This window comes from Biomphalaria glabrata, chromosome 3 (assembly GCF_947242115.1).
Source record: "Biomphalaria glabrata chromosome 3, xgBioGlab47.1, whole genome shotgun sequence".
Lineage (NCBI taxonomy): Eukaryota > Metazoa > Mollusca > Gastropoda > Planorbidae > Biomphalaria > Biomphalaria glabrata.
This window is the reverse complement of record NC_074713.1, coordinates 32633844-32756699: the sequence shown is the minus strand read 5'-3', so window position 1 is coordinate 32756699 and position 122856 is coordinate 32633844. Positions and strand designations below refer to the sequence as shown.

The following is a 122856-nucleotide window of genomic DNA, read 5'->3' as shown; positions in this document are numbered from 1 at the left end:
CACACACTATTGATACTAGTTTAAAAACAAAAAGGTTGCACCAATGAAGTCTCAGGCGTGTTGGACTTGTACATGTAGCGCACGTCTGAACATCATCTTCGTGTTCAGTAAGAAGCCTTGCCGCCAACCTTTTTAGTTTCTGTCACAAAACTTAGTCAACATAACGATGTTAAACACTTGAGAAAATTTGGATCATTCTGACTAGAATTCGGACCATTCAAAAAGAATCACGTCAGCAGACACGTTTTGAAATTTCTTCAAAAAGTTTTTAATCGATATTTTTGCAGAAGCCTCACACACACACACACAAACAAAGTGTATACATTTAAAAAGACCCTTATTAGTAAAGTTACGAAGTCTTTATTTACAATATCTTCACTTTTAAAACATTAATAATGTCATTTCACTGGGTTAATATTCAAAATTTAATTGAACCCGCCCCCCCCCCAACCCCACCCCTGAAATTTTGTGACCAGGGAATTTTTAGTTGAACTCCCTCCAGTTTTTTTTTCTCTTAATGTTAACCCCCCCCCCCCCTCTTCAATAATAAGACTCAAGCAAACAACAGTCACCAGATTCTATGAACGTAGCCAAAAAGGGTTTTGAGTTTAAAACCTCCCTCCCTAAAGATTTACGTTAAAAAAAAAACACTTCCAGAGGGTTTGGGGTTTAACTCCCCCCCCCCCCCATACAATTTTGAGGTTTCCCCTCTTCAATATCAAACTAAAGCAACTGAGCTTGTGGAGGGAGCCAAGATTAATCTACACACTTGTCTGCAAGCGAGACATGAGAACCACGGGCATCAACGAAAGTAAGTGCGAGGAGATAGCCCAAGACCGGGCAGCATGGAGACAGACTGTGCGTGCTGGTACGAACTTCGTTAGGAGCAAAAGAAAAGAAGCTGCCTTGTCAGCTAGCCCTAAAACAGATGCATATACATGCACACACTTTGGCAGAATCTCCCGCTCCAGAATTGGCTTGTTCAGCCACTTCAGATTCTGCCCCGTCTCAAGACGAAACCAAAACCTGCAACTCATATGGGCACATCCATTGTCTTCCGAGACAGAAGGAGCCATATATTGGTAGTCAGCAAGGTAGGCCCTATAGTCTCACACTCTTTTCTGCAACCGTGACATGGTGCCCATTGCCTTGGCTAGCCTGGTGTTGATGTCAAAACCCCCTTGGAATTTGATGACGAGTGTGTTTTAGTTTGATTGTTGTTATTTTTTTATTGAAGATGTGGTTTTAAAATCAAAACCTCCTGCACTAGGGTTTTAACCTCAACCCTCCCGGAGGGTTTTTTAACTAAAACTTCCATTGAGGAGTTTTAAACTCAAAACCCTCTGTAGGGGGGGGGGGGTTAAACCCAAAATCCTCCGAAGTGGGTTTAACTCCAAACCCTTTGTAAGGTGTTTCAGACTCTTGGCTACGCTTATGGAATTTGGTGACTATAGTTTTCTTTTTGTGTTGCTTTATTTTTTTTTTTATTGAAGAGGGTGTTTTAATCTCAAAACCGCCTGGAGGGGAAGGGGGGAGGTGAAACTCAAACCCCCTTGGCTATGGTCATGGAATTTGGTGACTGTAGTTTGCTTTTGTTTTTATTGATTGAAGAGGGTTTATTTTAACCTCAAACTCACTTTGGTAACGCTACAATAGGGCAGGGGAAGGTTTAACATTAAAATCTCTCTCCAATGAAAAAAAAATAAAGGAAAACAATAGTTCCGAAATTCCATTTCGTAGGATGGGGGGAGTGAACTTTAAACAATCCCTTCCCCGGCAACACTCATGATGTCCGCAGTTTGACAAGTTACACAATATATACATAGATACAGACAAGTTATATACATATATACATAGATACAGACAAGTTACATATATACATAGATACAGACAAGTTTCATACATAGATACAGACAAGTTACATACATAGATACATAGATAAAGACAAGTTATATACATAGATACAGACAAGTTACATACATAGATACAGACAAGTTACATACATAGATACAGACAAGTTACATACATAGATACAGACAAGTTACATACATAGATACAGACAAGTTACATACATAGATACAGACAAGTTAGGGGGATTTAAACTCAAAACCCCTCATTAGCTTAGCTACGCTCAAAGAATTTTAGTGTGTAATTTGCTTCTTTTATATTGAAGAGGTATTTTTTAGCATCAAAACCCTCTAATGATTTAAACTCAACTCCCCCCCCCCCCCCCCTTTGGCTACGCTCATAGCATTTTGAGTGCGTAATTTGCTTTTTTTGTTTTTTTTTATATTGAATAATAATAATATTTTTCAGCCTCAAACCACGCTAGCAGGGGGTTTTAAACTCAAAACCCCTTTGGCTACGCTCATTAGAATTTTGAGTGTGTAATTTGCTTTTTTTATTATTGAGAGGGGGTTTATCGTAATTTTTGGAGGCGGTTTTAAAGTCAAAATCTTCCTTAGCTGTTTTCTTGAAATTTGGGGATTGTCGTTTGCATTTTTTTTAGTTTTGTTGAGGGGGATTTAACTGCAAAACCCCTGGTAGGGGGTTTTAAACTCAAAACTCCTGTAGGGGGTTTTAAACTCAAAACCCCTGGTAGGGAGTTTTAAACTTAAAACCCTTGGTAGGGGGTTTTAAACTCAAAACCCACTGGTAGAGGGATTTTTTTTATCTCAAAACCCCCTGATAGGTTTTTTTTTTACTCAAAACCCTCTGGTAGGGGGTTTTAAACTCAAAACCCCTGGTAGGGGTTTGAAACTCAAAACCCACTGGTAGAGGGATTTTTTTTATCTCAAAACCCTCTGATAGTTTTTTTTTTTTTTACTCAAAACCCTCTGGTAGAGGGTTTTTAACTCAAAACCCCTTTGGCTGTGCTGTGGTAAGTGATGATTTAGTATTAAAATCTCACCTAAAATAAACAAAATGAAAGCAAAAAATCAGTTCATGAATTCCGCCCCCCCCCCCCAGGGGGGGGATTTCATTTCGGGGGGGGGGGGGTTGAACCCCAAACCCCCCCCCCTGGCTACGCCCATGATATACATAGATACAGACAAGTTCATAGAACGATATTTAGATACAAGTAAAGAAAGCTGGCAGCTACCAGCCTGTTAGAAACTCTCTGTCATTGACCATGTTAGGAAGTCACGAGATAAGCCTCGCACTCGTCTCCGTGGCTCCTCATCAAACCACTGTCAGAAAGTCACAATGGCTACGCTTATTTTCAAAAAATAATAAATAAATAAATAAATTCTTGTGCTGTGATTTGAAAGATGGTGAAGCTTAAGTGACATCAGTTTGCGAACCTTGTATGGTATCAGAAAGCCCATTAGTAAGGAGCCCTGCTGAGATGACTCCCTTACAGCACGTGAAAGGAGGGGCGGGCAGTGAGTCGCCCTGTCCCCGTTCCTACATTTCTCTTGATCTTTTGTTCTCTAATTAGCTTATACAGAAATATCAATTTGGTTTGATTCATTGTAATCATTTATTCTCTTTATTTGACCACTTTAGAATGTAACGAAATGACAATAGATCTATATTGATCTTTTCAATGCTATTAGGATTAGTTGAGTTGTTGTTGTTTTTTTTACAGTGTTTCAAAGTACTATTAATTGCTCTTTTGCGCTTTAATACAGTTCGTTGATTAGACAAAGTTCAAATGAGTGTCGAGTCTATTTTCAAAATGTGTTGTCTCTGACATGTTATCATTAGTTATTACATAGATTAACATTTAAGATTTTAAAATTAGAAACAAATTAAACATCAACTGAATATGCTGCCCTTAGTAAACATTAAACAGCTTATATTACTCTTAGTGGAAACTTTCTAACATTATAGTGGAATTAGTGGCTAGTTTCCTGAGGACGATTAATGAAAAAAAAGCAACTTTACGAAAAGTATATTGATCGATACAAAAACTTGAAAAGAATTTTTTTTTCATCTTAACATTTAAAAGTCTACAATAACTTAAGAAAATACAAACTTAAAGTTTCCTTTACAAAATTTCAAATATGAAAAAGTATAAATAACTTTAAACTCAATATCTTTGCAACTTCGTTTTCAATGGACATAAAACTACAATGTTATTTAACCTTGGTTAGGCCAATAATAGAATATGCATCCTCCGTTTGTGACCCCTCAACTCAAGAAAACATTAAGAAACTGGAACAGACACAAAATAGAGCAGTGACATTCATAATGTGAGCAGGTCAGGCAGGCGCGAGTGGGAGAGGACCTATTCTTACTGCTCAACATTAAAATTGACCAACAGTAGGCAGATGTTTGCGCTATTGGGCTCAATCTGTGCACCTCGGTATGGTGACCAAGGGGCTAGAGTCACCTAAGTAACCAGACAACTAACTATACTAAGTGAAAACAAGATAACAAACAGGGGCGGACTGGGTATCAAAATCGGCCCGGGCATTACCATATAAACCGGCCCACAAATGGCATGTCATATATTTTCGGTTGGGGGGGGGTTAAACCCCCTCCACTATATATATATATATATATATATATGTAACGACAGTTACAGTAGATGTAACGACAGTTACAGTAGATGTAACGACAGGAATTATAGCAGGCGATCCCAGCTGAAATTACACTACACACAATTAACTTTACACAGGCACTACTGTCAGCACTGACCACTGGTCAAGACAAAAGAGGGCTCAACGTGGTTCCGGAGCTAGCTATAACTGGTCAGCACGAACATATCGGAGAGCATGACGTCACGCTAATTACCTAAACTGGACTACTGATTTCCCTAATTTGTACCTAGCCGTACGCTATAATAAAATCTAGAAAATTACTAAAGACACGGACTACACAACATTATATACCAAATTAAACAGCATAAAAAAGAGAATCTTAAAAATTAAATCTTACAAAAATACAAAAAGGAAGAAGAAAGATATTTATGTTCTAAACTCGTACAGGGACCCTATACAGCTTCTAGACTTGCACTTAGACTGAAATTAGAAAATAACTACTAACCTAACCTAAGCGCTAAAGACAAAAATACGTAGAACTAATCAGGGACAAAGAAATGGAAACAGTGCCAACAACTCTAAGGCTGGTTAACTATTTTTAAAACTACTTTTCCTCTACGAGTAAAACACAAATAACAGAAAAAGACTAAAACTAGCAGAAGTTATAAATAGCGGAAACTACAAACACACAGCACTGACCTATGCAAGAAGAAAAGACACTAAATTAAATTATTCTAGCCTGGCCTATATAAAGTAAACAGATCGAAATACAGATAAAAATAGATAACAAATAGACCTGGGGTCGCACGCTCACATGTTCATATGTTGGAACATTACCATGAAACAGATAATGAAGACATCAAAGCGGAAGTTGAATTTTTTCCAAGTTTAGCACCTATCCCTGAACAAGAAGAAGAAGAAGAAACATCATCAACACCCATTCCTGAGATAGATGTTTCATTACCAACATCAAATCACATTAACATTCCCAAGGCTATATAATGATTAGTGAGTATAGCCAGGTTGATTAGTTGCTTATTTCTAAGTTTATTTAGTTGATTCTGTAAAGTTTATCTTTTTTTGTATTCATCTATATTTTTATTGCTTTGTAAGTTTGTTGTGAATAAAGTGTATTTATATTTTGTTTTATAAATTTAGTTTAGTTTGTTCTTTTAGTTAGCTAGATTAGTTTAGTTTAGTTTAATTATGCTGTCTGGTTGCTTAGGCGACTCTAGCCCCTTGGTCGCAGACCGAAGTGCACAGATTGGGCCCACCCAGTAGAGCTACCACCTGCCTACTGTTATAAATGAATTTAATGTTGAGCGGCAGTAAAAATAGGCCCTCACACTCGCGCCTGCCTGACCTGCTCACAAACATGAAATACTCTGGTAACCTTGTTGACATTGATTTCATAAAGCAGTGCAATTAGCCTGTTACTCTTCCGCTAAAAAAAATAAAAAACTAAATCTTTTATTCACTGGAGTCCAGCGACTGGTAGAAAATGGTAAAATCCTTTACTTTTGTATTGGAATGGGGGGGGGGGGCGCACAAAACCACTTATGGCTACGCTCATGAAATTTGGTGACTGTAGTTTGCTTACGTTGGTTGCACTGGGGAAGTAAGTAAAGTTTCCCTTTTAGACAATGAGATCTGAGGCCAGTGATGGTTTGAATTCTTCCCCTCTCGGCTTAGCCCATGTGTTTTATCATAGGTGTTAGCCTTATTCTATTCAAAATATATTCTATTCAAAATATATAAAGTTTGATAACGCATCGAAAACTGGATGTATGCTTTCGTATATGTATTCTATTTATAGATCTACATGTATGTAGTCTGAAACTATAAACTCTACAATAGCAACCGTAATGAGTTTCAAACTTTTTGGTATTACTTATAGATTACAGACGTTTCTTCAAAATAGTAAAATAATTAGGTCCTACGCATTTCACGTGTCAATCTAGTCATGCATGTCGATCTGTGACTTAAAATATGCTAAATCATTGGTTTTCCTGCATGAGAAACCATTCCTTTAAAGTGGTATCACCACAAATACAAAGCTAGGGGTATATCGAGCCGTCATCCTCCTCTACATTGCTCTATGCCTCAGAAACATGGATAGTGTACAGTTAACATGCAAAGAAACTGAATCACTTCCACATGACATGTCTGTGAAAAATACTGAATGTCAAATGGCAAGACAAAATACCAGATACTGAAGTTCTTCAAAGGGCGGGTCTGCAAAGCATCCACACTCCCTGATGCAGTCCCAGCTGCGATTGGCAGGACACGTATGCAGAATGGAAGACCACCGCATCCCTAAACGACTCTTGTATGGCCATTTAAGCGAAGGGAAGCGCTCTTAAGGTGGTCAAAGAAAACGCTTCAGGGACACCCTCAAATCTTCTCTGAAGGCGTTCAGCATAGACCCATCCACCTGGGAGACAGAGGCACATGACAGAGCATCATGACGTCGCGCTGTGAAAACCGGCGCACAGGTTGCTGAGGAAAAGAGAACAAATCTGGCAGAAGAAAAAACGCCAGAGAAGAAAAGCAAGGCCAATGACACTAGATCCAGCTTGAAAATCCTGCCTAGTGTGCGGCCGAACATTCCGGGCTCACATAGGTCTCACCAGCCACACGAGGAGACATAAAACCCCAGTGCAAAGCCCTCATCTCCCTGGATGACAAAGTGGTCATAATCGAACTACGATGGACGAACTATATATATATATATATATATATATATATATATATATATATATATATATATATATATATATTCATTTAAAAGATAAGAGAAAGCAGAACGGTTAGAGAGTTACTTCTAAATGTGAAAAGCTCTTGCTTCCTCCTAGTACATTCTCAAAAAACGAGATTTGTATATGAATATATTATTTAAAATATAAATGATTCTAAATCTCCTTTCATTAAATATCGGATGTGACAGCGCTAGATCTATATAAATTATTGTAATTATTGTAATAATTTTCATCAATGACTTCATACTAAGCATAAGTTTGCCGTTAATCACAACGGTATAAAATTGATTTAGATCTAGATTTATGTTTTAATTAAATAATATTTTTTTTGTAAGCCTTAAGTGTAGTATGTTTAAATCTATGTTATTACAAATAAACAACAAGAAACTTACTTTTTATTTTCAAATCGCAGAAAGTATATCTTCATACCCATATTGAGCTATAAATAAGTTGTGTGGTTTGCAATTTCGCGGCTGTGTGCATGTGTTTTGTTAAAAAGCTAATTGTCTCCCATTTTTGCCGTATATCAATGTTTTCTAACTTAACCTCTCCCATCCCTCTTTTTCGTTAACTTTCATGGAACCATAAAAAAAAACGGGTGAGGGAAGGAGCAAAACAAAAATAGGAGTGCCATCAAAGGCCCATGCCGACCAGCAAAATGATCAGGCCAAACACAGTCTTGAAGACATCAAAGTAGTGTTGAAGGCCATGCCGCTCGTGCATAGCAGAAAGTATGGTCTAACGTTTTACAAATGATAACACGTACAGTGTATAGTGTAATTCTTAAAATTTTATTCTTGTTGAATTTTAAACAAAATTAATTGTAATAATAATTAAAAAAAAAAAAAAAACGAAAACGTGCTTGGGCCTTTGTGTCTTGTTGCTGTCACTTTTTAAAGTGTCTGCATTGATTTTTTTTCTTTGGTCGCTACCAGACCGGCCCATTTGGTACCGGCCCACCGGGCATTTGCCCGTTTGCCCATATAGCCAGTCCGCCCCTGATAACAAACTTTAGTTTACGATAAATAAAACAAAAAGAAACTTTATTTACATACAAAAATAAATCAATAATAAAATATAATATATACACTAACTTGACTAATCACTACTACTGAACCCATCAACTAACTAAAACCCTCTAAATCTACACCACTACAAACACTAACAAACTAACCAAACCAACTATCTAACACAAACTGATCAAAACAACTATCTAACTAAATCACTAAAACTACTACACTAGACCTAGATCTACAATAAACTAGTGTAGACCTACAATATTCTACTACTATAACCAACCCATAATTCTAACACTAAAACAAGAACACCTTACTCTTAGTACCTTACTAACTAGACTAAACTAATTACTAACTAGCTAAAGCAAGAAACAGACTATAACTAAGCCACTAAGGTAACACTACACTAGTCACTACAGAAACAAAATAACACTAGATTCCCTAGAATTAGAATAGATCAAGATAGATCTACAGAAACAATAACAAAACTTTAAAACTAGATCTATCAATAGAAGAAACAAAATAACACTAGATTCCCTAGAATTAGAATAGATCTATAACAGCAGTTACAAGCAGCAGCTACTTCAGCAGAGTAATTGCAGCAGCTAACAGCAGTAATATTCAGCAGCTAAAAGCAGTAATAATAGCAAACTTACAGGCCGTCCCAGGTACAGGAATAAAAATATAATTAGACGACAGACCACAAAGATCTTCAGCTGTCACACAGACAGATATGGTACTGGTCAAATGTACACTCAACTGTTTTAAGACAGCATGTATTACATCACTTTTATACTATCCCGCACTAACCTATCTAAATATGCGGAAGTACAATTATAAAATCTGACACTAACCTATAAAAATAAAATATATAAAAATAGCTCTAACCTATACAACAAAAATACATTTTAAAAAATAGCTAAAATTGCATATAAAACTAGCTCTGGGAGCGCAAGCTCACATTAGGTTTGTGCAAAATGTCCGTCTGTCCCACTCAGATCTCGAAAACTAGAAGAGATATGAAAAATATTATTTCATCATTCGATGAGGCTTGAAAAGTTTAGGTGCAAACCGTTTAATTTATAAAATTAATTATGCAAGCGATTTTTTCATAAAAATACACCAATTCTAAAACAATTACGTAACTGTAAATGAGGCAATGTTACAATATGCTAACAAAGATGGACAATTTTTGTGTATTTTCAGTATCACTAAGTCAAATATATTTATAAAATATACAAGAAATGTTTATAACAAATACAAATAATAGTTAAAGGTGTTTTTTTTTCTGGTCAACTAGCTGCTAAAATTAAAAGAAAACATTTATATTTGTTTATAAAGGCTAATAATGCACTTTGTATGTAAATGTCACGCACATTTTTTAAAATGGACTTTTTATGCAGCGACTCTCGTGCAGTAGCGTAACGTCGCAACATGGCAATACGCTAAACTAATTCCTTAAATATTTCTAAATAAGCAGATTTTATTTATTTTTTGTTTAGTGCCCCATCAGGACAAAAGCCTCTTATTTTTATGCATTTTGTCTGTTGATCGGTCTGTCGACACATTTAGATAAAAAAAAACAATACTAAAAGCAATTGAATATCTGATTTAACCTTTAAAGTTCCTTTATAAACATCTCTACAGTTTTAACTATCTATAATAGATTGTTCCGGATGGTTTCGTGAAAACAAGTCAATGTCAACGAATGTCTGTTTGCTCTTCTAATTTATATTATATTTAATTTCCATGCTTAAAAGTTGCAAAACACTTGATCAATCATATGTTGTTCCGGTTTTTTATGTAAATAGAATATAAATGCTAAATGAAAATCTCCATACGAGCTTATATTTCATTAACTATAAAGTTGTTCCTGAAATTGTTATATAAAAAATAAATTATGTGAAATGATTGTTTGAAATCGCATCATTGACTTACATTACACTTATATTCTTTGACAATACGTCACTATAGTTTAATTATCGATATCAAATCGTTCCGTAATTTCAACTTAAAACAAATGTATGTCAAATGACTTTTTTTTCAAAAGTATCGACAATAGGTTGTCAAGATTTTAAAATAAGATAGTAATTAACTAGAAAAGATTATTGAAAATTACTTTTAGTGGCCCCCATAAGGGAAAAACCGATATTAGGTTTGTTAGACTTTTTTTTACATTTAATTTTCTTGTTGAAACATAGAAAAAGTTTTTTAATCGGTAAAGAATGTTCCGGATTTAGTTTTGAAAAAGAAATCAACCTACATAACATTAATAATCTTACAAATCGTCGCCAAAATTGTTCCGAATTTTATTAGAAAAATCCACTAACGCCAAATAACTGTTTGAAATCCCTCTTCTAACAAATAAAACAAATAATCTTCTTCTCATTTACAAAAATTGGTTGTTCCGGATTTTTATGAAAAACATTTTAACTCTATTTATTTTAAATCGCACTTCTATCTTAAACAACAATTAATTTTCTTGCTTAAATCTAATTTTATCTTAATATTATGTTCCGAATTTTTAAGGAAAAAAACTTCCAAACACCAAAATATGGTATGAAAATCTCTCCATAAGGCTGTGGTAGATATAATTTTTTTATACTAGATCATCCAAAAAATTGAATTAACGGTATTTGATTTATCTGTGATTCTCTCTCTTTCTTTCTCTCTCTCTCTCTCTCTCTATATATATATATATATATATATATATATATATATATATGATAGGCCTATATATACATGGGCGTAGCCAGGATTTTTTTCGGGGGGGGGGGGGGTGGAGGGTATTCCCCACCCCCCGCCCCCGAAAAAAATAATTATATTTATGTTTGTATGGATGAAAATGTGTGTGTACATAATTCATCTCTATTACATTCTGACGCTTCATTCTTTTTGAAGACGTTTATTGTGCCCTAGAATAGGTTCTTCCTGGAGTTAGTGAAAAAATGATAGACTCCTCGCCCTTGAAAGCAAGGGGTCACGGAGGTCACGGTCTGGGGGAGTGCTGAGAGCTCCCCCAGAGCAGGGCTCCAGGCACTATTTCTGGTATTGAAAGCCAACTAAATGCATATTCTGAGGTACCTAATACAGTGCTTTATTTTGCTATTAACATTTTTTTTATCTCAAAAACATAATGTGCTATCCTTACTGACTTAGACCCTCACTCGCCGTTTGGCGCATTTGCGGACTAATTTTTTTTGTCGGAGAACATGTTCCGCACCGCAAACCTCATGCGACGCTCTGTCACAACCTTTTTAAGGGGTCGACTCCCATTTCGGCATAGGATTTCCTTGATTTAGACCCGATCTCTATAACTGACTCCTAAAATCCGTCTTAGCTATCTTTGTAGAGCCACATTTAATAATGGAGCCCAGCCACTGGTAGACTTGTTTAACTTTACTACGATCTAGGAATTAGGTGACAATTTTGCTTTAGATGTTATATCGAAAAGGGAAGTTTTATCGTCAAAATCATCTGTTGGGAGGTTTTAAACTAAAATATACCTGGAGTTGTTTTTTTTTTAATTCAAAACCCCATTTAGCTACGGTCATAGAATTTGGTGACTGTAGTTTGCTATAGAAATAATATTTAAGAGAGAGGCTTTCAACCTTAAAACGCTCTGTAAGGGGATTTTAAACTCAAAACTATCTTGAGGGGTTTTAAACTTTAAAAAAAGGCATCTCTAGGAGAGGGGTTGAAACTCCAAACCCCTGCTTATTGGCTTGGCTACGCACAAATAATTGTAGTGTGTAATTTGCTTTTTTTTTTTTTTTTATATTGAAGTGGTATTTTTAATCATGCAACTTTCTGAAGGGAAATTTAAACTCAAAAAACTTCCAATAGTCTTGGCTACGCTCATAGCATTTTGATTGCGAAATTTTAATTTTTTTTTTTTTATATTGAAGAGGTATTTTTAGCTTCAAACCCCGCTGGCGGGGGGTTTAAACTAAAAAAACCTTTGGCTAGGCTCATAGCATTTTGAGTGCGTAATTTGCTTTTTTTTTATATTGAAGAGGTATTTTTAGCTTCAAACCCAGCTGAAGAGGGGTTTAAACTCAAAATCCCTTTGGCTACGCTCATACAATTTTTAGTTTGTAATTTGCTTTTTTATATTGAAGAGGGGTTTATCGTAAATTTTGGAGAGGGGTTTAAAATCAAAATCTTCCTTAGATGTGCTCTTGGAATTTTGGGATTGTCGTTTGCATTTTTTGTTTTGTTTTATAGAAGAGGGGATTTAAATGCAAATCCCCCTAATAGGGGTTTCAAACTCAAGGCCCCATGGTAGGGGGTTTCTAACTCAAAACCCCTGGTAGGGGGTTTTAAACTCAAAATTCTTCTAGGCGACTTCAATGCCAGAGTAGGATCAGATCACACTACCTGGCCAGACTGCCTTGGGCTTTTTGGAATCGGAAAGATGAATGAGAACGGACAAAGACTGCTTGAATTCTGCACATACCATAAACTCTGCATTACCAACACATATTTCAGAACAAAACCACAGCACTGTGTCTCATGGAGGCACCCAAGGTCTGGGCACTGGCACCAGCTGGATATGATACTGACACGAAAAAAGGACATTGGAAATATACTGCTGACACGTAGCTACCAAAGCGCGGATTGTGATACTGATCATACTTTAGTGTCCTGCCGGACAAGACTGCTGCCAACTAAGATCCACACATCACAGGGAAAAAGAAAATCACGCCTGAATACCACTCGCACAAAAAATCCTGATCTATGCACCGAATTTGAGAACAAATTAGAGGAAGCTTTTAAAAACTTCTCTGTGACAGAGGTAGAAAAAAGCTGGACGTTTATGCGTGATACAATCTACCAAACATCATCACTGGTCTTTGGAAACAAAACCAAGAAAAGCAAAGACTGGTTTGAAGCTAGCCTACCAGAAATGGAAACTGCCACTACGAACAAAAGAGCAGCCATGCTAATCTACAAGAAGGATCCCACCCCAAGCAACTTAAAAAGGCTCAGAGCTGCACGTAACAATGCCCAAAGAGTAGCGAGACAGTGTGCTAACAAATACTGGCAGGAGCTATGCGAAGATATTCAATCTTGTGCCGACTGTGGTAACATAAGAGGACTATATGAGGGCATGAGAAAAGCCTTTGGACCTCACACCAGCAAGTGTGCTCAGCTCAAGTCAAAAGATGGCTCAATCATCAGTGATCGTGCGCTGCAAATGGAGCGATGGTGTGACAGGTGGGGAAATGTGACGTGTGTTTTGCGCGTTTAATGTCTAGAGGATGATTCTTTTTAAAGCTATCACACACCAACCTATCAGCATATGAATCGGGAGCAGACACGCAACGAGACAAGCAATGAAAGATAGATACAAAAGTTAAGAATGAAGAATATTTATTTACATAAATATACATATAAGAATAAAAAGGGGGAGGGTTTGCATCTATCTCTAAATAATACTAGATTTAATCATCACTCTTGCACTTAATAAGAGAGTATGTCACTTTGTCCTCTGACTTAGCTGGTTGTCCTGTTGATGTCGCAGCTGGCTGTGTCCTGGCTTGAGGTTCTGCAGCTGGAGGTGGCGCTCTAGCGGATAGAGGGACGCCGGTGATATAGTTCTTGTGGAGTCTCAGTCCCAAGTTCTGATATCTGTAGTGGGCACAGTAGGGCGGGTGGCCGGCTACCGTGGGCACAAGGTTACTGCGGGCAGAGCTGATCTGCCGTGGGCAGCGTAGTTGACAGGATATGTCCAGTGAGTTGCAGAGGGTTGGCGTAGCTATGACGTCTCGCACAAACCTGAGTCCATAGGGACGTCGCACCTCATAATATGACAGGTGGGCTGTCGAATAGGCGGGCAATGCCGATAGCGCCAAGTAGTAGAGTTGAGTAGATCCACGTAGGCAAGTGCCGTGCTGAAGAGCCCTAAGCACTTTGGCAATAGGTGATTCTCGATAGCAAATAGTTGAGTAGTGTCGAGTAGACACTAAGCAGCAAATAGGTGATTAATCCAATAGATAAATAGGCAGGTAAGTAATCCGATAAATAGGCAGACACCTGAGGGAGGCTGCGGATAAATAAAGACAAGTTAGGACGTGTCTCTCATGCATCTTATCGATGCCCTCGGCTGTGGTGCATTCGTCAGATTGGTAAAATTGCTTTAAAGCACAAAAGGGGAGATGATGACAAATGGGATTTGGAAAATAGATGGCAGATAGCAGCAATATAAAAATGTACATAGAAGGGGAAATACTAATATAAAATGTACATATAAGGGGAAATAATAATCTCAAATAAACAACACAGGTGGATAGAGAAAGAAAAAGGGGGGGGGGGGGGTGAATTGGGCGGTGGTCAGCGACCAAGAAGGTTTGTTTACATATGACCGTGGGTCGAGAACAATGGAAAGGGTGTCCGTTCAAGCAGCGCAACTATCGTTAGAGTAAAACGACTACAGGGGAGATAATTCAATACAGGGGAGATAACTCATATCTCTTTTCTAGACGCAGTGTTAGTGCGCTAGTAAGATTATCAAGGCGGCCAGCCGAGATAAAGGAAATAAAATAAGATGTACAAATATATACATGGTTGCACCAACGATCAATTGAGCAACGTAGCATTAATAGATTAATGCAATTCATAAATACATACATAGGACATGTTTATGTTTTCTTACTTACGCCAGTGAGAAATACACAATGCACTAATTAAATACAAATGAAATAATAAACTACACATGATAATATCCAGTAGAAATAGCACAAAAGTAATTAAGATGGAACTTGTGACTAAGTTCGGCTTACCACCAGGTATTCCTCTAAGAGGGAGAATAAATGAAGTAGTCCAGACTCGATTGCTCAGCGATAGAATGAGAAATGAAAGAGAGTCTGGCTTTATTTGGATCTACTTTATATAGGCCTGGAAAATGTGGGCGGAAACAGGAAATGTCCTAGGCTTAGAATTATCTTACACGTGGGTGAATTAGACTTGAGATGGGAGTCGCACATTGGTACGTTGAGAGGCACTTTGACTCGAGTAATCTCCTAGATCAAAGAGAGACGTAGGAGAAAGGGGGGGGGGGAGGATTGACTTGCATTCCACACAAGGTGGTGTCCACTGCGGCTGTCAGACATCCTGCCGATAAGATCAAAGAGTCTGTGTGTATCTTTGCCCCGGTCAAGGGAAGATAAATCGAAAGACGTGGCCTAGCTATCTCCAATGTGGTCAACTACGTCTAGCCTGGAGAGGAAAAGGTGGTGCAGGGGAAGAATTTGGGGGTAGGATGGGGAAATAATTAAAATAAATAAATAAATAATGAAAAATAATAATTAATGCTGTGATAAATTTGAGTGACTCTGACAGCGAGTTTTTGACTTGTCACAGATGGGTAGAACACTATGCAGAACTTTACCAGATTGAAAACGCCATCTCACCAAATGCTGTTTCCAACTTTCCATCACTTCCAGTTTTGACGGAATTAGACGAAACGCCCTCAGTAAAGGAGCTAAACATAGCCATTGACATGCTTACACATGGGAAAACACCCGGAGGAGATGGCATTCCCGCTGAAGTCATTCAGGCTGGAAAACATGCCCTAATCAAACCACTCCATGAACTGCTAAGCTTGTGCTGGGAACAAGGAATGGTCCCCCAGGAATTGAAAGACTCCAACATAGTTACAATTTATAAAAATAAAGACGACCGCTCTGATTGTAACAATTACAGAGGCATCTCACTGCTTAGCATAGTCGGAAAGGCTTTTGCTAGAGTATTACTAAAGCGATTACAGATCTTGGCAGATCGTGTTTATTCAGAGTCGCAGTGTGGCTTTAGGGCAGGTAGATCTACAACAGATATGATTTTCTCTCTGCGGCAGCTACAGGAGAAGAGCAGAGAACAAAAGCAGCCCCTCTTCATAGCATTTATTGATTTGACCAAGGCCTTTGACCTTGTTAGCAGAAGCGGTCTGTTTGCTGTACTTGAGAGAATTGGCTGCCCAAATAAGTTAAGAAACCTAGTGTCAGATTTTCACGAAAATATGCAGGGCACTGTTCAGTTTGAAAGTTCTTCCTCCAGGCCATTCTCCATTAAGAGCGGTGTAAAAACAAGGATGTGTACTGGCCCCTACACTATTTGGCATCTTCTTCTCAGTCGTACTAACCAGTGCTTTTAAATCCCTGGAAGACGGAATATATATCCATAGCAGATCCGATGGAAGGCTCTTTAACCTGGCACGTCTTAAAGCCAAAACAAAAAGGCGTCGTATCTTGATAAGGGAGCTGCTGTTTGCCGATGATGCGGCACTCGTATCTAACTCACAAGGAGGTCTACAGAAGCTAGCGAACGCCTTAGCAGCTGCTTGTCAAGAGTTTAGCCTTACTATAAGTCTCTCCAAGACCGAAATCCTGGCACAAGACGTCGCAGAAATACCTATAATACAAATTGGGAACCACACCCTTTCAGTGGTGCAGGAATTTACCTACTTGGGTTCAACAATTGTCAGTAACCTAGACTTAGACATCGAGCTGACAAAAAGGATAGGAAAAGCTACCACAGCATTGGCAAAACTCTCCAAGCGCGACTGGGAAAATGGTAAATTGACCACAGCGACCAAAATCCTAGTCTACAACGCCTGTGTTGTGAGCACTCTCCTTTATGGCAGTGAAAGCTGGTCAACATACATGTACCAAGAGCACATATTGAATAGTTACCACTTGCGCTGCCTGAGACGCATAATGGGCATCTCTTGGAGGGACCATGTCTCCAATCAGGAAGTTTTGAGATTGGCCAATATGAACAGCATGTATGCTCTCCTGACACAAAGAAGATTACGCTGGCTCGGACATGTCACCCGCATGCCAGATGGTAGATTCCCGAAAGATATCTTATATGCTGAGCTTGTGGAAGGAGTCAGACCCAAGGGCCGCCCAAGACAAACATATAGAGATGTCTGCAAGCGAGACATGAGCCACAGGCATCAGCGAAAATATGTGGGAAAACATAGCCAAAGACCGGAGTGCATGGAGACAGACTGTGCGTGCTGGGACAACCCTTGCTGAGAACAAAAGAATTGAAGCTGCCTTAATCAAGAGGGAAAAAAAGAAAGCTGCCCTGTCCGCTAGCCATAAATCAGAGGCATACACATGTATGAATTGTGGCAAAGTCTGCCGTTCTAGAATTGGCTTCATTAGCCACACCAGATTCTTACCCGTCTCAAGATTAAGCCAAAACCAGTGACTCTTTTGGGCTCATCCATTGCCTTTCGAGACAAAAGGAGCCATATATATATATATAAACATCCGGAACAATCTATAAGAAATACTTAAAACTATTTCTATGTTTTGGAAGGAAAATTAAAGGTTAACCAGATTTCAATAGCTTTTAGTCTTCTTTTTTTTTCGATATAAACATGACGGACAGACAAACTGACAGACAAAATGCATATATATACTCTTATATACATACATATACCTATATATCTCGAAGACTTGCCTTATTATTATTAGTATTATCTTATGAGTGCTAAATCAGAAGTTTAGTTTTTATAGATCTACATCCCTACAAATCAATGCTGAAAGATTATCTAAAATCGTCAGGCTATAAGTTTGTAACCAGTTTGTTATTAAGTTAAGAGCAATGCCTGGTCGTGCGGTTAGCGTTCTGAACTGATTATCTCAATGGACCCGGGTTGTTTGTTTGTTTGTTTTACATGTTTCGGATGTTCCTTCAGAGCTGAAGATAGTTTACTTCCTAGTTTAAACCTCCCGCAGGACGACAGGGGATGGGAACAGGCAGGGTATGAACCAGGGACCATCGATAAATCCGAACGACAGTCTAGCACACAAACATCACGACCTGGCAGGGCTCATACACTGCTCGCTGCCATCCTCCGTCATCCAGCGAAAAGTTAATTATTTTCTACTTAGAAGAACATCCGAATCATGTAAAACATAAAAAAAAACAACATTTTTTTTTTACAACGGCAAAGGAATCTTTGAAACATTATTACTTTTGACCATCAAAATTAAATGACGTCTTCACTATTCCTTGCGAATAGGCTCCGACGGGGGCCGCCTCTGAGTTTGTGTGATAACACAAACTCTCTATGTAATCTTGTTTTATTTTGGCATCGCAATTTCACATATGCTTTTTTGTCAGCGCTATTTGTTGCTTCTTAAAATCTATCTATATATATATATATTTCTCTTCTTCCCTCAAGAGTTTGGACGAGAAGCAAGAAGTAAAGGAAAGATCACTTTCTTATTTCTGCGGATAGAGTTATCCCACGAAAAAAACAAGAGGGAGGGATGGCTGCGCGCTGGACTGTCAAACCCTGCCCGCTCCCATCCCCCTTCGTCCTGCGGGAGGTTTGGACTAGGAAGTAAACTATCGTCAACTCTGAAGGAACATCCGAAACATGTAAAACATTTTACAAACAAACATTTTACAAACACTAAATAGCAGCGCCGGACTTAACCATTGTGACCAAGAAGTCTTGGAAAGAGAACAAGTAATCTGCTATGTATATTCACCCGTCACTAAATAGCAGAGCCGGACTTAACCATTGTGGGGCCCTATGCGAAACGAATTTCGCGGGGCCAAGTTTGGGTAGGGAAGCTGATAATAAGTGAAATTTAAGAGTTTGTATTAAAAAATAAATTTGTCAATGCATTTTATTCATTCTTTACTACTTACAGAATTACTTTACGAGCCTTGCGTGTAGCAAAGTCATACAGTATATATCATAATAATTTTGTTTCCTCAATAGCAAGAATTACCAAATGTTTCAATCTATCTTTGAGAATTGTTGACCTCAAGTAATTCTTCATTAGTTTGAGGTGCGAGAAGCTTCTTTCACCAGATTACACAATTACGGCTGATGCATAATGCCGTGCGTAAGATTAGCGTTTTCCATATTGAATGACACCCCAAAATGACAATTTGTGTCTATATATTTCCGTATATTTTAAGGACTTTTTCGTATATTTTGCGATTTCGGGAGATTTCCAGGAGCTCCTGGTAAATCGACAGGAGGGCGCGGGAAATCTGTTTTAAGTTATAAAAAGGTTTAATTTAATAATTTGTACACCTTGAATTATAGCGGGTCCTATAAAAGTGCGGGGCCCATTGCTGTCGCATAGGTTGCAGTGGCATAAGGCCGGCCCTGCAAAATAGCGGCGTATGCTACGCTGCCGGTCTACTAGTTAATCAATTACATAAACAGTGATATTTATTTGTAGCATGTGCGCTTCTATCGGACACATAGTTCTGATATAAAGACACTTCACCAAAGTGAAGTGAGTGAGAGGTTTTGTCCTCATCAACTATCATTTAATAAAATCTTTTTTTGCGGGGACGTTGCTTCTTGTGTTACTGCCTAGCCACTCCTGTTGTAGACCCACGAGGGATTCCTTCCTTATTCCCACAATGTATTGCAACAAAACCCGAGAAAGACATAATAACAGCGTACGACTCCTACAAGTAACGGCCTGCCAGATTGGTTCAAAGCTTGATTTGACTACGTGCAATAGACTCAGTATAGTGAAGCTCACTGGAGTTGAGGATTTTCTTTCGTTCATTTCAATCATTTTTAGCGGCCAACGAAAGGGGTAAAGACGCTATTAGTTTTGTGTGGCCTGTCTGTCCGTCCCGTTTAGATCTCGTAAACTAGAAAAGATAGTGAAAATCCGACATCACAATATTTTAGACCATTCAAAGTTCTGATGCAACGGCTACTTTTTTCTTTTCTTTTTTAAAAGCGAAAAATCAAAATTTTAAAATCACTTATGCGAGCAGTTTTTTCATAAAAATTCACCACATTTACAAGTATTCACTATTAATAGTAACAAACACTTGAGGCTCTTTATTAGGGGAGATAATGGTCTACCATTTTTTCAACACATTTAAGCAAACGGTTGTAGATTTTTTGTCAAAATTTAGTTTTATATATTTATTTTGATAAGTTTTGTAAGTTCTGTTATACTAAGTACTATATTTACACAAAAATGTTTACTATTTTTTTTAAAGAGAAAAAATCTATTTAATATGCATATAAGTCAGACAATTTAAAACAACAATTAATAAGTAATTGTTCATACTGCTATATTATTATTTATATTGTATGCATATCTAACGAATAAGATATAATTTTTTTTTACAGAAATGTTTTATTCTTGAGGAATAACAATTAGATATTCATCATAAGACATCAATTCGGCCAGGTTCACATCTAACTTCACATTCACTTATCCTTTGGTCTGCTGGAGCACACAAGATGCTAACCTTTTTTTCTCCATTTGTCTTTGATAAAATTTCATTGATAATATTGAAACCTACCTTTTTACCTGCCTGGGTGGACCACTTCGAGGGCCGATTTTCAGTTTGTGTTTTCATACAAACTGTCTTTGTCACCTTGTTTTGAATTATGGATGTTTACATAGCCACAGTGAGGGTTAGCAAACTATTACATAGCCACAGTGAGGGTTAGCAAACTATTACATAGACCTAATGTTGCCAGCTCTTTGTCTACAACTAAAAAATCCTATGTTAATGCCGGATCTATTCACAAGTATACAAGCAGGATCTGGTGCATTGGTTACATTGATCTTTTAAATAAATGTTTGTATGGAAGGGATAATATATTGGTTGTTGAAAGTTTGTAACTTTTAAATTCATGCTGAAAATATCGAAGCCCACCTTTTTACAATCATTTCTTAACAAATAGAGAAGACCCATTCTCTAAATATGTGGGAAAACACAAAAATGTCTGTAATCTTGTAAAATGTTTAAAAAAAAAAAAATAAATCGTAGGCATTATTTTCCAGTATAATTCTTATTGACTTTTCTTGTCTAGAATACTGGTACTAGAAACAAAGTTATCCTTTGACTTTTACAGAAATAATAAAAATTACATCTATTTCTGCCAAGAGGTTTTTTTTAAACAAATCTTATCAACTTGTCTGGTAAAAGGTTTGTACACGTTATTTCTCCCACACCCAAACTCGAGTCAAGCTGAAATTTCGCACGCACATTTTTTCTTTTACCTGACAACCCAAGAAAAAAAATATTAATCAGGTACTTAAATATTGGTAATTAATTATTTTGTTGCATATCTCAAACAAGGGAAAGAATTAGTACTTGACTGAAGTGGTGGTATAAGTTGAATTAGTCCCCTTTATAGATCGTCGTCTGTCTTAAATAGGTCGAGACTATAGAAATAAAAAGCAACTGTACAATCTTTCATGTTCATGTCTAATGTGCACGTAGCCAAGTACGAGTAGCTGCTAGTCCAAACAGTAGGTGTGTCAAAGCATGTGTTGGTCAAGTGTTTTTTTTTTTATACAAGGTGATTTGGGGGGGGGGGGGGATAGAAATTAGTATATCTTTTTTTCCCCACATGTGCTAACAAGAAATATTCGTGTCTATAGGCATGTGTGTGTCGATACTCCGATAGATCAATGATTGTTCTATGCTATCCTGTGGCGTCTATTCCCTTTCACCACTTGTTCATCCAGTAGGTCTCAAGAGTTTGTTCTTCTGTCTCTCTAGCCTAGCGATGCTAGGAAGTTGCAGCTAGACTGTCTAGTAGTTGACATTGGAACAACATCCCATTATGAAAGAGATCACAACTAGGCAGATAGGTTTCTAAATTTATTCCACAACAGACATAAGTAAACAAACATAACTACTAAAATACACAACTGGCATTCAGTGGACTACTCAATGAAACAACAGAACATAGCTCTTTGTCTCAACCTATCTAAGCCACTGTATTCCATTGAAAACAAGAGCAGCTATTATGCATTCGCTTAAATAATTTTCAACTGATAATTGCTTTGACATTGACCAAACAAACAGGTTAATGTATGTAGCCAGAATACCAGAGGACTACTTGCTGGTCATCTTAGAACAAGTTGATTCACTAGGGCTGACCCTATCAATCACACACACACATATACAGGCTGAGAGAATTGACCTCTACACTAGCCAATAGCTAACAACATGTAAAATGTGTCCTGACTGGTTTAAAAAAAAAGCAAACTAAAAGTGACATGAAATCAATGTTACATTGAAAAGATTGAATACAAACTGAACAACTCAAGCAGTCAACACAAAGTTTTTATGGGTTTGGACCAGAAGCAAAAACCCAGTCAAGACAATGCAAAAAAATTGTCATCACAAAACTGTCTGGGTCATCTCAACCCCACTATTGAATAAGAGAAAGTCTTCCTTTCTCTCTGATGTATCTTAGAGAGCTGTGATACACAAATACAAATCTACTTAGAGAGCTGTGATACACAACCAAATAGAAATCTACAACAAAAACTCCATTGTTTTATTAACTGTGAGTCTAAAACAGGTCAATAGTTTAGTAGACATCACACTGGTGTAAGGTTAGTTGGAGCTGCTATACACAATACACTCTGGACCTGCAAACGATAAACTTAGTGCAAAGCAATGCAGCTATTTCAACTTGCTGCAACATCTAAGACACTATGAGTAGAGACTGTAGAACAGAAAGATGTGCAGACACCACTGACTACTTGTTCTGGTTGGTTCCATTAATATAATGGAGAAAGTAGATTGACTTTTGTTGTTCCATAATGTGATGAACCAAATAGACAAGACTGAAACAGTTTGAAAATATACACATCTTTGAAGCATGTAAAAAGGAAATGTCCTTTACCATGTACAATATAATAAGCAATTTACTAGAGCATAACAATGTCAATTGCATTAAAAATTAAACATTCCAATGTCTTCAAACATAACAATAGAGTTTCAATGGCACACACTCACAAACACAACATCAGCAAAAGCAAGTCCATCAGTTAGGCCAGGGTTTAAGTACCATATCAACTTCAGTGCTTCATGAGAGATTCTCAAGTCCAATACAAGTCTCTATATCTTCACCCCACATTGTGGACTAACAAAGTTAGCAAGTAGTAGAGAGAACTCAAGCAGACCAGGACAAAGGACTTTGAAGAAGTAACAAAAGAACACACTTCTCAGGAAACATAAAATTTATTTATAGGATGAACAGCATTAAAAAAAATGTATAAACCTAGACACAAACACAGCTTTCTAACACGCCTTCACTGGATAGGGGGCAGGGGGGAGGACACAGAGTAGTGTATGCAGCACACCAAATGATTGTTCAAACCTGAATGAACACAAAATACTAGGCAGAATTCCTGCTGTGTGATGCTATCAGTCAGACAGACAAACTTAATATATCACAAAGTTGACCTGGACTAATTAGGAAAAAAAAAAAACAGTTTAAAAAAATTGTCTGTAGCTCCTAAATGAGAACATCACCCGACAAATTGTTGACTTATGTACAATAACATATCAGCACAGACACACACATACAGTCTCCTGACTTGCAGTCAATGACTGAACAACTAGAAAAGTGTCAGAAAGAAAGAGCTCTTCACTAATTCACATTTAGGCTAAAAAAAAAAAGGTATAAATAGGTGACGAAATATTTGATACATCATGAAAATACCCGCAACATTAGCATTGAGTAACTTTTGTTTTATGCTCATGAGCATATTATGACCTTGAGAAAACCTACTACTTTTTAGATGACTTATTTCTAGGGCACATGACATATAAGACTTCATCACACAAATATTTGCATCATTGTATTCTCTATATACAATCTTCAAGAGACTTCCACTGACATGTTAACACAGTTCAAAAGCTTTGCTTCAACAGTGCAGTACATTCATTATTGCCTCATCAGTCAGTCAGTCATTCAATCAAGCCAGGAGAACTTCATTGTTTGAAATGTTCTTTAGCAAAAGAGAACTGGGGTAGGGCCACTATCAAAAGCAGTTGTGGATTATCTGAAGAATTATAAATAGGTACAGTCCTGCTTAGATCCATCTCAAAAGACAAAAAAAAAAAAAGTATAAAAAACATTAAATGAGAGGAAATAGAAGAAAATTATTATTCACTTGTATAATTCACTATTTATATATTTATATCAATGATGATGATAAAATAAATATGTATTAACAGTCAGGTCTTAGCCTTTCACACTGTGACAAATATACAGACGTTAAGATTTCTTATTTGTTTTCTTGCTATTCATTTCCAACCGATCCAATTTTTTCCATAGTTCTTCTCTGTCTTTTTCTCTTTTCTTTTCCCTGCAAAAGATTTCATATGATATAGAACGTGTACACATTATAATGAAACGTATACATATTATAATGAAACTTATACATATTATAATGAAACTTATACATATTATAATGAAACTTATACATATTATAATGAAACTTTAATATTACAAATATAACTTCAAAAAATTGAAAAAATAACATACCTTTCAATACTTATCAGACTTTTACTTTTATAGTAATACATAGAGATTCAAATAAACTAGTTTAGTTAGGTAACATTATATCTAGTTACAATTCTAAATTTTGTTACAATTCAGAAATGAAACCAAGTTAAAGTAAATTATTTGAGTCGAATCTTTAAAAGACTACAAGAAAAGGATCAAAAGTGTGAACTATTAATTTAATTCTAAAACTTCATCTAGGATTAGATTTTGCTAGGGTTAGTTCTACTCATTACAAGAGTAGTCCTGCAAGCTTAGATTAGAGTACAACTCATTACATGAGTAGTCCTGCAAGCTTAGATTAGAGTACAACTCATTACATGAGTAGTCCTGCAAGCTTAGATTAAAGTACAACTCATTACATGAGTAGTCCTGCAAGCTTAGATTAGAGTACAACTCATTACATGAGTAGTCCTGCAAGCTTAGATTAGAGTAAAGTACAACTCATTACATGAGTAGTCCTGCAAGCTTAGATTAGAGTAGAGTACAACTCATTACATGAGTAGTCCTGCAAGCTTAGATTAGAGTAGAGTACAACTCATTACATGAGTAGTCCTGCAAGCTTAGATTAGAGTAAAGTACAACTCATTACATGAGTAGTCCTGCAAGCTTAGATTAGAGAACAACTCATTACATGAGTAGTCCTGCAAGCTTAGATTAGAGTAAAGTACAACTCATTACATGAGTAGTCCTGCAAGCTTAGATTAGAGTACAACTCATTACATGAGTAGTCCTGCAAGCTTAGATTAGAGTAGAGTACAACTCATTACATGAGTAATCCTGCAAGCTTAGATTAGAGTAAAGTACAACTCATTACATGAGTAGTCCTGCAAGCTTAGATTAGAGAACAACTCATTACATGAGTAGTCCTGCAAGCTTAGATTAGAGTAAAGTACAACTCATTACATGAGTAGTCCTGCAAGCTTAGATTAGAGTACAACTCATTACATGAGTAGTCCTGCAAGCTTAGATTAGAGTAGAGTACAACTCATTACATGAGTAATCCTGCAAGCTTAGATTAGAGTAGAGTACAACTCATTACATGAGTAGTCCTGCAAGCTTAGATTAGAGTACAACTCATTACATGAGTAGTCCTGCCAGCTTAGATTACAGTAGAGTACAACTACTATATATTAGTTCTTGAGTTTTTAGGATTTGATGATATAAAACTCAGGAGATAGATCTACTTCCAACTGAATACATTTGATCAAATGAAACTATTTATAGATCCCCAAGGAGTGTGCAGTCCATGCACTCCTCTAAAATCTTACTTTGCTCTCTCAGATTTATAATTGGCTGTTAGCTCGTCAAACAGCTTGCTGTTCATCTCCATGAAAGTCTTCAGGACATTGTAGACAAGGGCAACTATTGTTTGGTTCCAGTGTTCCTTAGAGATGCGATACAGGGCAGGGAACATGATAGGGAGCACAACATTAGAGTTTTCTTCAATCAGATTCATGATGTATTCATTGTTCCAAAAATAGAGAGCTCGTTCAGCTACCTACAATGATAAGTAAATCAAAGTATTTAAATTAAAAGGTCAAAGGTGACAGTGTCAATAAAAAACAAAGACAGCAACAAAAACAAGTATTACAACATTGTAAGTAGCAAGTAATGATGGGTTCCAACTTGACATTTAGTCATCTGAAAAATCAAGAGAGAAAAACATGTTCCTGTTTAAATGTGTGAAAACAGCAGGTTATACAAGTTTTTACAAACGAATGGTAGCTGTGCGGCGGTAAATATAGGTGCAGGGTTTCTAAATTTATTAAACCAGTACTCATAATCATAGCATAACGGCAGGGTTTACTAAATTTATTATACCGGTACTCAAAATCATACATAATGGAAACTATGGACAAACTGGTGGTTCTTTATACCTCCTATAGTTCGCTGTGTGGTTGTGAAATGTACATTGGAAAGCCTTATGAACCTCTCATTATAAACCCCATGAAAAGAGTACAGATGCGACAGAATCTTAAACATACCAGTAATCAATTGTGACAAGCAGGCTATAAAAGGATGTGGGTTGTGTGATTTTGTTTTTTACATATTTTGTTGTTCATGATTCATGTGAAGCTTCAAGCAAAGTTTCTTTGGTTAGTACAATGTGGGAAGAATGCTTCTCACTAAATCAATGAAAGCTCTAGTTCTCTCTTTTGCAACTGTGATAAGCGAAAAAACTTTTTACAAAGACAAAAGTTCTCTCAGTACTAAGTATGGCTAGATATGCCACTGCAAACCTGAAAGACAAACGTTCTCTCAGTACTAAGTATGGCTAGATATGCCACTGCAAACCTGAAAGACAAAAGTTCTCCCAGTACTAAGTATGGCTAGATATGCCATTGAAAACCTGAAAGACAAAAGTACTCTCAGTACTAAGTATGGCTAGATATGCCACTGCAAACCTGAAAGACAAAAGTACTCTCAGTATTAAGTATGGCTAGATATGCCACTGCAAACCTGAAAGACAAAAGTTTTCCCAGTACTAAGTATGGCTAGATATGCCACTGCAAACCTGAAAGACAAAAGTTCTCCCAGTACTAAGTATGGCTAGATATGCCACTGCAAACCTGAAAGACAAAAGTACTCTCAGTATTAAGTATGGCTAGATATGCCACTGAAAACCTGAAAGACAAAAGTTCTCTCAGTACTAAGTATGGCTAGATATGCCACTGCAAACCTGAAAGACAAAAGTTCTCTCAGTACTAAGTATGGCTAGATATGCCACTGAAAACCTGAAAGACAAAAGTTCTCTTAGTACTAAGTATGGCTAGATATGCCACTGAAAACCTGAAAGACAAACGTTCTCTCAGTACTAAGTATGGCTAGTTATGCCACTGCAAACCTGAAAGACAAAAGTTCTCTCAGTACTAAGTATGGCTAGATATGCCACTGAAAACATGAAAGACAAAAGTTCTATCAGAACTAAGTATGGCTAGATATGCCACTGCAAACCTGAAAGACAAAAGTTCTCTCAGTACTAAGTATGGCTAGATATGCCACTGCAAACCTGAAGGACAAAAGTTCTTTCAGTACTAAGTATGGCTAGATATGCCACTGCAAACCTGAAAGACAAAAGTTCTTTCAGTACTAAGTATGGCTAGATATGCCACTGAAAACCTGAAAGACAAAAGTTCTCTCAGAACTAAGTATGGCTAGATATGCCACTGCAAACCTGAAAGACAAAAGTTCTCTCAGTACTAAGTATGGCTAGATATGCCACTGCAGTATTCAACAGAGTTCAAGACATTTTCACACTTCAGGTCATTTTTATTTGTCACATCCCAATGCCTGCTGGATGGAGGATGTGTCCTGCAATAGGAGGACATGTCCTTCTTTTGCTGGATAACTGGTAATCCTAAATACAAATATAAGAAGCTTATAAACTACAAATTATCAACAACTACCTAAAATATTCATTTAAAGCAAGTCTGTGATTACTAACACCCACTTGCAGGAAGTTTTATCTATCTGACATCATAGGATATTCTACATGTAGACCAGTGATGCCCAACCTAATTCGATCCACTGGTCATTTTAATTTCCAACACATGTGACCACATGACCGAAAAAATGAAATGAAATTGTTCTGAAACTATTTTGGTAGAAACCTATGGATTTAATAATTAATAGGTTATTTACAATTATATTTTTTTTTACGCACCAGAAAATAGCTTCAGTTCTCTACTTAAAATGTAGGCAACAGAGTAGGTAGATTTACCAACGACTCATTTTGTGGTTTCTTTTTGGTAAATATTCCCATGGATCCTCCAACCTCTAGGCGTAGTTTGACAATCTTTTATTCGTGACTCAAACCAAGAATGCCACCATATTTATTTTATTATGCTGTTTTTTATGTTGTTGTTTTATTCGACAGCCACACCTTCTTTACAAAATAAATATGTTGGCTTATTATCATGATCTAAGTAAACTGAACTCATTGTGGCACTCTTCATAATAGGAAATAGATACGAATCATAATATCCAGTGGGTTACCAAAGTACTGTATACATTGCTCTCTAACCCATGACCCTTCCACCAAGATGTTTCTCATGGGTGCAGCTTTGCTTGGTTGGCTGAGTTATATTGCGAGAATACAAAGGACAAAAACATGTGGCACAGTCTATGGCCAATCTACAACAGGGGTAACCGAGCAATTACTAAAAATAGCCATAGCTGATGTGAAACACAGGGACAGAATGGGATGATGAATAGTGAATGGCAAATCTCTCATTCTAAGCCTCAAGTGTGTGTAAAGGGCCATTTGCTTGACCTCTCGAGGAATCAAGGATAAACATGAATGTAGTAATTAAGACTAACTCATTTTTGTCACATACCACACAATGACCAAACAATGTATTAAGACACCCAATGACATAATGTCAGAGTCATTCACTATCCCACAGCAGGCAGAATTGAAAGAAACTTACTTGAAAGTGAGGACTTGATACACATTTAGCTATCTGACAAAACAAATCCTCCTGTATTCTTTGAAATTGGGCAGGTTCAATCACATCTAAAATTTCTTCTATTTCTCCTAAAAACATAACCTGACAAAAAAAAAAAAAAAAAAGAAATGATACTAATTTTATAACAAACCTTTTTTCCATGTGCTGTCAGAGTCAGGTTATCCCTAAACGTAAATGCATGAACAACAAGCAAGAATTAGAAACTCATGAGCTTCTGTTTGTCTTGTCATCCACACAAACATGCCTTTAAAATTATAGCTTCTTCTATGCTGTATTCTTATTGGTATGGAGGTGTTTTTAGCATTTAATTTAACCATGTAATGCACTGTATTTTATAAAGATTAGATCCAGTTCATCTATGTATCTTTAATATACATGAAATCGGTACGTGCCATTTTGGCCCCGCCGTTTTGGCACCAGATATAATTTGACGATAATTTAATAAGCACGTATTGTTTATAACGTATTTATTTCACTCTACCGTAATATTGTAGGTATAGTATGAATTCTAACACCGTCCAGCAAATTTTTTTTTTTTTATAAATATAAAGGTTTTGCTTATTTCATGAATATAGGTTTACAATAAGTCAGATTCCTCAATAGTAATGACATGCTATCCCCTCCCCTTAATTTATATGTGAATTCTGCTAATCGCACTGGATGACATTTTTTTATTTCTTTCCAAAAGACAATTTTTTTAAATTTGACATTAGTGTAATACTTTCATATAACAAAAACCATGTTAACATCTAAAGCTCTATTACGCTGAATGACGACAATAAATCCACACATAGTAAAGATCAAGACACGGAATGTGGTCAGTACAAACTCTAACGTGAATCCACAAATGTAAACAAACACTAGGGGCGACAATAAATAGAAACAAATTCATGACACTAAGATACTTTGAAAAGATATATTTTGAGAAATAGGGTAGGGTGACATATCTCGCATTGACGCAGGTAGAGTTAAACAAATGAAGACAAGACCAGCACCGAGCACTGGCCGTTAGCGTCATGCGTCTGGCGATCATCTCCTTGGGACTGGTCATTACCTGTGACACCTATCTCGCCCCCTCTCTTCATTTCACTCCTTGTATATACTCTTTCCTCCACCCTTTCCTATCTCACACGTAAGATGATAATCTGTTTCTAGCACTACACTTGACATCCCTAGGTGCGAATTTATAATCCTTTATCTTAATTTCCGAGAGCGGCCCAAGGTCTACCCCTCTCTTTCATTTTTCTAGAAAAACTTTTGCCATTTCATTCTATTATATTTTTAGTTGAAAACCTGTGGCAGTCTATATAAACAATGAAAAAAGTCCAGTAGAATTGAGGAAAAGATAAAATTTTGAATGAAGGATATCTCTATGTTTTTGATAAGTTTAGTGAGGAACCAATTTTTAGTTGAAAACCTGTGGCAGTCTATATAAACAATGAAAAAAGTCCAGTAGAATTGAGGAAAAGATAAAATTTCGAATGAAGTTTAGTGAGGAACCACTGTAAGTATGAAGTATGGCTGGCAGCCTGGTGTTGTGTAATATTTGAAATTTAACAATAATTACATAACAAACTTAAATACCAAAAATAGCGGACAAAAGTATTTCTTCTGTACGTGAAAAATATGTCTTAACACTGAACTTAACACAAACACTCATGCAAAACATAAATATGCATAATTCTTTTCAAAGAAATAATACAATGAACGTGCATAATGTATTTCGCGCCAAAACGTCATTGCCAAAACATCCTGCTTCGCATGAAATATCACTTATTCACTGACAATAAATCTTCGGTTCTTTAAAAAAAAAATAGGGAGGGGGTATTTTAATAGAGCCTATCGTATATTTCAATATTGAATTATGAAGCCAAAGAATAATCAGAGTTTGTATTTAGAACTATTATAACATTAGTATCTAGCATCTAGCTTGGTAGAGTCCTTGAAGGATAGATGGGCACCACATGGCCTAAAAATGTTTTACATCTTGGATGTGTCTTCAAACTTGAAGATGATTACATCCTAGCCCAAGACAACAGTCCAGAGAACATACTGCCAAATAAACATAACCATAGCAGGGAAGGGGTGATAATAAATAGAATACACAGGACAAAAGTGGACAGTTCCAATTCAACGCAACATAATTATATATTATGTGGGGTAGCTATACAATTAAGAAAGGGGTTCAGCCATTTAATTGAAAGAGGACATGGAAAAAAAGGGCAGTTGGGGAACAAATCAATGGGAGTAGCCAGTGTTAAATATATATATATTAACATATGAGTGTGTGTATATATAAATATAGATGTAAGTATATTTTAATAGATTTGCTTTCTAAGTGAGGAAATTCACAAAAATACCTTTCATTTATTTGTCTGTACTTCTCCAAAATGGTCAGTCTATATATAAAGCTATTACAAATGTTTAATAGGCCTTGAGTATGTTTAGGAAAGTGAAGTTCCCCTTTCAGACCTTGTGGTCTATAGGGCAGATGATGAAGGAGAAAAATCAGACCCAGGAAACTACAGAACAGCATCACTTACCAGCATCACATGTAAAATCCTAGAACACATAATATGTAGCAACATCATAAACACTTAGACAAACATAATGTCCTTACTCCATATCACCATGGCTTTAGGAAATATAGATCATGTGAAACACAACAGGACTAATTGATGATTTTTCAAAAGGTTTAGATAACAGTGAGCTAATAGATGCTATCTTACTAGATTTTTCCAAAGCTTTTGACAAAGTTCACCACCATAGTTTGCTTAAAAAATTAAAATATTTTGGCATTGATGGTCCATTGCATCAGTGGATTAAAGATTTTCTGATAGGGAGAGAACAAACTGTAATAATAAATGGCTCTAAATCAACAATAATAACAGTAAACATAGGCGTCTGAGTACCTCAAGGAACAGTCTTAGGTCCACTACTATTTTTAATTTACATAAACGATTTACCAAATTGCATTAGTTCAGGAACAAATCTCAGATTATTTGCAGACGATTGCAAAATATATAGAACAATAAAAACAACACAAGACACAGAAGTTTGACAAAGTGAATTAGATGAATTACAGAAATGGGAATCAAATTGGAGCATGTTTTTCCACCTAGAAAAATGTCAGTTATTAAGAGTAATAAAAAAACTAAAACAAATTAATTCCACTTATCTTATTCATGGTAAACCAGTAACACAGACCTAAAAACGCAAAATACCAAGGTGTTATAATAAATGAAAAACTGTCATGGAATCCCCATATTGATGAAGCTATCAAAAAATCAAACAAAGCATTAGGGTTTATTAAAAGAAATTTCTATAAATCAAATAAGAACATAAAACTAAAATGTTATTTAACCTTGGTTAGGCCAATAATAGAATATGCATCCTCTGTTTGGGACCCCTCAACTCAAGAAAACATTAAGAAACTGGAACAGACATAACATAGAGCAGTGAGATTCATAACAAACGAATATTCACATTTGACTAGAGTAACACCTTTGGTAAAATCACTAAATTTAGAAAGCCTTCAGGACAGAAGACTCAAAAGTAAAGTAGCAATTATACATAAAACACTGAACCATAATCTTCAAATACAAAAACAAAATTTAATAAAATACTCAGAAAGACAAAGATTAAGGCACATTCCTCATCCCATATGCTAGGACAAATTTGTACAAATACTCCTTCTTCCCTAGTGCTATTAGAGCATGGAATGGATTGCCTGAGCTAGCCAGGAAAACCAGTGACTTGGCAGAATTGAAGTCATTGGTTAATATGCATGACTGAATGCATGATGCGTAGGACATAATCATCTTTTTTGAAGTAACGTCTGTATTATATAAGATAAGATGTAAAGGTCATCTGATTCTGTGGCCTATGGTTTACTAGGGTGTCATGTGGCCAGCACAATGACCAACCGCCTTTACTTTCCCAAACTAACGTCAGGTAACCATTAGAGCTGGGTGGACTCAAGAGGTGCCCAAAAGATCCAGAAATTAAAAATCCCAGTCTTCATCAGGATTTGAACCCGGGACCCCCGATTCAGAAGCCAAGCGCTTTAACGCTCGGCCACCGTGCCTCCAGGAAAGTCTTATAGTATAGGCTTTAATTATGCCAATATTTACGCAACACCTTTCGGTACAGTCTATCAAATATTTCAAATATTTTCTATAGAGATTGTTTATTTTACTTTTCTTCAACTGCCTTATATTTAAGTATTTTCTAGTTTAATAAGGGTTTACTGAGGATGCAAATTGCATGAACACAATTTTAAGGTTAGTACATTGCAAGTGAATTAAAAAAAAAGGGGGGGGGGAACACCTGAATCAACACCATGAAGCATAGTAATTAGCATGATGCTCATACAGACTCAATCAGTATATGTGTATGGAAGTGTTCAAAATTAGGATTTAATCAAGCCAATCTTTTTTCACTTTACCTTTTGGCAGAAAATTGTCTCAAGTTGAAATCTTAAATGAGTTGGTTTTGGGACATGTTTCAAACAAGAGTATATTGTGAGAGATCAGGGAGTACTCATTACCAATGGGTAAAGCTGCTATAAAGCTGCTATAATAACTAGTTAGAAAAAAAAGGAATTACCTCCTTTTGGCTGCAAGTTTTTGGCCAGAATCTCAATAATCCCTTTATCACCTAAAACATACGATGGTTAGAACAATTGAAACAAGCAATAAATATTTTTTTTTAAATAAATGTTTATAAATTTTAAACCTACTAAAAAACAAAGTTACAAAGACAGTTTGTGTGGAAACACAAACTCAAAATCAGCCCCCGAAGTGGTCCACCCAGGCAGGTTTCAATATTTTCAGAAAGAATATCAGATTAAAATTCTAACAAAGGCAAATGACAGAGAAGAATGGAGAAAGAAGGTTGACAGATCGTGTATGGTGCCCCAACGGTCAAGCACACCAAGGGATTGGTGAAAGTGAAGTTGGATGTGAACCTAGCCTAACTGATATCAAATAATGATCAACTAATTGTTTTGTAAAGGGTCAATTTCTTATTCAAAGCTTCAAGAAAAAAAAACATTCTCTTAAAAATATTTTCCCTTTAGCTAAGAGTTCAGTGGGTATAGTGCTGCGCTGAAGTTCGTGCGATTATATGAAAAAAACTACTTATTAATTGTTTTAAATTCTGTTCCACTTATATGCAAATCCCTGCAGGATTTTTTGCAGGGGGGGGGGGGGGGGGGGGGGGGGCAAGTTGCCACCTATGGCTCAAAGAGAATATTAAAGAAAGGAATTGGTGCCCCCCCTCCCCCCCCCCCCCCCATGTGATATTGAGTTGATTGTAAATAATTGTTTGATGAAATAAATTTAAAAAACTAGCGTGAAAAAATATTAACTGTTTATCCCTGCGGCCTGACAGTCTATGAAACAAAAAATGCAAGCGCTGCCAAAGCTGTCAATAAATTTACTACTGAATTGCTTCTGTAAGTTGCAATTCTTGAATCATTTTAGGATGAAGACAAAACTGAGCATTAGTATTGTTAGAAAAGCGAGACGTTAATGAAGAAACTAACGAATCAAGAAATGGAATGTAAAGTCCTGTTCTGTAATAATCCCAAAATCCAAACATCTGGATTTTGCTCGGTGTATCTGTCGACTGCGAAGTCTTGGCAGCACTAACTCATTACCAAGTTTGTCTGCCAGCAGTGTCACCTTACTCAGGATGCCATCCCTGAAGTGGGACTGTTACGGAAGAAATAGATAATCTTCCTGATGACACCAACAGCATTACGTATATCTGAAATGTCATTCATATCAATGATAACAAGTTGAAGGCTGTGTGACGCACAACGGACAATGTCTGCTTTTGGATATTTTTCATGAATCCTAGCCAGAAAACAGTTCTGAATGCTACCCATTACAGGGGCAGCCATCGTAGCCTTGGCCGAGTAGTTTGTCCATGTCTGGGCTGTACATAATGTATAATAATAATAATAATTTTATTTATAAAGCGCTGTTAACAAACAAAATGTAGGCTCAAGGCACTGTAACAACATTACAAACATAAACATGAGGGCTAAAATGACAGTTAATCTAAAAAAGTTTTAAACAGATAGGTCTTAATGTTTTTCTTAAAAGTGGTGTTGCATGTTGTCTGTCTGAGATCAATGGGGAGTGAGTTCCAAACCTTTGGTCAGTGAACTGAAAAAGCACGCAGACCGTAGCTTTTGAGGGAGAAACGTGGCACTACTAAAAGCATTGAGTCCTCAAAGACTAAAAAAAACTTTTATCACATTCTAGGCCTTCACTAAATATAATGACAACTATAATAGTGTGCAAGTGACTAACATGCCATGGAATAATGAAATGCAAGCCTACAATAAAGCGCACACGGTCGGATATGAACTACAGATTAGCCTATTCTAGTTTATTACAATAATATAGCTTATCCTTATTAACTTAATTTCAGTGTTACGTTGCTTCCTAGCAGAAGTTAATTGATTTGAAGGTGTAAAAAACTGGCTAAAATTTGGTTAATCAGAATTCAGAGGGGTGCACGTACATGGTCAGCCATCAATTCCTGATAAGCCTAGACTAGTCTACTACAAATGTACATCAGTCACCAGTGAAAGCACCACTTGTTCAGTTATTAATTAGATTTTTATTGATCTGATGGTGCAAAAAATGGCTAGAATTTGGCTGCCCAGAATTTAGGGGGGTGCAGTGCACCCTTTTGCACTCCCCTGCGGGTGCTCATGTGCATACTAAATAGATTTTTTTCTCTATAAAAAAAAGTAAACATTTTTTTGTGTGTAAATGTATAGTTAGTATGACAGAACTTAGTAAACTTAGCAATACAATTGTAAAAGAATTTTTTTTTTTTTAAATATAAAACCGTTAGCATAAATGTTGTTGAAAATATGGTAAATATTCATCTTCCTTACTAAATAGCCTCCCCTGTTTGTTACTATTAATAGTGAATAGTTGTAAAAAATGTGTATTTTTATGAAAAAACTTTGATTTTAAAAATTAAAATTTTCATTTTCAGAAAAGAAAAAAAGTAGACGTTGAATCAGAACTTTGAAAGGTCTTAAATATCGCAATGTTGGATTTTCAATTTCTTTTCCAGTTTACGAGATCTAAACGGGACGGACAGGTGGACAGACAGACCACACAAAACTGATAGCATCTATTCCCCTTGCAGGGGCCGCTTAAAAGAAACTTACATCTTCAGTTAATGAAGCATCTTTTTCCAAAAATTGAACAACACAATAGGCAAGCTGTGAAGAAACAATGAGAAACATTAGTACTAGTAGATTTAATAGTCTCATAAGATGAGCTTGTTTAGAAAGAGTAATAGTTTATCTGTACCTGAGCATGATACAGGCTTAAACTTCTGGACTTATGCAAAGGGATTAAAACTTTCATTAAAAACAGCCTATGTTCTGCCTTCAAAGGTAAAGCAAAACCATTGATGATACTACCCAGAATCTCAAGAAGTTCACCAACACCATTGAATTGCTCAGTCTCGTAGATGAATCTAGCAAAAAATAAATATTTTAAAGACAAGTTAATGAAACAACTTTGTTGTAGCCTTTCTATTGACTTGAAAATAAGAATAACAAATAGTCAAATAAGGTGGCAGAAAAAAATAATGGTGAATACTAGCATTTTCAACATATTTGTATACTATTGGGAGTGTAATCGGCTCTAATGTGAGGGCAAGTAATGCTTCACTAAAACCCACTAGCTGATCTAGAACATTTAAGTGAGTGTGTTTTGCTTTTGGGAGGAGGGGTGAGGAGCAATTTTTTCCAAACCTAAATCCTATGTACACACACACACATGCAGATTTATATATAGCATTTATATTTTTTAAACTCCCCCCCCCCTCCCTTCCCAATCCAATTGTGTAGTAACCTGTTACAGAAACACTCTACAACACATTAAAGCAGAGAACATGTATTATTGAATGCATACCTAAGGAAAATATTATTGATTTGTTTCCTAATGAATGCTCTCAATCCCAAAAATTTCCCATATATCCTGTGGAGGACGGTCTTTAAAAAATCTCGTTCACGTGGATCTTCACTATCAAACAACTCCAGAAGCTGTAATAAATGAAGAAAAAGACAATATATACATTCATGTCAATAGGATGTCTACTTAAAAATTACTGATGTATTAGTATTGACTCTAGACTACAACCCTAGCTCAAAGAACAATTATTTCTACCTGAAGCACAAATCTTTGGTCTATATATTTTTTTGCCAAACTGGGCTGGAAGTCTGGAGATTCTAAAAAGCGCAGAAAAAACTCATACACAATCTGTAGAAAAAAAACAGAAAACATGAATACAAAATATTTAAACTTTAAATTTATGTTTATTTATGTATATATATATATCAGACCTGCCTACCAAAAAAAGTCCAAATGCGTAACGCTGATGGTCAAAATGCGTATTTTGGCACCAGAATGCATAACACTTACGCGATCCACTATTTTGTCATATATATATGTATATAATATTAGAACTAGATGTCATGATAAGATCTACAATCTAAATCTAGATCAATACGACAATAGAGATGATATCTAGACTAGATCTGGATTTATGTCTATATTATGAATATAATCTACTCTAGATCTGGGCTCAAGAGTGTTACCGATGCAGTGGATCCGCTACAAACGTAGGTCTACTCCAAACTTTCGTAAGCCTACCTTCATCTTTGATCTATTCTATACTAAGACTAAGAATCTAATCTAGATCTAGACTAGATGGTAGTAGATGTTATCAATCTAGAATTCTAGATCTAGATCTAGTCAATCTAAATTCTAAATCATACTATAACTAAATTGGATCTAGATTGTAGAATATTTGTAGAGAATCATGACATAACGTAATGACTTAATGACTAGCTAGACTCTAGATAGATCTATTCCTATCTAGACTAGATATCTACAATGTCACTCAATGTGTTTTGAATCGATAGCACTTATTTTTTTCTATACAAATGAATACGGGAATCAGGGATTCAACATAATTAATTTCTTCTAATGAACTTACAAAAAAAAAAAAAAAAGTCACGTTGGTGTATCAGCTAACTGACGGTACCAACCTGGTACCAACCCGCCACTTCATTTCTAGACTAATTGCTAATTGCTTTTAAGAACCAATCAACGTATAGATCTGGACACAATGTGTTCCCCCCCCCTTTTCTGTCCCCTCCCCCCCCCCAAACAGGACGGCTTAGCGCGTGACCATGTCGAAGGCGCCGCTTAGCGTGACCTCCTTGACCACTCGTAAGCTAGTCAAGAGAGGGGGGAAAAAAAGATACGAAATGCGTAACGCGACGGGTCAAATGCGTATTTGCGTACTGACGGTCATTTTTGGGAGATTTTGCGTAACGAATACGCATTTTGCATAACGGTAGGCAGGTCTGATATACATATATAAATATATATATATATATACACACACACACTAGCAGTACACACCAGCTACGCCTGTTGATTTATTCCCAGGCTTTATATTGTTTATAAAGGCTGGAATATCCCCTCCTTTTCTTTTTTAAATTTTAATAAACAGGCCACATTTTAATGATACCCATAACATACTTTAGCCAGTGATTTAGTGCTTGACTTTTAATGTTGAAAGACCCCTTTTACCCCCCCCTCCCAAACACAGACACACATTATATGCTTTTGGCACATGAATCCTAGAATCACTTTTACTTATCTGCCCCCCCCCCCCCCCCCAAACAAAAAAAGTTAGTCCAATGTACAATCACTGACTTTTCTTTGGTTTCTCAATGTTAAATATCTATCTATAGTTCGTCCATCGTGGTTCGATGATGACCACTTTGTCATCCAGGGGGCTGAGGGCTTTGCACTGGGGTTTTATGCCTCCTCATGTGGCTGGTGAGACCTATGTGAGCCCGGAATGTTCGGCTGCACACTGGGCAGGTTATTCCAGCTGGAGCTAGTGTCGTTTGTCTTGCTTTTCTTTTCTGGCGTTTTTCTTCTGCCTGCGTTGTTCTTTTTTCCTCAGCAACCTGTGCGCCAGTTTTCACAGCGTGACGCCATGATGCTCTGTCGTGTGCCTCTGTCTCCCAGGTGCCAGGGTCTATGCTGAACGCCTTCAGAGAAGCTTTGAGGGTGTCCCTGAAGCGCTTTCTTTGCCCACCTTGCGAGCGCTTTCCTTCGCTTAGTTGGCCATACAAGAGTCGTTTTGGGATGCGGTGGTCTTCCATTCTGTAGACGTGACCTGCCCATTGCAGCTGGGACTGCATCAGGATTGTGTGGATGCTTTGCAGACACGCTCTTCGAAGGACTTCTGTATCTGGTATTTTGTCTTGCCATTTGACATTTAGTATTTTTCTCAGACATGTCATGTGGAAGCAGTTTAGTCTCTTTGCATGTTTACTGTACACTGTCCATGTTTCTGAGGCATAGAGCAATGTAGGGAGGATGACAGCTCTGTAGACCCCTAGCTTGGTGTTTGTGGTGATACCACGTCTGTTCCAGACATTTGTAGACAGTCTGCCATAGGATGCACTGGCCTTGGCGATACGCAGGTCGATTTCACTATCGATTTTTCCATTTCTGGAGAGTGTGCTGCCAAGATATGTGAATTTGTCCACTGCATTTATATCCTGTCCATTTATAGTAATGCTTGGATCCGAGTAGGCTTTCCCAGGAGCAGGTAGATATAAGACTTCAGTCTTGTTCGTATTGATGGTAAGGCCAAAGTCTGAGCATGCTCTTGAGAAGTCACTGACGATGCTCTGCAGATCGTTTTCAGAGCAGGCATTTAGGGCACAGTCATCAGCAAATAGCAAGTCTCTGATTACTGCTGCATTTGTTTTTTATTTTGCTTTCAGCCGCCTCGGGTTGAATAGGCCACCATCAAATCTGTATGATATATTTATCCCGTTGTTTTCTCTATTTGTGAATGCATCTGTCAGCATAGCGGAGAACATGATACTGAACAGTGTAGGTGCTAGGACACAGCCTTGTTTTACCCCGTTTGATACTTCGAAGGGCTCTGATGGTTCTCCACTTTCTTGGACACGAGCCTTCATGCCATCATGAAATAGTCTCACCATGGTTATGAATTTTTGTGGACAGCCATACTTTGACATGATCTTCCAGAGTCCTTCTCTGCTAACAGTGTCGAATGCCTTTGTTAAGTCGACATATATAGAGAACAGGTCAGCATTTTGTTCTTGGCATTTTTCCTGGAGCTGCCTTGCTGCAAAGATCATGTCAATGGTTCCACGCTCTTTTCTGAAGCCGCACTGGCTTTCTGGTAGTAGACCATATTCTATGTGTTGCATAAGCCGATTTAGTAGGATGCGTGCAAGGATTTTCCCAGCAATAGAGAGAAGAGATATTCCTCTGTGGTTGTCGCAGATCTGGCGGTTTCCTTTTCGCTTGTATAAATAAACAATTTTGGCATCTTTAAAGTCTTGTGGTATTGACTCTTTTTCCCACATAATTAAGAAGAGCTTATGAAGTCTTTCAATCAGGGCTAATCCACCTTTTTTGTAGACCTCTGCGGGAATGGAGTCAGCTCCTGGGGCTTTTCCGCTTGCGAGCTGTTGAATGGCAAGATCGGTTTCCTTTAGCGTAGGTGGGTCATCCATTTTTTCATTTATTGGTACTTGCTGTAGCCTGTCTATGGCCGCTTCATTTATGATGGAAGGTGTATTGAGAACCTTTTCGAAGTGCTCTGCCCAGCGTTTTAGGATTTCTTCCTTATCTGTCAATAGGATTGTCCCATCAGCATTTAATAGAGGGGATGAGCCTGACTTTGTGGGTCCATAGATTTCATTTATGGCATGGTAGAAGTTCTTCATATTGTGCTTGTCAGCAAATTCCTGTATTGTTTCCACTTTCTTGCTAAGCCAGGTATATTGCATTTGGCGTAGCTGTTTTTGCACATTTTTGCGGATGTTAGTGAATGCATCTTTAGTGGACTGGGAGTTTGGGTTGTTCAGACACAATTTGTGGAGCTTGTGCTTTTCGTCTAATAGTTTTCTGATCTCAATACTGTTTTCATCAAACCAGTCCTGATGCTTTCTCTCCATAGGACTGAGTATGTTTAATGCTGTGCTATAGATAGCTTCTTTGAAGCATTCCCAGCTTTTATCTACATTTGATTCAGTTAGAACGGTGGACTTGAGGCAGTACTCTATTGCATCTGCAAGCGACTTTTCAGTTTTGTCATCTGCTAAGCTGGCCGTGTTTAGCCTTTTTAGGGGTTTTGATTTTTGTGGACGTCTCTTTGGTTGGATACGAATGTTTAGTTTTGTGATGATGAGGCGGTGGTCTGTTCCACACTCTGCACCACAGCAAGATTTGGTGACATGAATGTCCTGACGGTCAGATTGTCTGGTGATGACGTAATCTATGAGGTGCCAGTGTCTTGAGCAGGGATGCATCCAGGAAGTTCGCTTTCTCATTGGAAGACTGAATATTGTGTTCGATATGAGCAGCTTGTGTTCAGCACAGGTCTGGAGTAGTAATAATCCGTTGCTGTTGCAATGACCTATCCCAAATTTGCCTAAGACACCTTTCCAGATGTGATGGTCAGAGCCGACTCTTGCGTTGAAGTCACCGAGAATGAGTAGCTTTTCTGTTTTTGGAATATTAAGCAAGGTGGAGTTTAGTTCTTCGTAAAACTTTGCTATGACATCATCTGGGTTGGTCATGGTGGGTGCGTAACAGCTAACAATGGAAATATGTTTCTTTCCGTTTTGTAAAGGCAGCTTTAGGGTCATGAGCCTATCACTAATTCCTTTGGGAGGCCCGACTAGTTTAGATACTATTGATGTTTTTATGGCAAAGCCGACTCCAGATTCACATCGTACTTCAGTGCTTCTACCGCTCCAGAAGAAAGTATATCCAGCTCCTCTTTCGCAGAGTTCACCTTCATCTGCAAGCCGAGTCTCACTTAGTGCTGCTATGTCTATGTTGTATCTGTGGAGCTCCCTGGCTACTAGTGCAGTTCGTCTTTGTGGTCTATCAGATGTGTCGTTGTCAAGTAGTGTGCGCACATTCCATGCGCCTATGGTAAGAGGAACTATCCTCGTCTTTTTCTTTGAATTTCGACCGCTTGAGTAGGGTTCCCGCCAACTGCGGTAGGCTGGCTAGGGTAGTTTTGAGCAGGCAATTTTTGGGGCACCTTTTCTAGCCCTGTCCTCATGCTATGGAGGTGAGCAGTGCACTCCTAAATAGGGCTGCTCAGCCACTCAGGGGGCTGCCGGACTCCACTGCTGCTCTGTGTCAGTGGTGAACGACCATATGGCCTGAGCCGCCTGTGTGCAGGGTTGCAGCTATGGCTTCCAGTGTGCCCACACCTACCGCTTCACTGCTTGCCTGTCGCCACAGGACTTTGGTTTGTTGTGTTGGGGGGGGGGGGGGGGGATGACAAGTGACTTGCGCTGGAATTTGGATTAAAGTGAGGAGGATTTGCGCAACATGTCGACCTCACTCTCTCGCCCTAAAACCCGTCCTTTTCCGGAAGCAAGATTTGGTCAAGACGTCCGGGGACAAGTTTGGGTGCAGTGGATGACCAGAGACTTTCTATGTGTCTTGTCCTGCTCTTGAGTACTCCACAGCACTGTGCTGGTACTTGCCATTTTGTACGATTAGTCTAGTTTTGTGACGTTACGCACAGGCCGCCAAGTCCAGACTTCACATGCTAGGTTTGACAGAACCTCAGTGTACTGAGTGCCATGGACACGTCAGATACCCTCTACCTGGTTTAGCCGGCCAGTCAAAGCTGTTTCCGGGGTGTGGCCGCTGCGCATGCTTCAGCTTCTGGGAGCCACAGGTGAGAGTTGGGTACCGAGTGGGGACCAAGAGTGAGCCAAGCTACCCTCAAAAAGAGGGTACGACTGCCTGTCCACTAGAGGTGCTACCCCTCCTAGATACCCCATACACCATGTTAAATATATACACTATGTTGCATTTCAACTGTAACCTCGTCCCAACACGCTAAGACCTACTTTCACACTTTTCGGCCTTTTCTTATTACAAAGATAACTTTTTAAGCATTCTCTGATTAATCAAACCTTCACCGCCCACTTTTCAACTTTTGAATCTATATATATATATATATATATATATAGCATATATGGTTAGTTTTAAACTTTTTTTTTGCATCCTTTAATTATAAGAAAAAGACTCTAGATCTATATTTTCAATGCTATAAGAATTGATTTAGTTTTTCTTTTTGTATTTAGATCACATCTAAAAGGAAGTGGAAATGAGTTAAGGCATCTTAAAAAAAAGTAGAGTTAGGGAAAAAGAAAAAAATTGCTATAAAAATATGGAATGTTGTCCTTTTTTTTTTTGCTTTACATATAGGGAAATACAGAAAATAAATAACAAAAATTTGTTTAAAAGTTTGCAGTTTTTTTGTGAATTGTGGTGGTCAGGTTGCAAATCTGTCAAAACTGGTTCTTGGTGAGTGCCCAGGAGGTAAAAGGAACCTATGTATGAAATTTCATGTGAATCTGTATGATAGTTTTAAGAGATGCCTTGATCAATGAGTGGTATCTATGTGTAGATATTATAACTGAAAGTCTGGACATTAGCTATAATCAGGACAATGTTGACCACTTATATATTTTTTGGGTGGAGGAGTAATTGAAAGAAATGCACCTGTAAATGGGGCCAGGAAGCCTCTAATGTAGGATCATCTTCTTCTGGATCAAAATCAGGGTTATCGTTCGGAGGAAGCGTTCGGAAGATATTACAAGCAATCTGAAGGGAAAAAAAAAGATATGACAAAAAAAAAAAAAAAAAAGCTTATAAATGAAATTACAGTGTTAACAATTTGATACTGATAAAATGCAAAAATTTCCTTCAAAATAAAAATAATAACTTTCATCAATCTTACCATTCGAACTATTTCAGGGTAAACAGGTTCTGTCAAGACATTTCTAGTGGCTGTAATGTAGTCCACTAATTCATTTAATGCTGCACGCTTTATTTCTTTGCTTTTCAAATCTGTGACAGGATCCATAAAGTCAAACACCACACAACACTGTTGAAGCTTTTTAATAAAAAGTTCTTGTTGTTCATTTTGGTTGGTGTCTGAAACACAAATGGTAATAATCACATGCATGGTATTGATTGGAAACACAGACCCTTTAATTTTAAGTGAGGATTGCTGAGCAGTATTTAGAGGTGGTCGAAAAGGACTTTATGAAAGTGTTTTAAATAGATTTTTTTTTTATGCTAAAATGTATAGATAAATAAACAATTCTATAACAGGACATTTGTTCAAATACTTCCAAATATAAGAATTCAGTAGAGCTAGATATGTGGAGCAAATCTGTAAGTTAGGAGGCATGTTCATATAAATATGTATGAGCTCTGCAAAATTAGGAAGCTGGTTCATTAAAAAAAAATATATGCCCTACAAAGTTAGAAAGCAGGTTCATTTAAAAAATAATTTGCCCTGTCCTATACTTAAAGTCCATAAAACATTTATGAACTGCTATGAGCATGAAAGTTGGGCATTATGAAATCTATTAAAAACAAAACTGCTCTTGGATGTACTTTGTTTTTATTTTGATGAATGTAGAAGTACTTTTAACACTCTGGTCTATCTGGCCAAAAGTTTTTACACATTATTTCTCCCACACCCAATCTCGGGAGGCTGAAATTTTGCACAATTGTTTCTTTTACCTGACAACACAAGAATCAATAAAAAAATTAACCAATTAGTTAATTAACTATTGGTAGTTAATTATTTTGTTGGTATCTTGAACAAGGGAAAAAATCGTTCTAGATAGATGTAGTGGTATAAATTGAATAAGTCCTCTTGAGGAATCTTGAGCCATGAGTAAACATTTTTTTTTATGCATTTAAAAAACGATAATGTTAACATTCACCAAGATACCCCTTTCTTACCTCCCCCTTTCATAACTTGCCCAGACAAGTGATAGGATCATAGCGCATTGAGAAAGCTAAAAGCTAAACAAAAAAACATTTGGTAAAAAAATATTTCTATCGCAAAAATTTATATATCTAGGTCAATCAAACACGTAATTACATGACTGATCCAAACTAATTGATACAATTAAACTTAATATTTAATAAGCTTTGTTTTTTTTTAAAAGTATTTTATGTTTTTATTTTTAAAAACCTAAAATTAAATAATAGAAATGTCCACAACAGGGCTGGTTAAGGGGATACCCACTTTTGCATTTGAGGTACATCACTGGGACATCATTGATGATTAAAGTACAACTAATTGTTAAATTGTTTTATTTTTTAAAGCATAATTTGAATGTAAATAGCCAGATTAAAAGTTTTTAACTTTTTGAGCACTTAAGTTATGTTTGAGCGTTTAGGGCCCAGTTAAAAAATGGATTGCTGTAGCACCCCTAACACTATATGTAAAAATTTTCTAAATAAGATCTTTTGTAACTTAATAGAATTTATGCTATACTTGCATTATTTTGCTAAATACATTGGCTATTATTTGCTGCAAAATCTCAAGAGTAATTCAAGAATTTATCATAACATACATAACTATTATTAGTGATTCACAAAATAGTTTTCTTTGTGTGTTCAGCAATATTTTAAAATACTGAGACACAATTGCCTTAAAATAAATTTTAGACTTAAAAGGGGAAGCTTTCTGACTTTCAATGCATCAAGAAGAAGATTTAGAACTAGATTTACATATAAAAAAACTAAAAAAAGAGTTGATTTAAAACTACACTAGACCTAGATCAAGACTTGTTCAGTGTCCTGTGAAGAGCTACAAACAAGGATTTAAAACAATTAGAACTATATCAACTTAGAATTACGAAAAGTATTTTGAATATTCTAAATCTAACTTGAGAATATTAACCATAATTAATACTGTATTTCAAAACTTTGGTGAGAAAATATCTAGATTGCTAAAATTGTTCTATTATAATTTAACATTTTTTTCTGTTGCGCTTCATGTGCTACAATGAAAAAATGTGGGATACTATGTTTATTAACGTTCCCTGTTAACTACTATTTAGCCTGTGAAAAAGGTTCTACTTGTTGCAGTATCATAGAGGCCATTAAGTAATTCCCATTACATTAATTAATTTGTATAAAAAAAATATAGTTCTTTTTTTGCCAAGCGTGTTTGAGGTGCTTCAATTGGGACACCTTGACTTATTTTACTTAAGTTAATATAAATTAAATTTTTTACAACACTAAATTAATAGTAAAATATGTTTAAAACTTTTTTAGATTAGTTTTGTATTTCTATTGTCGTGTTTGTGTTTGTAATGTTATTACAGCGCCTTGAGCCTACATTTTGTTTGTTAACAGCGCTTTATAAATAAAATTATTATTATTATTAAGAAGCACAGTAGGAAGCAGATTGCTTTTACTTCGATTACAATTAATAGAGGTTTAAAACTCCCAAGTTTAGTAGGTTTCCTCTTGATGCACCTGTGACACATTACATTATTTATTTAGCACCTACTCATGGAAATCAGTGAGGATAAAGTGAGTAGGTAGTTGATAGCTTTGGGTTATAGTTATATTTATAGAAAACCCATAAAGCTTTTGAATTTGCTGAAGATAAAAATAGTTCAAATGGCAAAAAAAGTCTTCTATATATCCATGGTTCATACAGCTTAAGTAAAATTAAATTCCAGACATTTTCCAGACTTTCAAAAAAAATTTCCAGACTCAAAAAATTCATCAAATCGTACCAATTTTTAAAAAGACAAATAATATATGATTAAATAAAAAACATTTTCTTTACTTACATAAAGAGATTAATATATACATATATACAGATGATGAAAAACTCAACAGTCTAAAAGCTTCTGGAGCTTTGACTGTATTGTTCTTTCTAGAACAACCAGTTCAGCTGACTTGACTTTAGCCTCGTGGCGCATGTCATTAGATTTTGATAAAAGCTTAAAATTTTGTTTAGCTTCTGCCTCATCTGCATATTTGTCAGCCGATGACCTTAAAAATTTTTCTTCTTCCATGAGCTTTTTCCGTTTTGCTTTCAAGTCTGACAGCTCATCATCATGTCTTTTTCTTTTCAAACTTTTGGCCATCTCAGCTTTTTTAGTCTTTTGTTTTTCCAAATATTGATTATAGTTCTGACGTCCAGAGGCAGCAGCTGTCAGTAAAGGTTTGGTAATGGCTACATCTAACACACCACCATTTACTTTTAAAAAGTCACATATTCTTCTCTGTGCAATTAAAGTTTCCTCATGCATATTTTCAATCATGACTTCTTTGTTATGTGAAAATCCTCTTTCAACAGTCGCCTGGCCATGAGATAACAAAAGTAAGGGTCTCAAAACACCCCAGAGAGCTGTATCAAGTGGTTTAAAATTGTTGTATAAAAAATCATCCAAACGCTCTGTTGCTGGGTGAAACAATTCAAACTTTGGTTTCACATTGTTTTCTTCCAAAGCTTCCAGGCATTTGACAAATTTGTTGTAAATCTGGTCACATTCATTTAAAGAAATCCTTCCTGAATCTCCCAGAATTATTAACAAATCCCTAAATCGGGAAGCTGCTTGTTGGGGAGATGATGCCATCAATGATGGATTCAGACAGGACAGTTTCTGTACTAAACGAATCATAACTGGTGACTTGTCTAGTAATTTAGAAACCAGACTTGAAATAAATTGCCTGCACTCATTTTTTAGAGTCATTATTTGCAGATCTGTTGCCTTAATCTTCTGCAACACCTTAGACGAAGCAATTCCTATCTCAATTTTTGAATATGCCAAAAAGATGTCCTTACTTTTAAGATCAAGAGCAATAAGATCACGTGGACTTTTTAATTTGCTCAGTGTTTCAGCCTGAAGTATCCTTCTTAGCAAAGATTTAATTGTGGTGAACAAATCTTCAGCAATGAATGGCATCATAGGTGAATCCGTCTGATATTTAGTCAGAAAAGGCTGGAGTTCTTGTGCAATGGACAAAAAAATTTGAGCCTTGGCTTCTAGCAGAGCATCAGCAGCAAAGTCCACAAGATTTTTGTATGACTTACATGTGGGTTCTTTAGATTTATCACCCTTTATTTTGTTTAAGAACACTTTCACTGCTGGCCATATTTGTAGAGCTCTCTGAATAGTAGGAACATTTTCCAGCCATCTGTGTCCACAAAATCTCAAAGCAAATGTACTTGTCCCTGTAAGATTAATAAAATCTTCCCGTCTAGCTGGACTGTCTTTAAACAACCAGTGTAATGCTGACAGCCAGGATCCAATATCCCAGGATGTGGCAGAATGGCCTGCTTTAAATGAGTTGTGGACAATGTGGAGTCCACAAGATCCCACATTCAAAAGTTTTACAGAAGACTCTTGCATAAGCTCTGCCTGAAAGATGTCAAAAACTTTCCAGTTGACGTTTGGACCATCCATGGAAAGCTGTAGCAGTCCACCTCTATTAAAGAATCTGCTAGATTCTCTTAATTTATCTAGGAGGTCATCAGCCCTTGAATGGCCTAGAAAATATGACATGTGGTATCTTGTTGTTATACTACTGCCATTCCAATAACGCACATGAACATCTAGCTGCTTTGATTGTAGTGGGCCATTTAGTGTCTCATCAAACAAAAGCACATAATCTTTTTCAGAGAGGACAGCCTTTCGTTGTAATTCAGCCAAGTATGGGGATATGCCAAACGTTGACATATATGCTGCCTTCCTTTCTGAGCAGGAAAAACCAGAAGCAATAGCTGAGTCAGGAAACATTTTTTTGTACAGATCCGAACTACTGTTGCTACTGTTAAAAGAATGGTGCTTTTCCACCAAGTTCAAACAGTGAAGCACTTCAGCAGTCAAAACACTATCTCCAGTAGCAAGGAGTGGTTTTTTAGAAGATGAAGTTGTGGGTGAGTTGGCTAAAGAAGATGGTTCAGTAGATGCATGCGAGGATGTTGATTTTCTGAAACGAGGAAAAAAAAAAAAAGTAAATACAAGCTAAATTTTTAAAAAGTAAATTTATACACATCTTGGTTATATTATTGAATTTAGAAACTACCAGATCTATTCAAGTTCCAAAATTTAGATGAATAAATAATAAGAATCATTACCCTTTTTTTTTTCATAATCTCACTACAATCACAATGTGACTACAGTCATAGAATAATACTCTTTTAAGTTTACTAAACTACATTCTAGATCAGAAGATCTAATATATCTACTAGATCTAGGATAGATCTATAGCTCTTCTAGAGATCTATGTGAGTTCTTAGAATGTCTTAGATGAAATGACTAGGTCTAGATCTAGAATAAAATAAATCTATAATAAATTTTAATGTTAGATTTAGACGTGACCTAGACTTTTAATTAATCCAAGTCTTATAAGTAATATAGATCTAGATCCACAACTTAAACTAGGTTACATCTAGATCTATATGTTACAATATGTAACATTAGTATTAGTACATAGATCTAGAATCTATCTAGATATAGATCTACCATCTACTAACATAGATTCTAATCCAATTGTAAATAAATATATATAGATCTAGATCTAATATATAGCTCTAGTAACTCTAGTTGATAAAAAATACTCACCTAAATGTAGTAAAATAGTCAACCATCACAGGTATCTTTCCTTCCTCAACCTTCTGAATGCGATCAACTTCTCGTTTGTGGTTTAGACCTTTTGCATGGCTTTTTAAAGCATGTTCACCCATATTAGAAACATCAAATGTTTTTTTACAAATACGGCAGACAGCATTGCGAACATTTTTAGGATAACTTTGTAACCATAGTTTATATTCTATTTTTTCAAGCCACTGATTCGAAAAATAACATTTTCCCATTTTCACACAAGTCACAGAAAAAACAAAATAGGCCGTGTCTAGAGTCACGATATATGTTATCAACCGCCAGACTGACAAGACAATGCAGGAATCATCAATGATACGGATTCAAATAAACGGATGTTTTAGTAGATCTAGTCATGCGCAGAACGCGCCTTTCCGCCGGATGCATTACTACATTTAAATATGGATTTCTAGGCTAGCCGCTATCATTATAAAACGAAACCGAGACTTTTTTTTTTTTTGCGAGAAATATTTTTTCTTTTTTTTTTTAATTCCAGACTTTTTCCAGACATTTTTGTTCAGTCGGAGTGAAAAGTACTGATTTTCCAGACTTTTTTCAGACTGAAATTCATTTTTAAAGATTCCAGACTTTTTCCAGACTGCGTACGAACCCTGTTAATATCATATATAAATATATATATAGGCTTCTTTCTTATAACTATTTATTTAAATTAGAATTCGCCTTGACATGTCAAAGAATTCTGGCAGAGATAATGCTAATTAGCTACTACACATTTAGTTTTATAAATGTCTGAGATAGGAAAGCAGCCAGTAAGGTCTACTTTGCACTGCAGTCTGTCTAGAAACAAGCAAATGTAATTTCTTTTTTGAACCCGGGATCATCAATAAATCCAAGCGACAGTCCAGCGCGCAAACCGCACGACCAGACAGGCAGATTTTGGGAATGGGGGGCCATATATAAACTTACAACTTAGATAGTGACCCTAGCTAACATGTGTATCATGTCTTTTAATTCATATTTATTCTATAGTATACATTTACTTTTAATTTTTTTTCACACTCCCTATTGAGGAATTACAACAAGAGTCAGCCATATCTGAAACCAATTTTACTATTTAAAATAAATTGCTTTAGTCTTTTAAAAACACAATATTTCACCACAAATGTACAATGTTACTTAATGTGAAGTATTTAACTGTTAACACTCAAGCATAATGTTCTGGAACTGTGGAACTATCTTACTAGTTGTTATGCTATCATTGTGACTGCTGTCAAATAACTTCAGTCAGTCAGCTTCAACCTGTCATTAGTTTCCACAATAAAAAAATTTCACATTTTGTATGCGGACCCAGATAATGTGAAAGCTTAGCAGCAAGGTTTTTTTTAAGTGTGTAAATACAGCTTCTGGTAACATAAAAATCCAGTGGAAGTAGATCTACTGACTGGAACTTTTCTTTCAGGTCATAATGTAGAAAATCTACATTCTAGATCAAGTCGATTCAAGTTCAAATTAGTAAAAAAAATAATTAAATACTACTAATAATAATAGTCTAGATCTAGATTTCTAATTATTAGAGCTAAATGTCTGCTACTGTAGTCTAGATTATAAAGTAAACATAACATACCTTTCAAATGAGGTAAAGCCTGTAGCTCTGGTGCAGTATTTGCGCGATAGTGTGATGATCCTTGTGATCGCTTCTGTTTCTTAGATTTGACAGCTGCTTTTGCTGTAAATGGGTCGATACGATCAGCTAACTTTGCCGACATGGTTATGTGTCGTATTGCGGTTAGACCGCGCTTATGTTGTTAATATATTTTACATGTGCTTCACAATAGCTGTGTTAATTGACATTTGTAGATTCTTAAAAAAGTGCACATAGGATAACAAAGTTAACAAGCAAGCTTTTAAAATCCGTGGATACACTTAACAGCACTAGAAAAATCGAATAAGCGTTGCTTATACCAAACGTATGGTATGAATTATATTAGTATTCTTTTATTATGTAATCTAATTAATTAGAAACCGGTCAAAAATAGTAATTTTATAAGCAAAGAGTTCCAGGCTAAAAAGAAAACAAAATATTACGGTGTGTTGCTACTCAGATAATGGTTGCCCATTTCTCGCCTTAATTCAAGCTCTTTGAGACTTAAACGAGATTTCATAACGACCTTGACCCCAAAGGTTACTAGTCTAAAAGGTAGGCGTGCCTATGAATGGGCAATACAGAAAGACTTCAAAGCTATAAACGCTTATAAGTTATTTTTGGTTACGGCATTATTTAATCATAGTGGTAACTAATGATTTATCTCTAATCATTTTAATTTTTTAAAAGTCTCGGTACGTTCACAGATCTATATTCTAGATCTATATTTAAAAAATTATTAATAGATCTAGATTGTCCTACATGGGATAAAAAGTTCTTTTCTGTGCCGTAATGTTGATCTCTACACCAGAATAAAGCCATAGTCTTAGTGCATTCTGTTCGATGAAGGGGCCATGCTTGTTAGACAGCCTTATAAAAAGAGTACAAAAAAAACTAGAACACAGGGATAACCCTACCATATTTGAATAAACTTTTTAAATAATTTTTTATTATTAAATGTAAAAAAAACCAAAGAAATGATCATCGATTTTCGCAGGGACAAGAAGGAAAATGATATTGTTTCTGTAGCTGGAGAGACTATTGAAATTGTGCAAACCTTTAAATACCTTGGTACTATCCTAGACAATAAACTAAATTTTACTGCAAATACTGATTATATCAGCAAAAAAGGGCAGCAAAGATTACGACTACTAAGAAAACTGTCCTCGTTTAATGTTAGCGAAAAGGCCTTGACTATGTTTTATCACGCTCACATCTGCAATATTTTCAGTTTCAATATCACTGCCTGGTATGACAATCTGAGCATTAAAAATAAGAATAAACTTAATAGAATCCTCAATGCTGCTGGCAAAATCATTGGCAAAAAACAAGCCCCATTTGGGCAGTTGTTTGAGACAAACATCTATAAAAAAGCTAACAAGATCCTCGAACTAAAAAATCACCCTTTGTGTCAGGATTTTGTGATTTTACCATCACAAAAGAGATACAAGACACCGATAGCAAAGACAAACAGACACAAACACTCTTTTGTTCCCCTGGCAATCAAATCATTAAATAAGAACAATCTGGTATAAACTTTGTCACATGTAAATTATGAGTGAGTCTGGTGTGAATGTACACTTTGGTTTCTTATAGTTATAATGTTTTTTGTTTGGTGTAAAGCACAAATTGTAAGACAAATTTCCTTACGGATAATAAAGATTATTATTATTATTATTAGGCTAATAATGATGTCTAAGAAAGTCAGACGATTTAAAAAAAAAACAAAAACAACGCCATCAGCTCCATCATAACTAGGCCACATCAAGTAGGCCTGCAGTAGTCGCGAAGTGAACGCTTTGAAAAAATAATTTATTCCTTATTCTGTCAGACCACTGGCGGATCCAGTGGAGGGGGGGGGGCGGAAGGGGCAAAGTGGGGGAGGCGGACGAATTGTAGTATAAAATTCACTCAATTTCTATACGACTTTATTACTTATGTTAATAATATATACAAATTATTTATATTTTTACGAATTTTTAGATTATTTCGCCTCTCCCCTGTAGTATGTTGGCCGATTTGGTGGGTCGGGAGGGGGCGATGGCTTAAACTTTCGTGTGTGTGTGGGGGGGGGTGTCCAATTTATTTGTAGAAATCACAGCTTGCTAACAGAATTAATTAAATATCCATATGATTAAAACTTGTTATTTATGTTTTAACGATCTTTATATTATGACAATTTTTAATACAGGCTGACTACTATCCTACATGAAAGACCCCAAAAGAACATCATCATCATAATGTAAAATTAATACCACCTCAACATCCCTAATAATAGGCAGCATTTACAGACCACCAAATTGTAGTTTAGAATACATGCAGGAACTATGTAATCAGATTACTACACTTAAAGAGACAAATAAAAATGCAGTTTTTTGGATTATGGGTGATTTCAACCTACCTGATATAAATTGGAAAACACTAACAATAGATAAACACCAAAACCTTAAGGACATAAATGAGCTTTTCATAGAAACTTTACACAACCTAAGTTTAGATCAAATCATTAAAAAGCCAACTAGATTAAACAACACATTATATCTCTTCTTAACCAACAGACCTGGATTAGTAGTTGATTATGATATTATCCCTGGTCTATCAGACCATGAGATCATAAAAATACACAGTCAGATAAAAGCAGTAACCAATACAAAACCCAAATGAAAAATCTTACTCTGGAATAAATGTAACCTAACACAACTACACCAAGCTGCATTAAACTTTCAACAAACATTCTTATTAGAAAAAGACATTAACCAACCAGTCGATGACCTCTGGAATTTCATTAAAAACCATCTTAAAAGCATTATAGAAAATCATATACCAACTAAATACACATCAAACAAAATAAATAAATGCTGGTTTAATAATAGACTAAAGAAGCTTTGTAAACAGAAGGAAAACCTATATAGAAAATTTAAAGAAACTAATGCAGAAAGAGTTTACAAAAAGTATATAAAAATTAAACACTTAACCCAAAAAGTAAGCAGACAGCTGCAGAGTGAATACATAAAAACAATGTAATATCTAAAGATAACAACAAAAACCTATGGTCATACATTAAGTCTAAGAAAATGGAAACAACAGGCATAGCGCCATTAAAAGATGAACATAACATAATACATAATGATAATGAAACTAAAGCAAACATCCTAAACAAATACTTTGCATCAGCATTCTCAGCCCCAGGAGACAAAGACATATTACTGAATTTGAACCAAGTAGACAACATAGAAGATATAGTATTACAAGAAAATAGAATTCAAAAACTATTAGCCAACACCAAACCAAATAAAGCGTCTGGACCTGATGGTATTCCAGCTAGATTACTCAAAGAACTAAGCAATGAGCTAACCCCAGTGTTCAAAATACTCTTTCAGGCTTCACTTAACCAGGGCAGAGTACCAAAGGACTGGAAAGAAGCTAATGTCACCCCCCTATTTAAAAAAGGAGAAAAATCTGACCCAGGAAACTACAGACCAGTATCACTTACCAGCATCACATGTAAAATCCTAGAACACATAATATGTAGCAACATCATAAACCACTTAGACAAACATAATGTCTTCACACCATACCAACATGGCTTTAGGAAATATAGATCATGTGAAACACAACTAATAGGACTAATTGATGATTTTTCAAAAGGTTTAGATAATAGTGAACAAATAGATGCTATCTTACTAGATTTTTCTAAGGCTTTTGACAAATTTCACCACCATAGTTTGCTTAAAAAATTAAAATATTTCGGCATTAATGGTCCCACTGCATTAAAGATTTTCTGATAGGGAGAGAACAAACTGTAATAATAAATGGCTCTAAATCAACACCGATAACAGTAAACTCAGTTGTACCTCAAGGAACAGTCTTGGGTCCACTACTATTTTTAATTTACATAAATGATTTACCAAATTGCATTAGTTCAGGAACAAAAGTCAGATTATTTGCAGACGATTGCAAAATATATAGAACAATAAAAACAACACAAGACACAGAAGTTTGACAAAGTGAATTAGATGAATTACAGAAATGGGAATCAAATTGGAGCATGTCTTTCCACCCATAAAAATGTCAGTTGTTAAGAGTAACAAAAAAACTAAAACAAATTAATTCCACTTATCTTATTCATGGCAAACCAGTAACACAGACTAAAAACGCAAAATACCTAGGTGTTATAATAAATGAAAAACTATCACTAACACTTTTAGTAAAATCACTAAATTTAGAAAGCCTTCAGGACAGAAGGCTCAAAAGTAAAGTAGCAATCATACATAAAACACTGAACCATAATCTTCAAATACAAAAACAAAATTTAATAAAATACTCTGAAAGACACAAAGATAAAGGCACATTCCTCGTCCCATATGCTAGGACAAATTTGTACAAATACTCCTTCTTCCCTAGTGCTATTAGAGCATGGAATGGGTTGCCTGAGCTAGCCAGGAAAACCAGTGACTTGGCAGAATTTAAGTCATTGGTTAATAGGCATGACTAAATGCATGACGCGTAGGACGTAATCATCTTCTTTTTTGAAGTAACGTCTGTATTATATAAGATAAGATAAGATAATGGGCGACTTCAATGCTAAGGTTGGCAATGACCACAGAGGATATGAAGAGGTCATGGGAAAATGAATGAAAATGGAGAGAGATTTACAGATATGTGTGCCACAAGCAACAAACGAATACAACAGAGAACAAAATAGACCATGTCACCAGATCTATCAACAGAGAACCAAATAGACCATGTCTGTATTGTGAAGAAGTTCCGTCGATCTCTTCAGGATGTACGTGTCAGACGAGGAGCAGATGTTGCTTCAGATCATTATCTTCTGTGCGCTCGAGTAAAACTGAAGCTGAAGAAGACAGGTTGGCCAACACTACCATTCTGTTGGGCTGAAAGACTGCACAAAACAGGAAGAGTTCAAAGTCACCTTATCAAACAAGTTCCAGCTCCTAGAAGAGCTTCTAGAAGAGGAGACAGTAGAACAGACATGGCAGAAAGTGAAAGAAACTGTAACTTCCTTATTCCAAGAAGTACTGGGTCCCAAGTCATACACCCACAAAAAGTGGACTTTAGCAGAAACTCTTAAGAAGATTAAGGAAAGAAGAAATAAGAAAGCAGGTATGAATAGCAGTAAAGCAAGAGCAGCAAAAAGAAAAGCACAATAAGAATATGCTGAAATAGAAATGTCAAGTGTAGTCTCAGAACAGACAGCCGGAACTACATTGAAGCACAATGACAAAAGAAGCAGAAGAATCAGCCCTTCGGAACAGCACCAAATACCTGAACTCAATCATCAAAAATATTTGGGGAAAATTTTCCAAGCTAGAAAGTGCAGTAAATGGCAAAAATGGTGAAGTGATAACAGATGAAGATGGGCAAAGGATGGATTGGTCGAGCATTATCAAACCTACTCCTGCAAAGCCACCAGAGATACCGCCAGCTGCAAGCAAGAGCCCTGCCTAAAGAAGAGATTCGCAGCGCAATCAAGCAGTTGAAGAATGGCAAATCTGCAGGACCTGACATCATCTCAGAAGAAGCGCTAAAGGCAGATATTGATACCAGTGTGAAGTTAGGCCTACTCTACCCTCTCTAATTCAAGATATTGGAAAAAGAAAAAGGACCACCAGAGTGGAGAAAAAGGCTACCTCATCAAACTCCCAAAGAAAGGCAATCTTAGTTCCTGCTCCAAATATCGAGGGATAACACTACTGTCCTTTCCAGGAAAAGTGTTTAACCGCATTCTGCTAAACCGAATGAAAGATGCTGTGGATCTACATCTCCGTGACCAACAAGCCACAGGCTTTCGAAAGGAGAGATCATGCACAGACCAGATAGCGACACTACGCATAGTTTTGAACAGCCCATGGAATGGAACTCCCCTCTCTTAGTCAGTTTTATAGACTATGAGAAGACTTTTGACAGTGTGGACAGACAGACCTCTCCAGAGACTTTTGAGACACTATGAAGTGCCTGAAAATATTACAAATATCATCAAGAAGTCACATGAGGGAATAACTTGCAGTGCATGGCAGACAACTGACAGAGGCATTTGAAGTCCAAACAGAAGTGAGACAAGGCTGTTAACTCTCTCCCTTCTTGTTTCTACTAGCCATAGATTGGAACTTGAAGAAAGCAACAGACCAGAATCAGAACGGTATACAGTGGACACTGTGGAAACGGTAGATGACCTTGACTTTGCAGATGACTTGGCTCTTCTTTCTCACACACAGCAGCAGATGCAGAAAAAGATATGTGTAAATGCCGACAATCCAGCTAGAATGGGTCTTACCATAAACAGAGGGAAGAGTAAGGTGTTCAAGATAAATGCATCCAACAATACATCCATTACAGTCCAAGGTGAGGCGCTGGAAGAGGTGGAAAGCTTCACCTATCTCGACAGTATCATAGGTCACCATGGTGGAACAGATGTAGATGTTACAACCCGCATTGGTAAAGCTTGAGCAACTTTCCATCAGCTGAAGAACACCTGGGGATCTAGGGAAATAAGCACCACCACCAAGATCAGGTTCTTTAACACTATTGTTATATCAATAATACTTTATGGAGCAGAGATCTGGAGAACCACCATCACCACCATGAAAAACATCCAGGTATTCATCAATACCTGCCTTAGGAGGATACTTATTATCCGCTGGCCAGACAAGATCTCGAATGAGGAACTGTGGCAAAGAACAAATCTTTCATTTCTTTTCTCTCTCAATGGCAACTATTTTATTTCTTTTCTCTATCAACAGTAACTACTTCATTTCTTTTCTTTCTCAACGGTAACTATTTCTTTTCTCTCTCAATGGTAACTATTTCATTTCTTTTCTCTCTCAACGGGAACTATTTCATTTCTTTTCTCTCTCAACGGTAACTATTTCATTTCTTTTCTCTCTCAACGGTAACTATTTCATTTCTTTTCTCTCTCAATGGTAACTATTTCATTTCTTTTCTCTCTCAACGGCAACTATTTCATTTCTTTTCTCTCTCAATGGTAACTATTTCATTTCTTTTCTCTCTCAACGACAACTATTTCATTTCTTTTCTCTCTCAACGGGAACTTTTTCATTTCTTTTCTCTCTCAACGGCAACTATATCATTTCTTTTCTCTCTCAATGGTAACTATTTCATTTCTTTTCTCTCTCAACGGCAACTATTTCATTTCTTTTCTCTCTCAACGGGAACTTTTTCATTTCTTTTCTCTCTCAACGGCAACTATATCATTTCTTTTCTCTCTCAACGGGAACTATTTCATTTCTTTTCTCTCTCAACGGGAACTATTTCATTTCTTTTCTCTCTCAACGGTAACTATTTCATTTCATTTCTTTCTCAACGACAACTATTTCATTTCTTTTCTCTCTCAACGGTAACTATTTCATTTCTTTTCTTTCTAAACGGCAATTTTCGCTTTTTTTTTCCTCACACGCACGAACATTAAGATCAGTAATAGGCCTACTTCAGTTGGTTTACTAGTCCTCGAAAAGTAATAGGCCTACTTCAGTTGGTTTACTAGTCCTCGAAAAGTAATAGGCCTACTTCAGTTGGTTTACTGGTCCTCGAAAAGTAATAGGCCTACATCAGTTGGTTTACTGGTCCTCGAAAAGTAATAGGCCTACATCAGTTGGTTTACTGGTCCTCGAAAAGTAATAGGCCTACATCAGTTGGTTTACTGGTCCTCGAAAAGTAATAGGCCTACTTCAGTTGGTTTACTAGTCCTCGAAAAGTAATAGGCCTACTTCAGTTGGTTTACTAGTCCTCGAAAAGTAATAGGCCTACTTCAGTTGGTTTACTGGTCCTCGAAAAGTAATAGGCCTACATCAGTTGGTTTACTAGTCCTCGAAAAGTAATAGGCCTACTTCAGTTGGTTTACTGGTCCTCGAAAAGTAATAGGCCTACATCAGTTGGTATACTGGTCCTCGAAAAGTAATAGGCCTACTTCAGTTGGTTTACTGGTCCTCGAAAAGTAATAGGCCTACTTCAGTTGGTTTACTGGTCCTCGAAAAGTAATAGGCCTACATCAGTTGGTTTACTGGTCCTCGAAAAGTAATGTGAGCTTGCGCTCCTAGAGCTATATTTTTATATATTTTATTTTTTTAGGCTAGTGCCAAACTTATTATTTCTACTTCCGCTTTTTGTGTATAAAAAGTGATGCCACGCTGTTTTAAAACAGTTCAGTGTACAGTTGACCAGTGGTCAGTACCATATCTGTCTGTGTGACAGCTGAAGATATTTGTGGGCTGTCGTCTAATTATATTTTTATTTCTGTACCTGGGACGGCCTGCTATTATAACTGCTGTGTAACTGCTGTGTTACTGCTTTTAACTGCTGCTTTTAGCTGCTGAATATTACTGCTTATAGATCTAGCTGCTGTTTATAACTGCTGTTGTTAGATCTATTCTAATTCTAGGGAATCTATAGGATCTAGTGTTATTTTGTTTCTTTATTATTGCCTTAGTAAACTTAGTTATATTTATAGTCTGTTTCTCAGTTCTGTTCTTAGTGAATAGTAAGGTATTGAGCCTAAGGATAAGATATTCTTGTTTAGTGTTAGTGTTATGAGTGTAGTAGTAGAATATTGTAGATCTAGACTCTAGACTAGTTTATTGTAGTGATTTAGTTAGTTGGATAGTATATACTGTAGTTCATTAGTTGGTTTGATCAGTTTGTGTTAGATAGTTGGTTTGTTTAGTTAGTTTGTTGGTGTTTGTAGTAGCGTAGATTCAGAGGGTTTAAGTTAGTAGCTGAGTTCAGTTGTAGTGTTTAGTGTATATATTATATTTTATTATTATTTGATTCCATGTAAATAAAGTTTCATTTTGTTTATTTATCCTAAACTAAAGTTTGTTATCTTGTTTCTATACAGTTTAGTTTAGTATGTCTGGTTACTTAGGTGACTCTAGCCCCTTGGTCGTAGACTGAGGTGTCACAGATGAGCCCACCCAGTAGCGCTAACATCTGCCTACTGTTAGGTAAATTTTAATGTTGAGCAGCAGAGAATAGGCCCTCTCTATCCACTCGCGCCTGCCTGACCTGCTCACATTTTTGGTGTCAGAAGTGGGATCTGTGCTTGAGTGACCAGACTTGTATTTTTTATTGGCATAGATTAGGTTTGCGTAGGAGTTTAGGCATTGATAGGCGGTATAGATAGTGTTAGTTTAGTTGTTTTTTTGGTATTGTTATTGAGAGGCTAGTAGGCTTTAGTTTTGTTGAGTAGTTACGTAGATGAACAGCGAGGCAGCAGCAGCAGCAAGAATGCAGCCGTCTCAGACAGTGATTGTGGTGCCAAGAACGCAGTGGAACATTCGACGCTTCCATGGCGATGGCCCAGCCAGGGAAGTCGAAGAGTTCCTTCAAGATATAGAGAGAGCCTGGAAGTCCCAGCACATACAGTAGCCAGATGAGAAGTGTGAGTTCCTGATTTCTCATCTGGGGGAGTCAGTGAAGGCTGAGCTTGGTTTTTACCCTCAAGCAACCAGGGAGTCTCCAGAGGCACTGACCCAACTGTTACGGTCAGCCTATGGTGAGAGGAGGAGTGTCTCTCAGCTTATGGGAGAACTCTACCGCATCAGTCAACGCCCAGGAGAGCTTATTCGCTCCTACTCGCATCGGATACAGCAATCGTTCAAAGCAGTGGTAGACAGACAGAGAGCCCTTTCAGCGGCAGTCCTTGATGAAACTGTCCTGAGAGATCATTTTGTGGAAAATCTCAACGACAGAGCCCTTAGGAGAGATTTACTAGAGAGGCTGCTTGAACGACCAGACATTAGCTTTTTGTCCATAAGGGACATAGCCATCAGATGGGCTGAAGATGAACATGTAACCTCTCAAGCCACAACCAAGGTGACATGCAGTGAGATAAAGATTGAAGGCCAGCTAGCTGCTCTCTCCAAGCAAGTGGAGGAGCTTGCAGCCCAGATTGTGCGCCTACAATTTTCAGGGCCACAGAACTATAGCTGTCCCCACTGCAACAACCATCAACCCGATCACATTAGCAGCAATGTGAGACAGATATCCTCACAATCGGGTAGGCAACCAAAGCGCACCTTTAGCCAGAAGAGGCCAATGAAGAAAAACAGGAAATGCTACACATGTGGCAAACCTGGCCATCTTGCAAGAAATTGCAGGCTGCAGAACAGGTTCCAAGGTCAGCGAAAGAAGCCAGGGAACCGGGCTCACCAGCAATACCCTTCTAGAAGCAACTGCTCGAATTGTGGAAGCCGGGACCACTTCACCCAAGCTTGCCCTGATGTCACTGCAGCAGTGAATCACGTTCAGGTTGCCTCAGTGGAACAACCACAGGCAGTACAACTGCAACCTGCCCCCAAGCCAACAGAATTGTCGGTTGAGGTGCCACAGAATCCTAGGCGATCCAACACTGCTCCTGATTCAATTGTTCGCAGAAACCAACCCGCAGTGGCAGAAATGATGTCGATTCGTACAGAAGTTGCCTCACCTGACACTTCCAGTAATCATGCAGAAGGAGGTAGGGAAACAAATCCTTTCCTACAGTTTCATCCGGTCCAACCAGAATCCACCTTGCTTTCCCATGAGGTTCCTGAGTTGCAGAAGAAAAGGAACGACCTTCTGAACATTGGGTGCAGAGTTCTTGTGGAACAGAGAGTCAGAGGCCAGGGAAGAATGTTCATGCAGTATGAACCCTCTTGTTTCGTAATTACTGCAGTACCCAAGTATGCTTCTGGCTGGTACATGGTGGAAGCAGAAGATGGGAGTACATACAGATATGTAAGAGAGGAGGAAATGAAGTTCGTTTCCTCACCATACTAGCATAATTCTTCATTTGTATATTTGTAATTTTTATTTAATATGTTGGTTGCATTCCAATGTATCAAAATGTATTCGTTTGTAACAACTCTATGAGTACATGTTATCTACATGTGTATTTAAAAGCTTTTTTTTTAAAGCTTAGTTGCTGTACCTATTTGAGCATGTACAGAATCAAGAGTATTTTCTTGTGTTTTTAGCTGATGAAGTGTATATATTTTTTTGCTTTTGTCCTTGTAAAGCAATGTAATCTAAGTCATGTCATGGAGATGTATATTTTTGTGTGAAATAGATTTTAGTGTGTATTTTCTTTGATGGTATAATATGTCAGCAGTATGTATGTAATGCATTTTAAGTAGTTTGTTAGTATTTTGTTTTGCGAGGACGCAAAAATTTAAGGCGGGATGAATGTGAGCTTGCGCTCCTAGAGCTATATTTTTATATATTTTATTTTTTTAGGCTAGTGCCAAACTTATTATTTCTACTTCCGCTTTTTGTGTATAAAAAGTGATGCCACGCTGTTTTAAAACAGTTCAGTGTACAGTTGACCAGTGGTCAGTACCATATCTGTCTGTGTGACAGCTGAAGATATTTGTGGGCTGTCGTCTAATTATATTTTTATTTCTGTACCTGGGACGGCCTGCTATTATAACTGCTGTGTAACTGCTGTGTTACTGCTTTTAACTGCTGCTTTTAGCTGCTGAATATTACTGCTTATAGATCTAGCTGCTGTTTATAACTGCTGTTGTTAGATCTATTCTAATTCTAGGGAATCTAGGATCTAGTGTTATTTTGTTTCTTTATTATTGCCTTAGTAAACTTAGTTATATTTATAGTCTGTTTCTCAGTTCTGTTCTTAGTGAATAGTAAGGTATTGAGCCTAAGGATAAGATATTCTTGTTTAGTGTTAGTGTTATGAGTGTAGTAGTAGAATATTGTAGATCTAGACTCTAGACTAGTTTATTGTAGTGATTTAGTTAGTTGGATAGTATATACTGTAGTTCATTAGTTGGTTTGATCAGTTTGTGTTAGATAGTTGGTTTGTTTAGTTAGTTTGTTGGTGTTTGTAGTAGCGTAGATTCAGAGGGTTTAAGTTAGTAGCTGAGTTCAGTTGTAGTGTTTAGTGTATATATTATATTTTATTATTATTTGATTCCATGTAAATAAAGTTTCATTTTGTTTATTTATCCTAAACTAAAGTTTGTTATCTTGTTTCTATACAGTTTAGTTTAGTATGTCTGGTTACTTAGGTGACTCTAGCCCCTTGGTCGTAGACTGAGGTGTCACAGATGAGCCCACCCAGTAGCGCTAACATCTGCCTACTGTTAGGTAAATTTTAATGTTGAGCAGCAGAGAATAGGCCCTCTCTATCCACTCGCGCCTGCCTGACCTGCTCACAGTAATAGGCCTACATCAGTTGGTTTACTGGTCCTCGAAAAGTAATAGGCCTACATCAGTTGGTTTACTGGTCCTCGAAAAGTAATAGGCCTACTTCAGTTGGTTTACTGGTCCTCGAAAAGTAATAGGCCTACATCAGTTGGTTTACTGGTCCTCGAAAAGTAATAGGCCTACTTCAGTTGGTTTACTGGTCCTCGAAAAGTAATAAGCCTACTTCAGTTGGTTTACTGGTCCTCGAAAAGTAATAGGCCTACATCAGTTGGTTTACTAGTCCTCGAAAAGTAATAGGCCTACATCAGTTGGTTTACTGGTCCTCGAAAAGTAATAGGCCTACATCAGTTGGTTTACTGGTCCTCGAAAAGTAATAGGCCTACTTCAGTTGAAAAGTAATAGGCCTACCTGTTCCAAAAAGTTTGAAAAGCAAGGAATTCGAAGATGAAACGACCTCACATAATTGAATAACTCAAACATTTGTAATCAGATCATAAGCATGCTGAAGCAGGCCAGACCATTTTTTTTTGTTGCACCCTTAAATCTTAAAGCAAATAATGTTTGGTATTAGACACAGCATCCATTTCTTCATACCATCAGTTTCAGGCTGGAAACAAATGGCTTTTCCGAAGGACCCAATGGAATGCCACATTTCCGTTTCCCTTTTTTGTACATTTTTTTTTATTTTGTTCTCTAAATAAAAAACAAAAATCAATTTGGTATTATTTATTGTAATAATGTGTGGCAATAGTAGGCTATATGTAGTGAAGTGGATACCTTTTCAGAAAACACCGGCCACCCCGATATCCACTTGACCCTTCCCCCTAGGCAGACCAACGTGGGCACTGTCCATTCGACCGGCATATCTTGTCGCTGTAGTGTCCGTACGTTACTGGACCTACGTCGTCTCCACTCCCTGTTTGTGCCTGGTTCTACACCATGTGTTTATGGATGACTGCAGGTAATCACATTTTACTTATTCATATTAGATTGTAAATTTAATTAGTAGTTTATATAGAATATCACTACCGCGGTTTTTGTTCATGTTGGACTATCCTTATTTTTAGAGGCCAGCATGTAGATGAATTCATTTATTGAAATGCGTACCTGTAGTATTCTATATAGAATGTTAACTGTCCATCTTGTAAATGTATTTTTACAACAAGTGTTTAGATACTGGCTTTTAAGAAACAGTATATTTGTGAGTGTATAGATTTGTTATATTTAATTATAGTTTTTGTAAGGAAAGGAAAGAGCGAAACTCTTCAAACAATGTATATTAGTTTTATGTAGAACACAGCCAACCCACCAAGTAGAACAACGAACCAGTGAGCAACAAGTTGATGCAATTTCCACTACAGATGCAAGTCACTCCATTCAAACATACCCCGCATCGAGAAATGGGAACCTTATCTCTGGGCAGCCAAACAAGAACAGGCATAACAGACTCCGGAAGACACATAGGCAAAAAAGAAACTACAAGCAGTTGAACCAGCCACAAAGACGAACTCGCTCACTACTCCCTACCACACTTTCTACAGCTTCCCAGACATCATGGGTCGAGAAAGACGTTAGTTTCAAGGAAAAACCAGACAGACCATTCTGTATGACCGATGGACTCAGCGCGTTACAAACTGGAAAGATGTTTGTCGTTCCAGAAGACACTGACAAGAAACAGTTGTTTCAGTTTTCAGAAACCTACTAGGCTGAACACCCCGGGACGGGTCGTTTCAAGCTAAGGGCTCTGTAGTGAAGTGGATACCTTTTCAGAAAACACCGGCCACCCCGATATCCACATGACCCTTCCCCCTAGATGGCACCTTGTGTCCGCGCATAACAAGGCAGACCAACGTGGGCACTGTCCATTCGACCGGCATCTCTTGTCGCTGTAGTGTCCGTACGTTACTGGACCTACGTCGTCTCCACTCCCTGTTTGTGCCTGGTTCTACACCATGTGTTTATGGATGGCTGCAGGTAATCACATTTTACTTATTCATATTAGATTGTAAATTTAATTAGTAGTTTATATAGAATATCCCTACCGCGGTTTTTGTTCATGTTGGACTATTCTTATTTTTAGAGGCCAGCATGTAGATGAATTCATTTATTGAAATGCGTACCTGTAGTATTCTATATAGAATGTTAACTGTCCATCTTGTAAATGTATTTTTACAACAAGTGTTTAGATACTGGCTTTTAAGAAACAGTATATTTGTGAGTGTATAGATTTGTTATATTTAATTATAGTTTTTGTAAGGAAAGGAAAGAGCGAAACTCTTCAAATAATGTATATTAGTTTTATGTAGAACAACTAGTTGATTTATTTTTAGAGAACTATGTTGTCATTTATTTTTATGTTTGTTGGTGTTCCATATCTCTCTTGTGTTTGTAAAAGAGATGATTGGTTCACACCATAAGATTTTCTTTTTTGTTTTTTCGTTAGATCTAGTATTTAGGCCTATTAATTATGTTTAGTTTATGTTCATTTGTAATTATATTTTATGTTAAGCTAAGGGGGATTTTGATTTAAAAACCCCCTTCGAAATTTTTTTTTAAGATAAACCCCCTCTTCAATATAATACTAAAGCTTATGTCAGTCACCAGATTCTGTGAGCGTAGCCAAAAGGGGTTTTGTGTTTAAACCCCCCTCCAGCGGGGTTTGAAGCTAAAAACCACCTCTTCAGTATAAAAAAAGCAAATTACACACTCAAAATTCTATTAAGCGTAACCTAAGAGGGGTTTTGAGTTTAAATCCCCCTCCTCCAGAAAGCTTTAAGTTTAAAACCCCTCCAGATTGTTTTAAGTATAAAATCCCCCTAAAGATAGTTTTGAGGTTGAAAATCCCCTTTTCAATGTTATTTACGAGCGTATCTATGGGAGTTTTGAGTTAGTTTAAACATTTTTTTCTAGATTTTTTTTTTAGCTTAAAACCCCCCAACAGATGGTTTTGACGATAAAACTTCCCTTTTCGCTATACAGTCTAAAGCAAATTACAATCACCAAATTCCAAGAGCATAGCCAAGAGAGGTTATTAATTTGTACCAGTCGCTGGGCTCCATTAATAAAGTGAACTGAATAGGATGGAAGTCGTATGACGAAATAGAAAAAAAAAAGATAAAATCTAGCTCAACAAAAATGGCTAAGAAGATTTTAGGAGTCAGTTATAGAGATCGGGTCTCAATCAAGGAAATCCTATGCCGAACTGGAAGTCGACCACTTAGTGAGGTTGTGACAGCGTCGCATGAGGTTTGCGAGACATGTTCTCCTACAAAATGAATTACGCATACCAAGAGTTGCGATGACATGGATGCCATTACGAGGAAAGCGCAAACTGGGACATCCTAGTATAGCTTGGTGCCACACTTTCATGGAGGACCTCAGAGCAATGGACACCAGGTGGGAAGAGGCTTCAGACATTGCCAGTGACAGATTTTTGTGGAGACAGCTTGCCACCCAAAGCGCCGAACGGCGCGGGTGGATGGCCTCCATGTCATCACAATTCTTATTTTGCGTAACCCCCCCCCCCCCCCCGACTACGACCAAGCCGTAAACGATTCTTTATTCGCAATTTTGACCCAATATTTTGTTTTTGGAATACGACATGATACAAAATTAGACTTCCTGTTCGCTCCAGCTTATAGATCTTGAATCTAGACCAGTGATAGCTACCATGTCGACAGGTATAAACAATCCGCTACTCAACGGAGACGCCGTTGATCGTAGTGTTGTCTATGACACTTGTTGTGACAGCGCTGAGCATAGATCTAATCATGTCATCGTGATTCCTGCCTGCAACCAGACGTTCAATAAGAACTGTGCTGACGGGGCCGCCTCAAGGGGAGAGTATGATCACCGGAAGACCTGCCAACAAAGTATTGACCAATCCGACGTTTGTCCTGATACCAGTAGCAGCAAGAGAAGCGCTGGTGGTGGTGCAGCAGATGGACTTGTGCCCAAAGGACGTTGCCCACTTGCCCCACAGACATGTCTTTCGGACACGCTTGAAGATTATGCCGTGTTTGACAACCTGGCTTCCTGGGGACCTATGGTGCATCGAGAAGGCGTGCTGGAGCAACGTGTAAGACCAATAGTTTTGATGACCACCGCCATGACATTCACTGCCTCTCTTCCTGCCATGAAGATGCTGTTGGTGCTGACTGATAGAAAGGCCAGACAACGAAAACGACGCCCCGTTAACCAAAGGCAGATCAACTGGAGAAGGAGAAAGCGGCACCTGCAGAGAGCAGTGTGGATGGCTTTGTGGGAAGCACGCTCCATTCAATCTGTGACTCCCACCGACCGACCTCCACCTACACTGACCTACCGTGAACACGTTTCTTTTCGGGACGAAAAGACTAAGGTGGGGGTAGTGTTGTAACCCTGCCTTGCACCAGTGCTTGAGGTGCGCACTAGTGAACGTAAACAGGAAGACACTAGAACGGAGAGAATAACAGTGCATCAGGGATTGTGAAGAGTCTGAATGTTTGGGAAACTAAGAGGCCAACTTTTATGCTGCCTGAAGGTTGTAGTAGGGACCTGGAGCGAAGCGGGGAAGGCTATCGTTGGTCCACATTCGGGTTAAGTATCAAAGGACTGGTATACTTAGTAGTAAGACTCTGAGGAAGCTGAAGAATGTTATGTGTTTACCCTAGTGAATAAATACAACTATTTATTTCCTGTTAAACTGTGTTGAGTTGCATGCCTATTCGTTGAGTGCCTTGCAGCAAGAACTAATAATATTTCTCTCTTTGTTGCCCCGAATAAACCTGTATGATTGGCTATAAGCGAATTCCGGGTATCTTGTTACCTTTACTAATAATAGATTTAAATGGCGAGTATTTTAAGGTTACGCTAATTAACCTTGAAGCAAAATTTACAGAGTCGGGTATAACAGATCCAATAGTTATTCTTAATAATGCTAGAATTGTTAATTATTCGGGTTTGGCTTCTATAATTTCAGAATTAAACTTCACACTCGAGTTATTACCCCTCTATTCATCTTTCCTCAATCCAATGGGAACATGCTTTTCTAAATTAAAAAAAACAAACCAACCGTTCTTATAGAGTGATAAAAGAGTGAATTGCAAAGGTGGGAAAATGAATCAAAAACCTAAATGTATGTCTTTTCGTCAGAGGAAATTTCACATTCATGGCATTTTTTTTTTTGGTGAAATTTTTAAAAAATTATTATTTCTATGGGAACTTCCCCCATGCCGAGTTGACCAGAGAGGGGCTACTAAACAGCGTGACGCAAAGGTTAACCCTTTTTGGTCGAATGTCCCACTGGGTGGGACATTTTTTTTCCCCATTCTGGTCGAATGGTCCACCCAGTGGGCCATAATAATTTGGCTCAAATTGAAGTTAAATATCAAAGTTTTTGTTCCACTTTCTGATTCCTAAATTTTAAATTACTATTTTATAAAGCAGAAAGTAAATGATAATCGTGAAATTATTCTAAAAAATAAATAAAATAGCTTGACCAAGATCGTTTTTCACAGCATCAAAGGCGGTGCGGAGGGGGGGGGGGGCAGGGGGTAGTCTGACCAGAGACAATAAAAAAATTCCAATATTTCATAGCTAACTTTCCAAACAGAAAGACTAAACACTGCATTGTTTGCAGTAACATAAAAAAACCAGGCAGTGGGCGTAAGACAGTATTCTAGTGTGAAACTTACTCTCAGTTGGTCAGTTACGTCACCCTGGAGTGCACCCTTGGGAGTGCTTCAAAAAGTACCATCCACAAATAAATTTTCAAAACTAAACATTGAGACATCATGTTAGGAACATTTTTCGTTGTTATAAATAAAATATATAAAAAAAAACACCAACTGGGTGTCTGTTTTATTTTATTTTTCTAATTTCTTGTAAAATACTATGAATCAGCTAGAATTAAATTCAGACCTGGCTGCAAACTCCTCAAAAAATAAAAATGACTGGTAAGGGTTAAACCTATGATAACGCAGCCACAATGAGTGACCGTCTGGGGCATAAATCCAAAGGCAACATTTCTGAACTGTGATAGACACTCTCTCAACATGGCAGCTTTTCATTCTGCTGAGATAGATCCAACAATTGTCACCTTTTTTTGGAACTGTACATGAATTGTTCAATTTTTTTTCCAAATTAACCTCAGAGATGGGCCAAACTGAAAGAAAAAGCCGGGGTTAAAAAAAAAAGAGTAATACAAGAGAAGAAGCTACGTCAGCAGTTTCCTTGCATCTCGACAAAAATTATCATACTGTTGGAGAACCTTTTTGAATCAACAACTGAAAGAATGGACACTAGAAGCAGTGCACAGAATATGTTCTGTTGTCACAGATAAATATTAACATACTGTAGACATTAATTAATAATAACGATAATAATAACGGAGACTGTGGTTATCAAAGTAGACATAGAAGACTCTCTTTTTATTTCCGTCAAATCCTTTTGCTTTCGCACAAAACATAAACAAACAATGACCTACCGGTAATATAATATAAAATTAGCACATCCTTCCTTTTGAAGTTATTATCACATCCTTCCTTTTAAAAATCTTAAGACTGATATCTACTAGGAACTTTAACAATTCGACCACTTCTGGTTGTCTTGACTGGCACAACAAGTTCTCTAGACGTTGGTCTATAACTGTCTGTTTCGTTTGTTCCAACAGTTTGCTGTTCATTGTCTTTATCAGTATCATACTACCCAGAGATGTCTTCATCGAAATACCCTTGTTAAAAAAGCGTTGATTTCTTCTGTATGTTTTTCCATAGTTTGTCTTTATGATATTTCTTCTTCTTCTTCTTCTTCATCGTTCTCATTGTTATGTTGGAGTGTTCATATGACTAGACCAATACATGAGATGAACTGCGCAGTGGTTTCCAAATCAGGGAGCTCTCCATATAGTTTTCTTTCTATTGGGGTGATTTGGGGTTAATGTCTTATACGGGCCTCTTGGTAGAGAGAGCAATTTTGGAGGACGTGGTCGGCATTTTCTGGTGATACTCCACATGGGCAGATTTCACTGGTTCCAATTTTGAGCTTCCGGAACATGTGTTGTCGCATTCTGTTGTGTCCGGTCCTGAGTCGAAAGATTAGACGTTGGTCTTGTCGGGATAGCTTATAGTAAGCGTCATCTTTCTTGTGATTTGGATGAGAGCTCGTCCATTTCTCATTTATTTTATCTACAATTAATTTCTTCATTTCTTCTGGATAGAGTGCAGAGTTTACTTGTGAGTTTGTTCTCCCACTCTTGGCGAGTGTGTCAGCCTTCTCATTTCCTGCTAGTTGTATGTGAGCTGGTATCCATTGAATAACAATTTTTTTGCTGTTGTTGTTGAGCTTTATAATTGCTGTTCTGAGGTTTTTAATATAAGGGGAATCAGAATTTTGCAAGCTTTGGAGGGTTGTTTTCGCGTCTGTTAGTAAGACAATCTGACTGTGAGGGGAACTTGGATGATTAGCTAGCATGGTAGCAGCTAGTGCTAGTGCTTCCCTTTCTGCTCTGTGACTGTCAGAGAGCTCTCCAGTTGCAATGGATTTTTCTAGTTTTCCTCCATCTGGCCATTCGATAAGTATTCCAGCTCCTCCATTTGTGGTGACTTTATGGGATGAGCCATCCGTGTAAACTCTGATCCACTGATTGCTAGGGTAATTGGTATGATATAAGATCTGGGTGATGAGTGTTTTTTTATGACAACTGCTTTCTGCCATGTTTGTCCTCTCCGACAGAGTAATCTTTAGGTAGTCTTGCTTTTACATCGTATTTCACTTTGCTTTTCATCTGTCGTTCGTTGAGTAATGTCTCTGCATTTTCAGTTACCGATGGTTTCAATAGTTTGGGATCATATGGAGATGAAGGGCAGATTACAAAGGCTGGAAAGAAAATGGATACCTTTGGGTTTCTTCTTGAACCAAGACACCTGTTGGATGATGACACGCTTATAACTGTGTTACTTTTCCTGTTTGTATGATGAAATAAATGGCAAATCACTTGTTCAATGATGTCATCGATGCACGAGCACTTTTCATCAACAAACCAGTAATACAATCACCAATAGACATATTGCTGAAACAGACTTCATATGGTAATTACGTGTGCTTAAACCTTGCAACCTCCCCCGAATACCGCTAACTCAGGCCACTTCCATTGCGTCATGTGAGAGATCATTCTCAAAGCTCAAGTTCATCAAAAACTATCCCAGGAGCACAATGACGCAAGAAAGGCCTATCATGGCTTTAATGTCAGTGAAGTCACAAATACTAGAAAATATTGATGTAGATGATGTTATAGATGTCTTTGCTGCACAGAATGCACGACGTTAAGCGATATGAATTGAGATTTGTCACTTGTGCATTATTTCGCCAATAAACAACGGTATTAAACATTAAAAGAATCTTAATTATTATTTTTTGTTAAGTTTACTGATATACTGAACCAATTTGATTTTGGGCTTATATATTTTGTGCGTACATTATCTCATGTCATATGTCGAATGTCAAAATGCAAGGGGCCCCCAAAGAGGTCGATCCCCCCGGGCCCCCAAATACCTAGCTACGCCCCTGCTTGAACAGACTTTTAACAAAGCTTATATTAAGTGTACTTGTAGGCTATCAATTACTTTGGATCAGTCATGTAATAAAATTTGTAGGCCTAATAGATCTAGTCTTCACATTACTAGGCTAGAAATCAGTAAAAATCAGTAAATTGCAGTATTAGCTAAGCAGGGGTCTACCAAATGCCGGTAAACATTGCAAGGGGTCTACACGCCATAAAAAAAACACTGGCCTAGATCTAAAAATAAAATTCCAACACATTCTCACAGTAGAATCTGGATCTAAATATGAGACATATTAATTTAGAATTTAGATCTATAATTTGTTTTTTAATTTTTCAGTTTTTAAGTAGGCTACCTCAGTTTTTGTAGGCTACGTAATGTCCTCTACTTCACCAATACTCGGTTAGCTCAGTTAATAGACTTTAGACCTGAAGGTCAGTAGGCTACGTAATGTCCTCTACTTCACCATTACTCGGTTAGCTCAGTTGATAGACTTTAGACCTGAAGGTCAGTAGGCTACGTAATGTCCTCTACTTCACCAATACTCGGTTAGCTCAGTTGATAGACTTTATACCTGAGGGTCAGTAGACTACGTAATGTCCTCTACTTCACCAATACTCGGTTAGCTCAGTTGATAGACTTTAGACCTGAAGGTCAGCAGGATACGTAATGTCCTCTGCTTCACCATTACTCGGTTAGCTCAGTTGATAGACTTTATACCTGAGGGTCAGTAGGCTACGTAATGTCCTCTACTTCACCAATACTCGGTTAGCTCAGTTGATAGACTTTATACCTGAGGGTCAGTAGGCTTCGTAATGTCCTCTACTTCACCAATACTCGGTTAGCTCAGTTGATAGACTTTAGACCTGAAGGTCAGTAGGCTACGTAATGTCCTCTACTTCACCAATACTCGGTTAGCTCAGTTGATAGACTTTAGATCTGAAGGTCAGTAGTCAAATCTCAAATCGCGCGATATTTTTTAAAATTTATTTAGGCTATGTGAGCATTTGCAGGGTGTAATAAGAAAAAAGGGTCCTAGACCCCAAAAAATTTGAAATATTTCGAAAATTTCTATAACTGAAAATCAGAAGAATAGTCAGATAATGTAAATAACACTAGACCCTATTGTTTAAATAGGAGAGTTGTGGGGGTGTAGAGAATTTACAGGCTGGTGCAATTCAACCTACAAGAAAGGCCTAATAGAATTAGTTAGCCAATGGAATGTATTGAGGAGTTTTTAACTTTATATTATTATATTTTTATAAGTAAGAAAAAATGGGAGAGATGCATAGCAAAATAAAAACTAATCAACGGGCGAAGCCTTTGGGTAAGGCTATTTTCTTTATATTCAAATATGGAATAACTAAGCTATGTTCTAAAATAAGTTCGGCTGTCAGGACCTAAGGTTTTGGACATTTTATACCATCCATGTGACAGAGCTTCGCATGAGGTTTGGGGGAAAGGTTCTCCAACAGAATGAATTACGCATACCAAGAGTTGCAATGACATGGAGACCATTAGGTCTACTAGAAAAGCCCAAAACCGAACCGAGCGGAAAGATCTAAGTCTAAGTAATACCATCACTCCATCTCCAGTAGCGCACAGCCCATGGAGAGCTCTGGCCTGCTTCAACACATCCTTCCATTCAGATCTCTCTTGACTCGAGCTTTTTGTCTCAATGTCCGAGCTCTAAGCTGTAAATCTGCCTCTACATCGTAAATCCTTCGTATTCGTGGTCTCCCTTTGGGTCACCAGCCTCTTTATTGTACTCATTTTGTTCCTCTGTTCTCTGACATACTTTCAAGAAGAACTGCCAAACAGTTATGGAGTGTGTGTGAGTGTTTCTATGGTGATGGTGAGAAAAAGATAAGCGGCATTGTCGTAAGCTATCTTGGGTAGGCCAGAGGAGTCCAGCATGCTAGAGTGAAAAGACATGTTTTTGTAGTGAGAAAACTTTAAGACAGTTATACACTGGATAAGTCAGATCTGTAATGGATAACTGTCTCTCCGTACAAGTAGCTGCCAACAAAACCTATCAATTATCATTAGACACAATCCAAAACCAAGCCTTGCGGCTAATTAGTGGAGGTATGAGAACTACTCCCACAGCATCCTGTGAAATAGACTCCTCTTAAGTTAAGGGGCAACAGAGTAGCATTAGAAGCTATTGAGAGATACAGAAGGTTGGAGGACGATCATTCTAATAAATTATTAACACAGAGAAATAGGAAAAACAACCAAAAAAAGCAAAGGACTCAGATCCAACTTACTCACGAACTAGCCCTAAAACACCACCTACCTAATAACAAAGAAAAAATTACCAGATTTTCAAACATAACGCCCGGACTAAACTAAAAACAACCAACCATCAAAACACATTTACTAAATAACACCTTATCAAAAGAATCAAATCCACTGGAGCTCAAAGTAGACACGCTTGAAACAATTGAAAGCTATCAAAAAACAGCAATTCATATATATACAGACGGATCGGCTTTCAAAGTCACCATGCACATCGGTCTTGGTGCCTTCCTGGTCTTCCCTAAAAATAAACACTTTGAGATAAGAGCACCATGTGGCGATTACTGCTCAAACTTCCAAGCCGAAATTGAGGCAATTACCATAGCACTACAGACAGTGGAAAACAAATTATATGAAGGAGTGCAACCACCATCAGATATTGTTGTCTTTACAGACTCTCAATCTACTCTGCAAGCACTTAACAGAAGCACCCCAAACAGCCCAAGAGAGTTGACAACACTAATTGTGATAATCCATCAGATGATATCAAAATTAAATATCAATATCACAATACAGTGGATCCCTGGACACATTGGCATCATGGGAAATGAAAAGGCAGATAAGCTATCAAAGGCAGGTTCATCTATGGAACAAGCAGATAGACCTGTTAACTACCTCACCCTAAGGTCAATGTTAGTCAACAATCACAAAGAGGAGTGGCTCAACCAATGGGCATCAGGAAACACAGGAAGAGCCATGTACAAAGAAATGACTACGCCTAACAAACTGGACAGTATTAACTTCCTCCCCCGCAAAAAACAATCTACAATTTTCCAACTAAGAACAGGACACACACCACTATTAAATTACCACCTGAACAAAATAAACTCCACACAACTCCCCCATTGCAGACACTGCGCCCACCCCTTTGAAACCGTAAACCATATCCTCTTTGAATGCCCCTCCCTAATCCACCTTAGGAAGATCCTACTGTGAGCTTGCGCTCCCAGGGCTATTTTTATATGTATTTTTGTTGTATAGGTTAGAGCTATTTTTATATATTTTATTTTTATAGGTTAGTGTCAGATTTTATAATTGTACTTCCGCATATTTATATAGGTTAGTGCGGGATAGTATAAAAAGTGATGTACTACATGCTGTCTTAAAACAGTTGAGTGTACATTTGACCAGTGGTCAGTATAGTATCTCTGCGTGACAGCTGAAGATCTTTGTGGTCTGTCGTCTAATTATTTTATTATTCTGTACCTGGGACGGCCTGCTATTGAGTATTACTCTGCGGAATATAGCTGCTGTGTTATTGCTGCTGTATCTAATATTGCTGCTACTTGAGTACTACTCTGCTGTAGATCTAGTCAAATCTTGTGTTATTTTGTTTCTGTAGTGTTGCCTTAGTCGGCTTAGACTTATTGACTTAGTCTGTTCTTAGTGAATACTAATAGTCATAGTAATTTTAAGGTACTAAGGCTAAGGTGTTCTTGTTTTAGTGTTAGTGTTATGGGTTGGTTGTAGTAGTAGAATATTGTAGATCTAGACTAGTTTATTGTAGTGTGTTTGTGTAGATCTAGGTCTAGTGTAGCAGTTGTAGTGATTTAGTTAGATAGTAGGTTTTATCAGTTTGTGTTAGATTTTAGATATTTGGTTTGGTTAGTTTGTTGGTGTTTGTAGTGGCGTAGATTTAGAGCAGTGATTCCCAAAGTGGTCTATATAGACCCCCAGGGGTCTACGAAGACTTTCAAGGGGTCTACGATAGTGAAAAAACAAATTGGGGGTCCATGAGATGTCCAAGGGGGTCTATGATAATAGATTTCATATAAGCAGGTTGTGACTTTAATTTTTACATCCCATTAATGTAATTCTTCACACTATATATAATTTGTGACTTAGTTAATCATTTAAATATTTATCCCGCTATTCAAACGAAAAATTGTTGTATTTAATTTCAATACTTATTAAAATAACTAAATTTTATCTTCATGTAAATAATGTTTAACAAAAAGAAATGTAGACTGTCTAGCATTGATTATATAAAATTGTTCATTCTTTCCTTGTCAACCAAGCGGTTACCGATTGCCTTTTATGACGATATGAAACTAATTACGCCTGAGGATCATCTGCGACAATATCACCCAAATAAAAAGATATAGATTTGAAAAACTTTTGAACATTCAAAGATAAAGTTCAGAATAAACCCACAAAATCTCTATTCAACATCATGTAGAGAAGATGGCGGTTTATGAGTCTTACAATATCTGTTCACGTATAGCAAAATAAGGGTGTGGTGGTAGTGGTTAAGCGCTTGGCTTCCGTAATTGGGGTCCTGGGTTTGAATCTCTGTGAATTTTGAATTTCAGGATTTTCAGGGCTCCCCTGAGTCCACCCATCTCTAATGGGTACCTGAATTATGTTAGTAAAAGTAAAGGCGGTTGGTCGTTGTTCTGCCCACATGACACCCTGCTCGTTAGCCGTTGGCCAAAGAAACAGAGGACCATAACATCATCACAATGTCTGAAAGGGGAAATTTACTTATTTATGGCAAAATGTGGAAAACACCATAAGTAAAACATTGATTTTTACCAGCCGTTGTAGGCTAGTTTTAAAACCTGTTTTACACAAACCCACATCTGATATTATTAAAAGAATTTCTTTAAGCAACAATACAGTTCAAGGTTGCTTCGGTGGCATGAGTTATAAAATTAAAAGCTTCATATGTAATTCTTTGCAAACGACATATATAAGTTTGGGCTCAGCAGCGTAACAGGTTCTGCCAGGATGTAGTGGTGTGTGCTGCAAACTGCAAAAGGTTTAGATAATAGTGAACAAATAGATGCTATCTTACTAGATTTTTCTAAGGCTTTTGACAAAGTTCACCACCATAGTTTGCTTAAAAAATTAAAATATTTCGGCATTAATGGTCCACTGCATCAGTGGATTAAAGACTTTCTGATAGGGAGAGAACAAACTGTAATAATAAATGGCTCTAAATCAACACCGATAACAGTAAACTCAGGTGTACCTCAAGGAACAGTCTTGGGTCCACTACTATTTTTAATTTACATAAATGATTTACCAAATTGCATTACTTTAGGAACAAAAGTCAGATTATTTGCAGACGATTGCATAATATATAGAACAATAAAAACAACACAAGACACAGATATTTTACAAAGAGAATTAGATGAATTACAGAAATGGGAATCAAATTGGAGCATGTCTTTCCACCCAGAAAAATGTCAGTTGTTAAGAGTAACAAAAAAACTAAAACAAATTAATTCCACTTATCTTATTCATGGCAAACCAGTAACACAGACTAAAAACGCAAAATACCTAGGTGTTATAATAAATGAAAAACTGTCATGGAATCCACATATTGATGAAACTACAAAAAAATCAAACAAAGCATTAGGATTTATTAAAAGAAATTTCTATAAATCAAATAAGAACATAAAACTAAAATGTTATTTAACCTTGGTTAGGCCAATAATAGAATATGCATCCTCTGTTTGGGACCCCTCAACTCAAGAAAACATTAAGAAACTAGAACAGACACAAAATAGAGCAGTGCGATTCATAACAAACGAATATTCACATTTGACTAGAGTAACACCTTTAGTAAAATCACTAAATTTAGAAAGCCTTCAGGACAGAAGGCTCAAAAGTAAAGTAGCAATAATACATAAAACACTGAACCATAATCTTCAAATACAAAAACAAAATTTAATAAAATACTCTGAAAGACACAAAGATAAAGGCACATTCCTCGTCCCATATGCTAGGACAAATTTGTACAAATACTCCTTCTTCCCTAGTGCTATTAGAGCATGGAATGGGTTGCCTGAGCTAGCCAGGAAAACCAGTGACTTGGCAGAATTTAAGTCATTGGTTAATATGCATGACTAAATGCATGACGCGTAGGACGTAATCATCTTCTTTTTTGAAGTAACGTCTGTATTATATAAGATAAGAAAAGAAACTGCATTATGGTCGCCGGCTCCTTATTTTTCCTCAGGTTAACCCACAAAACCTTTCCCATGTTTGAGTTGCAAGACAGGAGAGTTTTTAATTCAGTTTTACTTCTGCTAGGTGGGTAGCCAGCCAAGACTAATGAGCCCTTCATGCTTACTGGTTTAGGCGACAGTCACTCGCCTTCGCTCTTTCTCCCGATAGTGATAACATCTTCGCGCGGACACAATATTTGAGCAACTCGTGAAACGTCAACAAAATACACGAGAAACTGCTCTTTGCGAAAACTCTTACAATGATACTTAAGGCCATTATGTTTGGAGATTCCAGCAATACATATTGCTATTTTAATTGGTTTTGAATTTTATCAATAAAAAAGAGAGATCTCTAAAATCTCTAATATGTAGCTTTAAATTACTTTTTCACTTTTCAACTCTCTACAGATAGAAATTAGGAGGCGGTTTGGCTGAGCGGTAAAGTACTTGGCTTCTGAACTGGGGGTCCCGAGTTTGAATCCTGTTGAAGACTTGGATTTTTTATTTCGGGATCTTTTGGGCGCCTCTGAGGCCACCCAGCTCTAATGGGTACCTGACATTAGTTGGGGAAAGTAAAGGCTGTTGGTCGTTGTGCTGGCCACATGAAACCCTCGATAATCATAGGCCACAGAAACAGATGACCTTTACATCATCTGCTCTATAGACCACAAGGTCTGAGGGGAACTTTACTTTACTTTTGTACAGATAGAAATTAGTTTTAAAAATGTTGAATTTGCAAAAATTTGAAAGTTAAGCAGGGGGTCTACCGATAACCAGAAAACATGGCAAGGGGTCTACGAGACAAAAAAGTTTGGGAACCACTGATTTAGAGGGTTTTAGTTAGTTGCTGGGTTCAGTTGTAGTGGTTAGTGTATATATTATATTTTATTATTATTTGATTTCATGTCAATAAAGTATCGTTTTGTTTTATTTCTCCTAAACTAAAGTTTCGTTATCTTGTTTGCATTTAGTTTAGGTTAGTATGTCTGGTTACTTAGGCGACTCTAGCCCCTTGGTCGTAGACTGAGGTGTCACAGATTGAGCCCACCCAGTAGCGCTAACATCTGCCTACTGTTTATATATAAATATTGTTGAGCAGAGAATAGGTCCTCTCACTCAGCGCCTCCTGACCTGTTCACACTACTTCCACTACAGCCCAACATAACCAACACCCTGTACGGCAGTGCTGAACAACTGAAGAAAACAGCACACTTTTTTTCCTTGGCACAGTCTGCAAAAGAGCTCAAAGCTCAGCAGCAATAAAGCTGGCTAGAAGAAGAAGCAGTGAGTTAAATTTTATTCTCAATGTTATATTACTACTAAAGTGTACCATGGGCGTAGCCAGGGAGGGGCTTGGAGTTCACCCCCCTGCGGGAACATTTTTTGCTTTGATTTTGTATATTTTAGGTGAGATTTTAATACTAAACCATCACTTGCCCCAGCACAGCCAAGGGGGTTTTGAGTTTAAAACCCCCTACCAGGGGTTTTTGCAGTTAAACCCCCCTCTTCTATAAAAAAAAAAAAAAAAAATGCAAACGACGATATCCACATTCCAAGAGCATTGCTAAGGAAGATTTTGATTTTAAAACCCCCTCCGAAATTTACGATAAAACCCTCTCTTCAATATAAGACTATCTATACATCAGTCACCAGATTCTATGAGTGTAGCCAAGAGGGATTTTGTCTTTAAAACCCCACTCCAGCGGGGTTTGAAGCTAAAAACCACCTCTTCAATATAAAAAAGCGAATTACACACTCAAAATTCTATGATCGTAGCCAAAGGGGTTTTTGAGTTTACATCCTCTTCAGCGAGGTTTGAAGCTAAATAAATACCTCTTCAGTATAAAAAAAAAAGCAAATTACCCACTCAAAATGCTATGATCGTAGCCATGGGGTTTTAAGTTTAAACCTCCCTTCCAGACGTTTTTGATGCTAAAAAATACCTCTTCAATATAAAAAAGCAAATTACACACTCAAAATTCTATGATCGTAGCCAAAGGGGTTTTTGAGTTTAAACCCCTCTCAGCAAAATTCTATGAGCTTAGCCAAGCCGATGGGGGTTTTGAATTTGTTTAAAAAAACTCTAAGAGATTTTTTTAGTTTAAAACCCCCCAACAGATTATTTTGACGATAAAACGTCTCTTTTCGATATAAAATCTAAAGCAAACTACAGTCACCTAATTCCAAGGGCGTAGCCAAGAGAGGTTACAAATTTCTACCAGTGGCTGGGCTCCATTAATAAAGTGCAGTGAATAGTCATCTGCCAAAATTGAAAAAGACTAATTGTGGCTCAACAAAGACGGATTTTAGGAGTCAGTTATAGAGTTCAGGTCTCAATCAAGGAAATGCTATGCCGAACTGGGAGTCGACCCCTTAGTAAGGTTGTGACAGAGCGTCGCATGAGGTTGGCGGGACATGTTCTCCTACAAAATTAATTACGCATAATAAGAGTTGTGATGACATGGAGGCCATTACAAGGAAAGCTCAAACAGGGACACCCTAGTACAACTTGGCGTCACACTTTCATGGAGGTCCTTAGAGCAGGTAGGAAGAGGCTTCAGACATTGCCAATGACAGATTTTTGTGGAAGCACGCCCAATGCGCCGAACGACGTGGGAGGATCTAAGTCAGTAAGAATAGCACATAAGGATTTTGAAATAAAACTTTTTAATAGCAGGATAATGCACTGTAGATACCTCAGAATATGCATTGCCGGCGCTGGGGAAGCGCTGTGCTAGCAAGAGCGGGGAGTCTACAATTTTTCCACTTACTCCAGGAAGAACCTATTGTCTAAAGTCTTCCAAAAAGAATGAAGGATCAGAATGTAATAAAGATTAAGTATTTGTGTGTACACACACCATGGGCGTAGCCAGGGGGGGGGTTCTTGGGGTTCAAACCCCCCCCCCCCCGAAATTAAATCCCCCCCCCCCCCGCAGGGGGGGGGAACGGAATTAAGTGACTGATTTTTGCATTCATTTTGTTTATTTTAGGTGAGATTTTAATACTAAATCATCACTTACCACAGTACAGCCGAGGCAGTTTTGAGTTAAAAACCCTCTACCAGGGGGTTTTGAGTTTAAATCCCCCTATCAGGGGGTTTTGAGATTTAAAAAACACCTATCAAGGGGTTTTGAGATACAAATCCCTCTACCAGGGGGCTTTGAGTTTAAAACCCCCTACAGGGGGTTTTGAATTTTAAACCCCCTACCAGAGGTTTTTGCAGTTAAATCCCCCTCTTCTATAAAACAAAACAAAAAAATGCAAACAACAATCCCCTAATTCCAACACCACAGTTGAGGAAGATTTTGATTTTAAAACCCCCTCCAAAATTTACGATAAACCCCATCTTCAATGTAAAAAAAGCAAATTACACACTCAAAATTCTATGAGCGTAGCCAAAGGGGTTTTGAGTTTAAAATTCCCCTACAGAGCGTTTAGAGTTGAAAACCTCTCTCTTCAATATTATTTTAAAGCAAACTACAGTCACCAAATTCTATGATCGTAGCTAAATGGGGTTTTGAATTAAAAACAAAACAAAAAAACTCCAGAGATTTCTTAGTTTAAAACCCCTCAACAGATGATTTGACGAAAAAACTTTCCTTTTCGATATAAAATCTAAAGCGAAATACAGGCATGTAATTCCAAGAGCGTAGTCAAGAAAGGTTACAAATTTCTACCAGTGGCTTGGGCTCCATTAATAAAGTGTGAATAGTCTTCTGCCGAAATTGAAAATCATTAAATGTGTCTCAACAAAGATGACTAAGACAGATTTTAGGAGTCAGTCATAGAGATCGGGTCTAAATCAAAGAAATCATATGCCGAACTGTGAGTCGAATCCTTAGTAAGGTTGTGACAGAGCGTCGCATGAGGTTTTGCGGGACATGTTCTCACACAAAATGAATTACGCAAAATAAGAGTTGCGGAAACAGCTTGCCGGAAAATGCGCCGAACGGCGCGAGAGGGTCTAAGTCAGTAAGAATAGCACATTAGGTTTTTGAAATAAACTTTTTAATAGCAAGATAATGCACTGTAGATACCTCAGAATATGCATTTTGTTGGCTTTCAATACCATAAATAGTGCTCGGCGGCGGGGCTTCGCCCCGCGCTGGGAGAGCTCTGTGAACTTCCCCAGAACCCTTGCTAGCAAGGGCGGGGAGTCTACAATAAACAATAAACGTCTTCCGAAAGGGTCAGAATGTAATAAAGATTAATTATGTACACACACACACACACACACACACACACACACACACATATATATATATATATATATATATATATATATATATATATATATATATATATATATATAATTTTTTTTTCCGCGCGGGGGGTGGTGGGAGAGGGTCAGGGGGGAATCCCCCCCCCCCAAAAAAAAAACCCTCCCCGAAAAAAATCCTGGCTACGCCCATGACACACACACACACATATTTTAGCGGGGCGGGGAGAACCGGCGCCTTCGACATAGGTCACGGGAGAGCCCATCCCGCGGAAAAAAATCCTGGCTACGCTCATGAAGTTTACTACATTTATTTCATTTCATCTCAAGTTGATATTTAATTATTTTTTTTTTTACAAACAATTTATTCAAATTTTATAAGTTAAGATATAATACGCCCACAGCAATTTAGCTGTCTACCAGTAGTTTGGCGCTCCAAGTCAACGACCGTCGTCAACACCAATGAAATCTGTTAGTTTTGTTTTTTTTTTGCTTCCGTCAATATAGGTGTGTTATCATACAATTGGTTTATCTCCTGGTTAGTGCGTGTTCTCTATCCAGTACTTCCAGTTTCATATTGTATAGCACCACAGATTTTTTAAAGAATTTTTAGTTCTCAATTATTTCGCAGATTTTCTGTAGTTTTTGTCAGTGTCAGTTCATTTTCTATATATTCAGTAGCATTTAAAATCTCGAAATATACAACCTATCTCTCAATAACCCGGATGTTTTCTGTGATAAGATCACCATCTCTGTTCTCACACATGTGTGATCTAGCTTGAAATCCATTCTTTTCATCTTTAATTTTCATATACATTCCTCGCACATCCCCCTCTCTTGCTAGGTTCTAAATCTGAATAATCTTGGACTTTTCCCATTCCCGTTTTTTTCTTTCTGACAACTTTTGTGGCTCTTTTTGTTTCATTTTATCGATGTCGGGTGTGTCTAGTTTTTCACTGCAGCATTATCATTCGACAATTGTCATTCTCTTCTATAACATGTCTACATTCGTCAACACAGCATCCAATTCCCTCGTTTTAATTGTAATTCGGTTAATTGCCTGCTTTATTGTTTGCTCATTTATGTTATTTCATTTCATTTTCCTTTTCCAATGTTGTTAGGCCTACTTGTGTTTGGAGTGCGATTCTATAAGTTTCTGCCAAAAGTGGATCCTGAGCAGATTTTGGCAATCATATAGCTGTGCTCTTTTTCTTTTGGTAATTGTATAGGGTAGGCCTACTTACTTTTTGTTTAAATTTAGATTTTACTAGTACCCGTACGTGGTCTGAGTTTGATCCTCTGATAACTTCCTACATTAAGTATGTTAGATCCATATTTCTTATCTATGAGTATATGATCTATTTGATTTAGGGTGTTGCCAGCAGATGAGATCCAGTTTACCTTGTGAATATTCTTATGTTGAAATTTAGTGCTGCTGATAGACATTTCTTCGCGAAATCCACTCCATTATGGTGGTCTCCATGTAAACATTCTATGCCAATTGTTGGTCTGAATGTTGATTCTTTTCAAATTTTTGCACTGAAATCTTCTAGGACTATTTTGATGAACGATTTCCCTCTCAAACGTAGTGAGCAGTCTATCATTTATGGGTTTAAATCCAATAACATTAGGCCTACTTAAAAGAAATGTGGTTTATGTGGCCTACGGTTTACGAGTGTCATGTGGCTAGCACAACGACCAACCGCTTTTACTTTTCCCCAACTAATGTCAGGTACCCTTTAGAGCTGAGAAGACTGAGGCCCACAAAGATCCCCAGGATTCAAACCCAGGACCACCGCTTCAGCCACTGCGCCTCCAATAACATTACCTACCATATCCTTTTTAACAGCGAATCCTGTAGCCTACCTAAGTTGTTAGTGCTTTTACCACTATAAAATGTATAGGCCTAGTCCTTAGAATGTCAGTGTGTTTCCACCTGTTTTCCTGTAGCAGGTCTATATTTCTTGAACAGTAAGAATCATTTTCAACAGAGAAAAGCTGAGGAGGCAAGAACTTAAAACAAATAGTGAACATTAGACTGCTATGCCTTCAACCTCCCCCCCCCCCCCCCAAATAAAAAAAAACTGGTACAAAACTTCATAGACTTATGGCCGGATTCGGAATGACGGCATGTGATGCAAGAGTTCAACATAAATTTAAAAAAAAACAAAAACATGAATGATGTTATCAAAGCAATATATCAAAATTCAAATAGCTCAGTACTTCTTTAGTATATGCATAGGAAACTGGAATCAAATTCAAATTGTTTTCTTCGCTTGTTGTCTCTATATGGTTGTGAAAGTCGAACATTGAGGCTGAAAGAGAATTCAAGCATTGGAGAGTAAATGCTGCAGAAAAATACAGACACATGTACTTTGACAAGTCAACACTCTGGATGACTAAAAGGAAGAACTCCTCAAAAGATGAGCAGGTTCGGTCCAATTGTAAGACATGGCTCAATGTCAAACGAGATGCAGTGGAGCACGCAGAAAGACAATCTGGCTGGATAACGTACGTAAGTATGGACCGGCCGCTCTCTTGGTATCCTGCTACAAACAGCTGCTGACCGGGTCAAGTGGAGGGAGGGATTCGGTTAAGACAACTGACAAAGCCACCCAACGACGACAGTCAAGGGAAAGTTGAATTCAGTTGGACCAGAGCACCTGCGCTAAGCACATTCCAGACTGCAAAACAATTATCATGTCCTTTTTTTCCTTAGGTTTAAAAAAAAAAGGCAGCTAGGTTTATTTTATTTCCCCGGTACCCCTCCATAGATTAAACGTAACTTATTTATTCCTGTGAATACCAAAGGGGAGCATAGGGTCACAACCACACCTCTCCGCTAAGGACCGGCCTCTTCAAGGTTTGCTTGGGCCTGCCTACTTTCCTGCGGATTCCAATCAACTGCTTGACGTGCAACATTGACGGTTTTCGCAGGGGTGTTCTATCCATTTTCGCTTTTTGATATCTTGGGCTATGGGTTTTCGCTTGGTTCTCTGCCACAAGTTGATAGTTGTTTTATTTTTTTTCCCTATTAAACGTATATTTAGGTGGGTATCTAGCTAATCCCGCTTTTTTTTTTTTTTTATTTTAAACTATATAAGGAAAAGTGCAGTTTCTTTTCTACTTGGGTGTCATCCCTTGATTGGTGTTGGCCTGCAACCCCCTGATAACGCCACTGTGTGGACTGAAGGCGGTCGATGATTATTATAAAGAGAACACACACACAAATCCACAAACGAGTATTATTTTAAAAAAACAACAACATAATAAAGCATAAATATTTATTTAACAACTGGAGATGCATTCCAATTGAAATATTTTCATTTTTAATGAATAAAAATGATTATATTTAAAAAAAATTCTGGCAGAACAAATGTTATGTCCAAAGTGAAGCTAAAGAAAAAACAGTATATAATAACAAGAGTTATAGAAAATATTGTTAACATAAGTATAGTAGCATTATCTGAATTGGGTTTGCATAGCTGCAATTATAACAAGTAATAGTATTGAATAGATATATATCATTAGAAAGCGAAAGACAAATAGTAATACATATAGATCAATGTATTTAGCTGTAATTACAATGTAACATGGTCTTGAAACCAAAACATATTTTCACATATTTCTGGTGGAGGCTACAAAATATAACGATTGATAAGTGAATATTATACACATAAATAAACGTTTGCAAATGTTCTTGTATTTAAAGCGCCTAGCCTACAAATTGTTTTGATTCACTTATTAACATAAAAAATTAATTTGTGTCATAACTAGACTAGAGATGTGTTTCACATTTTTATTTCCTTCCAACAATAGACAAATAGTTTTTATTTTTAGGTTATTTTAACCAAATTAATTCAATGCAGTTACCACTTTTAGTAAAAACAAATATTGAAACTAACAGCAGATATTTTTACTGATATTTTCTAAAATATCATAAATATAAAAATAAATAAATAATTACTGCCAGCAGTCGTCTAAGTGTTGTTTTTTTAAAGGCTGTTAAAGGCACAATGTTTGTTTGATTAAAAAAAATTCTAGTGAAAGAAATCCCTTCATAGCTCAGAAAAAGGCAAGACTCTGCTTGATGTCTCAGAGTTAATTGCTGAAGTTGCAGAAACACTTGGTTGCCTCAATTTGTATTGTTTTCCAGATGAAGATAAAACAATATATGTTTTTCCAGATAATGTTGTCATACTCTTAAATTGTAAAGGCACATCTGTCTTGGAAATATTTATTATTTGTGAAGATTTGGCTATACTATCATTTGAACAATAGTTATTATTCAGCAATTCAGTGTTTAAACCTCCTTTAGGTTTGGCCTTTATTTTTCCAGAGAATGAGTTGACACCATTCATTGAATTTTTCATTTCAAGATTATTTTGAGTTACCAAGTTAACACTAGTGTCAATACCTACTACAGATTTAGATGTATTGATGTCGACATTAGCAGCCATTGTGCTTACTCTACTTTGACTGGGATTACTTTCTTGTTGAACTTTAGAACAATTGCTAGATGCTGACATTGGGCTAGAATCATAGGCTAGTAAGCTAATAGTGCCCTTGAAGTCACTAAAACTATTACTTGTTTCACTAGGAAAAAATGGGGATGTATTAAAATTAAAAACTTCTGCATTAGGATTAGGAAGGGTTTTACATGCTGAAACTCTCCTGATGCTAGAATTAACAATGGAATGGTCCTCCATATTTGTAGGAAATATTTGAGTACTATTTTCACCTTGGTTATAGTTAGAAGCAAGATTAGCACAGCCTCCTAGACTTACTTCTTCTTCCGTTGTATGTATTTGAACAATGTCATTATTCAGCACACTACAATTATACATTGTATTTAACTCTTTGGAATTATTCTCTTTCATTTCATCCTTTACATTTAAATATGTAGAGGTTGACCTATTAAGTGAGCATACATCCCGTTTTTCACTAGGTTCTTGTTCCTCCTTAGGACAAGTTTTAAAATTCATGTACTTAGACACAGTTGCTAATAGATTTAGACCTCCAAGATTATTTTCAGGCTTAGCTTCTTCAATTGAACAAGTGGTATTTCTGACATCCTTTGCTATACCATATAAGAGTTTTGATGCTGATGGTCTCATCAGTTTTTCAAGGTTGAGCTGTGTATCATTTTCTGTACTGTCATTCTTTTTATCTTCTTCTAATTGAACTTCTGTTAAAAAATGTTGTGCTGCAGTCAGAATGTTTTCATCAATAGTAACCTTTCTTGGAAGCACATCAGATTTTAATGGAACTTTGACAATATCATTGTTATGTAGTCGTTTGCACTGAAAAGAATAAAAAAAATTTTGGCATTCTGTGAAAAATTTTAATAAAATAAATGAATAAAATTAAAAGCAATGAATATATCTATACCTTTCTATACTAATACTTATGGCAAGTTATAAAAGAAAGGTGGGAAACTTATTTGGTACATTGTTTTACAGTTTACTTAGACAAGTAAAGAGGTTTTTTTATGGGCATTCTGTGGTATGACTGCTAGCAATCAAAATTGCATTCTTTGGGGAAAAAAAAGATCAGCCTAAAAATGAAATTCCAGACCACTTAGAAACCTAAACAGAAAATCCTTTGCTATATTAGATACAATCTTCATTTGAGTGCAAGACAAAACTCATACATACCTTGCTACGCTCTCTTGCTTTTAACCTTGCTGCATAAACTTTAAGTCTAGCTTCCTTTTCATCAATTTCTTGCAGTTGATTATTTCTTTTCAAGAAAAAAAAATCATTGTTAGTCCTGAGTTGTTTTTTTCTTAACAAAAAAAAAGTCCCATGAGTTCTTTGAACAAAGCTCTGTTAAAATTATTTTGTTTTAAAAAAAATATTTTTTTTTTTTCATTTAGCTTGTTTTTTTTAACAAAATTATATAAAGTCTCTAAACCTTATAAAAAAAATTTAATAAACCTTATTAAAAAAATTTAATAAGTTCAATTTCTTGAATGGAAATAACAGTAAGTAATAATAATAAAAACAAAAACAAATAAAAGAATATTAAACTATTCTGAGTCCGTTGTGTTACCTTGTTAGTTCCACACTGTGAAACTGCAGCAGATGACGGCTGTATGTGTTACGATTAGAGAAGCGGCCATTACAACCTTCTATCACACATATATAATGTTTCTCTCCAGTATGCTGCCTTGCATGACTCTGGTTGAGATAAAGTTTTTTTTAATAAATTGAGCATTACTAGTGTGTCATTGCTCTCTTTTCTTGCTACTAAATGAAAACATCTGCATTGAGGAACTAGATCATAACTATGCCAATACATAGAATCTAAATGAATAATTTTCCTGTTTCAAAAGTGAAAACTAAATTTGCTGTAAATGTGACATAAAAAAAGTCAAAAATGACAAACTACAGTAAAATCAAACAAATTTCTTGGATTTACCTTCTGATGATGAGTATGATTGTGAGTTTTATTACATCCTGGCTGAGTACATCTATATCGGGGTATACCTACTTCTTTAAGAATGTGATACTGTAACGAGTGCTTCCTTGTAAATGTAGCATCTTCCATATTAGAATCTTTACATTTACTGCACACCCAAAATCTAATACCTGTAATGTGTTACAAAATTATTTTTTTTTGTATTTCAATACTTAGAATAGAAATTACTTACCAAACAGGGCAAATATAAATTTGTATTTAAAAAAAGGCCTGAAAATGTTTATTGTATTATAGCAGGAGTGGGCAAATTACGACCAGCGGGCCACATGCGGCCCTCCAAGTGTTTTATGCGGCCCACCGACACCTATAGAAATCAGGTCTGCCCACAGTATATACATATAAAATGCAAATATTAAAAATAATATCTATATAAATTATTGAAACTGTCTCATTATAAAAGTTTTTAGTAAACGAAGATTATGCTTATTAGCTATACATCAATACACTCCATTCAAGACACAATGTCTGAGTGTTGGGTAGGCTTAGAACAAGATGGCAAGTGTAACAACTGATGGAGCTCGATCTTTGACTGAGGAAAATAATTTTTTTTAATAAGAAATATCCCAACCATAAACTCTAAACAGAAAAGTTTGCACTAAGCTGCAAAAAAATTACATCGTTATATTTGTGATAACATTACAAAAATTAAACTAATAGAGCTACATTCTTTCTATAGTGTTATGAGTTTCACTAAGTTCTTTCTATGACTGTGACTTTGTAACTCGTATTTCTAATGAAGAGTGGAAGACAGATTTCATGTTTTTTTATAATTGCTATTGCAATTGGTTGTTTACATATGAAATATAAATGCATGTTAAATCTTTTCAAACAAGGCTTTCCCATTTCTACAGGCAAGCAAAAGAAAATAGTTTTTGTCATTTTCCTTTGCTGAAAGGTGAAATAATTAAAAGTACAACACTTATTAATATTCCTTAATTGTACAATTTATAAAAGCAAATTTTAAGACGTCAACCAGTTTTCAAGACAATCAGCTCACCATTTATCGCAGAAGCTGATTCAGCTCCAGAGGACATAACTCCAAGCAAAGAGAAGTTCCAGTCAGTACTACCACGGGAGTCTTATGGGTGCAAGAAGCTGTATTTCCAAACTTGAAAAAAAAAACAACTTTGCTGCTGTTCACACTATTTGGGTACATATACATCAGTTCTTCCTCTTCCTTCTCATTTTACATGTTGAAGGGTTCAGACAAGTAATTATATATCTGAGATGAACGGCGCAGTGGTTTCCAGATCAGGCAGTTCTCCGAATAGTCTTTGGAGAGTCTTGTTCGGGTCTCTTGATTTAGTATGCACCATTGAAAAGCATGGTCAGCATTCTCTGGTGATGCTCCACAAGGGCAGGTTTTAACTTCCAGAACATATATTATTGTCTCATTCAGTGAACAAACATTTTTTTGTTGGAACTATACAAGTATAATCACTGGTCAATGTTGACTGACTGTAATTTGACAGCAGTCACAGGGGTAACAACTAGTAAGATAGTTTCACAGTTCCGGAACATTATGCACGAGTGTAAAAAGTAAAATACTGCACATTAAGTAGTATATTTGTGGGGATATTGTGATATAAAAAGACAACAGCAATTTTTTAAAAATCGTAAAATTGCTTTCAAAAACTGCTACATCTTGTTGAAATTTTTCAATGCGGAGTGTGAAAAAGAAAGAAAGAAACGTGAATATAATAGAGTGTAAATATGAATTAAAAGACATTCTACACACTTAGCAATCGTATCTTACTAAGATATATACATATATACGGCCCGACATTCCCAAACTTTTTATTAATGCAGCCCTCTATACAAAAAGGTTGCCCACCCCTGTATTATAGTAAAATATCTTTTATGACATGCAGAGGGACTTGGTATATGGGATAAAGTTTCCTTGCTGCCTTTAGGCACTCAAAACCTACTCATCTCAAGTCAGAATTTTATTCTAAATCGAGCATCCTTTATATGTATGATTTAAACCTATTTTGTAGAGACTGTAGTTTTTTTTCTCCCTTATGTTCTTGTTAACCTGTTCTGACCCTCTTAATAACCATTTTTTTTCTACGTGCTGAGTACCTTGATTTTAACTACCTTGATTTTCGTTCATGATGGGGTAAATGACCTGAGTTGGTGCGTTAGGAGAGACACAATATTTTTTAGAGATTGAGTTATTTTTTGCGTTTGTAGATCAGTGTATGTGAATTTGATTTGGAGTATTGAAAAAATATTTCTTTTTACCAGAATTATCCTAACCCTAACCCATGGATTGAGTTACAGTGAGAAGGAGCCTGCAATCAGAGTGAAAGCGGCAACCAAGGAATTAGTGAGTTCTAATTACGACCCTATGACTTAACAACTGGTGTCAAAGTCGGGATCGCTGAACTTACCAACATGTCTACTTTTAAAAACCTACTCGACAGAATATTGGGTGAGATAAAAGTGGGCTTTGCCAGCTTGATGCAAGCAAATTAAATGACAAAAAGAGGAACGTCTAGGGTAAATGTGAATAATTGCAATTGGCCTGAAAAATGATAAGAAAAAATGGTAATTCTGCAGGATTTCAAGGGGCAGCCATCTTTGTTATTGTTTAGACTGTAATCTTGAATCTTGGGTTTTCTCTCCGATTTGGGTTTTTGTTTGTTTTTATTTTTAAAGCTAAAAAATATCCTAATAAGTCTATTAATTAGACTCATAATCTAACTGCTAGAACTAGACTAACTATATTAATATGAACAGGTTCTTAAAGGCAATAAAGGTTAATTAATGTTTGGTAATAAACTGTGCTGATATTTATAGTAGGCCTAGTTAAATTTAGATTCTCTGTATCAGAATAATTCAGAATAGATATAGACAATATTTAACAAAGAAGACAGAACAATAAGAAACGTATTGTATTGACACCAAGTCAAAATTAAAAGAAAAAATAGCATTGCTTTGAAACCACAGAAGTAATGTTGATTCTTGGTATTTTTTAAGACACTATCTTGGGATTTCTTTGGAACATAAACAATAACAACATAGTAACAAAGATGGCTGCCCCTTGAACTCCTGCAGAATTACCGAAAAAATTCATAAGCTACAAGATGAAATTGCACCAGTGAAGTAGCAGGTTACACGATAGATTGAGGACAGCTTAAACCCCTAAATTGAAGTAGGTGATTTAAACTGATTTTTTGTTCTAAATTATTTTATGGGATATAAAAGTTCAGAAAAAAATATTTTGCCTACAAATTTGTGTATATTTATGAACAAAAAATTTTTGTTAATGTAATTTGAGGCGAAAACAACACAAACATATGTACACAGTATCTCAAAATCTAACAAAGATATTCAAATAAAACTTTGTACATATATAGTTTATTATATCTAAATTTATGTAAACTAGAATAAATATGAATCCTGCAACAAAAATTTTAAAAAATAATTTTACAAGTTTGCAATGGACTTTTTCTTTAAAAAAGAGGGGGTGGGGGAAAGAAAAAAAATGTTTGGGGAAAAAGTATTATAGATATAGAAATAAATGTAGTTCACATAGATTAACATATATTCCTGGGGAAAAAGTATTATAGATATAGAAATAAATGTAGTTCACATAGATTAACATATATTCCTGGGGAAAAAGTATTATAGATATAGAAATAAATGTAGTTCACATAGATTAACATATATTCCTGGGGAAAAAGTATTATAGATATAGAAATAAATGTAGTTCACATAGATTAACATATATTCCTGGGGAAAAAGTATTATAGATATAGAAATAAATGTAGTTCACATAGATTAACATATATTCCTGGGGAAAAAGTATTATAGATATAGAAATAAATGTAGTTCACATAGATTAACATATATTCCTGGGGAAAAAGTATTATAGATATAGAAATAAATGTAGTTCACATAGATTAACATATATTCCTGGGGAAAAAGTATTATAGATATAGAAATAAATGTAGTTCACATAGATTAACATATATTCCTGGGGAAAAAGTATTATAGATATAGAAATAAATGTAGTTCACATAGATTAACATATATTCCTGGGGAAAAAGTATTATAGATATAGAAATAAATGTAGTTCACATAGATTAACATATATTCCTGGGGAAAAAGTATTATAGATATAGAAATAAATGTAGTTCACATAGATTAACATATATTCCTGGGGAAAAAGTATTATAGATATAGAAATAAATGTAGTTCACATAGATTAACATATATTCCTGCAGCTGTGTGCCAAATTTCATACAGATATATCAATAACTTTTAGTATATGATGCACAAGAGAATTTTTTTTTTGAAAATTGAGCATTTTGAGAAAATGATAAAAATATGATTAAAAAAGCTGACAATTCTAGGCTATGTTATTTTAAAGATCTACTGCTACATAATAATCATCATTTAGGTCTCTAGTATTGGTTTTCTTTCTTCTTTTTTTATTATCTGGTGGATTTATGGTTTTTTCAGCTGTCGTAATACGTGTCGTGTCATTTGGCAGAATGACTTTAAATTTTAAAATAATTACATTTAAGGCTTACAATGTTGAAAATGTGTATTTAACCAGTTTTCCTTATAAATTTAGGTTATTTATTTATTATTATGCATTTCGCATCACACCATACAAACATTTAGAATGTTAAACGACATAGTACTCAACAAAACACATTTTATTTTATATTTTATTATAGTTTAACATTCTGACTTTAAAGACAGCTGCTCAAATCCTAGAAACTTGTGCCCAGTAATGACGGCATATCAAAGGCAGTAACACCCTTTATTTTCATGATTTCGTAGAATGCAAATTGAAAGCACTTGTGTTTAAGCTTATGCTTACAACAAGTGCCTACAGCTATAAATTAGGAGTTGATTACTTCAGTTATTTTAAATATATTGTGATTCATAACAAGAAACAATGCTATTAGGTCCTCAATCAATTCTATGCTGATAAAACTTTATGTCTATAATCTATATTATAGACACTGAGCATGATGTCACTGGGACTAGATCTATCAGTTGAATAACCTTGTGGATCTAGACTAGTTTCATTGTTTTTATAATGACTAGATGATTAGATGTAGCCAAGTTGATGTAGAAAATGGCATTTGTTATTGGAGCAATAGACCTAGACTAGAGTCTAGAGATCTAATAAGACTCACATATTCATTGTACTGCCATAAGACCATAAGAAGCCAAAGTTGTTGACTATATTTAACGTAGATCTTTAGAATTTAGTTGTAGATCCATTTAAATTCCATGACCATGATTGGGACTAAAGACTAGAAGTCTAGATCTAGTTAATCTAGTAGTTAGTTGAAGTAGAAGCAGAAAGCATTGTTATCAGAGTCGAAATTGTAATAGATCTAGAGATCTTATACTGTGCTCAATGTAGGCCCTATTCATTGACAATGAAAAGCCAATGCCCATGAGATGTAGACTAGATTCTAGAGAGTAGAGTCAGTCTACGTCCAGGTCCATTTCTACAATAACAATGTCTATATTCTAAATCTGGCTAGATTATCTAGATTATTCTAGATCTAGCTCTGAGAGATTTAGATTTAAATCTTGACTTATGTAGCCTATTTTTTTTACTTTTTCAATTAAATCTTTTTCAAATTAGATCTAGACTTCTAGGGTCTACAATGTCAAACATAAAGGAGATAAGAATAATGAAAAAATAATTGATTGATGCTATCGCTAAGGCAGGATTACAGGAAATATTAGTAACAGTGTTTGGGAAATAAACAATGCCAGTTTTGTAAGGCACTTTCTGATTGGCTGAAAGGCGTGCTTTTTATTTTGCTTTTCAAAATACTGACCAATGAAAATAAAGTAGGCAACATACATAACAGGAATGAAAAATTGTGTTTTTCATATTTTAATTCTGAACACATTAGTGAAAAATTTTGAAAATCGGTTAAAAAATAAAAAAGTTATGCTGTTTTGAATTTTTTTTTTATAATTAATGAGCTAAAATGTAACTTTAGTGACCTCTTATAAAATTAAAAAAAAATTTAATTTAAAGTATTTTAATAATAATAAATACATAGAATTGTAGGGAATTGAATAAACTTTATCACAGAATCATTTGTACAAATCAGACATTTATAGAATCATTTGTACAAATTAGACATTTTTGTCCCAATTTCTTAAAAATAGGGGTTTAATGTCCTTGAGACAAAAATTCAAGTCTTTAGCAATGAGGTTCAAACAGTGAGAGATGAGCTGGGTAAAGCTCAACCTATAAAAATACATTCAGGAATTGGAAAAGTCAAGCCACCAATTTTTGATGGTACAGTTTCGTGAACAGTTCATTAAGACTATTTGTGGCAGCTGCAAAAGTAAACAAGGATTTGTGTGGAAACACCAACTCAGAATCGGTCCCCGAAGTGGTCCACCCAGGCAGGTAAAAAGGCAGATTTCAATATTTTCAGAAAGAATATCAGAATGAGATTCTATCAAATGCAAATGAAAGAGAAGAATGGAGAAAGAAGGTTGACAGAGCTTGTGTGGTACCCCAACGGTCCAGCAGACCAAGAGATAGGTGAAAGTGAAGTTAGATGTGAACCTGACCTAACTGATGTCTTCTAATAAGTATCTAATTAATCTAATTTTGTAAAGGGTCAAAGCCTAAAGAAAAAAAATTTCTGTAAAAAATCTCCCTTACTAAAAAGCCTCAGTATTTGTTACTATAAATAGTAAATAGTTGTAAAAATGTTATTTTTATGAAAAAACTGCTTGCATATTTGATTTAAAAAATTAGATTTTTCGCTTTCAGAAAGAAAAAAGTAGCCGTTGCATCAGAACTTTGAATAATCTAAAATATCATGATGTTGGATTTTCACTATCTTTTCTAGTTTACGAGATCTAAACGGGACGGACAGTCAGACCACACAAAACTAATAGTGTCTTTTCCCCTTTCGGGGGCCGCTAAAAACTGGAGTACGGACAGTAAAAAAGCAACTGCAAAAGTAAAAAACTGGAGTACAGACAGTGAAAAAGCAACTGGATTAATGCTAGTGTTATGAAGTAAGGCCTACTGAATTGCTCCAGATAGTCAACAAAACAACAACAATAAAATAACACAAGATAACATTCTAAACACCAGTTACATCAAACCCACTCTAGAATACGGTGTCACAGCTTGGGGCTAAGCAGCCCAAACCAACTTACAGAAAAATAGACATGGTACAAAACATAGGCCTATGGAGCAATAAAAGCAACACCCATTAAAGCAATGGAGGAAATCACTGTTCTTGTTTCTTTGGATGAAAGAATAGAGAAAACAAGGTTACAAAGACAGTTTGTGTGGAAACACAAACTCTGGTCCCTACAGTGATCCACCCAGGCAGGCTTCAATATTTTCAGAAAGAACATCCAAATGAAATTATATCAAAGACAAATGAGAGATAAGAATGGATGAAAAAGGTTGACAGATCTTCTGTAGTGCCCCAACGGTACAGCAGATCAAAGGATAGGTGCAAGTGAATGCAAAGTTAGATGTGAACCTGGCCTTACTAGTTCCCCTTTCACACCTTGTGGTCTATAGGGCAGATGATGTAAAGTGTTGATCTGTTTTTGTGGCCTACGGTTAACGAGGGTGTCATGTAGCCAGCACAACTAATAACCGCCTTTACTTTTCCCCAACTAATATCAGGTACCCATTGGAGCTGGGTGGACTCAGAGGCGCCTAAGGATTCCGAAGTTGTAAATCCCAGTCTTCACCAGGATTCGAACCCGGGCCCCCGGTTCGGAAGCCAAGCGCTTTACCAATCAGCTACCGCGCCTCTACTGGCCTAACTGAAGTCTTATAATAGATGTAATTGTTTTGAAAAGGATCAATCTCTTTTTCGAACGCTCAACAAAAAAAAAGAAATTATTTCCTCAATAAAAAAAATGTTCAGGAAAATGACGTTTACAAGATTACTATTCGTTTTAATGTAGGTCTAACTTATAATGCATACTAATTAGCTTTTTCTCTTTAAAAAAATGCTTGCATAACTGATTTTAAAAATTAGATTTTTTCGCTTTCAGAACTTTGAATGGACTAAAATATTGTGATGTCGGATTTTCAATATCTTTTCTAGTTTACGAGATCTAAACAGGACGGACGGACAGACATTTCGCACAAAACTAATAGCGTCTTTTCCCTTTTCGGGGGCCGCTAAAAAGCAGACCCAGTTCACCAAAAAAGAAACCTTAGAGAGGCACCCACTCAAATCCGAAATTCACAAGTCTGGCACCCAAAACTGGCTAAAAAGAAATGACGAGATTAGAACAAATGAGAATTGGACCAGCTCACATCCCAATTACAAGAAAAACAATGTTTATAAGCTATCCTGACATGACCAACGCATAATTTTTCACCTCAGAACTAAACACAATAGAATGAGACAACATATGTTTCGAAGCTAAAAGTCGGAACTAGTGAAACATGCCCTTGTGGAGCATCAACAAAGAATGCTGAACAAAGCGACATACTCGATCAAGAGGCCTGAACAAGACTCTGGTCTCAAAACCCTTCCATTGAAGAAAAACTATATGAAGAACTACCTGATCTGGAAACCACTGCGCAGTTCTTCTCAGATATAGGATTACTAATCTGAACTCTCCAACATGAAAAATGAGATAGGAAGTGACCAGCAAGATTACAAGACCACAGTCAGAACAATGGCACTGCAATTTGGGGACAAACACATGAATAAGGTTTTCAGGGTGCAACTGAATACTCAACAGAAAAAACCTGGAGAAACGTTACAGAAGTTGGTGTCAGATATCAAATGCCTGGCTTATCTGACCTCAACTCGGGAGATATTGAATGTTCATGTATCGAACAATTTTATTGAAGGTGTTTGAGAGCCTGAATTAAAGACCATCTGTTTAGGTAGAAAAATAAAGGCAAGTGATTTTTTTTATTTACACCTTATGAGTCACACAATTCACTACCAAATAGTGAAGACACATTAGACACTCTTTCTGGGGCTCGCATATTTTAACACAAGATCTCAAAAGCAGCTACTGGTAAATAGGATTGCACCCTGATAATAAACATAAAACTGCTTTATCCACGGGCAGTGGATTGTGGCAATTTACAGTTATGCCTTTGGGGCTATGCAATGCACCGGCAACCTTAAAAAATTGATGGAACAAGTTTTGCTAATTTTTTTTTCTAAATTGGAATAATTGCATTGTTTACATAGATGACATTATAGTTCTTGAAAAGACATTTGATGAGCACATATGTAGCTTGAGGGAAGTGATGCATACCATATCCATATATGGAGTAAGCACAGATCCAGAAAAACAAGAAAATATTTTTTTTTAAATACTTAAAAAAAAAAACAAAGCTTATATTTAATGAACTTGTATCAATTAGTTTGGTTCATGTAATTAAATTTGTAATAGATCGAGACTAACAATAAAAAAGCATATATAAAAATCGTAAAAAGGGGCAATGACCTGTACTCCTACTCATGGTCTTCTCAACCCAACACCTTAACCACTCAACTAGTGGAGAGCTCATGAACATGGAAGATTGTATAGTTATCTATTGTTTCTATAGTCTCATCCTATTTTTAAGGTTTGTGTTCACTTAGACTCAGACAATGACCTATAAAGGGGACTAATTCAGCTTATACCACCACTTCAGTCAATTACAATTTCTTTTCCTTGTTCGAGATACCGGTATCAAAAAAAAATAAATTATTACCAATAGTTAATTAACTAATTGGTTAATTTTTTTCATTGATTTTTGTGTTATAAGAAGGTATAAGAAATAATTGTGCAAAATTTCAACTTGACCCGAGATTAGGTGTGGAAGAATTCATGTGTTACCAGACAGAGTAGTGAGTTTATATAAGCTTTATAAAAAGGAAGTGGTCAAGCACTGGTCTATACCTGCTTATTGTCATGAGCTCAAAAGTTTCTTGGGTCTTTGTAGCTACTATAGGTGGTCTGTACCCCACTATGGCTAGAGCACTTTGCTAATTGACTGAGAGGAAGACACAATTCCAAGAAGCTAGCAAAGTGCTTATGAAAATAGAATGTTTTATAGTTATCTATTGTTAGTTTCAAGTGGCAACCTATAAATGGGACTAACTCAGCTTATACCACCACATAAGTCAAGTAAAGTTTATTTCCCATGTTCAAGATACCAAACAAAATAATTAATTATCAATAGTTAATTAAAAAATATTTAGCTGCCCCCGAAAGGGGAAAAGACGCTATTAGTTTTGTGTGGCCTGTCTGTCCGTCCCGTTTAGATCTCAGAAACAAGAAGAGAAAATGAAAATCGGACATCATGATATTTTTGATCATTCAAAGTTCTGATGCAACGGCTACTTTTTTCTTTTCCAAAAGTGAACCATCTAATTTTTTAAATTATATATGCAAGCAGATTTTTCAACAAATTACACCACTTTTTAAAGAAAAACTTCAGGGGAGGTAAGTTTTTTTTTAAAAGCCATGGACTTCTTCAATAAATCAAGCTTCATTCATAGATTCGCGCATTGGTACAAAACATTTACATCTAAGGTCACAATGGTAAAAGTGACAATGGATCATTATAAAATATATTTTTCATTTATTAACTAACTCATTGAATAGAATATTGATTCAAATGTTATTTTTAAAAAAGAATTTTGATATGAACTTTGTTTTAGTAATGCTGTGGCTGAGGGGTAAAGCACTTGAAACTGGAAGTCCTGTGTTCGAATGCTGGTGAAGACTCTAGGTAGACCATTTCAGAGGCTGATTTTGAGTTTGTGTCTTTGTAACCTTGTTTAAATTTTTGTTATTGATTCTTGTGTTGTCAGGTAAAGAAATAATTGTGCGAACTTTCACTTTGATCCGAGATCGGGTGTAGGAGAAATAACGTGTACTAACTATTTACCAGACAGATATATAGACAGAGTGAGTTGATATAAGCTTTGTAAAAAGTGAGACAATGGTTTTATTAGTGTCAGTACAAGAAAGAATATTGTGGCTGAAAAACGTGACCAGTGTGCAGCAACCAAACACCTAAATGTCCAATAAAGAGATCCTTACAATATAGATGTCCGTTTCGAGAGAATTGTGATGGACCATTTCCTGATACAAAGGAAACAAATACATTCTAGTGATAATAGACTATTTTAGAGATTGCCCAACTCCCATTCTTTCTATCTTATGGAGCAGTCCATGCAACCACACACCAGAAAAATTATTATTTGGTCAAGAACTTTGGATGGCAGCAGACCTTTTATTTGGACAGCCAGGAGATCAACCTCCAACAGCAAGCGAATATGTAACCAACTAAGAAGAAGATTTGAGATGGTTCATGCAGTTGTACGGAATTGAATAAAAGACAGTAGTGACCTCATGAAAACCATGAGAACCGGATATGATAGTAAGGACAATTCTACTAGGTTTGCAGAACATGATCTCATTCAACCCAGAGAGAAAGGAAGGTTGCCAAAATTACAAAAAAGATTGGGGATGCCCATATAGGATTTTGAAAAAGATTGACTGTATCCAGAAGGGTCCTCGAACCAAATGTAAAGTGGTGCATTGGGATCTGTTGTACTGGTATTGTGGAGAGGAAAGAGAGACGCACAGACATAGGAAGGAGACTGTGTTTTAAACCTCCTCCCCCCAGCCCTACACAGAAACCATTCGCTGTACGACATGGCAATGAGCTATTGGTCTAAGCTGCTCACAGGTTGTGACGTCTCAGGTCAGTATTCCAGCTTTCTATAACGATTGGTTTTGCCTACACTCATACTATTTTTTCCACGTGCTGACCAGCTTGATTTTGCTTTATGGTGGGGGTGGGGGTTCATTCTGTGTGAATATTTGCTATCAGCAGATCATGTAGATCTAGATTCTAGATCCTCTTTGGATAGCTCTAGTCAACTCTATATAGTCTACTCAATTTATTCCCACAGTAGATTATGAATACTTTAATTTAAGAGTAATGAGTTCTTTTCTCAACTTCTATATCTATCATAATCTATGAATTTGTTGAGTCAGGGGGTCCATATATAGCCATATAAGGTTATTATCCTGATCAGGACTATCCATTATTTTGCTGTATTAAATTCACGATTTTGATACATAGTGATTTATGTAGCATCTTATTATTGTTTCAGCAATTAGTAACACATTTGTATTTATATTTAGATCTTTCAATTGAAGATCTATATATAAATCTAGATCCAGATATATATAGTCTTGTCTAGATGCAACTGTACACAATAGAATAATCCAGCAAATAGATTAAATAAGTTTTGAATACATAAATCAAAGCAAGTATAAAAAAATATTTCTAAAAAAAGCTTGCTTATATTGAGTGAAATTGCATCAATTATTTGAATCCATCAATTAATTAATTTTTAGGAGATCTAGACTACCAATAATAAATGTGTGCAATTGGAAATATTTGTATTAATTTTTTTTTTTGCTTAGTGCGTTATGGTCCTATTACATTTGTGTACCAATTTAAAGGGGAAGGGGTATTTTGATAAGGTTTCCATACTGCCTTTCAAAAGCAGTTTAAATAAAAAAAAAAAAAAAAAACAACAACAAAAAAAAAAAAAAAAAAAAGAAAGCTGCTTGAGTTGATTTTGAGCTCGAGCTTCCATTATGGAAGGCTGACTTTTTTTTCAAATACTAATATAAAAAAAGAAGGTTTTATAATTTATTAGCCTATTGTTAGTTTTAAATTTTTAATGACTCAATTTTCTACATTATTGTGATTATTTGTTGTGATTATGGTCGCCCATGGCCAATTTTCTACATTTTCCATATAAAACAAAATAAATTAATTATGACTAATTGGTTAGTTGTTTTTTTATTGATTCATGACAATCAAAAAGCATTTAAAGTTTCAACTTGATGCAAGAATGGAAAGTGGGAGAAATAACCTGTAAAAAAACTTGATATAAGCTGAGTAAAAATCACACTATGAGCTTAAAAAATGAGTTTCTATGTGTGGTATTTAATCTAAATTTAAACAATCCAATCTAAATATACTAATCTAGTTCTAAAAACAAAACTGAACATGTATACATAAAACTGAGTGTGTGCCCATCTGTAAAAAAAAAATTCTTTATTACTTTACATTTAAAAGGAAAGTAGTAATTATATTTTTTATTTTCAACAAAAATGTGGAATTGTTTTGTCTGAAAAAAAAAGAGCCTGTGGAAATTTTTAGAATTCTGAAAATTTTTGGAAAATTCACACCAATCATTTCAATTGAGCCCCCTCCTAACAACAAGTTAAGTTAAAATGATGTATAATAATGAATTTGACCACTGAAAGGAAATAACAAAAGCATAGTTGACTATCATATGCAACAGTCTCTTACTTATAAAAAAAAATGTTCAAGAGTAATACCTGACAAGCTAACAAGATGACTATACAATGATGTGCTAGCTGTATAATTCTTTCCACAATGTTGACAATATTTGGGTTTAAGCTTGCGAGGAAAGCACTCATAATCTCTAAGTAACATTCTTGCATATACCTACAAGAAAAAAAATACTTTTTAAAACAAAGCTTGTATTAAGTGTAATTTTATCAGTTAGTTTAGATCAATCACATAATTAAATTTGTAGTTGATCTAAGCTAACAATAATAAATCTGTGCAATTAGAAATATTTTTAACAATCGTTCTTGTTAAGCAAAATTTCATGCTTTTAGCTTTCTAAATGCGCTATGATCCTATCACTTGTCTGGACCATCTGGGTGGGGGTTGGGGGGGGGGGGGGGGTTTAAGGCGGAGGTATCTGGGTGAATGTTACCATGATCACTTTTTAAATGCCTTTTTTTTTAAAGTTGTACAACTTGAACTCCTCAAGGGGACTAATTCAACTTATACCAACACAATGCCTTTGTACCTACTAGAGGAACCACATACTTATGAAAGTGCACAAAAAAAGATTTGTGAGTGGAACAAGTTCAAATGGTATAATAATAATAATAAACTTTATTATCCATAAGAAAATTTGTGTTACAATTTGTGCATTACACCTAACAAAACATTATAACTATAGAAAACCAAAATATACATTCACACCAGACTCACTCATAATTTATATCAGATAGTTAAATTGTATTTAATAATCTGATTGCCAGGGGAACACAAGAGTTTTTGTGCCTCATTGTCTTTGCTATCGGTGTCTTGTATCTCTTTTGTGATGGTAAAAGGGGATTACTTAGGTATTACAAAGGTATGATAGGTCTTAAGAATGACAGAATTGGTCCTTTATGAAGTTAGGAAAACCCTGAGGAACACTGCCAGATACCTGAACTGTGCTTCAAGTGACTAAAGTCTGAACAGAACCTTTGTGTATGGAGGCTTACCAATGGTGTGCATAGAAAATTTCTGTTCTAGGTCAATGTACTAGGCTGAAAAGTTTTGTGGATATTACAAGGACTCGACAAAATAGTGCGGACAAAAGTGAGGACAAGATAGTGAGAAATTTTCTGATAAAATAGCATGATGTGTATAAAAGTACCGGATTTTAACAAGTGCAGGTTTTGGACAGTATTTTTTGTTGACGTCTTTATCTTCTTCAATATTAATAGATCTAAAAGTATGTCATCTTTGCGAAGAAACTCTAAAATTGTCATTTTTGCAAAGAAACTCTAAAATTATATCTTGTTATTCTTTTTCACCAATGCTTAAAATGCATAACTTGCTAAAAATATAATATTTTGAGAAGTGGTTAAGTATATGATGTTGTGTGTGTTACAGGTGTATTATAGTCTAATCAGAAATCTTGATTATCTGCTGCATCTTGCTGCAACATTGGCAAACTTAAGTGTGTCAGGATTAGTTAAGCTGGTGATCACTTTTCTTATCTCCACAAATGTTTATTTAATCTCATTAGTTCCACCTGCGGATGTAAATACTGTAAATATTGTCTCTATTCATATTGTATAATATCTTAAGTATTTCTTGAAAAATGACTGAAAAATATTTTTTTCTTCGACATTTTGTTAGCACTATTTTGTTAGCGCTATTTTGTTGATATTAGGGATCATAGGTATTATGTGTTCTGAATTTCTATTCATGGGTTTGATTGTGATGGTGGAATTTATAATTACAACTGAAATACACTCAATCCAAGTAAATTAAAAACTCGACATATATGTTTAACTTGACACCACTATTAAGCTTACAGTCAGTCTTAATTTAGATTCTGAATCATGAGAAGCTTCAAGTTTTCTCCAGTCTTCAGTAGTTAGACTTTCTAAAACAGTTTTCTCAGCTTGAGTTAATGGATCCTGCAATCTAGAGACTGTCTGGTGATCATATATTTGTACAGAATCCATCCATTGCTTCATTCCAACTGTAAATCAGATTGAAACATTTTCATGTACCTCAGTGAACAGAAATAAATGGTATCTCAAATTATTTATTAAAACTGAACACCGGCAGCAAAAAAAAACAAACAAAAAAAAAAACAGTTTGGTTTCAGTTCTACAATGCTGTCAAAAACTATTTGTTTACAAGTATATTTGTGTGCAAACTACTAGTGCAGAATGACATCTAAAACCAGAGAAATGTAAACATTGTAAAAAAATTAAAGCAAAAAAACATTTGTGACACAGTGTTAACTTGATTGAAATTTAAAACTATTAAAACCCAATCTATATAGAAAACAAAATAAATATCAAATTTAAAATGAATTAAAAATCACAGAAAGAAATAAAATATATAAATTGAATGAATATTAGTACCAACTGACAATTATGGAGCTCAGCTGACTGAAAGAACTGACCTCAATATCCATCAAGGTCTTTCTTTTATAATATTCAAAATGAGTTTTTTAGTAACCATATTAAATTTCAAACTCTTCTTAGAATATTCTTTCATATCACCAGTCAGATAATTGATATACTTATTACAATCTTAATGTTTCTTTAGTACAAGAATTTGTTCCAATTTGTTACAAGGAGGAAGGGGGTCTGAAGCTTTGTTACGTAACATTGATAAAAGTTCAAATGAAATATCAGGTAGTGGTCCCTTGACTTTCGCGAGTCTGACTTTCACAGCCTTTCAAAATCTATTAATGGAAAAAAAATACTCTGCATTTTTTTTATATCAAGGGATTTCTGCAGACCGCCCAATGAATATGCACAATGTTGGGGGAAAACTGAATCATCGAAATTCCGAAAGAGGGGGGGGGGGGGGGGTATGGATTGAGTTTTGTGAAAACCAGATGTGTACCACTTTTTATTTTATTTTGGACACTAAAGCCCCCACCCAGGAAATTGAGTAATTTAGAAGCTTTTTAATATTGTAAAGGTATTTAAAAAAAAGGATTTTTTTAAACTTAACATATTGTTCAATTTTTAAATTTAATTTACCCCTCTTTGTTTTGGGAATAATAATGATTTTTCAAACCCAAAATAGGCTTGATCATGTTAATGGATAATATTTTAGTAAGCCATTAAATTCTTACTTTAATATCAAGTTTAAATTTGGAAAAAAAAAAAAGTTGCGACAAACCTAATATTTTTTCTCTGTCATCTTGAGATAAATTCTCATCAGGACTTTCAGAGCTGACAATGTCATCAAGTACCTGAAATCACAAACCATGTATGTAGCTAAATATATGCAAAAATAGAATAAATAAATTAACTAATAAAACATGTAAAGAATAGCAATTTACAACAATGGAACTTCAATATTATTATTTAAAATAAAATGAAGTTTATGTGTTTTGTATTTAAGAAATGATCAACTTTTCAATTTTTTTTAGTTACCTTTTCAATAGTACTCCATTGTGAACGATCAACAGCAAATAACTTTGTAGCAATTTTATATTGAAATGTTTCTTGCCTATGAAATAGTTTAAAGTTTTCATTTTTAGAACAAATATTTTATAATGACATGATAATAATAAGCTAGTTTATATATTGAATAATGGGGAGAGGGAGGGAACATTTAATTCTTAATGCACCATTTATCTTAAAAACAACATTAAATCAAACAAACCATTGGCCACTTACTCTTTGCCAGTATACAAAGTTTGCGTTTCACAATTTTTCCTATCATTTTCTTCCAATTCTTCATCAAAAAGGTTTTCTTCTTTCAATTTGAATTCTTCCTGAGCTGTTGTGTTAGCTTCAGATTTCTGATTATGACAAGGAGCAAATGATTCTTCAAACTGATTATCTACTGATTGTGTAATTTCTTCAAATTTGACTGATGGCATGGTAGTCTTATTTGGTACTTTTAACTTAGTAAACTTAGATTTGTAAATTTTGAGTCCTTTAGTTTTAGTACTCAATTCTAAAGACACTTCTTTTCTTGACATTTTTACTTTTTTTGGTGAAATTTCTTTATTTACAACCAGTGAAGATTTGTGTTTTTGGACTGCAAGTGAAATAGCAAACAACAAAATTAAAATATAAATTCAGCAACTACAGAGTATTTAGATAATTGTTAACATTTCACCATATAAAATTAAGGTTTCATTATAGATTTAGAAGGATTTTAAATTACACATTTTTTAGATTCATGTCCCCTAAACATGTTGTTAAATTAATTAAAAAATAAATTACTTACTATTTTTATTGCCTTTAAATAACTGATTCTTTGTTCTAAAATCATGATGATTTTCCTCTGAAATAATTCAAATAATTTACATTTTGCAACATTTTTATTTAAAATATACATTTATGCACTATACAGCGCTGGCCATCAAATACTATAAGCACCATACATTAAAAATTGTACATGCATAAAACAAAATAAGCAAGCATCAAATACTGTTTTAGTGTATATCAAAATTAGACAGCATAAAATAAAAGTGAAATAAAAAATACAGAAATGTAACAGTTTAAAATACATTGGAATAATGGGGTCTTCTTTAAAATGTGAAGTTTGTATATGCTAAATGGGGATAAAACTTTTAAATCTTCTGTTAAACTAAAAAATCATAAGTTTTTTTTTGTTTTTTTTACTTAGTGGAAAAATAGTTACACAGATAAATACATTTTGTTTAATCATTATTAGTTTTGTTTATTAGACAACCAAGAGATTCTACAAACTTACCATTGTAAATAACCTACAAAGAAATATTGCCAAATGATAAACAGCTTGACACTAATACTTAGTGGATACCAGTACAGTAAATAACAAGCAAAATTTAAAAAAAATACTTTAAAACAAAAAAAAAAAGAAAGCTTATATTAAGTGTAGTTGTATCAATTAGTTTGGATCATTCATACACTATTAATTAAATTTGTAATAGATCTTGACTAACATTAATAAATCTGTGCAATTAGAAATATTTTTAACAAATATTTTTTTTTCACAATTTCATGCTTTTAGCTTTCTCAATATCCTATGATCCTTTCACTTGTCTGGACCAGTTGGAAAGGGGTAGGGGGAGAAAGAAGGGAGTATCTGGGTGATCGCTTTTTAAATGTATTTATTTTTTTTAAAAGTGAGCGACCTAATTCAAACTAGAGGGCTAAGGCCTCCACAGCCTCCTCAAGCCAATACGGTAACCACTGTGCAAAGGAGCTGCTTATGAAAAATAGGTTTTATAGTTATTTACAAACTTTTCTATCTACTAATAATAAAGGTGACAAATTCAATTCATACCACCTTATCAGTCAAGTAAAATTTCTTTCCCCTGTTACAGATACCAAACAGTAACAAAATAATTAATTACCAATAGTTAATTAACTAATTGTTAATTTTTTAAATTGATTTTTGTGTTGGCAGGTAAAAAAAATAATTGTGCAAAACTTCATCTTGACCCGAGATTGAGTGAGGGAGAAATAATGTGACAGACAGAATGAGTTGATATAAGCGTTGTAAAAACAGGTCAAAAGCCAATATCTGGGGTATTCCACAAACACATCACATTGAATGAGTTTGATTGTTAAAACTGAGAAAATTTAGAAGGTTGCAAAGTATTAGCTATTAGAAACTTGTGGTCTAGTGTCTTTAAGGTTGCTGTAATTTCAAGTATTGGGAGTACAGAACAAGACCAGTGTCAAGATTTGCTACCCATATTCAAACCCATGCAGTCTTAGTTCTACAGCATTTCCTGATTGAAGTTGTTTCATGAAGCTAACAAAACTAGACAGGAAATGACCAATTCTGGCATTCTTGGTACCAAATTTGATTTCTTCAGTAGAGGAATAATAAAAGAATGCTTAAATAGCTCTTCTACTACAACAGTAGTCAGTAATGTTGTAAGACATGAAGGTCAGAACTGTCTGTATTACTTTAATAAACTTTTTTGGCTTCATCATTTATGAAAAACTAATGACTATTAAAATCATACTATTTGAGTACATCAATCATACTTACCTGATTTTAATATATTAATATGTTCTTTCAAATGCGTGCGCATTTTATGTCTTGCTATTTCTTCGAATCTATATTCTTTACACTCCATATGACATATTTCGGGAGAAAATGTACAAATAAATTTGTAGATATTACGAATCTCTTCACTACAATCTTGAGCCAGAGCATATTCTAAGCAAGATGGTGAGTTTTCTAGTAATTTTACAACATCTTGGTAACACAACCAATCTTTCTGAAAAAGCCACTTCTGAAAAAAAAACAACATTTTTATTAAAGCATTAGTGCTTACAATAACGCAATGTTTCCTCATTTAAAATCCAAAATGAACATCACTTTAAAAAAAAATGTACTAATTGTTTTTTTTTATTCTTTCAAAAAAAGAAAAGCTTAAAAGTGACCACTTGAATTTAGTAAAAGGTGTCTAACAATCATTCCACCTTCCATAAATACTTTTCAAAAGGAATGACTACTATAATGGACAGTGCTACCTATGCTTTAGTCTTTGAGAGGAAACCCATTAGGTGGGTTCTGTATTGGTGACTAGTGTATACATCTGAAAAATAGCTTCACTACTTAAATTTGTGTCAGTTTATTCCCTGTATTTAATCCCCATATAAATAAGTCGTTGTGTAATGGTGCCAGTTCATCCCAAATTGTTTTTATTTGCTAATAATTTTATCTTGAATAGTTTCCCTTTGGAAAACACAGATTTTTTTTCATTTTCAATGTGTTTTTACCAAAAACAATGTTTTTATAGAAAGGGGTCTAAAAAATGGCTCTATTTTTAAATATTAATTTTTCTTGTAAGATGGAACAATGAGCTCAAGACATTTAATTTATATGTATTATGTATGTTATATATTAAGTTTTGTGAAAATATGAATAACTATCATAAAAAAATACTTTCAGTTCAATTTGCATCATACATATTGCCTGGATCTACAAGAGTCTTGTCCACAGTTGGTAAGTTGTTTTTTTTTGCAATTCCATTATCCAAAATAAAATTTCATTTTGGTTTTATAAACATCAATTTATTACATCTAAAAAAGGATGTGCATTCCCCATTAATTCTATTCCAAATATAACATTTTCTGATAACAAACATAAAAGCTATTGAAGTTTAATCATAACAGAGTAGTGAAATACAAATGGGCAAAATGGATATTTCTGTCGAAACTTGAAAAATAATTATGGAGAGAAAGAGTCAATCCAGGGGTGGCAAACCTATTGTCAAAAGTGGCGCATTGAACAATTTCAAGTAGCACATTTTACCCCTGAGAAAAATCAAGAAAAAGCATGCCTGATCACAAAAACTAATAATAACAAATTTCTAGAAAGAAAAAACTTCAAAAAACTTTAATTGCCTAGCTATTGCAACGCCCAAATTGGCCGACATGTTTATAATTTTAATCACACAGAAAAACATATTCATTACATATTGTCATTAGCATAGGATTTTTCCTGCATACAGTAGCAGACATTTTTGAAGAACTTATTGGCTGTCATTCTAAGGAAAAACCAGATGGTTAGACAAATTTCAGGAATCAAAGTCATGTGCATATGGAGTTGGTTCTTTGTTAGGTGTGTTTCTTTTGTGCACTGTTTCTAAGGACAAGCTTTGGCCAAATAGAAATAATATATTTTAAGTAATTTTAAATTATAAATGAAAAATAAAAATATTAACAATGACAGCAAGTAAAGTTTTATCTTGTTTTGAGGTTAATTCCCTTCCTTTACAACACACTAATTATGTACAAATTACCATACTTTAAAGGACTGAAAATTGTAAAATTTTTAGTAGCGCATCTGAATTAGAAGTGAAAATATTGGCGCATGGACGCAAAAGGTTGGCCACGCCTGAGTTAATCTAATAACCTAAAATATATAAATTTACTGTTTTTACCCCTCTCCTTACTAACTACAACAAATACAAGAGAATATCAAACATTATGCAGAAAATATATACATAATATATAAATAAATATATATACATAATGGGTTTGAAAGTTTCTAACATGGTGATGGCGGATGTACTTTAGTGGAAAAATCTAACAACATATGTAAAAAAAAAGTAATATTTGAAATATATAATGAAGCTGATAGTGTTTCAAGTTAATATGGTTCTGTTTAATCTATTGGATGTCACCATTATCCCTGTGCTTACCGCATCTAAGCGTTATTCATCTTCTCATCAACGAGCGAGGAAATAGAAGAGGCGAACGAATTGGGATATATCCTTTAGAGTGCATTATTTTAAAAGGTCATAGTTAGTATTTTACAAGAGATAAGATGAGGACGATTAGGAAAATCATACTCATGAGGCTGATAACATATTACCATGAATATGAGTGCATCAATTTCAACTTAGAGATAACTTTCTATTAATTATTAATTCCAATCATTGCTGACTTCACCTATCATCCTAGGGAGTGAATTTGTATCACCTATTAAAGCCCTGTTGAGATTTAAGTGATATAGGAAGGACCATCATCAGTATCTGTGTATACAATTGTATCCATATTTTTACATATGAATGTAAAGTATGCATTTTGTTTATTGATATTCCTTTTATCCTTTTAGTAGTCAACACGGGTATAATTCTTATTACATACAAGGGTTTAATTCCTATTACACACGCACACATAAATACTTGTTAATGAATTTTCAAATTCAAATTTCTTGGATAAAGGATTAAGCGACCAGATACCACAAAGTTCTAAGGACAATGGAGAATGGACTATGTATAATTGAACTCCAAACTTATCCTACTTACACTGCAACTGACTGCCATTATGTTGCTAATTATTGATTTACCTAATAGAAGTAGCATGTGTTAGACTGAAGGCAAGAAGAAATGACAGTTCATCAGCAAAATGCTGGTTAAAAGAATTTTTAAAAGCTACTGATTATTATTTTGAGAAAAACAGCTACATTAAGCTATATTAGGATTATAAAATTTATGTTAAAAAATACACACAAAAAAATAATAACAAAAAGAATTCAAACAAAACAGACTTACAGGTATTCTTGACATATTCGTCACATGTAAATTCTCAGCTGTTTAAAAAAAATATTTTCTAATTAATTATGATTTTTATAGTAAAATACAAGATGAACATTGAATAAAAATAATATCAGGTGGCCGAACCTCGCTCGGTTAAATAATTTCCTAAGAAAGGTTATATGCCCGAAGTCATTTTGGGAATATTTTTGTAATTAACTACTAATCTGAAGAGTTGCTTAAGTGTTCTGTTAGTTCTAAATGTAATTGTACATGGCGATTAAATATAAGTTCGGTGGAGAGGTGTGGTTGCTGCCCTATGCTCCCCTGGGAGTGCACAGGATTAAGTAAGTAATATTCATTATGGCTTTAGTACGAAACATCAAGTGACGCAAATCTCTACGTTATAGGGATAACAGGCACTTTGTGACAAAGTAAAATGGCACATTTTTTCTTAATAGACTAAAATCATTGCATTAGTTTTATAAATAAACGTTTCCATGGGGCACCTCTGTTAGGTTCGTTCCCCATACGGGGTACGTGCCCTTCCCAGCCTGACTGTGGGACTATAAGAAGTTCATACCGGCTTTGCCATCCATTTATCCCAGTGGTGCTACAGCCCGTGGAGGGATATGGCCTGCTTTTACACATCCCTCCATTCAGATTTCTCCTGGGCCTTTTGTCACCACGCCCTATCCCCAAGCTTTTTACCGAGGTTTATAGTTGAATCAAAAGAGGCTGCAGCGTACGCAAACTCGTTAACTGCTAGCTAGATATCATGTTCAGTGTGAGCAAGTAAGGCGTAGAGAAGCTGTGTTATGACCATTTCCTTTGTTTTAGTACGGGACAGTAGACACTGAGGCATGAACACATGGTAATAATTCACCAGCAAAATAATAATAATTTTAAGGCTTGTCTTCGAGTCAGAAGATTAATAAGGATTGCATTATTTCTTGTGGATACGCAGCCCCAGCTGTGACCTACATATTTTGCCACATCCAGGGCAAGCATAACCATTGTCCGCAGGTGGTTAAGATTTTCTTTTGGTCTCAAATGTGTATCCGCTGCCTTTGTATAGAGGGAATTCAGTTACGCTGGACAGAGCAGTATCCTGTATGCCTAAGGCAATCTTTTTTTTTTGTGAGCTAAAATAGTGGTTACATAACACCGAAAAAGCTTAAAAGACCAGCTTAGGCGCCAACTTGCCTTAACTGATATAGAAGAGAGCACCTGGTGGCATGCGGCCTCAGAACAAGACAGCTGGAGGTCACCAGCAAAATAAACAACAAAGTAAAAGGTATCTACACCCCTCTACGCAATTAAAGTGTAAACAATTTATTTAGCATTTAAAACACAATAACTAATCATACATAGGCACATTTAATTTCATTACTTTTCTTTCATAGTTCTATAATAAATCAATCAACAATAAGATGGTGCGCAAATGTTTAATTAGGTCTATTGATTCTTTAAAACTGGTTCTTGTTTGCAAAGAAATATTTTAGTGTACTGCGGAAAGCCTAGTGATGTAAGTAGCGTTTTTCCCATTTACGTCATGGAAAATTTTCATTCATAAAACATTCTAGCCAAAATTAATTTTTCGATAATGAGGCATTTTCAAACCGATATAACGGTTGACCTCAAGTTTTCCCGATGTGGCCAATGAGTTGAGAATTTTTTTCTCACTAATATGCACATACCTTGAAATTTTAAAGAAAATCGTTAGAGCCCTTTTTCGAAATAAAATATATATTACATGAATTGCTCGCTTAAGAGTATAGGATAAAGAAATTAGTTCAATTTTCATGTTTAGGTAACAAAGGACACTTTCAAATAAATAGTTGTAAATATTTCTCAGCCTAATTAGAAGCGTATTAGACTCTAGATCTATATAGTTTTTTTGAGCTGAAGCATCATTAGCATTAAAAAATACCCTTAACCCGAGACTCACTCCACTCTTCCCAAGAGTTCAAAAAATGTGAAATTTTTATACCAATATTACCAATGCACTTTGAATATAAGTAAAAAAATGATCCTCGGGTGAAAATGAAACTAATTATAACTTAACTATAAAGAAATGGACGATGCACAATAAGAATGGACTAGTTTCTTTATAATCATCGAAATAAAGGAGAATTTTAAAAAATACAATGGGGTGTTCGATAAGTACCTTAAAACGAAGGTGTTCGATAGATGTAAGTTACTCTAGCTAGATCTTTAATCTTAAGTCTTAGTCTTAAGACTCATTGTATATTTTTAAATTAACTAGATCTAGATATAATCTTATCTAGAGTCTAGGTCTAGATCTAATTAATCTAACTCTAGATTAAAAGTGTACAAACTTCCGACTTTTTGGCCCACCCTAGCCCTAACTGTCCCATCCATGCCCGTGGCATGGGATGGCAGACTTCACACTTTAACTTACTTTAAGTTTATTTATAAGTTTATTCAGTCTTCAACACTCATTACACTGATTAAGATACAATTTAAATGCTATCACTATGGCATTTTCTGTAGAAACTAGATCTAGATTCTATAGATCAAGACAAGTATTAATCTAAATGTTCGTGTAAAAGTCATTCTAAGTTTAATAAATAAGGTTCTTACTTAAAATTTTAAAAGGAAAATGAATGTCGTTTTCAACGGTTTTTCGTCTGCTAACCTCATAAAATAGTTCGCAGGTAAACAATGCCGCTTTGCGCCTTAATTCAGACCAGCAGCAAAAATAGTTCCACTAAAAATATATAAACGTTCATAATAAATGTACTAGATCTAGATAGACTAGATCTTCTCTATTTCTATAGAAAATTTTTTGTTTGTTTTAAATTTGTGACTTTTTAAACTCAATTAAAGTTCTGCACCTTTATTTTGTAGAACGCGGATTCGCATTTCATGTTTGAGATTGCATGTGTAGGCTTGTAGACTATAGATTCTAGTAGGCCTATAGTATAGATTTAGATCTAGATTTTGTAGACTCTAGTTTTCTTTTTCGAAGTAAATAAAGTAGTATATATCAATACAGTCTAGAATCTAGATCCATCATCTAGATCTACATCTACAAAGTTTAGTAGACCCTCTAGACTCTATATCTGTGATCTATAGATATAGAATAGATCCAGAATCCAATCTATAATATAAGACATGAGCGTAGCCAGGATTTTTTTTTCCGGGGGGGGGGGGGGGGGGGGGTTGGGGGAGGATTTTTTTTCTCCCCCCCCCCCCGCACCCGTGGAAATTAAAAAAAAAAAAATATATATATATATAATCTTTATTACATTCTGACTTCATTCTTTCGGAAGACGTTTATTATACCCTAGAATAGGTAATTCTTCCTGGAGTTAGTGGAAAATTTGTAGACTCCCAGCCCTTGACAGCAATTGGATCTGGGGGAGAGCTGTCGCCAAGCACTATTTCCGGTATTAAAAGCCTCAAAAATGCATATTCTGAGGTATCTACAGTACATTATTCTGCGATTAAAAAGTTTTATTTCAAAAGTTGTGCTATTCTTACTTACTTAGATCCACCCGCGCCGTTCGGCTCATTGGGCGGCAAGCTGTTTCCACAAAAATCTGTCACTGGCAATGTCTGAAGCCTCTACCCACCTGTCCTGAGGACCTCTATGAAAGTGTGGTGTGAAGTTGTACTAGGATGTTCCTGTTTGCGATTTCCTCGTAATGCCTCCATGTCATTGCAACTCTTATTATGCGTAATTCATTTTATCGGAATACATGTCCCGCAAACCTCATGCGATGCTCTGTCACAACCTTACCAACGGGTCGACTCTCAGTTCGGCATAGCATTTCCTTGATTGAGACCCGATCTCTATAACTCTATAACCTAACTCCTAAAATCAGTCTTGGCCATCTTTGTTGAGCCACATTTAGTCTTTTTCAATTTCGGCAGATGACTATCCACTGCACTTTATTAATGGAGTCCAGCTACTGATAGAAATTTTGTAACCTCTCTTGGCTACGCTCTTGGAATTAGGTGACTGTTGTTTGCTTTAGATTTTATATCGAAAATGAAAGTTTTATCGTCAAAATTATCTGTTGTGGGATTTTAAACTAAAATATCTCTGGAGTTGTTTTTTTTTTCAAACCCTAATTAGCTACGCTCATAGAATTTGGTGAGTGTAATTTGCTTTAGAATAATATTGAAGAGGGGGCTTTCAACCTCAAAACTCTCTATAGGGGGATTTTAAACTCAAAAACATCTGGAGTGGTTTTAAACTAAAAAAAAAAGCCATCTGAAAGAGAGGATTTAAACAAAACTCCCATTTGACTTGCCTAAGCTCAAAGAATTTTAGTGTGTAATTTACATTTTTTTATATTGAAGCGGTATTTTTTAGCATCAAACCCCGATGAAGGGGGGTTTAAACTCAAAACCCTCTTTGACTACGCTCATAGCATTTTGGGTGGGTAATTTGCTTTTTTTTTTTTTATAGAAGAGGTATTTTTTTCGCTTCAAACCCCACTGAAGAGGGATTTAAACTTAAAACCCCTTTGGTTACTCTCAAAGATTTTGAGTGTGTAATTTTTTTTTTTTTTTTTTTGAAGAGCTATTTTTACGCTTCAAACCCCACTGCAGGGGGGTTTAAATTTAAAACCCCTTTGGTTATGCTCAAAGATTTTTTAGTGTGTAATTTGCTTTTTTTATATTGAAGAGGTATTTTTTTAGCTTCAAACCCCACTGAAAAGGGGGGGGGGGGGATTAAACTAAAAACTCAAAAGCCCCTTTGGCTACACTCATAGAATTTGGAGTGTGTAATTTGCTTTTTTTTTATATTGAAGAGGTATTTTTTTAGCTTCAAACCCCACTGAAAAAGGGGGGGGGATTAAACTAAAAACTCAAAAGCCCCTTTGGCTACACTCATAGAATTTGGAGTGTGTAATTTGCTTTTTTTTTATATTGAAGAGGTATTTTTTTAGCTTCAAACCCCACTGAAAAGGGGGGGGGGGATTAAACTAAAAACTCAAAAGCCCCTTTGGCTACACTCATAGAATTTGGAGTGTGTAATTTGCTTTTTTTATATTGAAGAGGTATTTTTTTAGCTTCAAACCCCACTGAAAAGGGGAGGGGGGATTAAACTAAAAACTCAAAAGCCCCTTTGGCTACACTCATAGAATTTGGAGTGTGTAATTTGCTTTTTTTTATATTGAAGAGGTATTTTTTTAGCTTCAAACCCCACTGAAAAGGGGGGGGGGATTAAACTAAAAACTCAAAAGCCCCTTTGGCTACACTCATAGAATTTGGAGTGTGTAATTTGCTTTTTTTTTTATATTGAAGAGGTATTTTTTTAGCTTCAAACCCCACTGAAAAGGGGGGGGGGGGATTAAACTAAAAACTCAAAAGCCCCTTTGGCTACGCTCATAGCATTCTTAGTGTGTAATTTGCTTTTTTATATTGAAGAGGGGGTTTTATAGTAAATTTCGGATGGGGGTTTTAAAATTAAAACCTTCCTTAGTTATGCTCTTGAAATTTGGGGATTGTCATTTGCATTATTTTTTGTTTGTTTTGTTTTATAGAAGAGGGGAATTTGACTGCAAAATCTCCAGCTAGGGGTTTTAAACTCAAAACCCCCTTGGCTGTGCTGGGGCAAATCTCACCTAAAATAAACAATATCAAAGCAAAAAATCAGTCACTAAAGTCCGTCTCCCCCCTCCCGGGGATTTCATTTCGGGGGGGGGGGGGGGGTCTCCCTAACAACGCCCATGATATAATATGCCAGCGCTTAGTATTCCCACGATATTTTTCATGATAATAATAATAAGGCTTGTCTTCGAGTCCGAAAATTAATGAGGAATGCAGTATTTCCCGTGGCTACGCAGCCCAACATGTGACCTACATATTTTGTCACACGCTCTCTCTCTCTCTCTCTGACCTCCTTCAGTCGCGAAGCGACTATGGATCATCTCATGGAAATTAGATGAATGCCTGGGCATTAGCTGTGGTCGGAACGATGTCACCCACACATCAGTTCCCCCCACACCACGCAGCTGATGTATCCAAAGGAACGGCAGTGCCGATACAGTTTGGGGTCAGCGGCGTCGCAGGTTCTGCCAGAGTGTAGCACTGGGTGCTGCAAACTGCCTTAGGGTCGCCAGCTCCTGATTTTTTCTCAGGGTTGACTCCCGAAGCCTTTCCACAAGCTATACAATGCTTTTTTGAAATCCACGAAACTGATAATCGTTCCAGGCTTTGCAGCTTGCTTGATCATTTCATGATGTTTCAGAGGACCAAAATCTGTTCAGCCTCTTCTATATATATAACCACTAGTTCTATATATATGTATACATAATTAAGTATAAATGTTAATAAATAAATTTTAAAAAATCTATTTTACAGAAAACATATGACATGTGGCATGCAGACAAGTTTACTAGATGGATCTTTCATCATTTTGGAAATACAAGATGAGTTAATATTCCCTGTTTCTATTTTGAAACAAATCACAGAAACATTCTACAATTTTATTTTATATAATAAATACCAATAAATGTAAATACAAAATCACATTTTAATAGAGTTCTTCATTATACACACAACATTATTTTAGTATGTTCCTTTTCACTTGCTAGGTTTAGACAAAGCTTCGAATCAGGATTTAATATTATTATGTCATAGCCCAAAACTCCAGCAGGATGTTAGTTAATGGCAGTGGTCAATGTTTGAACCTGAGACCACAGAGAAGACAGTTCGGAGCGCAAACCACACAACTTTCTGCGTTTCGAAACGTATTGAAATTTTGATCATTTCTATGTTATTGCAGTTTTGAATGTCCATTGCAATGATGACTTGATCTGTAAAGGGGTTACATTTAAAAAAAATAAGAGTTGGATCTCATTCTTCGAATGATGCTACTTATTAGAAATTGCAGGGTGGAATAGATATTACTCATTAGAGGCCAAAAGAAAATCCACTGCCGAGGGAAGACGTAGACGTCGTAAAGAATGGGTAGATAAAAAGGGTGGGGGCCTAAAGAACTTTGAACCTAACGGCATGATAGAATCGGACCGCTATAAAGAAGATGACAAGCAAATGTGGGTGGGACGAACAAGATTACATGGCGGGCATGAGTGTAAAAGAAAGCCTACATGATGAAAGTAAAAATGTTGCCAATAGTTAAGTGTGGGCCCATTTAAATTCGGATTAGGCCCGATCTCTAGCAATCAATTTTTTTTTTTTTTTGAAATAATAGCTACAAAAGTTTTAAAGTAAACAAATTAAACATGCGGCGAGAATATATAGTATTTGTCAGGGAGAGGTATGGCGAGAATGAATGTTAGTTTGATATTTTGGTATGATTGTTATATCCCCTTGTTATGAATGCGAAGTGTTGCACGTGTTGTGAACTGAGTGATTAAGTCTTCGTTGAATGTGCGAGAGAATGTGTTAAGTCAGTAAGGTCTTGCTCCCGGTCCAGGAAGGTTGGACGTTTATGCATTTATATAAGTTGCTGGACTGATGTTTTGTGTTATACTATTTCATAAGAGTGATATAATTGTGTGCTTTATTAAGTACTAGACATATGTTACCCGCGACCCGCGGGTCTTTATTTGCGCATTACTTTCGATATAGTCACTGAGAGTGTTTTGTAAACAATTAAACGAAATAATAATGTAATAAGTAAAGCAAATGTGTCAATGTAAAAATAGTGTGAATGAAGCTATCAAATCAAAATAGCTAATAGGCTTAAATCCATTTTTTTTCAAATTAAAACATTTGCTTGTAGTCCTACATATATTTGATTAAAATTTGAGATGAATAGACTAAATTTTGTATGTTCATGTGTAAAAAGTATAAAGTAGATCTTGAGGTAGACATAGATCTAAATCTACACTAATCTAGATGTAAAGTTTTACCAAAAAGTGGCTTTTATAGAGTTCATTCTGTGCTGCGCATGCGTGAACTTTTTTTCATGAATGAATATAGGCCTATCTCAACACGGCTACGCAGCTTTAGCGAACAGCGAACGAATGTATTAAAATGCTTTAGAAAAACAAATTTGAATGTTAATTTGATTAAAATATGAAATGAATGGACAATAATTAGTATGTTTATGTGTTAAAGCATAAAACTATCTTTGCGAAAAGAAGTTTTATCATCTTAGAGTTCAATAAGAGTTTTAGACCTAGGCCTAGGAATAGACTCAGTAAAGAGATGTGTTAATGTGTAACCACTTGGTAATGTCTAATGAAAGAATGTTCGCCAGGAAATCTGTAGTCACAGATATCAGGAACTAATTTATGCAAAAAATGCTTTTGAATAATCTAGTGGATTGGATTTAGATGTATGTTAAACGTAGCTAATGATCCTTTCACGTTATTTCTCTTTCGCTACGAAAATAAAATTAGGTTTGCGAAAATGGGTTTACCCGAAGTCGATACATTCTTATCTATTAAAAACGAAAAGAGCGATAGCTTCGTTAAATGAATGGGATTATAAAGTGAACAATTAAACGAAATAATTTTTAGTACGCGATTCATGAATGAATATAGATCAGTAAAGAGATGTGTTAATGTGTAACCATTTGGTAATGTCTAATGAAAGAATGTTCATCAGGAAATCTGTAGTCACAGATATAAGGAACTAATTTATGTAAAAAATGCTTTTGAAACACAAAATTGAAGGTTAATTTTATTATATAATGAAATCAATGGATCTTCTTTTGTATTTTCATGTGTCAAAGTAAAAAACTATCTGCGCAAAGTGTATTTCTTAAAATTAGATCTAGGTCTAAATCTTTTCTATCTTTTCTCATGTCAACATTGTAGACATGGCCTAGATCCATAAAATACTATAGCTGTAATAGAGTCGGACAACTTTTTTTTTTTTTTTGAGGGTCTTAAGTTTGTTTTAGAGCTACAATACATACACTACGGTCTAAGTTAGTACCCAAAGAACATTCCTGCCTAGTTTTATCAAGATTGGTCAAGCGGTTTTGATATCTATAAGTAACATACATACATACACCTCACATTCTACTTTATAATATAGACTAGACATATGTTACCCGCGACCCGCGGGTCTTTATTTGCGCATTACTGTCGATATAGTCACTGAGAGTGTTTTGTAAACAATTAAACGAAATAATAATGTAATAAGTAAAGCGAATGTGTCAATGTAAAAATAGTGTGAATGAAGCTATCAAATCAAAATAGCTAGATCTAATAGGCTTAATTAAATCCTTTTTTTTTCAAATTAAAACATTTGCTTGTAGGCCTACATATATTTGATTAAAATTTGAGATGAATAGACTAAATTTTGTATGTTCATGTGTATAAAGTATAAAGTAGATCTTGAGGTAGACATAGATCTAAATCTACACTAATCTAGAGTTCTGTGCTGCGCATGCGTGAACTTTTTTTCATGAATGAATATAGGCCTATCTCAACACGGCTACGCAGCTTTAACGAACATCGAACGAATGTATTAAAAATGCTTTAGAAAAACAAATTTGAATGTTAATTTGATTAAAATATGAAATGAATGGACAATAATTAGTATGTTTATGTGTTAAAGCATAAAACTATCTTTGCGAAAAGAAGTTTTATCATCTTAGAGTTCAGTAAGAGTTTTATACCTAGGCCTAGGAATAGACTCAGACCTCAGAAGAGAGATCAGATGTGTTAATGTGTAACCATTTGGTAATGTCTAATGAAAGAATGTTCGCCAGGAAATCTGTAGATATCAGGAACTAATTTATGTAAAAAATGCTTTTGAATAATCTAGTGGATTGGATTTATATGTATGTTAAACTTAGCTAATGATCCTTTCACGTTATTTCTCTTTCGCTACGAAAATAAAATTAGGTTTGCGAAAATGGGTTTACCCGAAGTCGATACATTCTTATCTATTAAAAACGAAAAGAGCGATAGCTTCGTTAAATGAATGGGATTATAAAGTGAACAATTAAACGAAATTATATTTAGTACGCGATTCATGAATGAATATAGATCTAGGCCTATCTCAACTCGGCTTCGCTGCTTTCGTAGGCGAATGTAGCTTTAGAAAACCAAATTTGAATGTTATTTGATCAAAATATGAAATGAATGGACTTTAATTAATATGTTTATGTGTTAAAGTATAAAACTATCTGTGCGAAGAGAAGTTTTATCATCTTAGAGTTGAATTAGAGTTTCAGATCTAGGGATGGGATTATAAAGTAAACAATTAAACGAATTAATATTTAGTACGCGATTCATTACGGAATTGTCTAATGAAAGAATGTTCGTCAGGAAATCTGTAATCACAGATATAAGGAACTAATTAATGTAAAAAATGCTTTTGAAACACAAAATTGAAGGTTAATTTTATTATATAATGAAATCAATGGATCTTCTTTTGTATTTTCATGTGTCAAAGTAAAAAACTATCTGCGCAAAGTGTATTTCTTAAAATTAGATCTAGGTCTAAATCCTTTCTATCTTTTCTCATGTCAACATTGTAGACATGGCCTAGATCCATAAAATACTATAGCTGTAATAGAGTCGGACAACTTTATTTTTTTTGAGGGTCTTAAGTTTGTTTTAGGGCTACAATACATACACTACGGTCTAAGTTGGTACCTAAGAAACATTCCTGCCTAGTTTTATCAAGATTGGTCAAGCGGTTTTGATATCTATAAGGAACATACATACATACACCTCACATTCTACTTTATAATACAGACTAGACATATGTTACCCGCGACCCGCGGGTCTTTATTTGCGCATTACTTTCGATATAGTCACTGAGAGTGTTTTGTAAACAATTAAACGAAATAATAATGTAATAAGTAAAGCGAATGTGTCAATGTAAAAATAGCTAATAGGCTTAAATCCATTTTTTTTTTAATTAAAACATTTGCTTTTGAATAATCTAGTGGATTGGATTTAGATGTATGTTAAACGTAGCTAATGATCCTTTCACGTTATTTCTCTTTCGCTACGAAAATAAAATTAGTTTTGCAAAAATTGGTTTACCCGAAGTCGATACATTCTTATCTATTAAAAACGAAAAGAGCGATAGTTTTGTTAAATAAATGGGATTATAAAGTGAACAATTAAACGAAATAATTTTTAGTACTCGATTCATGAATGAATATAGATCTAGGCCTATCTCAACTCGGCTTCGTTGCTTTCGTAAACGAATGTAGCTTTAGAAAACCAAATTTGAATGTTTATTTGATCAAAATATGAAATGAATGGACTTTAATTAATATGTTTATGTGTTAAAGTATAAAACTATCTGTGCGAAGAGAAGTTTTATCATCTTAGAGTTGAATTAGAGTTTTAGATCTAGGGATGGGATTATAAAGTAAACAATTAAACGAATTAATTTTTAGTACGCGATTCATTACGGTATTGTCTAATGAAAGAATGTTCGTCAGGAAATCTGTAGTTACAGATATCAGGAACTAATTTATGTAAAAATTGCTTTTGAAACACAAAATTGAAGGTTAATTTTATTATATAATGAAATCAATGGATCTTCTTTTGTCTTTTCATGTGTCAAAGTAAAAAACTATCTGCGCAAAGTGTATTTCTTAAAATTAGATCTAGGTCTAAATCCTTTCTATCTTTTCTCATGTCAACATTGTAGACATGGCCTAGATCCATA

At 35.8% G+C, this 122856-nt stretch overlaps 3 protein-coding genes and 1 long non-coding RNA gene across 7 annotated transcripts; 1 reads left to right on the top strand and 3 right to left on the bottom strand.

Moving 5' to 3' along the window:
- Positions 1 to 21884: 21884 nt before the first annotated feature.
- On the bottom strand, positions 21885 to 51756 carry LOC106078840 (serine/threonine-protein phosphatase 2A 56 kDa regulatory subunit epsilon isoform-like). The gene is made up of 11 exons (XM_056024586.1): positions 51237 to 51756; positions 43960 to 44156; positions 43722 to 43823; positions 37284 to 37376; positions 37029 to 37159; positions 36420 to 36588; positions 36275 to 36328; positions 33682 to 33732; positions 29035 to 29154; positions 25873 to 26102; positions 21885 to 24404 (listed from the first exon to the last, which is right to left on the bottom strand). Exons 1-11 carry the CDS (start codon positions 51376 to 51378, stop codon positions 24314 to 24316), a joined length of 1380 nt encoding a protein of 459 aa, XP_055880561.1. The 5' UTR covers positions 51379 to 51756; the 3' UTR covers positions 21885 to 24313.
- Positions 46660 to 50452, bottom strand: LOC129925245 (uncharacterized). 2 transcript variants are annotated; one of them, XM_056024583.1, is made up of 2 exons: positions 49616 to 50452; positions 46660 to 48980 (listed from the first exon to the last, which is right to left on the bottom strand). In XM_056024583.1, the coding sequence occupies exons 1-2, from the start codon at positions 49864 to 49866 to the stop codon at positions 46874 to 46876; spliced, it is 2358 nt and encodes a 785-aa protein (XP_055880558.1). In that variant the 5' UTR covers positions 49867 to 50452; the 3' UTR covers positions 46660 to 46873. The 2 variants fall into 2 exon arrangements, with proteins under 2 accessions (XP_055880558.1, XP_055880560.1); XM_056024585.1 differs by having other exon boundaries at positions 49129 to 50451.
- Positions 51757 to 85737: 33981 nt separating the features above from the next.
- LOC106069093 (uncharacterized) lies at positions 85738 to 114258 on the bottom strand. Of its 3 annotated transcripts, none has more exons than XM_056024578.1 (13): positions 114117 to 114159; positions 111274 to 111311; positions 108255 to 108498; positions 106494 to 106550; positions 105935 to 106301; positions 105689 to 105764; positions 105432 to 105504; positions 104099 to 104268; positions 102308 to 102437; positions 88874 to 89043; positions 88505 to 88632; positions 88108 to 88192; positions 85738 to 87753 (listed from the first exon to the last, which is right to left on the bottom strand). In XM_056024578.1, the coding sequence occupies exons 1-13, from the start codon at positions 114142 to 114144 to the stop codon at positions 86509 to 86511; spliced, it is 2811 nt and encodes a 936-aa protein (XP_055880553.1). In that variant the 5' UTR covers positions 114145 to 114159; the 3' UTR covers positions 85738 to 86508. The 3 variants fall into 3 exon arrangements, with proteins under 3 accessions (XP_055880553.1, XP_055880552.1, XP_055880554.1); XM_056024577.1 differs by having other exon boundaries at positions 85739 to 87753; positions 108255 to 108501; positions 114117 to 114258; XM_056024579.1 differs by lacking the exon at positions 114117 to 114159 and adding an exon at positions 113863 to 113987 and having other exon boundaries at positions 85739 to 87753; positions 108255 to 108501.
- On the top strand, positions 114027 to 117770 carry LOC129925244 (uncharacterized). Its single transcript, XR_008777066.1, has 2 exons — positions 114027 to 114165; positions 117601 to 117770. It is a non-coding gene; the product is annotated as an uncharacterized LOC129925244 (long non-coding RNA).
- Positions 117771 to 122856: the final 5086 nt, after the last annotated feature.

Excerpts from the sequence above, each read along its gene's own strand:
- LOC129925245 (XM_056024583.1), bottom strand. The coding sequence starts at position 49,866 with ATGGGAAAATGTTATTTTTCGAATCAGTGGCTTGAAAAAATAGAATAT. Across the intron at positions 48,981-49,615 it reads GACTATTTTACTACATTTAG|AAAATCAACATCCTCGCATG; the intron begins GTGAGTATTTTT and ends TCCTCGTTTCAG.
- LOC106078840 (XM_056024586.1), bottom strand. The coding sequence starts at position 51,378 with ATGTCGGCAAAGTTAGCTGATCGTATCGACCCATTTACAGCAAAAGCA. Across the intron at positions 43,824-43,959 it reads ACCCTGAAATAGTTCGAATG|ATTGCTTGTAATATCTTCCG; the intron begins GTAAGATTGATG and ends TTTTCCCTTCAG. Across the intron at positions 24,405-25,872 it reads TATAAATCTGAGAGAGCAAA|GGAAAAGAAAAGAGAAAAAG; the intron begins GTAAGATTTTAG and ends AATCTTTTGCAG.
- LOC106069093 (XM_056024577.1), bottom strand. The coding sequence starts at position 114,144 with ATGCGAATCCGCGTTCTACAAAATAAAG. Across the intron at positions 105,765-105,934 it reads ACTTTGTATACTGGCAAAGA|GCAAGAAACATTTCAATATA; the intron begins GTAAGTGGCCAA and ends ACTATTTCATAG. Across the intron at positions 89,044-102,307 it reads TCATCTTGTTAGCTTGTCAG|GTATTAGATTTTGGGTGTGC; the intron begins GTATTACTCTTG and ends AACACATTACAG.